Source organism: Cinclus cinclus, chromosome 17 (assembly GCF_963662255.1).
Source record: "Cinclus cinclus chromosome 17, bCinCin1.1, whole genome shotgun sequence".
Lineage (NCBI taxonomy): Eukaryota > Metazoa > Chordata > Aves > Passeriformes > Cinclidae > Cinclus > Cinclus cinclus.
Genome location: NC_085062.1, coordinates 10,441,963 through 10,556,492, shown reverse-complemented (window position 1 = coordinate 10,556,492; position 114,530 = coordinate 10,441,963). Strand labels below are relative to the sequence as shown.

At 45.7% G+C, this 114,530-nt stretch overlaps 4 protein-coding genes across 6 annotated transcripts; 3 read left to right on the top strand and 1 right to left on the bottom strand.

Moving 5' to 3' along the window:
- Nucleotides 1–2,335: 2,335 nt before the first annotated feature.
- On the top strand, nt 2,336–5,744 carry RPLP0 (ribosomal protein lateral stalk subunit P0). 2 transcript variants are annotated; one of them, XM_062504209.1, is made up of 8 exons: nt 2,336–2,359; nt 2,551–2,654; nt 3,033–3,208; nt 3,306–3,393; nt 3,652–3,798; nt 4,244–4,429; nt 5,032–5,172; nt 5,509–5,744. In XM_062504209.1, exons 2-8 carry the CDS (start codon nt 2,601–2,603, stop codon nt 5,671–5,673), a joined length of 957 nt encoding a protein of 318 aa, XP_062360193.1. In that variant the 5' UTR covers nt 2,336–2,359; nt 2,551–2,600; the 3' UTR covers nt 5,674–5,744. The 2 variants fall into 2 exon arrangements, with proteins under 2 accessions (XP_062360193.1, XP_062360194.1); XM_062504210.1 differs by lacking the exon at nt 2,336–2,359 and adding an exon at nt 2,446–2,470.
- A 362-nt stretch (nt 5,745–6,106) lies between these two features.
- On the top strand, nt 6,107–44,510 carry GCN1 (GCN1 activator of EIF2AK4). The gene is made up of 58 exons (XM_062504018.1): nt 6,107–6,130; nt 7,721–7,823; nt 8,860–8,923; nt 9,491–9,622; nt 10,168–10,276; nt 10,930–11,028; nt 11,109–11,243; nt 11,718–11,786; nt 11,868–11,976; nt 12,381–12,455; nt 12,717–12,845; nt 13,069–13,119; nt 13,522–13,620; nt 13,890–14,063; nt 14,917–15,069; nt 15,819–15,911; nt 16,527–16,602; nt 16,771–16,930; nt 17,571–17,760; nt 17,857–17,981; nt 18,298–18,476; nt 18,640–18,733; nt 19,200–19,313; nt 19,508–19,706; nt 20,158–20,313; nt 22,775–22,956; nt 23,220–23,300; nt 23,769–23,912; nt 24,600–24,727; nt 24,904–25,093; nt 25,472–25,542; nt 26,262–26,427; nt 27,367–27,561; nt 27,751–27,997; nt 28,465–28,586; nt 28,896–29,010; nt 29,468–29,647; nt 29,982–30,202; nt 30,890–30,958; nt 31,089–31,227; nt 31,336–31,532; nt 31,892–32,034; nt 32,766–32,883; nt 33,047–33,262; nt 33,558–33,722; nt 34,134–34,295; nt 34,748–34,840; nt 35,085–35,228; nt 36,196–36,465; nt 36,575–36,688; nt 37,193–37,423; nt 38,046–38,239; nt 38,822–38,936; nt 39,970–40,066; nt 40,908–41,056; nt 41,665–41,769; nt 43,035–43,253; nt 43,821–44,510. Exons 1-58 carry the CDS (start codon nt 6,113–6,115, stop codon nt 43,944–43,946), a joined length of 8,013 nt encoding a protein of 2,670 aa, XP_062360002.1. The 5' UTR covers nt 6,107–6,112; the 3' UTR covers nt 43,947–44,510.
- A 4,244-nt stretch (nt 44,511–48,754) lies between these two features.
- RAB35 (RAB35, member RAS oncogene family) lies at nt 48,755–63,524 on the top strand. Of its 2 annotated transcripts, none has more exons than XM_062504546.1 (6): nt 48,755–48,849; nt 52,495–52,545; nt 53,301–53,424; nt 60,053–60,177; nt 60,266–60,390; nt 60,917–63,524. In XM_062504546.1, the coding sequence occupies exons 1-6, from the start codon at nt 48,798–48,800 to the stop codon at nt 61,043–61,045; spliced, it is 606 nt and encodes a 201-aa protein (XP_062360530.1). In that variant the 5' UTR covers nt 48,755–48,797; the 3' UTR covers nt 61,046–63,524. The 2 variants fall into 2 exon arrangements, with proteins under 2 accessions (XP_062360530.1, XP_062360531.1); XM_062504547.1 differs by having other exon boundaries at nt 48,771–48,849; nt 52,531–52,545.
- A 4,784-nt stretch (nt 63,525–68,308) lies between these two features.
- On the bottom strand, nt 68,309–113,501 carry BICDL1 (BICD family like cargo adaptor 1). Its single transcript, XM_062504564.1, has 11 exons — nt 113,166–113,501; nt 108,286–108,501; nt 82,919–83,035; nt 82,244–82,255; nt 80,752–80,898; nt 79,620–79,799; nt 79,108–79,326; nt 77,808–77,951; nt 74,611–74,741; nt 71,916–72,036; nt 68,309–68,491 (listed from the first exon to the last, which is right to left on the bottom strand). Exons 1-11 carry the CDS (start codon nt 113,484–113,486, stop codon nt 68,309–68,311), a joined length of 1,791 nt encoding a protein of 596 aa, XP_062360548.1. The 5' UTR covers nt 113,487–113,501.
- Between the last annotated feature and the right edge of the window lie 1,029 nt (nt 113,502–114,530).

The following is a 114,530-nucleotide window of genomic DNA, read 5'->3' as shown; positions in this document are numbered from 1 at the left end:
TATTGACTGTTACTGGTATAACAAGTCCTGGGGGTCAGGTGTGGGTGACACACTTGGAGTTTTACTATCAAAGTGAATACTGTATCCTGTCTTTAATAAGAACTGTAGATTTCTACACTGATTTTTGAATTCATATCTAATTTACTTTTAATCCTCTTATACAGAAATTGGTTTTGAAGTGATTTTAAGAAAGCAACTTTTATATCAAGCTCTGCTGTTTTAGGCAGTGTGCCAGTTGTGCTGGCTTACTGCATGTGTAATCTCAACGCTTTATTAAGCCAAACTAACATTCAATACTTCCTTTTTGTTGCAGGTTGGGAGGGGATGGAATCTATGGGCAAGGGAATATGACTTGTATTTTTTTTTCCCTAGCACAGGCAGGTGAACTGTGAATAGGTTTGGGTTGGTTGTTTTTTTTTTTTTTCCTCCTCCTCCTGAGTCACCTAAAAGTGTAATTTTGGATTTTATTGTAACCTGTAAACTGCTGTATTTGAATCACCTGCCGTTCTCCCAAAGCCCAGCTTCCAGGGTGTTAAAAGTGAGTCTTAATATGATGCTATGGGGGAAGGAGCTCAGATCTTTGCCCTTGGTTTCTCTTCTTCAGCTGCCTGAAACCAAAACAGTGTTAACTGGGGAAGGGGCTCCTTTTTTTCTGTGGAAGAACAGTCTTGTGACTGAGGAGAAGAAACTGGGAGACTGTCTGTTCCTGACTAGCTGTCCAGCTTTGGGCCAGTCACTAAACCTTACTGTGCCTCAGTTTCCCCATCTGTAAAATGGGGCCAGTTTAGCCTGGATTTATGATCTTATTGTGAGGCCTAGTTCATGTCTGGTAAAGCACTTTTAGGTCTGGCTGGAGGGTGCTATGGAGAGGGAAGTATTGCTCTGAAATTCCTGGTGGCGTTCTGTGCTAGCAGCCCTGGGAGCAGTGTTTGGAATTACTGCTTCAGAGAGATGCAGCTCTATCACCATAGACATCCAATTGTGTTTTGCAGCTCAGTAGGTGTATTATAGGGGTCCAGGGGTAGCTGTGTCTGAAACCAGCCCTGAAAGCCATGGGTCACTGTCCCATGTAACCTCATCATGGTGCTGCGCTGCCCTGCTCAGGTGACTGGCACAGTCCCTCTGATGTCCCAGACAAACAAACCTCAGTGTGTGGGTGTGAGGCCAGAGGGAGCTGTGGGAGCACTGAAGCTGTGTCAGCTGGGCTGAGCACAGCTCTGGGAAGTTCTTGAGGCAAGAGTCCTTATGCATTTGCCTTTTAATCCTGTAAATCTATTTGACTTGAAATGGATGTTCCTAAGCTGCCTGTGTTTATCTCACTGGAAAGGTCAACTTCCTTGGTGCCGCTGAGGGGACACCTCAGCTGAGGGGACACCACAGTTGTTGTGTGCAAGTGCTGGAGAGGGGTGAGACGTTTCTGGCACTGCCACTTTGTGTGACACCTGCAAACTGTGTTAATCCTGTGCCTCAGTTTCCCTGTCTGGGGAGTCTTTAACCTACCTCACTGCTAGCTGAGGCTTTGTCAGTGACAATTGCGGCACACCTGTGTGCAGGCTGCTGTGTGGGGAGTGTGCTGTTGAGAGGAGGCTCCTCTGGCCTTAGTGCTTAACCGAGATGATGTCACACTCACCTTCTGCCGTCATCTGATGTTTGATATGCTGGGATGCCACACTTATGCTGCTCTGCCAAGTAATGCCTGGTGGTGGGTGCCGCTGCTGTGGGTGTCCAAAATGCCTGTTGGTTCAGGGCAGATGCGGTTTTAGGGTAACACCGCCGCTGTAGGGGTGTGTGTGGGGGGTGAGGGCTGGGGGTGCAGCCCCGGGCCCGGCGCTAACCCTGGGGAAGACCTTTCACATCACGGCCTGCTTGGGCTGGGGCAAGCTCCGCTGGGTCGACAATTATTTGATTCTTTCCTCCCTTGTAAACTTCTAACTCTGCTTATTTTTTCCCTTCATTTAAAATTCTTGCAGTTACGCCAATAAAATTTTTACCATGATAGTCATGCCTGTGTCGCGCTTGTTTCCCGCCCGGAGCTTGTGAGGGAGAGGAAGCCGGGCGGGCTCCCCTCAGGGCTGAGGGGCTGGCAAGGGGAGGGAGGGAGGGAGGGAGGGAGGGGGGGAGCAGTGCGCTCCTCCGGCCGCCAGGGGGCGATGCGCGCCCTGCCGCGCGCGCTCTCCCCCTCCGTTCCCGCCTTCCGCTGGCGTCACGCGCTTCCCACAGAGCGGCGGATGATTGACGCGGAGAGCAGCCAATGGGCTGAGGGAAGGCAGCGCTGCGGCGTTCTGCGATTGGTTATGAGAGGAGTATAAAAAGAGACGGGGCCGCTGTGCGGCCCTTCTTTCCCGGAGCCCTCGCGGAGGTACAGGCGCGGCGTGGCGGCTCCGGGACCCGGGCGAGGCTGGGGTTGGGCGGCCGCGCTGAAGGGGAGCGGACCGGGACGAGGAATGGGGTCATGGGCTGCGGCCGGGCTGTGGGTTTGGGAGCGCTGGGCCCCGGGGCGGAGAGAAGGGAAGGGTGGGGACCCACCTGAGCCGCTCTTCTTCCTGGCAGGTCCCAGCTCGTCTTTAAACCCACCGGGCGATCCTTGGAGCACCGCCGAGATGCCCAGGGAAGACAGGGCTACGTGGAAGTCCAACTATTTTATGAAAATCATTGTGAGTGTCGACTCGGAGCCTTGGTGGGGCGCTGCTGGGGCGGGCTCGGGGCAGCGGGAGCCGGGCGGGCCGGGCTGTGGAGGCTTTTAAGAGAGATAGGTGAGTGCTGTGGGTTGTCTGAATGAGTTCCAGGCACTAGGAAGAGACTTGACATAGTCCAGATACGGCATCCTGGGAAATTGCTGTGGCGCTTGCAGACTTGTTCAGGGATGTGACTCGATGGCCTAGTGAAAGATGCAGCTTATGCCACACCCAGCCTCACGTCATTCTCAAACTTCTGGCATACTTCTGTTACGTTTTAACGTGTTGAGGTTTTAATGCTGCTCTGTGCACTGCTCCGAATTTCTTTGTATAGTTACAGTGCTTCTTTCACTATAGCAACTTCTGGATGATTACCCAAAATGTTTCATTGTGGGAGCAGACAACGTGGGATCCAAGCAGATGCAGCAGATCCGTATGTCCCTGCGTGGAAAAGCTGTTGTGCTGATGGGGAAGAACACGATGATGCGCAAAGCTATTCGTGGTCATCTGGAGAATAACCCTGCACTAGAAAAGTGGGTAATGCTGCCTGAGGACACTTCTGGGTCCTCTGTCTTGGAGGAGGGGAGGTCGTCTAAGGAGTAAAACTGAAGGCTGTCATCTTCCCTTCAGGCTGCTGCCTCACATCCGTGGGAACGTGGGCTTTGTCTTCACTAAGGAGGATCTGACTGAGATCCGGGACATGCTGCTGGCTAATAAGGTAAGGCAGATCAGCCTTCACTGTATGTTTAGGCTGAGATGGGATGCAAAATAAAACTGAGTCTTCATGGTGGGCTCAAGTAGGAGTCCTCAACGGTTGGGAATTGGCTCCTGCAGTTTTAGCCAAAGTGCTTTAGTTCATCTGCCTCACTTGTGTGTGCCTGGGTGCTGTCTGTCCTGGAGTATGTCAGGGAGGAGGTGATCCCACCTCCTGACCTGAGGTGAGCATTCTTGCATCTTCTCATCTCCCCCCTCTCAGGTGCCAGCTGCTGCCCGTGCTGGTGCTATTGCTCCTTGTGATGTGACTGTGCCAGCTCAGAACACGGGCCTTGGACCCGAGAAGACCTCCTTTTTCCAGGCCTTGGGCATCACCACGAAGATTTCCAGAGGGACCATTGAAATTCTGGTCAGTGAGCTGCAGTTGTTTGAACTGTTCCTTGACTGGAAAGCCTTGATTGAGGGAGTTGTGAAGGCCAAAGCTCTCCTTAGTGCAAATATATTGTAGAAGCAGTGTGATAATTGCACTCTGGGTTCTGGAGGAGGATGTCTGGCTTGTCTTCATTGTGCAGTGTGGGGGGATTGAAGTTCTCAATCAGATTTCCAGGGGTGGGCTCTGTCAGAGGAACATAGAGGTGAGCTACCTGTAGGTAATGCAGGAAAGGTGCTGCCTTTCTCTTGGCCGACATGGACTTGTTTATATGGTCTGGGGCTTTCTCTGCTGGTGGAGCTGAATGTGGAGCATGTTGGTTGTGCTCATTTGCTCCTTCACTTCCACTGCCTGTGTTGTTCTGCTGCTTTGAGATGCTGGACTTTTGTAGTGTGTATTTATTCCTTTTCCCTGATCTTCTCAGAGCGATGTGCAGCTTATCAAGACCGGAGACAAAGTGGGTGCCAGTGAAGCCACCCTGCTCAACATGCTGAACATCTCCCCGTTCTCCTTCGGGTTGGTGATCCAGCAGGTCTTTGACAATGGCAGCATTTACAACCCTGAAGTGCTGGACATCACCGAGGAGACCTTGCACAAGCGCTTTCTGGAGGTGAGTGCTACAGCCCTGTCTCTCTTGTTCTGCCTCGCTGCTCTGGGAGTCAGGAGCTCTCCCTGGTTCCCTACAGGAACTGTGTCAAGGAGTACCCTCCTGTAGGAATCTTCACCTGAAGCTCTTTTCAGAAGTCATTGAAGGCTAGTTAAAATCATGGAATATGCTGAGTTGGAAGGGCCCCACAAGGATCATCGAGTCCACCTCCTGGCCCTTCACAGGACACCCCAGCAAACGTGTCCTGTGCTCGAGAGCATTGTCCAAATGCTTTTTGGGCTCTGGCTGCCTTGGGGTTGTGACCATTCCATGGGGAGCCTTTTCAGTGCCTGACCACTCTCTGGGGGAAAAACCTTTTCTTACTATCCCAGTTAAAACTCCCCTGACACAGTTTCATGCCTTTCTCTCAGGTCCTGTCACCAGAGAGCAGAGATCAGTGACATTTAAATCTTGATGTCTTGATTTCACTGGAGCTGTTACCTGTGTGCATTGCATGCTTTCCCTTGTGTTGGCAATGTAAAAGTCGTGATCTGGCCATCCTCTGCTGTGATTTCTAGTCCAGTTTATTTCTCAGACCACAGAAACACGAGTCTGTCTCTTCACAGGGTGTTCGAAACGTTGCCAGCATCTGTCTGCAAATTGGGTACCCAACCATTGCGTCCGTACCCCACTCCATCATCAATGGGTACAAGCGTGTCCTGGCCGTGGCGGTGGAGACTGACTACACCTTTCCACTGGCTGAAAAGGTAATGGCTAGCTCTGCAGAGAGGCATGTTACAAATGCAGCCAAGCACATAGGCAGCATGTCGCCTGGTTTGAGAGGACTGGGACACGCCGATGTGTCCGTGTTCCATATGTTGTGTACAACTGGCGGGAGAAAGCTGATTTACCTAGTGTTCCTTCTTTGGGGCTGTACACTCAGCATAGCTGGAATGTCTTTGGTCCTTCATATCTGCTAGTGATAAGTAGACCTGTTTCAGATTCTGGAAAACTGCAAGTGATGCCTTTATCATTGGAGAGGTTCAGTCCTGTGAAATGTTTTGTTCTCTGAGCTTACATTTTTTTCTCCCCCACTTTTGCAGGTGAAGGCCTTCCTGGCCGACCCCTCAGCTTTTGTGGCAGCCATGCCTGTGGTAGCTGAAGCAGCTGCACCTGCTGCTGCCGCTGCTGCTGCTCCAGCGAAGGAGGCAGCGAAGGAGGAGTCGGAGGAGTCTGACGAGGATATGGGATTTGGTCTCTTTGACTAAGAGCAGCCACCCTCTCTGCCTCTGTCAGAGTTGGCCCGATAGGAGAAATAAAAAGCTATTTTACAGCTTCATGTGTGCCTGCATCGATGGTGTCGTCTCCGTGTCAGCTGGGGTTTGGGAAAGGTGTAACCCGAGGGGCCCTGCTCTCCAGGGCAGCGGTTGTTCTCGGGCCGGGACACGGCAGGGGAGCGGATGTTTCCCGGCCCCGGGAGCTGCGGAGGAGCGCTTGTTCTGGGGGCCGCAGCGCAGCTGTCCCCAGCCGGGCCGAGCACAGGCCTTGCCCGCGGCAGGTCGGGGCGGTGCAGCCCCCGCCCGTCCCGTTCCGTTCCGCTTCCCCGCGCGGCGGGGCCGGGGTTCTGGGGCAGGCGGGCAGCGCCCATCGCCGTGGCTCCGGGCCCGCCCCGGAAGCCGCTACCGGTTCCGGGGTCGCGGCGGAGCGATGGCGGCCGACACGCAGGTGAGTGCGGGACGGGCCGCGCAGGGTCCGGCCGGGCGGGGAAGAGCGGCGGGGCCTGTGCCCGGGGCCGCGCCTCGCCCCCCCCCGTCCCGCCGCTCTCGGCCCAGCTGCGGGGCCCGGCCCGGTGCCCGAAGCCGCCGCGGGACGTGGCAGCCGGGGCGGGCCCTGCCGAGCCGCCCGCACCGCGCCGTGCCCGGCCCGTGGGAAGGAGCCGCCGGGCGGAGCGGGGGGCGGCGGGGCCCGGCCCGATCGAGGCCCGGCCCGCCCGGCTGCGGCGCCGCTGTGCCCCGTTCGCACCGCCCGGCCTCGGTGTGACCGCCTGACATCCTGAGCGGCTTGGGGTGTTCCCAGCATCGGGTCCTTACTTGTATAAATACTGCCTTTGTCCTCTGTATTTGTTTGAAACTGCGTTGCTGGTATGTGTAATGTGTACATAAGCATCATAAAAAATAAAAATAAAAAGCAAAGTGGTGAAGCCTGTCCCAGTGGCTTTTCCGTGGAGACTTGGTGGGTGGTCGAGGATTTGCAGTTTGTGTAAGTCACTGAGATGCTGGTGGGGTCCTGTAGTGTTATACATAATTCATATTTTTCATTTCTGGACTTGGGATAATTTTAACATGTTTTTCATGTCTGTACATCTGCCTGCTCGTCATTAAGCAGCATGAGTAAGTGCAGCTTGGTTTGAGTTTGCATATGATGAACTCATGTAATTGAAATCTTTGAGAGGAGGGCAGGTCCTGCAGCAGCTGAAGCAGCTGGTTCTTTTGGTACTGGTGTCAGTGAGGTTGTTGGTCATCCTTTGCAGCTCAATCCAGCCTTAATGTTCAGAAGTGCAGCACTACTTCCAGCCAGTTTTTAAGGGGACCTGTGGGTGTGAAATGGTCACAGTCTCAGGGAAGTGTGGATGAACTTTAAAGGCCAGGAAGCCACTGCGCAGGTTCAGCATTCCAACGTGTCAGCAAAAAAGCTTCACTGAAAGCAGCTTTGAGGAACTCTTTGAAAAAGATTGAAAAGGGAAGGAACAGTTTTCGAAGATTTTTTTTTAAGACATGCTCATTTGCTGCCTTTTGGAAAGATGATATAAAGTTTCTCAGTTTAAAAGCTGAATTTCAAAAGCCTTTCCTACAGAGCTGTGCTTTGGTTTATGTAAATGCAGAAAACCTGGGTGTGTAGGTCTCCCCGGGTTGTCTGCATTTCGAGTGCCCCTTCAGGACTACCTGGACTTCAGGAGGTAACATATAGGGAGAAGCTCTTTTGAGTTCTGGAAGTTACTGTTCTTTTACTTTGAAAGGTCCTGTACTCCAGATTATGCATCCTAGCTCTTTCTGTATGTTACTTTTAGAGGGGTGTCTCTTACAGAGCATGAAAGCACAGAGATAATTGGAGAGCAGTCCTCCCTGAGCCCTGGGGAAGGAGTTTCACAGTATGTGAAGCACAGTGACCCTTCCATGGTGGATGAGATGGTGGATGCTCACATTTGGGCACTAAGAGGTCATGTGGCAGCAAGTGGCGTGTTCTGCTTGCCCTGGTTTGTGTTCTGTGGATTGATATCAAAGGCAAGCTGATGTTTTTTCTGCTTTGTGGCTTTAGACTTGTGACACACTGAAGCGATTTGCAGTGAAAGTGACTACAGCCAGTGTGAAGGAGCGGAGAGAGATCCTCAGTGAGCTGGGAAAATGCATTTCTGGGAAAGGTAAAACCTTGGGAGCAGTGTTCTGTTTACCTGGGTGGAGGAGGTTCTGTTTCAAAAGGCTGTGTGAGGGTTATTTGTTTGAGGGAAGGGGCTGGCAGCATTTGGAGCCAGTGCTCTATCACCGGGTTAATTCCAAGCATGAGGTTTGTGGGTAGCACAGAACCCCAGCTTTTGGCACATCTGCTTTTTCCAGTCAGGAGTTGTGATGGCTTGGGTTTTAACTTTTATATTTTTCCAGAATTCCTGCTGCTTAGTGGGTAACTCTGAAACTTCATATTAAGTGTTAATAAGTTCTCTTCACAGGGTAGTTAGACAAAACAGTTCCTTCCTATCTAGAGAATCAAGGACAACTGGTACCCAAAAATCATAAACATTGGCTAAGGGAAGGGGACAAGCCAGGGGGCTGATACTTTATAGCCTGGGGCTGTGGTTGGACAGTTGACCCCAACATGTGGATGGACCAAAACTTATGAAAGTGCAAAGGCTCGTGACCAGGTTCCATCTTGGACTTGATTTGGGTGTAGCCCTGGCTGAGCTCTTGCACTGCCCAAGGTGAATCCTTTCAATAAATACCTATTTTATTCCTTTTGCTCTGTCTGGTCTCTGTTCAAGGTCAGCCTTTCTAGTCAGTAGTTGTAGCATTGTGTATGTTAATTCCTCATTAGTGAATCAGTTGAGTTTCTTTCATTACTCTTGGCTTGTTCTTTTAGTACTCATGGAATATTTGAATACACACATGTATAGAGATGGGGAGTGTGGAAGACTACAGATGGTCCTAATAAAACAGCTGAAGCAATTTTTTTTAACTTATTTCTCTCATTTTCTGAAGATGACAATGTTTCACATGTTCCAGTTTTACCATTATTTTTAAAAATATGCATAAAATGTATATAAAGAGCAAAGTCTTACTGTGATTCTTGCAAGCAGTTTCATAGATGTGAACAGTTTATTGATTTCAGTCATGAAGTAAATCGTGTTTGTGTTAAAGATTAAGAGCTCAGCTTCTGATGAAGTATTTTGAAATACATTGTTACAGATCTCCCAGAAGGTGCAGTGAAAGGCCTTTGCAAGCTCTTCTGCCTTACTCTGCATCGATACCGGTGAGTAAGTTGATGTGGAAAGGCTGTATTACGTAATCTGTCAGTATTTAGTAGTTAAATTGGTCTGGAGCACTTGGAAATGTTAGCATGCAGTGTCACAGAGATGTATATGACACTGAAGAATGTCATCTTGTAATTACATTCTCAGGGCAGGATTGACATTAAAAAGTTTTATAATATTTGCCTTGCATTTCACCTTTAATTTAGAAATTTTGACTTCCATTCCGTGGTTCAGTTTGCAAGAATGAACACCCGTCTTCTTGTGAAGCAAGACCGAGCTGTCTTTTAGACAATTTTAGGTGGGATTAAATCGTGGTATGTTGTAGAAGAGCTGTTCAGAACTCATTTTCTTCTACAGTCTTCTGGAGTGCCTCCACATAAGTGCTGTCACTTGAGGAAGGGAATGGAGGTTTCTGCCAGAAACTTCTCCACTTTGCAGAAGAGCAAGGATAAAATAGTTACTAGCTTGACTGCTGAAATGAGAAAGCAGAGCCCTTAGTGTGGTGCAGGAGTGGTAACGGTGCAGTGTGGCAGGTTTAGGATGTCTGTGATCCACGTGTGTCACAGGGATGCGGCGTCCCGCAGAGCCCTGCAGCTGGCCCTTCAGCAGCTCGCAGAGTCCCAGCCTGAGGCCACGGCAAAAAACCTGCTGCACTCACTTCAGTCTTCAGGGGTCGGCGGCAAAGCTGGGGTGCCCAGGTGAGTTGCTTTGTGTGGAAGCAGTTCTGAGTTGCTGGTAGTTCCTGCTGGTCAGAATGCTGCTTGCAGAGGTGTTAAAAGCCTTTAGAGATAAAGCTTTTAATGCTGTTCAGATGTTGCTCTTTTACCTCTTCCATGCCATCTGAGAAAGCAGAGGGAATATCCTGGTATAACTGCTGGTGGATTTGGGTTGAGATATGTTTAGCTTGTCTTAAACTTCAGGTCTGGGGAGATGAGGAGCAAACTCTATCAGGAAACAGTCTCCAAAATTACTAGGAAAGGGAATTTCATCACCTGTCAAATGTTCAGCTGCCTCTTGTGCCATTTGGAAGCTTTGAGCGTCAAACCAGAGCTGAAACAAACAAGTTCTGAGGGCTGATTATTTCCTTTAAAAACTAAGGCTTTAGCTGCATTTTTATGTGATAAAATTACCTGTCAGTCTGGTGCTGTTCTAACTTGGGCAAAATGGGTCTGTAATGGTCTAGTAGGTATAAGTTATGGCCTGGGAAGTGTAGATTTACCTCCCTCTCCTGTTTGTACAACAGTAAGAGCAGTGGATCTGCAGCTCTGCTGGCACTCTCCTGGACATGCCTGCTTGTACGCACAGTCTTTCCAACACCTGACAAGAGACAGGGAGAAACATGGAAAAAACTGGTAGGTTCTTTAAGGTTTGCAGAAATATCCCATCACAGATATGGACTTAAATAGTTCTAATGTGTTTAAGTTGCTGTAGTGTTGCAAACAATTCTGAATGTAACTGAAAACACCAAGTCAGAATCCAGGTTTAGAGGGAGATTTGGTGTATTGTGATCTCTCCTGTTCCCCTGCAGAAAGCAGGAGGTGCATAAAGCATGAGTGGGGCAGTCTTGCCCCTGTGCACTTGCTCTGCATACAGAGATGGCTGCTGGTGCCTCTGAGGGGCATTTGCAGTGTGGCATGAAGTCCTTGTGCCTTGCTTGACATATCTCTGTATGATACTCTGTCATACAGTGTCAAGGAGCTTTTGTCTTCCTTTCACTTCCTTTACACAAACCTGGAACTGTGTTCATAGCACACTGGTATATAGTTGGAACAGATTTTAAGAAGAGATGTAATCTGTTTTCAGTGTTTCCAAAACTGTTAGGCATGGTTCTGCTCAGAGGTGCGGGATGAAAGCAAAGACAGCTTGTTGGAAGAGCTTAGATGGTCTAAAGATTAAGCAGATTCAGCTAATCATTGACAATAATTGACATTTGACATGTCTTGTTTGATATGAGCTCTCTGAGAAGCAGGTACACCAAGGTTTTTTTGGCTGTTGCCTTTGGCAGGTGGAGGTTCAGTGTTTGCTCCTTTTGGAAGTCCTTGGAGGCTCTCACAAGCAGGCAGTGGATGGGGCTGTGAAGAAATTGAACAGGCTGTGGAAAGAGGTGATGTGTACATTATGTGCCATATTCTACAGCTCTTCTGTTCTGTGGTGTTAACATGCCTTGCTTTTCTTTCTCTTAAGAACCAGGATCTGGTGGATCAGTACCTATCTGTCATTCTTGGGCTTGAACCAAACCAGAGTTACGCTGCGATGCTGGGACTTGTGGTGCAGTTTTGCACAGCCCAGAAGGAGATGGATATTATTAAACCATACAAGGTAAATCTGTCGTACAGCTTTTTTGGGGGAGAATAGGAAGCATCACTTGTTGAAGAAGGGACTGAATAGATATCTTAGTGAGGCTGCTACTTTGCATCTGCCCTGGTTTCACTGTCTGTCAATTCAGTAATTCTGCACTTCTGACTGAAACAGCTGGGGTGTGTTTAGACGGGAGGTGCCAGATATGTGACTGTTTGGTGTTGCCTGTGCATTTCTGTGGATGTCCAACATACAGCTTCCTGCCTTGTCCCTGTTGTGGGAATGAAAGGCAGCACATAGCTCTCGGTGTGGTTTGAGTGTTGGGCTCAGGGTAGAGCAGGAAACACTGGTCTTTGCTTGACTGGCTCACGTGAAGGTGGAAAGAAAGCTTTCAGAGGAGGAGGAGGAGGGGTGTCCAGCTTGGCACCTGACAGTGTTCTGGGAGCTGTGCACAGGTTGAGATATGGCTGTAATCTAGTGTTTCTGCTCATTCAGAGTGCTCTCCTGGATTTCTACCTGAAGACCATCCTTATGAGCAAGACAAAGCCTCAGAAGCATGTGCTGGTGAGACAGTGTTTAGAGCTGCTTGTGATGTTGTCCCACAGGCAGCAGTGCCCTGTGCTGAGTGCCCTGTCCCCTTTGCAGGACAGCTGTTCTCCGCTGCTTCGCTACATGTCCCACCCTGAATTCAAGGACTCTGTTTTGCCAACTCTGCAGAAATCCCTGCTGCGGAGTCCTGAGAATGTAATTGAAAGTGAGTCTGTCATCTCTGCATTTCTCTGTCAAAGAGGCTAAGTCCTTAGTGCTCTGGAGCTGTTGGGGCAGCGTCACTCTGGGCTATGGTTTTGATCCCTGGGTGTAGGCAGGATTGTGTGGCTTCCAAGGGTTAGATGTGGAGAAGCAACATTTGTGGTGTGATCCCAAGTGTCAGGGTATGTGATAACTACTGTTTGCACTGAGGACAGGATTTCACAACTGAATGCTAAGAATAATCCTGAATTATTCTGTTCACTGGGCATCAATTTCGGTAGGGTTTTTTTATTCCTACTCCTTACTACCCTGTCTGCTCTTGATGTGAAGTGTGGGGAAGAATGTATTAAAATGCCAGTGGCATATCATATTTTGTTAGGTAACTGTTTTTATCTCTTCTGTTGTCAGCAATCTCTTGCTTGCTCGTATCTGTGAACCTGGATCTTAGCCAATATGCTCTAGACATTGTGAAAGGACTGGCCAGTAAGTACTCTCACCTCTGGAGGGAATTATGAATTCAGAATAAAGCTTTCTGCAACTTTCAGGCTGTACCTTCAACAGCTTAATTGCTGGTGAAAAGGTTGTTTCAGGTGGGAAGGAGGATGATGCTGTAAATTGGAACTGCAATAGTTCACATGATGGTTCCAAAAGCTGCATTAAGCCACGTGTAAAGATAATCCTTACTTGTTGATTTTATGCAGTTTGTTGGAAGGATCTCTTAGCTTGTGTGTTACTATTTTCGAGGTCATCTGAAATCCAACAGTGTGCAGCTGATGGATGAAGCAGTTGTGGCATTAAAGAACTTGGCTCGGCAGTGCAGCGATCCTTCAGCTGTGGAGTCGCTGGGCAGGCACCTTTTTGCCATCTTGGGGGGTGAGTAGATTGTAGGATAAGCAGTGGGGATGAATCAAGGTTTGACAGTCTCAGGGAGTTTTGTGTATTGTATTTTCTTTTCTCTTTACTGCCTGTATAGAAGGGGTGGCTCAGCCTGGATCAGGGATAATGGGGCAAGCTTTTGTGTTTTGGAGGAGATTCTTGATGTAACACAGAGCTATTGCCTGTAATCACCTGTCACCTTTGTGTTTCTTGTTGGCAGGCTCAGAGGGGAAGCTGACAGTTGTTGCTCAGAAGATGAGTGTCCTTTCAGGTGAGGATCCTAGAAGAAAGCTTCTTCTCTAGTGAAAGAAATGGAGAAGAAGGCTGACTGGAAGGGATTTGTACCTCAGCATTTAGGATTTGCTGCCCGTCACTCTAAATTGGCTGTAGTTGGAGCCATAGAAGGTGCTGGATACCACACACCAGTTCCTGAATTCCTATTCAAAGAAAATAGTTGGCTGGGAGGCCAAAAATTTTATTCAAAGAAGATGACTTGTACCTATAGTGAACATGAATACAGTGATCTGGAAGTGTGGTGCATGGTGGATGTGTATCCAGATGTAGTGGCAAGAGATGTCTGTGCAAGGATTAAGTGTGTGAAGGGTTGTTCTTGATTGGTTTTAGATGTTGTGCTGGTAGTTTGGGAACTACTGAGAGAATTCTGTCCTTTCAGGGATTGGCAGCCTTAGTCACCATGTGGTTTCTGGACCTTCCAGCCAAGCTCTGAGTGCAACTGTGGCTGAACTTTTCATCCCTTTCCTGCAACAAGAAGGTGAGTCCTCTTGCCTTTGTTCTGGGTTTGCTAAGTTGTGTTCATGTTGAGCAGGGCTTTCACATGGTTATTCAAGAATAGTCTTGTTTCTTGCCTGTTCTTACAGAATCTGTTTCCCTGTTTTGATGAGCAACCCCATGGAGACTGTGCTGTGCCTGTTAGGAGCACGTGTTCTTTTCCTGCATCCTGACGTTGTTACTCGCTTTCTGTTTTATGTTCTGTGCTTTCTGCAATTGCTGTACTGATGTGAGCTCTGTGTTTCTCCCCAGTCCATGAAGGAACACTAGTTCATGCAGTCTCTGTCCTGGCTCTTTGGTGTGTTCGGTTCACCACAGAAGTTCCTAAAAAGCTGGTAGAATGGCTAAAGAAAGCCTTCAGCCTTAAAACCTCGACTTCAGCAGTGAGACATGTCTACCTGCAGTGCATGCTAGCCTCCTTCAAAGGTAAAACTGGGCAGCTGTTAATAACTCTTGGCTGTAGGGCTTAGGAGGAATTTGTACTTCATGATGTAGAGAGCTGTGCAGATTAAGAAATATTGTATAAGGCAATGTCTTTTTACTGACCTCCTTCATATTTCTCCTGTGTAATTAAAACCACTGCCCTTCATGCCGTCTTTCACATATCTCAGAGTAATTTTAGATTGCTTTATTTTTGTCTTACAACTAAACTATAGGGTTTATAGCCCAGGGGCCATACTTTTGTTTTATATAGGACCCAGCACAGTGGGATCTTCTGGGTCTCTGGGTTTGACTCTCGGAAACTTAAAAAAAAAAAAAGACTGTGTTTGAAATGAAGAACTTTAGAAATTATTCTCTTTTGGTAATCCTCTTGGGATTTACATCTGTTGGTCCTGTCCCCTTTGACTGCAGCATTTCATTCACATTTGTAGACCTCTGGGATTCCTTAACTTCTGAGTGTTTGAATTGAAACAGATGGTCATGGCATGCCAGGAATTTGCTTTCCCTCTCTCAGGGAAACATTAATCTTTGAAGTCAGACTTCCTGTGATTTGAAGTAATTCCTTTAATGTAACTGAATTAGCATTTTGTTTTGCATCCCATGAACAGAAACTTAATATATTGAGATGGGACTGTTCTGTCTGTGAGGAAAGGACTGAAGTGGTTGCCACTGAGCTTTTCATAGTTGCAGTTTAATGATAGTGATTGGCAAATACTCTGGGAAATTCAGTCTTCCCAGTGTGTGTCTGTTTCCTTTCCTTGGCAAGGAAAAGCCATTGATACTGGGTTGTAAAGCGAGGACCCTGCTGTTTTGTAATGTGTCTCTTTTGTCCCCTCAGGTGACACATTGTTGCAGGGAATGGACTTGCTGCCCATGCTGATCCAGACAGTAGAAAAAGCAGCATCTCAGAGTACTCAGGTTCCCATGGTAACTGAAGGAGTTGCTGCAGCTTTGTTGATCTGCAGGATGTCTGTAATTGAGGGACAAACTGGTAAGGTCACAAAACAGCTGGCAGAATCCAATATAAACAAGTTCTGAGGGTTAACACTTCTTGACAGTGTGCAGGAGATACTACTTCTTAATCTGTGTATAGTTTCTACACAGAGAATCATTGGTCTTCTATAAACCAGGGAAATTCTCATCTCTCTCATTTACATCATTCAATTCTTACTCTGCCATGGCTTTGCAAATTCCAGCTTCCATTCACATATAGGACAATATTCCTTTTTATTCTGACAGGAGATTTTCACCCTGACCTTACATGGTAGGATTTGACTGATACATTAGAAATATTACTTGATTGTTATTTGGGTGGTGTTTTTACAGACCTTTGAAAAGCATAGGGACTGGAATTCTGTCTCACATCAGAGGATAGTTCAAGAGCTCTTTGAGTTCATACATTTGCCAGGATATAAAATCAGGTGTGTTCTACCAAAAGCAACACACCACTTCCCTCCTCTTCTTTGCTTCTGGGAAGATTTGCCCTATGAAAGATTAAGGTGAATCAGACTTTACATTTCACACATATAAGTCAGAGGAAGAACTTACTTTTGTCAGCTGGTGGTTTTTTTTTTTTTGGGCATGTTAATAACTCTGAAAGAGAGAAATAAGAAGCTTTAGAATTGAAGACAAGTAAGGCTAGAAGTAACTTGAGGGATTTCAGGAGAGAGAATTCTACTGTATTTTATGTGCCCTGATGAGTTCTGACGTATTTTGAAACATCTCTTCTTTTCCTGTCAGAGTCTAAGCTGAGTGGTTTCTGGCAGCTGATTTTGGATGAGAAAAAACAAATTTTCACATCTGAGAAGTTTCTGCAGTCTGCATCAGAGGAAGGTAAATTGGTGGTTCCTGTATATCCAGTTGCTGTTTAACTCTTAGTACTCAACAAGAACTAATGTTGGCCCTGTTTTATGATCCTTGGAGGATACAGTTTCAGATTAAAACGAGCTGTGTACTCTTCAGAAGTACATCTACACTAGCTGTAGTCTATTAATTTATTTCTTGATCAACCTGAGTTATCACTCATTTATCATTCTAAATGATAAAGCAATGGAAGTGCCTTGTGACAGCTGACACTCAGTACCCATTTCATTGCCACTGAAGCCATTTTGGCAGGGCTCAGGAATTAACAGAACTGAAGCACTGAGCGTGGTGTTTATAAATTGCTTTGCTCTGTCAACTTAGACCAAAATAGGTCACACACAGTGGTCAGGAAAATTGTTCTGGAATCCAGCTAACAACATTTCAATGAAATCATGGTTCAGTTCCCAGTCTTGGCAGATCTGAGTTGGATTTGTCTCTAGCTTCAATGAGAAGATTATGTGGAGGCTCAGCTTGGGGAGCTATTTTAATGTGTCCTGCTTGCTGTTCATTTGTTTTCAGGTAAAAAAAAAAATCTTTTTCCTTACAAAGTCTCATGGTGTTTTAAATCTTTATCTTTTCCCCCAGCCACGTGTACAGTGCTGCAGCTGACAGAGCGCCTGCTCTTGGATCACGCACAGCGGCTTCCAGAAAGCAAAGTTCAGTACGTACGGTGCCTTTGCTGTCCCCGCTCCCTATCTGAGCCCAGAGTGCTGCTGTGGCACCAGGGGGTGGGCCTGGGGCTTTGCAGGGAATGTTGAACTCCTGGTGCCTTTGTGTCCCCTTGGCTGCAGAGCTACCTCCCTGGCTAACCCCGTGTCTGTGTTTGCAGGCAGTACCACCGTGCGCTGGTGGCTGTGCTGCTGAGCCGCACCTGGCACGTCCGCAGACAGGCCCACCAAACTGTGAAGAAGCTCTTGTCCTCTCTGGGAGGGTACAAGCTGGCCTATGGGCTCTTGGAGGAGCTCAAAGTGGTACTCAGTTCTCATAAGGTGGGTAGCCAGCGAGTGTCTAGATGTCTGAGTGGTGTCAGTCACCTCCCTGCCCTAGGTTTCCTGTTAGCATTGACATACAGCCTGATGTGAACAGGATTCAGCTCCAGATGATCTCCTGGAATGCCACTTGTTACTGGATTACTGCATATTACAGTATCAGTGTCTGGGGTATGCCTGGTCTTCCCTACATACATAGAAAAGGCATATTCAAAGTGTGTTCGGGAGGAAGCTGTAGTTTTCCATGTATTTTTATTAATTTAATGCACATTTAATCTCTGCTGAAAGAGCAACTGCTTCATTCCTTTTTTTCTATCTTGGTACTTTGGCCCTGGCTTATGCACTGCAGAAGTTGGGCATACTGTTCCCAGCCAGCTGGCTCAGCCTTTTTTAGAGTCTTTGCCAGAAGTGATCATTTTAGTTTTATTTTACCCTAGCTTGCCAAATCCAGCATAGTCCTTCATTCTTAATCTTCTTGTCATTGTCATCCCTGTGCTTTGGTTTTGCTGTTATCCTGTATCCCCTTCTTTCCTTTGAAAACTTCAGGTTTTTTGGTACTGACAGGGAGATGGCATTCAGCCTGGTGTTACTGTGGGGAAGTGTGCTCAGGTCTCAGGAGGGTTTGGTGTTGTCCATTCAGATTCTGCCTCATGAGGTGCTGGTGACAGAGGCAGGAGAGCTGTCGGAGCTGGGAAGGACGTACATTCCCCCTCGTGTGCTGCATGAGGCCCTCTGTGTCATCTCCAGTGTGGCAGGGCTTGATGTGGACTCCTTTGAGCCAGAGAAGCTGGCCCTGGAGATGCTGCTGGTGAGCCATCATCCATCTGTAGGTAAGTGCAGGGATGAGACTCTCATGGCTGATATACCAGTATTGTATCTTTTTGTTTTGTTGCACCAGCAACCTGCTTCCTGTTTATTCTTGCTAGTGGCAGTGCAGCCAGGACTTTGGCCAGCCCTCCTCATCAAGATGAAGATAGATCCTAAAGACTTCATTACCAAACACCTGAATGACATCTTACCCAGGGTCACCACCTACACTCCAGAGAACCAGGTGATAAGCTGCTTTCCTTGTGTTAGTTTTGGGAGATATCTTGGAGGAGTTCAGTACTAGCTGGTCTATAAGGAAGGAGAGCTGTCTAAAAAGTGGGGATGAGGGAGGTTAAAAGAGGGTGTCTCTGGGGAAAAGGAGCTTGGATTTAAGAGGGAAAGAATGAAACGGCAAGTGAGTAGAATTTTAGGTAAGATTCAAGTACTACTGAACAATTAATTGGGGATTGGAATGTAATGGGGGCTGCCTCAGCAGGGCATACTTTTTGGAGACAGTTTTAAGCAAGACATTATGTTTTTTTCCTTCATGTTCCTGACAGTCATCTATGAATGCAGTGGGGTCTCTCTCCCTGCTTTCACCTAGCAGAGTGCTCCCACAGCTCATCAGCACTATCTCAGCATCAATGGAGAATCCAGCTCTGTGCCAGGTTACTCGAGAGGAATTTGCCATCATGAAGACACCCGAGGGAGAACTGTATGACAAATCTATAATACAGAGGTAAGTCTTCATAATTTCTGTGTGCATCTGGGGACTGATCACCACTGATATTCTTGCCAGTGGAGGACTGGGTGATGCTCTTTCTGCACAGAGGTTCCTGAATTTTTATGGTTGGTCCTTAGTTGAGAGCAGTGCTGATTCTTTCTCTATTTTTCCTTCTCAGTGCTCAACAGGATAGTATGAAAAAGGCTAACATGAAGAGGGAGAACAAAGCTTATTCCTTCAAGGAACAAATCATTGAGCTGGAGCTGAAGGAGGTGAGTTGATGGAAAAGGGAATGCTAGGCTGGTCAAAATCTTCACTGCAAGTCGTTTTTTGTTCCATGGGCCTTCTGGCATACGTGTGTGTGCTGGTGGGAAAGATTCTCTGAACTACTTGGAATACTTCTATCTGTATGTATCCCATTTTTTAAACAAAGGTTGACTTCTCTTAACTCTGGGGAGGGTGACATACCATGCTCTGTAAATAACTGGACAGCACTTTTTAATGATTACAGATAATTTGTGAGTAATGTGAAGAAACTTATGCTGCTGAAGGGACACCTAAGTGATGTTAACCTGCTGATTTCCATTTTGTGTCTTTACTCAAGAGGGATATACTTGGAAGGATATTTTGATACTGTTTTAAAAATAAATTGCAAAAAAACCCGTTTACAACTTGCTTCTCTGACTAATTGAAGGGCTGGTGTTGTAGCTCCCAGATAACCATGGTTCTCTATTGCAGGAGATAAAGAAGAAGAAGGGAATAAAGGATGAGGTGCAGCTGACAAGCAAGCAGAAGGAGCTGATGCATGCACAGCTGGAAAGGGAGGCTCAGATAAGGAAACGGCTGAAGGAGGTGAGTTTTGGTTGTTTCAGGTGTGAAACCACCATGATCCAAATCACTTTGACAGAGAGAAAATTATGTAGCAATCACCTATTTGTTTCCATTATTAGAAATGAGATTTAACAGCCCAATTTCCCCCCCCCCCCCCCCCCCCCCCCCATGCAGCTTTTTTTTTATGGTAATCTCTTGAATTGTTTCTCTTACAGCTTGATAATGAGCTGGAAACAGCTCTAGGACTCCTGGACATTGTTATAAAGAAAAAGCCTCCCGGTCTCACTCAGTACATCCCTGGTCTTATCAGTTCTTTCTTGCCACTTTTTCGATCTCCTTTGGCTGCTCCAAGGATTAAGAAGCCTTTTCTTTCCTTAGCTTCCTGTGTCATGCCTGCTCGGCTGAAAACCTTTGGTGAGTATTTGCAGTTTAAGGGCAGGCTGTGTCATTTTGATGGTGGTGAAAATTCTTGCTCTTAGAGACCATGGATCATGACCATGTATCACAGAAAGCCAAGAGGGAAAAACACCTGTAACAGTGCTTAGGGAGATGACTGTGATTTCCCAGAGATCCTACTGCTGGGTAGGACTGGGACCAAAGACAAGGACTTGTCTGGTCAGTGGCCAGCTCTGAGGAGCAGCTGGTCACTGTGGGACCCTCTTCCCTGTGCAGAGTTTGGAGGGTGTGAAGAAATGTGTCCCCTGACAGCCCTGGGCTGGGATTCCTGCTCTGAGCCTCTTTGGAGTCTGTCTGGGCCCTTGCCCAGAGCTTTGTTACAATTCTTGGGTGTGTGTTCCTGGGGCTTTTTCTCTCGAGAAATCTTTTGGTTTAGCCCTCTCATGGATTCTTTATTCTTCCATTGCAGGTACTCTGGTAAGCCATGTGACCTTGCGTCTGATGAAACCCGAGTGTGAATTAGATGAATCCTGGTGTCAGGAAGAGCTGCCTATTGCTCTGAACAGAGTGGTCAGTTTGCTGCATGCCCACACCATTCCCAGCCGAAGCAGCAAGGGAGAGCCAGGTATGAAGTATGGTAGATATGGTACATCCTGCTGACACTGCTCCCACCTCCCATAGCTGTGAACTGGTTTAGTTTTCAGAGTTTGTATTATATTTTGCAAACCAAATGTCACTTTTTTAATTGGATAGCTGTTCACAGCTATGGAATACCTTCAGGTTTTTTTTCTGCTGGTAGTAGTAGAAGTGATGTTGCAACTGTAGTTAAGTGAAGAAATGAAATAACAGTATTTTTTCTTAAAATGGTTCATACAGAAATAATAGCAGTGAAATTAAGGCTCATCTTTGTCAAGGACAGCTCCTGCCTTTCAACACCACTTAGCATAAGGCATTCAGTGAGACTAAGTGGAGAGACAAAATAATTACTTGCTATCTGTGATCATAGCAGTGAAATGTCCATGGCCTCTACTTGTTTGCTGTGTGGTGCTGCAGTTCATGAATATTTTATAATGGCATGATGGTAGAAAGAGCAGTTCTTTCCACTCTGTAACATGAAGGCAAGCAATATTTTCACAGTGCAGGGTAATAATTTGAGTTAAAGTAAATCTCTTTTCTTGATTTTTAAAAAAAAATTATTTCCTGGAGTTAGTTTTTTTAGGTTGCTTCCGGAATCTTCTTCACAGTGGAGTGCACAAGTACTTGTGCCACTCCACTGAAGATAACAGTAAGAAGAGGAGGGTTGGTAGGCTTGGAGGGTTATGTGTCCTTGGCTGTCTCAGGGTGTACTCCAGGGACAGAGGTGGTTCACTTCACTCAGGCTTTGGAGCTGTTCATCAAACAACCCAGTCAAAAGCTGCTGTGGTAGATGGTGTATATTTTTAAGGGAAATGTGGGATTCTGTTTGGTCCCTTAGCCACATAGTTCAGTTCTCTTGTTCAGTGGTGTGACTGTGGCACATGTCACTGTCACAGCTGAGGAGTGGCCACTGGCCATGTTGATCACCACTTCAGTGCTGGACATCTCAGTGATAAATTGGTGTCTCCACTGTGCAACTTTTTGCTAGAGTAAGTCCGTGTTCATTAATATTTGAATCCTTTTTCTAGCTTAATTCCAGAAAATAGTGGAAATATTTTCAGTCCTTCAGGATTTCCTATATTGTTTAATTAAATTGATATCTGATTATTTTTTTCCACTTTTGCAAGAGAAGGGCAGTAGTTTCCACAGAACTTTGTTGAACAAGTCATACTCTATTCCCAAAGGATTTTTCATCATTTTTGAAGTTCTTTGGAATGTACTTGTGTGATATGGTTTACTAGAGACTAATTTCTTAGGTTACTGTGAGACCTAAGAGACACCATGTCCTTGTAATGTGGATGATAGAATTTATCATTCATTGCTGAAATGCCAAGATACATCCTATAATCTTTCTTGTGTTGGTCAATACCAGCTACTGTGTAAACAGAACATTTTTCTTCTCCAGTAAAGCTTTCTTCCTCCTGCTGTGTATAGAGTGACAGTGGTTTAAGGCTAAAAATATTCAGCCAATAATGAAAAAAGAAAAGTAAAGTGTAAAAGCAAACAGATACTGAGCAAACAGAGAGAAAAATCCCACATGAGAAACAGAGAGGGTTTTACTGAAGCTGTTCATGGTAAATAGGAGCTCAGAATGTGTTTGGGATTTAGTATTTCTCCCTTGAACCACTTTTGCAGTATTTTTACCCTACATAAGCTGACTAATACTGCAGTATTGTATCTGCAGTGCTCTTCATCTGCATTTAGAAACTGAAACCTGGGCATTCTCTGTGAGCACGGATAGCATATAGAAAGGAAATGTTTTCTGTAGACACCTGATACTTGAATAATAACTAGACTAATGAAGGACTGGAAGGAACATTTGTTATGTACTATAGCCAAGGCCCTGTAGAAAGGAAGGAGCAAAATCTATTAACAATGGGAACCCAAAAGCTTTAATTTTTCAAGGAGGGGAGGGGAGTTGAAGCTTGCACCAGAATTAGAAGTACTTTATTCTCAAGGATCCAGCTGAAGGCTGGAATGACAGCTGGTTAGCTCAGTTAGTAGGAAGTATTTAGAGGAAATGCAGCTGAAAAACAGGGCTTTGCTTTGGGACAAATGAACTTTATAAGTGACTGTCTAATTCACTGAATTGTATCAATTCCATTTACAGTATATGTTTCTGTACTCTTGAAGTATTGTAATTTGGAATCCTAATATGACTTTAATTGAAGCCAGGTAGAATCACAGAATCATTTTCTGGTTCGAAAAGACCCTTAAGATCATCAAGTCCTACCCTTAACCAAACACTGAAATGCCAAAAGTCACTATTGGAGCTGCTCTGTTTCTGGTGTTAAGTGGCAAATACTTAGGTTGACTCAGCATCTTTGTGTGTGAGGCTGAAACTTGGCCATATCTGAGCTACTCACGTGTACATTTTATAGCAGTCAGTATTGTCAGCCAAGTCATGTGAGGATCAGCTGTGTTCACAGGATGGCTTTTCCTTTTCACAGGTGCTGCCCCATTATCAGCTCCAGCATTTTCCTTAGTCTTTCCTCTTCTGAAGACAGTTATGATTGAGACACCACATAACAGTGAAGACAAGGAGGAGTTCCTGGTCAAGATTCTGCAGATTCTTACAGTCCATGCTCAACTGAGATCATCAGGAAATGGCCAGTCTTTGTTGGTGGATGAGGTGAGAGCTGTGGGGTCAGATGACCTCCTTCAGATGAGCCATGGGATAAAATAGCTGATGTGTAAACTGAACAAAGCAGATGAATTCTCCAAGTTAGAGTTAACTGTATAGGATTGTTTTCTGCCATGGGTTTTGGTATCTGTCCAGCTTTAGGTTTTGACTGGGGTTTTTTAAGGAGCATCATACATAGTCAAGGCACTTACAAATCACAAGATAAAAGTATTTTTCCTTTCCCCTGCCCTTTTCTCCCCTCAACCTTTCAGAATGGCCCAGAGTTGCTGCCCCGTAGGGACATGCTGGTTCTGCTGACTCGGGTGATAGGAACGGGTTCTCCACGATTACAGGTGAGTGCTCAGCTTCATAACCACAGTCAGGATTCTCCCTAAGTTTCATCAGCATCTAAATGAGGGAAATGTACCAACTGGTTTAAGTCTCTGATGCTGGTGGTTGATACATTCCCAGTTTTCTTTTGTTTTTATGGTAGTCTTGGATTAAAATGTCTGCATCTTTTTTATCTGTGTGTTTTTATTACACCAAATAGATTCTCCAGTCTTCCAGAGGTGGCATTTTTTCCTTTCTCTAAGGCCTTGCTCTGCCAGATAAGCTCAGCAGTCTCTCCTCTGAGTGTTTGTTGTAAGGGATGAGGTGGCAGAAGGGTCAATAACAAAAAGCAAAGTGTTGGGCTGAACTCGTCACGTCTCCGTTTTGTCACTGTTCTTTGGGGATTTCTTCTGCTGTGAGAGCACTCAGTGGCTGCTCTGTCAGCAGTTGAAGGTGTAGTGGAACGTGTGACATTGCTGGTGCTGTTGCAGGTGCTGGCGTCGCAGGCGCTGACGGCGCTGTGCGCGAGCAGCAGCGGGGAGCACGGCTGTGCCTACGCCGAGCAGGAGGAGATCGACGTGCTCCTGCAGGCCCTGCAGTCTCCCTGCATGAACGTTCGAGATGCAGCTCTCAGGGTAGGTGGAAATCATTCAGGGTCACACCAAATTCCTTAAGTTTTGGGGAGGTGAATCTTCCCTTACACTGATGCAGAGAGGCTTCAGCTGTGATGCCAGGCTTTGGGCAGTGTGTCAGAGGCAGTCTGAACAATAATGCTCCAAGTCATGCTCTTCGTGCTGGATTTATCTGCAAAAAGGAGTACTCTGGGTTTAACCACACCTTTGTTTCCTTAAAAGATGTATAATTAGGACTACTCAACACCTTCTGTTTACGATTGGATAGATCTTAGGCTTAAAGAGAGAAGCTGTGAAAAAATTCCTGTCTGTGCTAGGCCATGTTATTGGAAAGCTTCAGGCTTAGTCACTTCTGAGAACATAGAAGGAAAAACTTCAAGGGTGCTTGGTGTTCTTTGCCATGAAACAAATTCCAGTTTAGCTCTCCTGAACTGTCTTGTCTGTACTTAGAAGCAGAACAGACTGTAGTCACCAGAGCCTTTCTGCAACCTGCCTGTGGAGTCGAACTCACTGTTCTTGAGTCCCCCCTACTAGCAGTAGGAAGTCCTTGATCACCATGGGCAGTGTAAGGCACAAGCAAACATGAATTTTGACACTTCCAACCACTGAGAGCTTGACTTGCCGGAAGTTTTAAAGCATCTGTTTCTAAAAATCAGATCTTTGCACTGATTTTGCTGTTAACTAATTCAGGGACTGATGGAGCTACAAATGGTTCTACCAACCCCAGACAGTGATGAGAAGAATGGACTGAACCTGTTGCGTCGCCTCTGGGTAGTAAAGTTTGACGTTGAAGATGAGATTCAGAAGCTGGCAGAGAGGTAAGGGTTCTTTGTTGATTGGGTTTTGGGGGGCTCTCTTCTCTGCCCTCAGCATGGAGCTGCACTCGCGGGCTTTGCCCCAAAGCTGGAGGGCAGCTGTAGGTCACTCCAGTTTTACATGTGGCAGTGGCTTCTGTGCTGAAGGGTGACCCATCACCTCTGTGTGTGTGCTGCAGGCTATGGGAGTCCATGGGTGTGGAGCTGCAGCCTGACCTGTGTTCCCTGCTGATCAAAGATGTCATCTACCACGAAGAGGCAGTGCGACAGGCAGGGGCTGAGGCTCTTTCCAGAGCTGTAGCTCAGTACCGAAAGCAAGCAGCAGAGGTCATGAGCAAGCTCACAGAGATCTACCAGGAGAAGCTCTATGTAAGTACTCTTGACCTAAGTGGTTGACAGGCATGAGCTGCTGCTTTATTTTCTGTTAGTCACTTTTCCTTTTTGTCTGTCCTGAAGATGTGCATTGAATCTACTGTTGTCTTGTTTGACCTCAGCAAAGACATCAGTGTCTTAAACTTCATGTTATTAGCCACTAATGGCACCATTAGACAGGTGGGAAGGGTGCCTTGGATGATCCAGAAAGCTGTGGTAGGGCAGTGTCAGTTGAAGTAATTTTGACCCCAAAATTGCTTTCTGCTTGTTTTTTTACCTTGCTCTTCTGCTACCTGCACTGCAGGTATGGTTGACAAATTCTCTGCATCCCTATCCTTGGAAAAGGCATTTTAATTAAATCTTTTTTCCTTACAGAGGCCACCTCCAGTTTTGGATGCTTTGGGACGAGTGATATCTGAATCACCGCCTGACCAGTGGGAAGCAAGGTACAGTCATATTCAGATTGATCTCATCACTTCCTGTGCATCCAAGTTAAATATTTTTGAAGAACAAATAACATGCAGTTGTACTGACTTGCTGTTTTCATGTGTCCTTCTGGTAAAGAATATTTGTGCCCCTCAAGCAAACTGGGGGCAGGCAGAACTCCATCAAAATGTTGGATGCTGTCATCTCTGTGTCCTGATAAAAACAGTCTTTCCCTCTCAGACTGTCTGAATTTTGTCTTAGCTTACTGTGTTCCCAGCTTTGTATGAGCCATTGATTGTTTCAAGAGCAGTAGTGCAGGCCTTAATGAACTGGCCAAATTCCAGTTTGGATAATTACTTCCTGTTTACTTGTATGTTCTGTACAGGTTTAATTGGAGATCATCTTGTTTGCTACTTGTCTTGAGCTAATCTGTCCTTTAATGCTGATGTACCTTGTTGTAAAACTGCTGCATTTCAGCAGTAGTTGAAGTGATCCTGATGTCTAAGTTGGCTCAGGTATCCCTAAAGCTTAATTGAGATAAAAGCTATTATATGGCTGAGGGATTGTTGTCCTTGTGGGAGACTGAAGCATGGAGTTATGTAATGAAATGCACAGAGGCATTTTCTTTCCATAAAAGTTCTTGCTCTCAGTTTCTGTAATTGCTGCTATCAAATGTGATGGTGAGCTCTCAATTCTGTGAGAAGTCTGTAAGCTCACAGGCTCATCACCTTCTTCACAGGTGTGGCATAGCACTGGCCCTTAACAAGCTCTCCGAGCATCTGGACAGTTCTCAGGTGAAGCCCCTCTTTCAGTTTTTTGTGCCGGATGCTCTGAATGATCGCAGTCCTGAGGTCAGGAAGTGCATGTTGGATGCAGCTCTTTCAACACTCAACACTCATGGCAAAGTAAGTCTGAATGTTTCTGTCTCTATCAGTGGAAAAAAGATGTAGTGGTTATGTAGGTAGTGTGTTGGAGCCCATGGATTAAAAAAAAATATATAAATTTCTTAGAGGTTGCTGTTACTTGTAACAGCTGAAAACTTTCATTTAGGGATTTTTGTGTTCAGAGTTGTTCTGTTAGTGTCTAGTGTTGACTAAGTGTGGTTCATCCTGTCATTGCTATAAAATGTAATATCCCTGGATCAGCTGGAGTTAAAATGGGATAAAACTAGAGTAACAGAAGTAAAATCAGACCATAGGTCTTTTAATCCTGCCAAGATGAGAATGCCTTTTCAGGTTTCATGCAAAGCAAAACATGAAACCTTGGTGATTGTTGGCTTAATTAAACTTAAACCATTGAGGAACTGAGGACTGTCATTCTCCCTGCCACTTCCTCCCCAGCAGTGTGAGATGGGGAAGCTGTGCAGGGTGTGAATTGTTCAGCTTCTGATTTCCTTACCTGTGCTAGTCACCTCTGGACAGATGCCTGTATTCTTTAGTTTAGCCCAAGACAATTGAGATATTTTGATATTATTCATTCTTTCATTGTGTTTCTTAGAAAAAGAGTGTGAAGTTTGTTTGATGTTTCTGCTCCCTTGGCAAATGGGGCAAGCAGAAGAGCAGGCACTGATGTTCAGGCCTGGGAGCTTGCATAGCTTCTGGCAGAACATCATGCTGGCAGGCTTGGGGATTCTAATTTTGAAGAGCTAATTTCTCTCTAGCAGGAAATATTTGTTGCCTGTTGGGATGGTACAAGGTTTTATGTGATGTGACACATGAAATGAACTGTAAATACAGTGTGATTGTTCAGTTGTTGGCTCAGAGAAGAACAAACAAGTCCACTGAGCATAGCAAATCTCATTCTGAGTGGACTCTAGTGGCAAGTTCTGTGGTTTTGTTTTTCAGGACAATGTTAACTCTCTCTTGCCAGTGTTTGAAGAATTCCTGAAAAATGCTCCTAATGATGCCAGTTATGATGCTGTCAGGCAAAGCGTGGTCATTCTGATGGGGTCACTGGCAAAACATCTGGACAAGAGTGACCCTAAAGTGAAACCAATTGTTGGCAAACTGATAGCAGCCTTGTCCACCCCATCTCAGCAGGTAGGTGCCTTTGGGAGGAGCTGTCAGGTTCCACACAGAGGCAGGTTAACACCAGGATTCTGTTAGGGATGGCAGATAGATGAAAAATGGTGACAGAAAGGTTTCCAATGCACTTGGGGTGCATTCTAGGGGGAATTTATGTTAGTAATGACTGTTTTGTGATCTGGTGGCTGGTGGTTTGTTTTACAGGTTCAAGAGTCAGTGGCAAGCTGCTTACCACCTCTAGTGCCTGCAATTAAGGAAGATGCAGGAGGAATGATCCAGAAGCTGATGCAGCTGCTGTTGGAGTCTGATAAGTATGCTGAGCGCAAAGGTGCAGCCTATGGTCTGGCAGGCCTGGTGAAAGGCCTGGGCATCCTCTCTCTCAAGCAGCAGGAGATGATGACCACGCTGACTGATGCTATCCAGGACAAGAAGAACTTCCGCCGGCGGGAGGGTAAGGGACAGGAGCTTTTCCCTCCAGATACTTAGCATTTCTCTTGTACTTATTACCATTGTGGTCAGGTGAAGTTCCTGCACCCCTGTGTTTGGTTTAGCTACATTTATTTTACTAAAGTTTGGCAAGAAAGAAATGGGAAGTATCTCTTGGGAGGCTGTTGGTTGTGTATAGTGGCCCAAAATTGCTCGATTCATATCGTGGTGGAAGAAGGATTTCTAGTCCTAGACCATATGAATGTGCCCCCCTCTCCTGTTTCCAGAGGCAGGTCTTGCTGAGGGAGAGCTCCTTTTCTGACACCACAAATCACTACTACAGTACAAGCCACAAGGGCAAGAAAGCAACAGACTTCCAGCTGTGAGATTTGAGTGCTTTTGGAACAATATTTGGGCAAATTGTATCTTCTTTTCCCATCCTCCTTAAATGGAAGTTGTATTTTCCTCTGACTGTCTTTTTTGGGTTTTTAGGGGCTCTGTTTGCCTTCGAGATGCTCTGCAGCATGCTTGGGAAGCTATTTGAGCCCTATGTGGTTCATGTGCTGCCTCACCTGCTGCTTTGTTTTGGAGATGGGAACCAGTATGTGCGGGAGGTAAGGTGCTTTAAATCTGTGCTATCACAGACTGTTAAAAACCCCAGATGGAATGGATATGGATGTGAATCCTGTTTCTAATGGGGCAAGTAGAGAAGGTGACCTATCCCTTGAGATACCACTAATAACAATTTGATCTTCTTAGTAACTGAAAACATCTGATTTCATTGGCCATTAATCGGGAGCTACTTAGCCAGCTGAATCATTGTACTGAGACACTATTTACATGAAGGCTTTGTTCCCAGAGAGTCTCAGAGGAAGGAAAACAGAGTTGTGTCACAGTTTGTAAGTGTTCTCTTCTCCTTGGAGGCTGCAGATGACTGTGCCAAAGCTGTAATGAGCAATCTGAGTACTCATGGAGTGAAGTTGGTTTTGCCATCACTTCTTGCGGCACTAGAAGAGGAATCTTGGAGAACTAAAGCTGGTATGGACCAATATGTGCCTGACATGATTGAGAGTCACCCACAGTCCCCTTTGCTGTCATCCCCCTTGTGTATTCCTTCACCCCTACAGATGGCCCCGATGGATTATTGTCTTACAAGGGACTGTGGAACTTCTCTAGCTTTTTACAGCTGAGTGCCTTGACACATTTGAGTAATCTTTTTTTCCCCTGGCATATACAAAGGACAATTTGTATCCCATCTCTGTAGTCATACTTCAGAACCTGGAATTTTCTTAACATATTCCTTTTCTCTCATAGAGAAGTATTTTTGGTGTCTTTAGGTGGCATAGGGTGACTTAATGCATTTCAGCCTTTCTTTGTAATCTCTGACTGGTAGGTTTGAGTTTGAAGTAAACGTGATCATCTCATGTCAGTTCTTATAACAATACTGTGTTTTGTCTTTTCTGTTGTCTTTTTTCTTGGTTTACTTTGTTCACAGGGTCAGTGGAACTGCTGGGGGCTATGGCATACTGTGCTCCCAAACAACTCTCTTCCTGTTTACCCAACATCGTGCCCAAACTCACTGAAGTACTGACAGATTCCCATGTGAAGGTGCAGAATGCAGGACAGCAGGCTCTCAGGCAGATTGGATCTGTCATCAGGAATCCAGAGATCCTGGGTAAGACCTGTCTGTGCATCTCTAATGTGCTGATGAGACTGTGGTTTATAAAAGTAAGGTTTAGTTATTTGGGATTAAATGCAAATTTGTATAGAAATGAAATGAATCCTACAGAAGTATAACATGAAAGCTTAACAGCAGCTGTCTGCTTCCAGGCTTTTTAAATGCTCCTGTCCATTTTTTCAGCTGATGTTAGTAGAGTTTCCCCTGTCCTTGTGCTGCTTGTTGCTTTAGAAGGACCTGAAACATCCCATGAGAGCACACCAGCTCATCCTGACACATTTTTGGTTTATGTACAAATAAAGTCTTTTCTTACCTTTTTAAAAATATTCAGCAATTGCTCCAGTTCTGTTGGATGCTCTCACTGACCCCTCCAGGAAGACTCAGAAGTGTTTGCAGACTCTGCTGGATACCAAGTTTGTCCATTTCATTGATGCTCCATCCTTAGCCCTGATCATGCCAATTGTTCAGAGAGCTTTCCAGGATCGTTCCACTGACACCAGGAAAATGGCTGCCCAGATCATTGGGAACATGTACTCCCTGACTGACCAGAAGGTACAGTGCTAAAAATGCCCTCTAACTGTATTCTGATTGATTACTGTGAAAAGCACTAGAGGGAATTTATTTGACTTGGAGATTTTGCTGTTAACGTAGAAAATGCTAGCATCCATGCAGCTTAATTAAATATATGTAAATGAGCAGATGACTGTAAGGATAGTGACAGTTTTCAGGTCCTTAATTCTGTCAGCTTTGCTCATCTAGGCATTACCAGGTTATCCCTGCAAAAGGGTCTTGTAATTTTTACTGTATAAGAAATGCCTTAACAAACAAACAAACAAGTGAAACACAGATCAGCAGCTAACAAATGCATCCAGGGTTTGTTTGAAAAGTATTTGTAGGACCCTACAGTAGGCTAAAGATCTGTGTTTAATTTTTGTCCTGTTAATCTCTACATTTAAACCTTGTGTAAATGTTAAGAGTGTTGGATTTTCCTAAGACACAAACTGCTGGGTTGTGAGTTAGCATTAAAAAGGTTTTGAGTCATCTGCACAGAACTGGTGTTTCTTGGACTGGCAGAATAATTCACTATGCTTGTCTGCAGTATTGTCAGAACAGCTAATTAAACTCTCAGGATGTTAAGGATGTTTGCTCATTATAAGGGGTGAATGTCCTTTACATGAAGGTGACTATGTTTTCTCTCATTTTGAATCTTGTTCTGACTTTTTGGGCTCTTTGTTTTAGGATCTGGCTCCATACCTACCCAGTGTGACCCCTGGACTGAAGGCCTCTCTGTTGGATCCCGTTCCTGAAGTAAGTCTTTTGTACAAACACAGTTTGTCTTTCAATGCATTCGAGGTTAAACACTGTCCTGACCAGTCTGGCACATCTGTAGCACCTCTGACTGGACGTTTTGCAGATCTCTGTTTCTCTTGGCTGTTAGGTGCGCACAGTGTCTGCAAAGGCCCTGGGGGCCATGGTGAAGGGTATGGGAGAGTCCTGCTTTGAGGATTTGTTGCCGTGGCTGATGGAGACACTGACATATGAGCAGAGCTCAGTGGATCGCTCTGGTGCTGCTCAAGGTGGGGACAGCTGTGTGTGAGCACTGAGCTCAGGTTTTCTCATTTTAAATCAGATTAGCTGCTTGTTTCTTGCATGTATCAGCTCCTTTCCCTGTTTTTTTGCTCCAGGTCTGGCTGAAGTTATGGCTGGTTTGGGGGTAGAAAAGCTGGAGAAACTTATGCCAGAGATTGTAGCAACTGCCAGTAAAGTGGATATTGCTCCACATGTACGAGATGGTTATATCATGATGTTCAACTACCTACCAATTACTTTTGGAGACAAGTTCACTCCCTATGTTGGTCCCATTATTCCTTGTATCCTTAAGGTATGTAGCAAAACTGAAGAATTCTATTTACCAGAGAATAAAAAACAAGCCTCCAGAATATTTTAAATACGATTTTAAATAATCGTGGGATGTGCAAAGACTTGTCCAACTTGGCTGGACTATTAGAAAAAAAGAAAGGGAATTTAAATTACAAATTATTTCTTCTAAGTTACTGGCTTGCTGTCTTTTACCTGTGGTCAGCAGGAATTTTTGAAGTCATCTTTTTGCATTCACAACTCTGTAGTTCATTCGGTTTTCATGGTGGATAGAGAAAACACTGGTTTGTTTTCCTCCTGTTGCTTGTGTGTATTGTGTTTGAAAGGCCGACTTTTCAGAGCCCCTTTTGTGCCTGTGTGCAGGCCCTGGCGGACGAGAACGAGTTTGTGCGGGACACGGCGCTGCGCGCGGGGCAGCGAATCATCAGCATGTACGCCGAGACTGCCATTGCTCTGCTCCTGCCACAGCTCGAGGATGGGCTCTTTGATGACCTGTGGAGGATAAGGTAAGGCAGAACCAGCTTAGCCACAAACGTTTCCCTTCCATGCTTGAAAAACTGGTGTGATTTAGGCTCTCTGTTGCTCCTCAAAAAAATGCGGATACCTCCTGTGAAGCACAAACAATTGTCTGTTTTTGCTTGTTGATTTGAATATGATGCCTTACAGCACTTGAGTTCCTACTACCTGCAGAGCATTCAGGCTGGATTATTAATTCTGGTGGTGACTCTAAAAGGCACTTCCAAGGCAGTTGATATGGCAATATTTAGCCCTTGTGTACTGTTTTTCATTTCTCCAAATGCTGAGCAAGTTATTGTGCTCCTGTGTATGAAAATGTGCAGTGGAGCATTCACAGCCAATAGCAGTTGCTCAAAAATTAGCTGCACTAAATGATTTGTGCCAGCTGAATGCTGCCAAGTACTCTTACCCCAGGTGAATGTTGTTTGGGTTAGAGAGATGCAGGCAATGTCTTGTTCCTTTCTAGAGTCAAGGCTATTCTCGGATTCATTGCTTTGATTTGAAAATGTTCTCAGCCCTTCCAGTTTGGCATTCACTCCATCCCTTTCTCTTCATCATGCTGCTTTCAGCCATGTCGGCAGACTGATGTTACACATCAGCCCATGGCAGCATTTCAGTGCAGACCCAGATGTGGTCTGGTCTGTAGCTGATGTCCTGTCAGAATTGGACAGGTACTGCCTGAGCACCCCGTTCATAACACTTGACTTGCTCCTGCTGCCAGGTTTAGCTCAGTTCAGCTCCTTGGAGATCTTCTATTCCATATATCAGGAGTCACTGGAAAAATGACTACAGAAACTGCCTCAGAGGATGACAACTTTGGAACAGCCCAGTCAAACAAGGTAAAGCTGTTCTTGCCTGTTGTGCCTTTATTTTTTTTTCAAATTCTCCTATTTTAAATCAGCATGGACAGCCTGCTGGAAAGACATATTGAATAATCATGTATTCTGTTCTTTTTATAGATTTCAGGGGCAGATAATACAATTCTGTGGTATTTCTTTCCAGGCTATCATTAATGCTCTGGGAGTGGAGAGGAGGAACAGGGTGCTGGCAGGGCTGTACATGGGCCGCTCGGACACGCAGCTGGTGGTGCGCCAGGCCTCCTTACATGTCTGGAAAATCGTTGTCTCAAACACTCCTCGCACACTGCGGGAAATCCTGCCAACCCTCTTTGGGCTTCTGCTGAAATTCCTGGCCAGTACTTGTGCAGATAAGCGAACGGTGAGCAATTAAGTTGCTTCCTGATGCTACAGGTGACTGTAGAAAATAACTCCTGAGGAACACAGGATAATTCTTCTCTATAAGTCATTCTGAAGCTGTCATCAGTTTAACTGTTCTGAGCATGAGCATGTCTGAGTTCTGTCTGCTGAAGGCAACTGTCATTGTGATGACAGTAAAACTATTTTTCTATGGTTATTTGTAATACTGTTAACATGGTCAAAATGAACATTTGTTCACAGTTCACTTTCTTAAGTTTTATTAAAAAGGAAAATAATTAATACATTTTTGGGGACAGGTTGCAGCACGGACATTAGGAGACCTTGTCCGAAAGTTAGGGGAGAAGATCCTTCCTGAAATCATTCCTATCCTGGAAGATGGACTGAGATCAGACAAGAGTGATGAGAGGCAAGGAGTCTGCATCGGTTTGAGCGAGATCATGAAATCAACCAGCAGGGATGCGGTGAGTCACCTGTGCCAGGTGAAATTCCTGTTTTCCCAGGTATTGATGTTATGGTGCATGTATTGCACTTGGGACAGAAAAATGCAACTAGTGCTGGACTTGTTCTGTGCTCTGGAGTCAGGGCCTTGTAACTAACACCTAGTTGCTGCTCAGGCAAATTGTATGAATTTGTATCAGTTGGTAAATTTAAACATTGCCTTTTATGAGATATAATACTAGAAATCTTCCACTAGGTAGCCTTAGAGCACTGCAGCTGTTTGTGCTGATGGATCCTTCTTTTCTTCCAATTTTATTCCAAGCAAACTGCAGTTTAGTTTCAGTTGTGCAAATTCTGCATTCTTCACTACTTTCCTGAGATATGCATGTCTGTTGTGCTTTAGGTGTTCTTTAATTTTATCTCTTCATCTACAGGTACTGCTTTTCTCCGAGTCCCTGGTTCCTACAGTGAGAAAAGCACTGTGTGACCCTCTGGAAGAAGTTCGAGAGGCTGCAGCCAAAACATTTGAACAGCTCCACTCAACAATTGGCCATCAGGCTCTTGAAGACATCCTGCCTTTCTTGCTGAAGCAGCTGGTGAGCACTGCTCGGCATTAGTCAACAACCTGATTAATGATGTTGTGGGACAAGTTTTGAATAATTAACTTAAAAGAGGAGGGGAGGACTGTAGTGGCAGACCTTCCAGGGAATGGCAGCAGTATTTTGTCTCCTCCTGGAGTCATCCTGGCCAGTGGTAGGGAAGATCTGGTGGTTTAAGCCTAGGCCTAAGAATTGCTACACCTATCTTTGCAATGGAATTGCTATTGTCACCTGATGAAATTGCTTGGCCACCATGCCTGAAATGGAAAATCTTTCTGATACGACAGCTTGGTTTGGGTTTTGCTCGGTACTGTAAGAATATGAGAACATTTTTCAGTAGAAGAAGGATTTAGTTTTGTTTTCATGATCATATGGAAAATTGTCTCTTCAAACAGGGCTTAGCTTGGTATGTCACGGATCATTTCTCAGGTTTGTCTCTTTCCCTGTAGGATAATGAAGAGACAGCTGACTTTGCTGTGGATGGTCTTAAACAAGTTATGGCTGTCAAGAGCCGTGTGGTGCTGCCTTACTTGGTGCCAAAGGTACAGTGGGAAAAAAAAAATTAAACTTTATATCTGTGCTGTTTCCTCTGCTTGCTGCCAGTTTTCTTTGGCAAATATGGCAAAAGGGAGAGCATAGTCTGAAATTTTCTTCTGATTTTGTGCTAAAAACATTGTCATTTGGCTTGTGATGCATAAATACTTCACATTGTAAAAAAAGTCAGACTCCTTCTGAAAAACCTTTCTGCTTGTCTCAATTTTTGGTGTTATTTTTTTATTTTTGTAGCTGACTAACCCCCCAGTGAACACCCGGGTGCTGGCTTTCCTCTCCTCAGTGGCAGGGGACGCTCTGACACGGCACTTGAGTGTCATCCTGCCTGCCATGATGTCTGCACTCAAAGAGAAGCTGGGCACCAGTGAAGAGCAATTGGCAAGTAGCACAGCTCAGCTCTTTGTTGTGACAGGCTGTCTGAAGACAGTGCACCAGGTTTACTTCCCAGCCCAGAATCTGTGTTCTCTAGATTCACAGATTGCATGTTTAATTCAGTCCATTAGCTTCTCCAGGATGAGTCTTTTTGCCTGGTGGCATATTGTGAGTCAAAAAACGTATGCTTTCCAGATCTATTTGTATCCATATAAAAGTCTCCTTGGCCTGCTACAAGATACACTTCTCAGTTTACTTATTCCTGGAGAACTGCCAGAAAGTCTAGTTAACTTTGTATTTATTCTTGGTGTAGAAGACTGAGAGAGATTAAAGGGCTGCAGGATGGAAATACTCTGTTTTGCATGCTGCACTCCCCCCCGTCCTCCTTTCCAAAACATCTGGTGTTTGGACTCCAGAGAACATCTTGGAGTTGTGACTGTGGACAGACAGCTTCATAATCAGTTGGTGAATTAGGAATGAGTGACAGAGTCCTGTTGTCTTTCTGCTGTGGATACCTATTAGATCAGCTTCTACCCCCACGTCTGCCTGGAGATCTCTTAATAGACCCACAGAGGTGCTTGTAATTAGTGCTGTGACGCACAGCATTAAACTGCCTAAATCAGAAGAATGTTATCTTACTAGACTCACAGTCTCTCATGGGTGAGTAAGATGGGGGAGACTGAGCTACTCTAATTTTTGTAAATTAGCCCTCCTGCCGCTGCTGCAGAGATCAGTTCAGCAGAGTTTGGTCACTTGTTAAATTTTAAGTATTGGTCGTACCTGTGTCTTCACCAGGACTGAGTCAAGCCTTTAATGGTGGTGTGATCAGCTCCTTAATGAGAAACAATTAGCAAGTGGGGTATGTTGTAGTATTTATCTTGAGACAGTGCTGGGGATAGCATGGAGAAACCTGGGGCGAAATTTGGCTTTGTTCTGTTTGAGAGCTAATGTAAAGTTAATTTGGACTCTTCAGGAGATGGCAAACTGCCAGTCTGTGATCCTGTCTGTGGAAGATGATGTTGGACAAAGAATTATAACTGAAGATTTGCTAGAAGCTACCCGCAGCCCTGAGCTGGGCATGAGACAGGCAGCAGCTGTCATGCTGAACATCTACTGCTCCAAGACAAAAGCAGACTACACTGGGCATCTCAGGAGTTTGGTTTCAGGCTTGATTCGCCTGTTTAATGACACCAACCCTGTAGTTCTGAATGAGAGCTGGGATGCACTTAATTCCATCACCAAGGTGAGAGGCAGCTTAAAAAGTTACAGGAGTAATGCTTGTCCTGAGAAGACTTCACAAAAGATATCTGGATGTCATGTTGCCTGATCTTTGCTTTACCCTTCTTCTGCAGAAATTAGATGCTGGGAACCAGCTTGCTCTCATTGAGGACCTGCACAGGGATATCCGGATTGTAGGGAATGAGGCCAAGGGCGAGCATGTGCCAGGATTCTGTATTCCCAAGAAGGTAAAGGATCAGATTCATCACAGCCACAATACCTCACCTTGAGGGAGAGCTGATTGATATTACAGCTATTAGAAGTAGTGACTATTTAGGCATTCCAAACCTGTATGCTGGAGGACTTTCTGTAGGTTAGAGCTCTTGAGTAACACTACAGAACACCCCTCTTGCAATGAGGTCTCTGGCAATTCTGATATGGACATAAGTTATGCTTGCTGGCTGCTTTTTGTGGGGGAGTAACACTGGATTTCTGTGCCAAATTTCTCTGGTTTAAAAATTCCCTGAGCCGCCACCACTTTTCTCATAGCAACTGGCTTAGTACGGCAGGGAGGCATGAAATCAAACCAAATAACGGTAGCTCTGTCAGTGTGGAATCAGGCAGCTGAAGGTCAACAGGAAACTGAGAGAAACTCTCCAAGTTTGTGCATCTGGTGTATAATGGGAGCAAAAATAAGATACATATTTCTTGCATCTTAGCTTCTAAGCTTTCTTACCCGATTTTCATGACAGGGAGTGACTTCCATACTTGTGGTGCTGCGGGAAGGTGTTTTAACTGGTAATCCAGATCAGAAGGAGGAGGCAGCAAAGGCCTTAGGGCTGGTTATAAAGCTGACTTCTGCTGAAGCTCTCAAACCATCTGTGGTGAGCATCACTGGGCCACTCATTCGAATCTTGGGAGATCGGTTCAGCTGGAATGTCAAGGTGGCTCTGCTTGAAACATTAAGCCTTCTTTTAGCTAAGGTAAGATTCAAAGTATTGGGCTGTGGTTTGTGAACATTTTCCATGGCAACCTTCAGAAATATCTGTTGCTGTTCATGTAAATACAGCTGGGATGCCGGCTACTGTGGATTTGATATGTAGGAATAGCACTGTAAGTGGTTTGCATTCTTCCAGCAGCTCCTGGCCTACCAAAAAAGCCCCCAGTGCTGAACCACTGGGCTTCTTAGAAATACTGATAAATGCTGATCCCACTTTCAAGTGATTAAAACCCACCGTGTAATTAATCTCTCCTGTATCCACCATTTTTATGTATTCTTTAGTGCAAAGATCTTGCGCATCTTTGACCAGAGCTGAGCTTTTATTCAGTGCTCTGAGTACAAAAGGCTGTTCATGGTAGTGTGAAATTTCTCAGTGCTGCCCTCGTATTTCAGTGTAATGAAAAGATTATTAGATTGGAAAAGGTCAAAGGTTTTGTGGTAAATTGTTGTTTCATGTTTTTCCTACTTTTGTAGCGCATTAGATTTAACGAGGGCTCTCTGATAACAAACTGCTGTAGAAGAGGTTATGCTGTTTCTGGGCTTTGATCTCTAGCTGCTCTTTAATACTAGACCCCACCACTTTCCCTTCCTCCACTCTGGAATAGGTTGAGATTGCTTTGAAACCGTTTTTGCCCCAGTTGCAAACAACGTTCACCAAAGCTCTGCAAGATTCAAACCGCGCTGTTCGCCTTAAAGCTGCCGATGCTCTTGGGAAACTCATTGTCATCCATGTCAAAGTGGATCCTCTCTTCACAGAACTCCTGAATGGAATTCGTTCCAGTGATGACTCTGCCATCAGGTAAGCTGCAGCTGATAGCTCAGACCTTCCTGCTTACTGAGGATGAAAGAAAGCTGGGATGAATGAACAAAACCCCCAGTTACAGTAAGATGCATGTATTCATGAAGGCAGTTGACTGTAAGGCAAGAATGGGGATGATGGGGCCTTCCTGTCAGAAGGTGAACTGTGAAGGTATTTAGGAGAAAGGGTGCTTAGGATCTGCCCAGTTCTCCTCTCCTGCACATCCCCAAGAAGCTCACTTTCAGATAAAAGGCAATATTGACTGTCAGTCCGACCTGAAGTAAAGCAGCTGTTCTTGTATCTTAAGGGCACAGATCCCTAAGATATGAGCTTCCTGATGTCATAGTTGTTTTAACGTTTGAACAGTCAGAAAAAAAAAAAATCTGTGTTGTGTTAGACAGAGACATGGAAGTAATGTCTAGGATGGAGTCTCCAGCAGTGCAGAAAGGGGATCATTCTCCCAAACTGTAAGGCATGTCAGTGTAATTGCTGTGCAAGGATCTGCAGGTATCCAGAGCAAAATTTCTCTTGGAGGGTGGGGGAGAGGCAGCGTGTGACTGTAGAATGTGATCTCTCTTCCAGGGATACAATGCTGCAAGCGCTGCGGTTTGTCACACGAGGAGCTGGTGCAAAAGTAGATGCTGCAATTAGGAAGAATATTAGCACCGTGCTACTGGGGATGCTGGGACATGATGAGGTACTGCTTCAGCCAGCTGCAAAGGTCCCCTGCTGCAGACAGTCTTGTTCTTACATTCAGAATCTGAACTTTATAACAGAATTACTGTCTAAAATAACTTCTGGGAAAATGATTAATGATGTAGTCACGGTGAAGAATTGGGAGATTCCTGACCAGTCAGTCCCTGGTTACTCTGAAAAGCCTCCAGTTTAACGTTTCCTTGGCAACTGCATATGTGGGTTTGGCTTGCAGCTCCTCACTAACAGGTTTTAGGTAGCTCTGCTGATAGGATTTGCTTTTTATCTTGGAGAAAGCCTGTGGTACCCTCACTATATGCACAGATGTGTTTGTAGCCTCTCAGGTGAGGTGAGAAATTTTTCAGATAATGGCAGATTTTTCTCCAATGAGAGAAGCTCTCCAAGTTTAATATAGGATCTTCTGTATCTAGCAGATAGCAACAGTTACATGAGTGAGATCAAATTAATCATCTAATAATTTCTTTTTCATGTCAGTCTCTTCAACAGACATGGAACTGTTGACATGCTAGAAATAGAAAAATAGAAACATTCCCACTGGGTTGTAAATTCGGGGGAGCAGTGGACAGTAATGGGATGGTCACATAAGGAAGCCAAAATAGCAAAAGCCTGGAAGTGTTAAATGAAAAGTAGTAAGAGTTCATCACAGAGACCAGCTCATCCAGAGATGGCTAGAAAAAAACACTTATAGTAACTGAATCTAAACTAATCTCTTGTGAACTCATCTTCTAAAACATGGAATTTCATCTTTATGACCTTTCCATAATCAGAACTTAAGATAAGATCTGTAATTCTTCAGTCTCTGCTGGCTTTTTTGACCTTAGATTTGATTTTAAGTTCCATTATGTACAAGAAACCGTGTGAACCGAAAGAAATCCACAGGGAGTAGGAGTGAAATACTACTATTTATTTTCTCCTCCTCTATTTCCTGTCATCTTCTGACAGTTGTTTATCTTGCTGCCTGTCTCTGGGGTGTGTTGAGCTCAAGCCATGTTCTCTGTTCTCCCATCCCCTGTCAGGATGCCACCCGCATGGCCTCTGCTGGCTGCCTGGCAGAGCTGTGCGCCTTTCTGTCCGACGATGAGCTCAGCACTGTTCTCTACCAGCACTTGCTGGGTAAGTGAAGCTGTTTACAGGACCTGAACAGATTCTGAAAGCAGAGAAGATTCCTTCTCAGCCATTGATTCAAGCTAACTTTGTGACTGAATCTCTGCTCTGCATTTTCTTGTGCTTTTCTTTGCTAGTGGCTCTTTATTTGTGCACTCTGGTACACAGGGAGCACAGGTAACTGGTTGTCAGTTGGGGTTGCCCAGACTTTTGTCTCTGGATTTGTTATCTGATGACTTGATAAAAGTACTGGCATGGCTGAGTGATTGTTGTTGCCAACACGAGGACAGCTGGACAAAGGATGTTCAGACAGGGGGGACAGGAGTGCCATCCCACCTTTTGGGAAGAGCACTGTGATCTTAGGCTGGCTGATGCTAATTGCAGACCACATCTGATGGCTTCACATGCTTTTGGAGAATTAACTAATTTGTCTCTAATTTTGAAAAACAAAAAAGTTTTATGGGACCCCAGTGTTCGAGAGTGTTATGGATTACTCTCCCCTGTGGGATTAAAAAGGAATTTTGTTGGCTGGTCAAATTATAGATGACTTTCACAAATTTATTAGGGAGTCAAAGCTTGTCTAATTTTGAACATCAGGAGTATCTTAAGTTGAACAAGAGAGTGCCTTGTTTGTGTCTGCTTCCCTGCCTGCCCAGGTGGTGTTCCTGCCTGTTGATTTTAGCTCTGTCTGTATGTCTTTGTTGGGAGAAATGTAGGAAGCCGGGCCTTGCTTTATATGCTGCTTGTTACATCATTTTATGGCAGTGAATTGAGAAACTGCCAAAAGCCTGTCAGATGAAGAGGACTAGATAGCAGGAGCCCTACCATTGTTCTGTTCTTTCCTCTGCAGCAGATGTTTCTGGCATTGACTGGATGGTGAGGCACGGCCGGAGCCTGGCGCTCTCCGTGGCTGTGAACGTGGCTCCTGGCAGGCTGTGTTCCCCAAAATACTACAGCAGTGTCCAGGAGATGATCTTCAGCAATGCCACAGCTGACAGGGTGAGTCCTGCCTGACAGTGGGGAAGTGCTGTTGCAAGTGCTTGTTTGGAGCAGTTTTGAAAGGTGTGTGTGAACAAGTTCCTATGATACCAACCAGGACAAAAACCTCCAGGTGCCATCTGAACGTTCTCCCTTGGCTAGATGCAGTTTTTATAGTGAAATTACACAACTGTTCTGGTTCTTTTAGTTCTGATCTCTGGGGACGTGAAGATTAAATAATCTTTAACTGCAGAGTAGCTTTCATTTGGAGTAAATTACGCTCCTGTTTCCCTAGGGAATTCTCATTCACAGACCAAGTTTGTAAGAAGTGGAAATTACTCATTTTAAGAAGGAAATTTTAAATCTGGTGTTGAATGAGTAGTTTGGGGTAGGAGTTTTGTGGGCTTGGTGGGGCCTGCTGCCTTATTTCTTCTGGCTCATGGTTGCATTGGGATTTTTTTCATCGTATTATCCAATACCATTAACCCAATGTTTTCCTGCTTTGATGTTGCTGTTCTTTTGAAAGATAGGTTTAGCCTTCCACAAAAGGTGTGAGACCATGAGTTTGGTTTTAAGGGCTGTTGTTGAATTCTGCTGTAGTAATACCAATTCTTGTCTTTATGTTGAAGATCCCCATTGCAGTTAGTGGCATCAGAGGGATGGGCTTTCTCATGAAATACCACATGGAAGGGGGAGGTAACCTGCCTCCCAAACTTTCCACCCTCTTTATTAAGGTAAGAATTTTCATGTTAGCTACCTGGTGATGTTTCTGTGTGATCTGTTTGACCTAACTCATGGGTGGATGATCAATTCCCTGAAAATCTAGGTATTTCTTTTTGAGGCAGAGTACTGACAGAATCACTGTATCAGTCTGCTTTGAAGCTGTGAATGCAACACTGCCATCCCTGCTCTAACATGGAAATTTGCTTTTGAGCTTTCTTTGCTGAATCCCAAGTCTGATTCTTATAAATGCTTTTTTCCTTTGCAGTAGCAAACTGCTGGCAGAGGCAAAGAAGAGTGTGAGCAAGCTGTCAGGTTTTTAAGATTGCTAAAGGTCAAACAGCCTTTGCTAGAAATGTATCAAATGCCAAAACTCACCTGAGCTGAGAACACTGAAGTTAACATCTTTTTCAGTTCATTTCGATTTAAATATTTTTCTTAAAAATTCCTTTATTGGTCGTTTGTTTCTTATGGTGTGTGGCTGGGGTTTTCTGGTTTCTTTAGTGGTCTGCCCTCCCCAGACCCCACCACACACTTGAGTATCCCTCTTGGTAGACAAGGATAGATAGAGAGGGGTGATGCTTCAGCATGTTGCATTTTCAGATTTTACCTTTCTTTGCAATTTCTTTAACAAACTACTGAACACACCAAGTTGACATGATACAGGCCAACATTCTTTGAAGCAGACTTTTTGTTTGAAATCCAGCTTTTCTATATTAATATAATAGTATTGTGTTAAAATATCAAATACCACACTTGCCACTAAACCTTTATCACAGTTATTAATAATGCACTTGACATTCAGATGTTAGTTTTCATGTTTTAAATGGGTTAAGATTAAAATACAAAACTCTCATTCTTTGAATTTTGAAGTGAAATCCACTGTTAAAATGTACCCAGTATTCCAACCAGGGACTGGCTTGGCTGTTGTTGCTGAGTGAGTGTGTTGTAGAGGTGCTGACAGTATCAGCTTTTCTGCTCTTAGTGGTCACTGTTATTTCCTGAGACAGTTGAGATGAAGATGTGACACTGTCATCAACTACATATTTACAAATTTTCTACTGAAAAGTTGCCTGGTTTTGAAGGTTTGACCTTCTCTTACACAGTCTAGTCAGACTTAATTGGTAACAAGCATGTATCTTGTGTACCCGTGTGGTGGAAACTGTTTGCTTTTCTTAGGATAGTTTTAAATGCTTAAATTAGAAAAAAAAAATTAACATCTGCTTTAAATACGTGTCCTTTGTATATGTGAATGTAAGTGTACCTTTGTCTCCTTCAGTGTCTTCAGAACTCATCCAGTGACATAAAGTTAGTTGCAGAAAAGATGATTTGGTGGGCAAACAAAAGCCATCTTCCCCCATTGGATACTCAGACAATTAAACCAATTCTCAAAGCACTTCTGGACAACACAAAAGACAAAAACACCAGTGTAAGAGCCTACAGTGACCAGGCTATTGTCAACCTTCTGAAGATGAGAGCGGGTGAAGAAGTGCTTGAGGTATGAGACATATTAAAAAAACACAATTGTTGGTAGCAAGGCTGCGTCACCTTGTTCTGCTTTTGTCTTTGTAGTGCCTGCAGCCTCAGAATGTGCTGGAAGTCTCTTATTAAATAGATGAAGTGGGACATTCCCATTTTCATTTAGATTTTCAGCAGCATTCTCATGCTAAGCTCTGAAGAAATCAGCTACACCTGTTCTGTACAACCTTGCTGTGCAGCATTAATAGAACTGAGGCATTTAACATACCCCCTTGAGCCTGGCCTGTGCTGAGTTCCCTCAGCTGGCACTGATAATTCATTGCTTTGGTCACTTGGATGATCACAGTGGCGCTAGGGAGGATTTAGGATGGATATTTAGGATGGACTACTACTTAATGCATCCATTTCCAGACCTGTTTTCTAAGTCTCTCCTGCTTTTGTATAGTTCCACATCCGGAATTGCAAAACCAGGTGAAGACTTTTGGGATTCTGGAAAGATTTCAGTTGATAGGGCGTGTAAGGCACTCACTCAGATTTCAAATGGTGTGTTGTAATGAGTTGGTAATTGGTGCTGTCTCCCTTCCAGTCAGTCTCCAAGATTCTGGATGCTGCCAGCCTGGAGCTTCTCAATGAAAGCTGCAGGAGGTCCCTGCGGAAGCTGGCTGGGCAGGCTGACTCCGAGGAACAGATCGACGACACCATCCTGACGTGATAAAGAAACACTGAACCAACCGCTGCATCAGCATTTCAACTCAAACACATATTATAAATGTTTTCATTTTTGAAAATGTTAATTCTGATGGGATTTCATGAACAGGACTCCCAGAGAGTATTTTAGTATCAAACATACCAGAATAGCCTTAATTAGACCCACACTAGATTAAATTCAAAAATGTGGTCCCCTTTTTGAAACAGATAAGGTGCAAGAGACAGACATACTAACTAATACTGGTCAGCTGTGGCCAATTGTGAGATGTGGTTAGAGCACATCAGGCTTAAACTCTGGTGACAACTATTTCCTTTCCAGGGTCTGTGCAAAAACTCCAGTACTGCAGGTATTGTTGGTTTTTCCACGCACCCTGGAGGCAGGAATAGAACTCAGTGGAAGTTCAGTTGTAGTGTTTCTGTGTACTGCTAACTTGCTGCTTGTGACGGTTCTGAAGACTGAAAATCCCTGTAACGGAGTATTTAAAACAGCCTTAGAAATCACACGTGCGAAAGGGGGATTAAATGCAGTCTGGTTAGAGAAGGAACATTTAATAAAGGCTCTGACTTTGATCCTTCTGATGTAAACTGTTCTTTTTACAAATTCATTTGTCAACAGACTTATACTGTGATTTACTTTTCAGACCTGTTTGTTCTAGGGCATACAGTTTGTAGAGTGGACAGTGCTGATCTGTGAAAACCTTTTGCAGAACTGAGGCAAGACAGGATTTAAAGTCAAGCCAGAACTGACATTTAATGAAATTTGCAAGTAATTACTCCTGTTAATTTCCAAAGTATTTTTGACTATAGACAGCTTTTTAATTACTGAAATTGTGAAAAGTCCTTTTATTTACATCTTCAAAGGCTTCACAAGTTACTTGGCATTAGGGTTTTTGGTCAATCAGTTGTGCTGCTCCAAGAAAGTATTTTATTTTACCTGGCCACATATATTTCTCTTGAAAAAAAAATAAATTAATTTACTAGGACATCTTGTCATTTGATGGAAATAGCGAAAATCCTATTGCAGAATACAAATTTTTAAAAGGCAAAATGAGCTTTACAGTAAATGTAGAGCAATAGTTAAGTGAGCCTTACCTATTTTATGAAACTCGCAGGTTGCACCTGAGAAGCCAGAGCACTAAGATTTGTTATTTCATGTGGGTGGGGTGTGTGTCACCCTCCTTTCTTCTAACTCTGGATGGCTCAAACCATGATGATGGGAAAACACAGCACTCCACGTCATAACATTTGAGAGCATGAAGTGAAACCCTGCGGTTCTGCTAGAAACAAATTTTCTCATTGTTATGGCAGTAGCAGCAAAAACAAGAACATGTTTATCATACTAATGCCTCAGACAGCAAGATACAATCGTGGGCAGGTATTTGGGAGTGCTGTGGTTTGTTCTGGTCAGAAATGTGAGAATCTGGTAAAAGGTTCTTGGTGCTGTGTCAGTTCCCAGCCTGTGGTGTAGCATCCTGACAATAGATTTGCTGTAGGAGTTAGTGGAAGGAACTTGGGAAATCAGCTATTTTACCCTGAGATAGGCTCAGCTCCCACTATACCATTCCTAGCTGATTGCCACACAACTGATTATATAGCATTGTAGGATGGAGATTCCATAACCTCTCTATGCTATCTATTTCGTTATATGAACTTATCAGACTGACAGAACTTACCTCATGTCTGAAGAAAAAGTTTTCCTTGCTGCTACTTGAGTGCACTGCTGCTTGTCCTATTCCCACAGACATTGAAAACAGTTCATTTTTGCAGCAACTGCATTGTCACTTCAGTGTCCTCACCTCTGGATGAAATAAATTTAGATTTTCTACTTTTTTTTTTTTTTTTTTGAGATTTCCATGTTTTCTGAAGTTACACTGCTGCCCCTCAAGGTTGTTTGTTTCATTCTGACTCCTCTTTGCCTCGAGGTGTCCATGGGAAGTTGTTGTGCAAGCCCCACATAACACAGTTCTTCTCCCAACACAAGGTCTGGGTGTTCCTTTGTTGCCACACCACCACGTCATTGACACGTTTAGGCTGTGATCAGCTACAAAGCCAAGCTACAAAATGGCTCTTTAGAGAATTATATCTAATCTTGTATTTATGCACTGGAGGTATTTCTACTAAACTGCAGCACTTCCCAGTTGGTCTGATGGAAACTGTGTTCCAGTTCATCCCATTCAGCTGCATTCTGAAGGTGGGTTTTAATCCTGATTTTTGCCTTTCAAAATACTTGTGAATCTGAAATAATTTAAAAACTGTATTTGCACTGAGTTGGTAATACTCAAGAATGGAAACTCAACTCAATGCTCCTAAAGATTTGGCAGCTCAGGGCACAGATGAGTTTCATCTGTGATGAAATAGCTGTGCCTTGGGGTCACAGGAACAGCACTTAAACCATGCAATGCAAAAACCTCTGCCCTGAAACGTGTACAAAATTTGATGCCATTCAAAACCTACTAAGTAGGTGTCAAAAAGCTCAGCGATTGTACTGGAATTACTCACTCCATTACTGTAGCCATGAAGGAATGAAAAAATGGAAGGTTTTGGTGAAGAATGGCTGTTTGAGCTCTTACAATGGGCACACTGGCTTACCTATTCTGATTAAACTGATGCTCCACATAAACATGGAAAAGGAAATTATAGGTAAATTAAGCTTTTTTTATTAATTTGTTCTTTAGAACAAGATCTTCTGTTTTGATGATGTGCATTTCCAACTTAGGTAGCAGCAAGTGGAAAAACTCATTCATCTTCCCAAACAACACCTGAATTTCTGCACTGAGCTTAGTTGTTCCTGAGAGGGAGGATTAAAAGGTGGGAGTTCCTTGCACTTGTGGAGAATATGCTGATTTTTCAGTCACAGTGAAACACTTGATTTGGATTTTGATACCTACTTTTTGCCAAACTATTTATACACTGCAGTAAAATATATCAGAGACAAAATACCCATAATTTTTGCCACAACATGAGCTCTGCTGAATTGATTGTGCCAACTTGGAGACTAAAGAATTTTTTCCTCATTTCAAATGTCTTAAAAATACCAGTTGCCAGTAAAAGATAATTTTTCCTACAACTGATGGTAATAGTATCAACTGTCAAGCAACTGTCTTTGAGTGACAGCTGAATTGTGTTTCTTTCAAGATCAAAAAATAATTTATGAGAAAGGTTTAAACTTACAAGGTGCTAAAATTACAGTGGAAGAGAGACAAATGTAAAAGCATAAAATATTCAAATATTTTTATTTTTTGATTAGTCACAGTTCCTACTGTCCATTTTATCTGGTAACACCATGATGCCTCACGCTTTTCACGTGATGAGGTTTAAAAATAGAGGAGCCACCATCATTTTGGGTTTGAGCTGGTGGTTTGTGTGCTGGATTCAAGGGATTTCCCTGCAGTGTCCTCAGTTATTCTGATAACTCTGGTAGTGCTGGCTTGCATGATGGGCTGCCCCAGTGCTTGTCTGCATTGGATGATACATATATATGTATATTATAGATATATATATATATTTTATATATATGGTGTTTAAAATGCATGAGTTGGTGGAGTGAACATTTGCTGAAGGTCACAGGAGTGGATTCCAGGATGTGAGAACGTTAACAGCGTGAATTTTGGAAACAAGAATACATTTCTGAAGGTTAAGATTAAGAAAGGTTTATAATTAAGTGAAACACCACCCTCTAGACCAGGTTGCCCCAGTCCCCACCCAGCCTGGCCTTGGACATATCCAGGGATCCAGGGGCAGCCACAGCATCTCTGGGCAACCTGTGCCAGAGCCTCACCTCCCTCACAAGAAACAATTCCTTCCTAATACAGATTTATTTATAATCTGTAACGATCCAAGTTCTTTAGTGCTGATATACCTCTTCTCATCTGAATGACAATGCATGTTAGTAAAACAGGTTTCATTAAATAATTCAGCTTGATCTCAGGAGCTCAAGTACCAGAGAATGTTTTGTCTAGAAAAATTAATCACAGCAAACCCCAGCACTTCACTTGTGCCATGTGTCCACTTAAAATTGGCAATCACCTAATAAGTGACCATAGTCTTGCAGAATTTGTGTAGCCAATGTTTGTGCAACTGATAACAAAATCACTCAGGCTGCTGGGCGACTGGGAGAGTGCTTTACACCTGCAGATGTGGGTTGGGGACGGGGCAAGCACGGATGCTGATGTGAGGTCAAGGCCCTTCCTGAGCCATACACAGGCACACCACTGGAGTAAAAACCCCAGGAATTTCACTTCAGACTGGCCTGACTTGCCAGGCCTGTGACACACACGTGGGCATTTCGTATCACTGCTCTAGGGCTCCTCACCTGCGGCTCGGGCTGCGATGGGAACTGTTCCCGTCCCTACACAAATCGCTCCTTTGGAGCACAGCTGGGCGTGCCGGGGCTCCCTCAAGCCTTTGATGTTTTCCTGGGGGCAGCGTCGCTTTTGCCGCGTCCTCACACAATCACCAACGGGAGCCCGGGGATCAAACACGTTCCCGACGGAGGTCTCTCGGCGGCTCGGCACGGGGGGAGGACAAAGGATCCCGCGGAGGGGAAGCGCGTCCCTCACGCTCCCGCCATGGCTGCCACCGCGCGCCAGCCGCCTCAACCACCGCCCCCAGCGCGCAGGCGCGGGCGCGCGAGGGCGCGGCCGTTTTCCCGCGCAGCCGCGGCGCGGGGCGGGGCTGGGCGGGCGCAGGCGCGGCGGCGCAGCTGCCGGCCCCTGGCGGCGGCCCTGCGCATGCGCGGCGGCGGCCCCGCTGTCAGTTCCGGCTGTTTGTCCGGGAAGTGGCTCCGGCCGGAGCCGCCGCCGCCCCCCACCCCCCCTCCCCCGCCCGCTCCGCCGCCCGCGGCCGCTCCCCGGCCATGGCCCGGGACTACGACCACCTCTTCAAGCTGCTCATCATCGGCGACAGCGGTGAGCGCGGGCGGCACGGCGCGGGGGCGTGGGTAGGCCGCTGGCGGGGTGGCCGCCCCTCGGGCCGTGAGGGGCCGGAGAGGGCGGCGGGGCCGGGGCGGGCGGCGCGGGGGAGTCGGGGAGGGGCGGCCTCCTCCGCCCGGGGCACCCGCGGCGTTGTGCTGCCGGTGCCGCGGCGCGGGGCTGAGCCGGGATCCCGCGCCGTGCGTGAATGGCGGGGCGCGTCCGCTTGGGCTTCGGGAGGTTTTATCTGATAAACCTGCGGAACTGGCTACCACAGGATATTATGGTAAATAGCTTGGCTGGGTTTGGGAAAAGGCAGATTAGACACGTAGAAGTCAGGACAGCATCGGCAGTGCTGCCGGCATCAACCTTGGCGAGCGCATGTTTTGACGGCGCCCACTAATCTATTGCTGGGATGAGGAGGGAATTCCCTTCCCCTGTGACAGGCAGTCTAGGGATCGATGGGAAGGGCTGGCTGCTCTAAGGACTATTGTTTCCAATGTGGCAGCTAGTACCTTTTAACAGTCAGTCCTTATTACCTTAATTATTCCTTAAGACTTTTTTTGTGCTTCAGCCTGAAGTCTCAGTTCTAGAGTTCCTTATTTATTTTTTTATAAATCCTGGAAGAGCTGGTAGCTTTGTATGCTTCTTGTTACAGTATAGGATGCAAATATCTAAAAACAGGAGATAAAGGCGTTGAGTTTTTTGAAAATAGACCTTTAAATATTTCTGCAGCAACCTCAGAAACTTCTGGAGGGCTGAACGTGTGAACCGAGCCAGTGTCTGGTGCTTTGGTCTGGGAACATAGGAATCGGGACTGGGAAGATTGCTGCCGTCGGTGCAGCTCGGTGTTGGTAGCACTCCAGCAGCTTACAGTTGAATTTCCATAAACTGGAGAAGGGTGCATCCACCCTCTTCTTTTACCAGAGGTGTGGTCCTTGGGGCGGCAGGTCCTGGCATGCAGCGAGGCACAGCTCTTGGATGAAAGAGTAAAGTTGCACGATCTTGGCAGTTGTCACTTTCAGAAGCTTTAGCTTCGTGTAGAAGATGTTTTATTCTACACTAAACTCTGTCTGCATGAAGGGCTCTAAGGAGGGACACAGGACAACAGCTTCAGAGCAGCTTAAACCCCAGGCAATTCTGGGAGCCTGTGGATTATTACAACCAAATGCTGCATTCTGAGTAGAGCAGCAGCTCTGTTGCTTGCTGATGAGTTCCAAAACTATTCAGGCAAGATAAACAGGATGATGAAAACTCTGAGGAAGATTTCTCATTTTAAACAATTAAATACCTTTTCCCAGGTCAGTCTTCTTGAGTAAAATCTCTATAGTGTATTCAGTGAAAAGAGTGTTGTGAGAAGTGTCAGGCTGCCTGTGGTTTTCTGCTGTAATTAAATCTCACTATGTAGTTTGACTATTGATTTTTCTTTGGTTTTGTTTTTGCTAACCTCAACAGGAAGGCTTTGTCCCTGCTTTCACGGAACAGTTTGCTTGCCTTGTTTATTGCCATTTATTCCTTGCAATAGGAAGTGGACTGTAACTGGATAGGATACTTCTGTCTCATCTGCTTTCCCCTGTATGCAAATCTGTCAAGAGGGTAATAGGTTTGTGTGTTTTTAGAACAGGTCATCTTGAAAAGCTCCTGGTGATTTCAGCTGTGCCAGTTATTTAAAAATAATCTGAGTTTTGCATCTGCTTCTTTAATTCATTCTACCGTTCAGTAAGATATGGGTCTTAGAATCTCTTAGAATCTTGTCTGATACAGAAATTCGCTTTGAGTTTTAACTGTGCAAAGTCAGTAGGCATTTTCTTTTGTTTTGTTTCATTTTGCCATCTTCAACAAGCTGAGGGCCCTGCGAGCTTTCTCTTCAGATCTTCAGACAGCTCTGTGTGGGAAGTGTGGGGTCACCAAGAGTGTGGTTTCTCTCTGCGTGAACAGTGTGGGTCAGAGGCAGTGTTTGCTTAGAGAGATCATTGTCACTGGGGCATGTAGAGCTTGCCGAGTTCGGGAGGTTTCTTCTCTCTGGGAGCTGTGCAGCTTGTGCAGTGGAGGGCAGTGTGACAGAGCAGTGTCATGTGCAGCTCTGCAGCATCGCCCAGGGCTGGCTGAGCTGGAGATGGTGCTGTGCTCTGACAGGTCAGTGGGTTCCGGCACCTTCTTGCCTTTCGCTGAGCTGAAGGCCAAGGCTGCTTGGTCAAGAAGCACAGCACTTGCTGCTGGGGCATTCTTGTTTCCTCTTAGTTTCTTATTTTTTCTTAGTTGACCTGTATTTGCAGAGCATTAACTCTTGATAAATAACCAGTCCTCTGTTAAAGTACAGGAACTGCTCTGCTACCTTTTTTGAGCTTGGACTTATTGATTATATCAATGCTGTATCTTTGTATTTTTTAGTTCCTTTCCTCTTTTCCTCCTTAGCTTGGTAGCAATGAGAAATAAGCATGGCTTCTCCAGATGGCTGGTGGTTTGAACTCTTTGCAAATAAGACCTGGCTTACTGTAATCATGCAGATTTTTAGGTTGGTTTTTATTTTTTCTTGGTTTGTCACATGCTAGCAGCTGAGAACTACTGGCGTTCTGCGTAGCCTTGGCGTAAATCTTCTGTTAAGAAGAACTTGCAAGTTATACATCGTCAAAAATAATTACCTTTAATAACTTCTACCTGAAAAGATTTAATAGATAATTACCCTGGTGAAGTTGAATTTCCTATTCATGCCATTAGCAGATTTATTTTGGGGAGGAAGGGTCATTAACAGCAGAGATGTTATGCAGAGATAACAACATGGAGTCATTTGGATACCTAGATTCTCTTGGGTGGGTGTGCAGGAATGAATTTCTTACAGCTCTTGTCTGTAGCACTGTGAAAAATGCTTCCCTGCAACAGTGTGTGATCAGGGTGCAAACCATCAGTTTGCACCTGGATGAAGTGCTGCTCAGAGCATTTAGAGAAATGTTTCGTGGAACATTTTGGCAACAGGGACAGCTTCAGAAAGATGTGTGTCCTTCCTGTTAGATGTGGAACAAGGCTGTTTTGGATGGCAATACAGCACAGTAATTCCCAATTCCTGTTTGGTTTAGGCTTCTGTTAGACTGTGGCCATGCTAATGTGGGCTTTGTAGTACCGAGCCCTGGTGTGATTGTCAGAGCAGCCCAAATTCCACACAGAACAGGAGGTAGGCAGTGGTGTTACTGACGTCACCCGTGATGTGCAAGTGGAATTCAATAGAGTGCTGAATTCAGAGCAGTGTTCTGATCACTTGTTAATTCACAGGACATGCTCAGCTTTGGCTGCTTCCCTAGCAGATGTAAGCCTACTGATTGCAAACTTGCTTTTAGTTGTTACTCTTCACTGACCTCTTGAACTGCCCACAGTTCAGAAGCTGCTGTTGGAGGGATTGCTGAGGGCTGGAGGAGGGAGGGCACAAGTCTCCCCTCCCTGCACTGCTACCATCATCCTGAAGCATCCTGAGTCCTGGGGTGACTGTGCTTGGTCAAATCTCCAAGGAGAGTGTGGAGATGAGCAGTCAAAGTGGATGTTACTTAAATAATGTGCCAATTTTTATGTAATGGACGTGTAAAACACTGCTGTGTTCCCTGACCCCCAGGATGACTGTATTGAAAGATCTGCTGTGTTTGTTTGTTGTAGGTGTGGGCAAGAGCAGTTTGCTGTTGCGTTTTGCAGATAATACCTTCTCAGGTGAGTGGTTTGTTTTCTTCAGTAAGTAAAATGGTCTAGGTTTGCTCCAGTGCTGCTGGTTTGTAAGGAATCTGTGTTTGCCCACTGATAGCTGTGCTGGGAATACATCATGCTTGTAACTTTGCATCTCTTGGTATTAGCCTACAGGCCATCCTGTCTGATCTTCACTGGCAGCTGGAAGTCCCTGAGTATTGAAATACTGAGGTGATTTCAGAAACTGCTTAGGTGGTTTAGGTTGTACTGTACTCTCTGCAGACTTCCTATTAGTCATTTGGGATTTAGATTGAGTATTGTGGTAAACCACTTACTTTTGTGATATAACCTATTTATTGGGAGGAAGCTCTTAGAACAGACTGTATTCAAAGTAAGTGTTTGCACAAGCATTTAAAACAAAGTGTCTCAAAATTTTCATAAGTGAAATGCTCTCATAGTTACAGTCTATTTCTTGAGATGTTTGGGTGCATGTTCTTGATCAATGAGATAGAAAAATAATAATTTTATTTTGTAACACTGAGCTTTTAGTTTTAAAGGTGGCATGGGAGAAGTGGTTTTATGGCTAGGAAAAAGCTGTTAGCTACAGATAAAAATATGCAGATCAGCATAATATAAAACATTTTAAACAGTAAGCAGATACGGGGAACCTTGCTCTCCTGTCCAGTCTGAGAGCTGCTGCCAAGTAGTGTTCAAGAAGTGTGCTTTGGGACATCCAAAATAAACAAGACTTAGGTTCTCACTTACCCACACTTTCCCTTCAGGCAGCTACATTACCACCATTGGAGTGGATTTTAAAATCCGAACAGTTGAGATCAATGGAGAGAAGGTGAAACTCCAGATCTGGGACACAGCTGGCCAAGAACGCTTCCGGACTATCACATCAACGTGAGTAACACCAGCCTTTGTGCCTTTTTGTACCTTTGGGTCTGGATCTCCTGGTCCACAGTTGGGGTTTAGATTCTGAAGTGTTGCAATTGATTAACTAATGATAGCTGTGTGGTCTGGATGGAGACACTTCTCTCAGCTGTGTCAGAACCGACTGTGGTGGTGATATTCTGGCAAGGTTTGCAGCTGGGATTTCAGAGTTCCTCACCCTTCTACGCATTTCTGTGGTGGCTTTGTCTTATTCCTCTGCTGCTGGTTTCCAAATGGTAGAACTGGAGATACTAGGCTGCATATAGTAGACAACTTGTCTCTGTGCCTATCCAAGTTCATCCTCTGAATGCACTGCAGAAGCACAGAGTGCAAACCCTCTGTCACTCTCATAGCTAATGAACAGCTTGGAGATTGAAGAGTAGGATTTCTGATCCCTGATTTTCCTTTAGGACAAACGCTTTAGCAGCTTTGTGTGGAGTTCTGCTGAAGCAGACGCCCACAAGATATTAACCTTTTCCTTGGTTGGAGTTCACATTTGAACTCATTGTCCTTTTGAATAGCATGTGCAGAGCTTTTCCTGTTCCTGAAGAAGCCACACCTAGAGCTGCGGTGGTGGGAGCTAAGAATAAAGTGTGTTTGTAAACTGATTGCAGTAAAGGTGGACTGCTCACGGGTGGTGGGGAAGAGGGAAAAGTGCACTTGGAAACTGAACTCTTGTTTCCTTGGGTTTTAACCAAAATAATTCTTGAAAGATACATGTGTTTCACTTGGTCTTTCATGACTCACTTCTCCTTTGGCTCTTACTTGAGAGCATTTTCAGCTGATTGATGGATTAATTGACTCAGACCTGAAAATAATGAGATTGGTTACATCTGTGTTATGTCTAAAGCACTAGAAATGGCAAAGTGATGTGTGCCCCGCCCCTTTCCTCTGCACTCCTATACGGATATTACTCGGTTACTTCCATTGTTTCTTAAGTGTTTAGCTTGAAAAAAACTCGGTTGCCTCTTGTAGGGTTCCTGTGTGTGACATCACTTCTTGTTTGAACGCTGCAGGCAGCTTTGGGAAGGAAGTGGTGAGGGGGAGGCAGCCCCGTCAGCTGTGACAGAGCCCCGGCTACTGCTGAGTCAGCAAATGGCCTTCCTGTTTGCAGATTCCCCGACGGGACTCGGGGCTTGGAATGAGCCTCGGGTCGTGGTGCTGATGCCAGCTAGCTTAGAAAGCCGTGGTGTATCCAGCACTGGGGGAAACCAGCAAAGGAGGATTCCTTCTGTCAAGGGGAATAGCTGCTGATCGGGTTTTGCGCGGTGTTTCGTGGAAATTCTTTTCTTTGTTAACATTTAAAATAAACTGAAATGGTTTGAGGCATTTGTGGCGTGACCTGTTGGAACTCTGCTGCCCCTTACTTTCATGTTGCTTTTTAGCCAAGTGAGGCACATTTTACTTTGGGGGGAAGCTAACGTTCTGGGGTTTCTGCCTTAGCTCTGGTAGTTACAGAATCCTCCATGGTCAGAGAAAAGATCTGCATTTTTTGCAGTTCTGTGCAGAGAAGTTCATGTGTCCAAGTGCATTTGAAGTGTTAGGGAAACACTTTGGGAATGCTGGTTATAGTGGGATGAGGGCTGTTCTTGCTAGGTTGGTTGGCTGTGCCTGTCTAGTGTTCCTAATCAGTATCACCTATAAAACCAGACAATTTAAAAATCTTGTTAAATTTTAAAATTTAACACAAGTTAAATTTTAGAAATGGTTCTGACCGGTTTGATTTTGTTGGTTTTTTTTTTCCATTTATTGGAAAACTAGTACTGTAGCTGATTTATTTATCCTAAACTGACTGACAAATCAAGTAACCTTGCTTTGTTCTTACAAAAGAGCTTGACTATCAAATCATGGGTGGAGTGTGAGTGCTCTGTCAACAGAATGTAGTAGTCTGCCTATTCTTTGACTAGATTGAGGTTTAGACTGAAGTTAAGAATATAAAAGGTGTTCCTTTGGTATTACAGTAGGTCAGGGAGTCCCTTTACAGGGAAAGGCAGAGTTCAGATTGATGTTGAGCCAAGCCTGGCAAGCAAACCTGAAATTAGAGCCCATCTGGTAATTACAGTAATAGGTTGGTACTGCTGCTTTGTGGACTTAGAACTGCAAAATGGTAGAGGTGGTAGGAAGTTAATAGTGGAAAATTGGGAAACATTAAAAGGTTGTACTAGTTTGCTTTCACGTGACTGTAGCTACAATCAAAAGCTGAAAAGCAGAATAAAACTGTTAAGGAACAGAAATCAATTTGGTTTGGAGTATTCTACAGAAGCTCTAAAAAATGAAACTAGATCAGAATTTCAGACTAACTAGGAAGTATAAAGGCAGCTGGTTTTATTGTCTGTTAAATGTGGAAACACTGGTGCCTTCTGGGAGGAGAGGCTGATCTGTGTGAATTTGGTTGCCATGGAATGTCATCCAAATTAAATTTGATTTAAATTCACCAGGGATTTAGCGTGCCAGGACGCAGCTGTATTAGCAGGAGTACTTAAAATTCATGAACAGCCAGTCCCTGCACTTGATTTCCTCTTGTAGACAGGACTACTTTGTCCTGATTCAGGACTGTGGGTTTAGGATTCAAGCTTTACATAATAGTTGTCAGATGCCAGCTCAGGATGAATAGTGATAGCAGAGGGACCTTCTGCCATGGTTCCCTGTAGAATGGCATGTTTGAGAGAGGGATAAGGTCTTTGAGATGATAGAATTGCTGTGTCTTGTAAAGCACATACGACTAAAAGGCTGGTTAAAAGACTGGTCTGACTGACAATAGATGTGCTTCCAGGAACTTGAAAGAAAGATATGAGAGTATGAAACCAGATTATTAGAAGTCTCTGGAAATGGTTAGAATTCTAGATGAATGAAAAAAATGAAGGAAATGTGTGCTACAAAGTAGTGAAGTATGAATAAAGAAGCTGGATTAAACCAGTGACCTGTCTTTCACATTTGGCAGTTACATGTTTTCCTGAAAAAACATGTGGGTCCTACTGGACCCACATAGTGTCTCTTAAATCTGACTTAGCTCCTGCTGTGCTCCATGAAACTGGTTGTTATAACTCCAGATGTTAATATTGGGAAGCAATTGCCAGGGGGAATATGAGAATTTTCTCACTGGTTTTGTGCAGTAGGGAATGCCCCAAGGAGTGGCAAATGTTCCCTCGTGAAGGAAGGCTGTGTTCAGGGATGTGACGGGGGGGATGCAGGTGGCTGAAGGACATGTTGAGTTGGGTTAACCCCCAGGTTCATTCTAGTGGTAGAACAAGCAGTAAGGTGTTTATTTCAACTTAAATATTGGCTTTCTTAAGCCTTTTCCACACCTAGGCTAAATGTAAAGCCTCTAGGTCTGGGGAAGTCTTGCAGCTGTGTGGGAGATTGTTGGCTGCTACCAAGCATGCAAGTGGGTACACAGGTCAGGTTTGGTTGTCTTTCACCTCAGGAGGATACTTTCATGGATACTCTTAACATGAATAACTGATCTAGAACACTTTTTTCTGTATTTCACAAAGCTATTTGCACCAGCTGATGCTGGCTTTGGAGGTTTGCAGAGTACATGGCAGAGCACCCCCACCACAGAGGACAGCTAGCATAAGTCTGTGACTGAGAGGCTCAGATTGAGGACTTCAGGTTTCTTCTGCTCTCATTTCTGTGGTCTCCATTTCCCCAAAAATGTGGATGGGAAGGAGATAAGACATTCTTTCCCTTGTGTCAAAGTTTCAACTACCTCTTGGTTGCCAAAAGCACAAAATTTACACCTACTCCTCCCTGAATGCCAAAAACCCCATCTGTTCTCCACTCGCCAAAGCCCACAGCCTGTTATAAAAGCAGTTCTGCACTGCATCATTCTGGAAGTTGAAGTATGGGATAGGATAAATCAGATTTTGTTTTCTAGTACTGTCCTGCATTTGGGGTTGGAGAAGCTTTGCTGTACTTGTTAAGCTGAAAATGTTATCTAGGTTGCAGAGCTGTATCTAACAACTGATATAAAATGGCATGACCAGCTTTTTGAGAAAAAAAAAAAAAGTGTGCTATGGGACTTAAGAGTTAGAGAATAACAGGTAGTCGTGGTCTTATCTCTCAGGCTGATCTCTCTTGGTAACGACAGCCAATAGAGAAAATGACATTTTCGTGTAGATGAGGGGTTGGCAACCTTTCTAGAACAACGTGCCAGACAATTTTCCCTTCCAAAAATAGAAGCAGTGTATGCTGGTAGGCACTCAGCAGGAGTCAGGGGTTGCTGTCTTGTACAGAGGAAGCTGTTTCTGCTGAGGTGATTGGCAATATCAGTGGCAGGAGCTCCGAGCTCCTGCAGGGTTCCCATTGCTGTGGTGCTCTCAGGGTCTCAGGTGCTGCAGAGTCCAGCCCACAGCCCACGCCAGGAGCACAATCCCGACGGTGCTGACGAGGTGTCAGGAGTGGGATCCGTACGTGCAGGCTGCCGGTTTTCCACTTCCCGACATCACATGCTTTGCTCAGAAGAAAATGTAGGTGCGTGGGCAAGGTAGGAGCAGCAGGATGCTCCGTTGGGCCCTGGCTGGGCTGACTGGGATGCCAGGCTGGGCTCGGCGTGCACAGCAGAACGAAGCAGCTCTGCGTAGGTGCGGCCGAAGCACCGCGCCTCTCCAGGGCCTGAGCCTTGTCTTGGCAAGTGCAGAGCTCAGTGCTGGGGAGGAATTGTAGGTCGGCCTGAGGGCTGCTGAATTCAAAGACTATTAGGTGGTGATACGGCAGAGCTTGAAGATAATGGGTTTATTGTTGAGCTGTGGAGAAATCCAGTGTGTTGGTAAGATTGGGGATCTTTCCCTGTCTGATGTTATCACGCAAAACAGGATTCATCAAAACAGTGTGCAAGGCATGCTAGTGTCAGGAGAGGGTGGGTTATTTTTGCAACATGTGGATTCAGGCCATGCAGTATTTTTCCCTCTACAGTCATGAGTAAAGTTGAGTTGTAATCAAGTAAAGCACAAAGGCAGTGCTGTAGCAAGTTTTGAAGTTGTTGAAAGAACTGACTGTGAATGGACTAGAACATTTGAAAGCGCGGGATTTCTTACGAGCTGGGAATAAGGAATTCTTACTTGAGGTAGCTCTTGCCAAGGGAAGCAAATGTACAGCATAAATCAGTGTTAAACACGGCATGGGAGAAGTATTTGAGTGTCTTCTGCACGTGCCCAGACGGGCAGGAGGAGCAGACTGTTCTACTGCTGCAGAGCATCATGGAGGAGCACTGATAGCCAGCACTGATCCAGAGAGGAAGGTGTGTGACTCTGGGGATGATCTATGCCTCTCTGCAAGTCTGATGGTGTATCAAGGCAGGTGGGTTCTCTTGTAGAAGGATGAGGCTGGAGGCAGGAAGAGACAGGCACTTGCTTAAGCACTTCAGCAGCAAAGTGAGCTGAAGCTTTGAGATCTTCTCAAAGGTGTGTTTGGGTTAGATCCAAAGGCTTTGAAGTTCAAAGGTGTGTTTGTTGAGTTGGCAAAATCAAAGAGGAGCAGAATGGTCACAGTGGATGTCTCTGAAGTGCAGTGGATGTACTGCAAGAAGTGCTTGTGATAAGACAGGAAGGTTTAGGAATGCTATCACAATTTAAGGGAAAATCCTCAATTTTATATGCTGCTTTCTTGAACTTGTTTTATTAAAAAATTGATATTGATCAGAAGAAGGAAAAGAGGATGAAAGGAAAAGAATAAAGCTACACAAAATATAAAAAATTGATCCTGATGAAAACCTCACTGTTAACTGTTTCCTCTTTCAATTGCTTTTTATTTTATGGGTCACAGCTGCCTAATTTGCAATAGGGAATGTACCTGGTAGCCTTGTGATTGTGGCTGAAAACTGAGAAGGTAAAGCTTGCTGGTTTTTTATTTAGCATTTTCATGGTGCACATACTGTCTGTCTTTGGTAGCTTCGTGCAGGTGATGATGTTGGAACCTGAATTCAGATATTTTTCTTGCATATCAGACTTGTGCATCATCTTTTAAAGGTGTTGGTTGCCCAATACTAATGGGAATAAACTGAAATAAAGCTTATTTTTAATGGCTGAAGGTAGCAGAGTGTATTGAATGCACATATGGAGTCGATCTGTTGAGTAGGAAGGTGTGATCAGAACACAGCCGCTCAACAAGACAGAAATTTCTGAGAGCTCACAAGAACTGTGACTGAAGGTTGAGTATATTTGGAGATCTGCTGAAGTTTTAGTCTGTAAGGGATTGTTCACAGATAACAGAATTACTGCAAAAACTTAATGTGGCTTACACAGCCCCAAGGTTCACATCACAGTCAGTTCTGAGGATGTGCTGTGGTCATTGCCTTTGGTCCTGTAGCTGGAAGACAACATTCATCTTTGAAGGTCTTGACAACCTGAACAAAGATTGTAGAAGTCTTTGGACTTGGAAACACATTTGTCTAGAGTGAATGAGCAGGGGGCTGTGTAGCTTTGGAGAAATAGCCTGAGATCAAGCTGTTATAAAAAAGCTACATCAGTCTCAGTGGAAAGAAAATGGGGGCACTCGATTACCATAACTTGAGGTTTTGTTGTGAATCCTGTAGAAGCTCAAGAAGTGGAAGACAAGATGATACTTTGAGTTAACATTTGCTGTCCTTTGTGCCCCACAGGTATTACAGAGGAACACATGGGGTCATAGTTGTCTACGATGTAACAAGTGCAGAATCTTTTGTGAATGTAAAACGGTGGTTGCATGAAATTAATCAAAACTGTGATGATGTCTGCAGGATACTAGGTAGGTAATTAGGGAGGTACAGCATCTCATTTAGTGGGCTGGCCTGCTGAAATACCAAACTGACTTTTATTCTCCTTCCTTTTTTTAGTGGGCAATAAGAATGATGACCCAGACCGAAAAGTGGTAGAAACAGAAGATGCCTATAAATTTGCTGGGCAGATGGAGATCCAATTGTTTGAGACCAGCGCCAAAGAAAATATTAATGTGGAAGAGGTAATATAATATTCAGAAGAGTAGAGATACAATGATTTGGGGATGATGGTGTGGGAAGAGTTAAAAATTCCATTCTTCCCATTGAGAAAGAAAAAGTGCTTGTACAAGTTGCAGGTAGTAGGTAAAATGTCAAAAAGAGACATTCAGCTGTTCTTGGAAGAATTGGGGAAGTGAAATGAAGGAGCCCACACTGCATTTTCAGCAGCTTTACAGTGCTCACATATTAGGCAGGAGAGACTTGAGAATGCTTGTAGGATGTAGGACTGCCCAGGCTTCACTCCTGGCCACAGCTGCCTAACTGTCCTGGTTTTATTTACTGGTTTGGAAAAAGGAATAGAACTACTGTTTAGTTTGGCAATGGGCTGGGGAAAGGTATTGGATTTCCACTTGGGCCATAGCGGGTTGGGGAAGGTCTCTGAAGCATTACTGGAACATACAGAAAAGGGGGATGGCTTCCAAGGAGCAGCACCCCACAGGAACCAGCCCGAGTTCTGGGGTGGTCTGAGTGTGCTTGTTTCTCTTGCAGATGTTTAATTGCATTACAGAGCTTGTCCTGCGAGCAAAGAAAGAAAACTTAGCAAAGCAGCAACAGCAGCAACAGAACGATGTGGTGAAGCTAACGAAGAACAGTAAAAGGAAGAAGCGGTGCTGCTAATGCCCCTTCCCTGCTGCAGAGACTCTGCTCTCAGACAGATCAGCCCCTCCAGCTAGACTCGGGCAATTCCACTGGGGCAGGCTTTGGGAGGACTTTCTCAGTTTTGTGCCGTTATTTAAAGATTATTTTTTCTCCGTGTTTTCTATCAAGAGGCGCTGGCACCTTACCACTGCAGTGCCAAGAAGGTGTGGGATGGAATCTTGCCCCCCTCTCCTCCCCTGCTCATTCCAGTGCGCCTTGTAGACAAGAAGGACGTTGCCTACCAAGTGGACTAATTAACCCAAGAGTTTGTATATAATGTATATTGCTTTAACCAGCCTCGCCTCCCTGTTGTTGCTTTGGCTTCTGCCTTCTTAATGTCAACCAATCATGGACTGCAGAGTTCATCTTTTTAAAGGAAAGGTTTAAAAGTTCTTAATTTGAGTTGGTCCCAGGCTGGCAGCTACTGCTTCCTGGGGCCTACAGCTGCATTTCTGTTGGGCTCCAGGCTGGCAGCTGGTGCCCCTGGGGCCCCTGGCTTCTCCTGGAGTCCCAGGCTTTTCCTGGGGCTCAGGCTGTGTTTTTCTGGGTACCAGGATTGCAGGTGTTGCTGCTGGAGCCTGGGGTTTCATTTCACCAGCCCCTGGGCTGGCAGCTGGAACTGCTTCTGTGGCCTGGAATTTCAGCTTGCCATCATCCAGATTTGTGGCTGGATCCTTGGGTTTCACCTCCTTGTGCTGCAGCCCAGCTGTACCTGTGCTCTCCTGTAGTTTGTATCAAGATACTGGAAAACAAACTGACCTGCAGAAGTGGGATTTGTTTGGATAAAACCTTTTTTTTTTTTTTTTTTTTTTTTGTTAAAGCAAAGTTTAACAACTTTGACCTCTGCTTCTGGTTCTGCCAGTGTCCTAAGTGAGGGTCCATTTCTTTTGAGAAGAACAAAAAATCATGTGATTCTGCCAAAAACCCCAAACTTTTACTTGTTGCCCTGTCCACAAATAGGCAATCTGAACTTGAATGTGAATTTTGGTGGCAAAGCTTTTGTGTTTGAGAGAGAAAAGGCATGGAAAAAAAAAAAATCCAGCTCTTCTTATTGATGTTTGAATATGAAAGCTGCAATCATTCCCAGGATTATTCTGTTAGGAAGGAGGACTGCTGTTTAATGCAAAGAAATGGAAAGCTTGCTTGCTTGGATTATGTGGTGGTGGAGGATCACACTTGGAAACAAACTGGTCTTGCTGTGCTCAGCAACATTTTCCTGGCCCTCATCAGCCTTTCTGGGAAAACAAGGGCTCACTTCCTCAGCCTGAATAGTCACAGTTAAAGGTGGAGAGTGTATGTGTGTGTAACTAAAATATCAAATGGCTGGGCTGAAAGGACATGCTCAGCACATGAATTATTGCCTAAATAATATTAAAAAATAATTTTACCTTAAAAGGCATGGAGAGTATGATTCCCTTTAAGGCCTTGAAGATGGACATACTCCATGTGCCAGTAAGGGGCCCTATGGAATTGCTGGCCTTAGTTTGGTAGGATGTGATTCACACATGTCCATGAGCTTGGAATCAGCCCACTTCTCTCCCTTCCTCACTCTTTCCCCAGGAGAGGCTAAATTGTAGTCACTTGTTTTGCCTGCATTTTTTTAGGTTTTTCAGGTTGTGGTAAGAGCCCTGATCATACAATCACATCACAATCAATCACTTTAAAAGACTTTTTCCGAAGTGCAAACAATGAATGTGTGACACGTGGGATTTTAATTGGTTCAGGTGCTGGGGATAAGTATCCAGCTGCCTTCACCCATCTCTCTTCTTCACATATCCTGCATTGGTAACCCAACAATTGGAGTGAGCTGGGATCATTGTAAAACTTGGGTGGCTGTGGAAAGTGGTGGCTTAGGTCACACCAGTCCATCCTGTCTGCTCTCCAGTGTGGAATGTGCTGTGTGCTGGGAGGAGCTGGGCCAGTCCCTGGAGCTGTGCTGTGGGAGGGGAGCTGTACTGGGGGGATCCCCCCTGCAGATTGAGGGGCTCAGCTGTGTTACTTTGGGAATCTTGTTGGTAGCTGTGTGCAGATCTAGGAGGGAGTAACTTCATATAGGCAGAAGTAAAGAACATGTCTGAATTTACTGGAAATGATGCAATAAAATGAGGAAATGGTGCACCCAAGCCTGGAGTGTTCTCTTACATGGAAAAATTGGCCCTCTTTGAGTCCAGGTTTTTGTGGCCGTGGTTGGAATTCTATCAATCCAAGTCCAGCTTCCTGGCTTAAAGGGGGAATTTCTTTTTCCCCAGAGCTGGCTGTAGAGGAGCAGTTACCTCTGCTCTTGCTGTCACTGTTCAATTGGAGGGGGTGGGGGCTGTGTCTCTAGTGGTGCTGATGTGAAGTTTCCTAAATGTTGAGCAATGGAATGTCTAACTGGTTTGCTAGGATTATTTCTGTAATGAAAGTTTCTAATTATGCTTTTTAAATAATTTTAAAAAACTAAAAATAAAGGTTACAAGCTGCCAAATCTTTTTTTTTGAGGCTCTGTTTCCTCTGCTGTCCACCACCTGGAGGTGGAGGGTGGCAAGCCAGGGGTGAGCTCTGCTGCTGTGTGTAAAGGGTTATTTCCTGAGAGGGGATATTTAAAAAAAAAAACATAATTAATGCTTTCAAATGTTTGGTTACTGTTTTAGTTTGAATGAAAGAGCAATATGGAGCAGGTAACTTATTTCTGTGTGAAGTGAGATGCCTATGATTGTGCTGTAATCTTTTGTTCTGCTCAACAAAAAGTATTGAGTGAGCTTTAAAAGCTCCTCCTCCCAGGGTGACTAAAAAGCATCTGGAGTGTTTCCTCACTTTCCCAGGAAATTAATGTGTGTTTTAATTAACCTGTGCAGTAACTGCAGCCCTGCCCAGGCTGCTCCTGGAAGGTGCCTCTGCTCTGTCTGTGCCCTTCTGGGAGAAGGTGGAGGAGACTCCTGGGGATGTATGGATGGTCTGAGCTGCAGCTGCTGCCAGCTGGGGGTGTCCTGTCGGTGTTTGGTGTCTAAACTCCTTCTACTTTGAGTCTGCCCCCATACCAGGGCCAGTAAAGGACACAAATGGCTGGAAGGTGGGATGAATTACCCACCTTTAGGTTTTCTTGTGTACCAAGAGATAGAAATGTTTTTTTGCCCTGGCCCCTTTTCTCCTAAGCACACACAGGGGCATTACCTGACTGAATTTAATGGCATGTTGCAGCACCAAAGATGCTGTTGGATGTTAAGTGACAGTTCAAAAAATGAGCCTGTTTTGCAGCTGGGCACAGTAAAGTGGTGAGATCCAGGACAGTATTCTATAAATGATCTGTTTTATTCTGAAGAGAACTATTTACAAAAGAAGTAGAGCATTGTTTTTACTAAAAATATGCCTTTATAGATTTTTATAATATGTATCTTATAAAAACCATACATTTATTTACACAACTGCTACATACAAAAATTACAGCACTGTGGTATATGTACATATCATAGGTACATTCTTTCTGCTTGTCCCTGCTGTGTGCTTTTTCCCTCTCAATTCAAGGGAATCATTGCTGCAGCACCCAGACGCTTCCTTCCTTGGCTTTTTGGTTCAAACAATCCTGCTTTTTATAGCTGAGTGGAGAGTAGAGAATTTGCCTGATGGAGAGGCATATCTGGAATTTGCCATTCTAAGTAGGACAAGTGCATGTGGCCCTGCCTGCAGCCTCACTTCCTGCTCTCTGTGCAAAATGACTCTGTTGTCAGTAACTTTAATTTACTGTTCATCTCCACGGCAAGTTGCTGATCTAAGTTTGTGTGAAGATAAAGTGCTAGTGACTTGCCTTTCATTTACATTTGTTCCTTGTTTACAGTTGCTTCCCTTGCAGAGTTTAGGAAGGGGAGACTGATCCCTTTTTCCTCAGGCTGGCATAACAAACATTTGCCCCAACAGTCACCTGTTACCTGTGGGAAAGTCCTTTGTAACCTTAATCTCAGCAGGCATCTCTTCTCTGTGCAATATTAGAACAGTGACTGTGCAGAACTACTGTTTAATTTACCATATCTCAAAAGCAAAGCTGAGGGATGTGTTTAGAGCTGCTGATCCCACTCCTTAAATCTCTTTTGGGATCCTGAGTACCTGCTGGATTAATGTGCTTCCTCCATCTCACTCCCTGGAGCCGATGTTTCCTTTACACTGTGTGTGTCCTGCAAGAGTCAAGTACCACAATGAGGTGTCTTCTAACCAGCACTGCAAGGATGACTCCAGGCTCCTGGCCATGAAGGATGGAGGTGAGTGTTAATGACAGCACAGGGTGAAGTAGTCGGGACCTCGTTAAAACACAAAGTGACAAATGGGTGTGAAGGACTGCACGGGTGAGGTTTTTCAAGACAGAAGACAAAACCTAGCTGCTGTGTTAAGGCAGTTTCTGTTCCTGTGGAGTAGCAGCTCAGCACAAGGAGGTCTCCTTTGGTGTGTTGTCCAGTTCATTACACCCAGTTCTCTTGTATCTCTGGGTTTAGTAGTGCAACTAAGTCTTTAGGGTGAAGGGGCTTGTTTGAAGAATCCATACCCGACTGGCATCTTGGAACATGCTGACTTTTCCTCTTGCAATCTCTTCCATCACTCTTGTTAAATAAATAAAACTGCAATGGGATGAAGGATTCTCCTTAAATTAAGAGATGTGCTGTGCCTACCCCTGCAACTGAATGAGTCACTTTCCTTAGCAAACGTAGCAGAAGGCACCTTTTTCATCTCATTACTGCATCTTCATGGGATAACTTAAGGCCCTTGCCTTAGGATTACATCCAACTATATCCATCCATTCATCCTCACTGGGGTAGAGTCCCATACAAGTGCTGGGCATGTGGCTTCAGTTGAGTTGGTGGGGTCTGGGAAATGACAGCTGACAGCAGAAGGTCCCTGAGGACCAAGATGTTCACATGGCTCTCCTGTGAAAGAGCATCGTTTTCAGTGTTCACAGGTGTCACTGTGTCACAGGTGTCACTGGCATCCACACCTCATTTTGCAGGTATCAAAGCTTGGGGAAATGCACGTGGGTGCGACTGAGTCCTGGCAGCAGGAGATGCTGAGCTTGTGCCTCGTGTCCCTGCCCTATCCAGAGTCACAGTACAGGCAGGATGGGAGGATGAGGACTGAGAGCATGTGGCACTGCACTGCAGCCCTTCCCCTCACTTGCACAAGTGGCTACAAGCAGATACTCAACAGCTGAGCATTGCCTAGAAAGGAGAGGCCAAGGTTCACTTTCCTTCCCTGCCTGTGAGGCTCCTGATTCCTTTCCCCATAAGCATCAAGCTGTATTGGGGGGACTTTGCCCAAGTACTTCCTGAAGCAGGCTCTGCAATCCAGAGTTCATTGCTTTCCTGTAAACGGGTTTTACCACTCAGCTCTTTCCTATCATTGCCAATCTCAGAGCACTCCTTGCAACCCAGAGCTGCCTTAGTGCAAGATGATTTCATACCAGTGTGGTGGTTTCGTACTAACAAGGAAATATGGGAATGCTCAAATCTTCATAGGCAGAAAGGATATTTGTACTGAGGTATTATGGATGTTCTATTCCACAGGTAAGCTGAATCATACTAACCCCCAAGCCACCAGCCTCTTACCTGCTGCTTAGAAGGTGTTTGGTACCTCCTCTAGCAGAAAGCTTGTTCCTGGAAGCAGTGAGCAGAGACAGCAGCTCCCTGTGGGATGGTGTGTTAGCACCGAAGTTGCAGAGCAGGGCAGAGCTGAAGGTGCACCCAGCTCTGTCTGCTGTGGGCCAAAGTAGGTGGTGGCCTCTTTAAAGCAGCAGGAAACAAACTGGGGACTGTGGGTATCACAAGCTGGGAGAATGTGTGAAAATTGCATGACAGCCACAGGACATCTCTGAACTGAGCCTGGTGCTCCTCACTGGCTTATGATGGTAGACTGATAAAACAGAAGAGCTGTAAAGTGCCCATCCAGTGCAGAGGGAAGGTCTCTACTTGAGTATTGCAGGATTTCCAGCACTGCTGTGTGCATACACCAAAAAGCCACGTTCCTTCTTGTTGATCAAGTTGTGCAAAGCAGGCTCTGGTCATCTTTGATCAAAGGGACCTTCAACCACCTGCTCACCAAAGGGCTGAGTAGCAACTGACCCACAGGCAGGGACTCCTTTCTGTCAGGCCACAGCCACTGTTACTGCATAGGGCAGAGTAACCTGCAGGCTTTCCAGAGCTTTGTAGACACCCTGATAGCCTTTGGCTTCAGTGAAGGCAGATGCCAGTGTGCTTTCTGAGGATCCAGTCTGCCAACCCAGGTTCAAAGACTAACTGACATCAGTGGGAGCAGGCTTTCAGTGAATTACTAGTTAGGCTTTTGGGGGCCTATCCAGTTAAAATGACAGTTTTTTTACTCTGTTTGGGAGATGTGTATGGCTTTGGGGAGAGGTGTGTGACTTGCTGAAGCTCCCAAACTACTTTTGGCCATTGGAGGAACAGCAGGTGCCCCAGGACTGAACATGCACAACTTTGATCCAGTCTGTAATCTTTGTAGATGGTCAGTCTCCTGGGGAGAAATTTGTGTAGCTACAGCCTGCAACTCTTACCTCTGTAACAGGAGAGAGCAGGAGAGGACAGTGACACCACCTATCTGTCCCCTGCCCTGAGCTGCCAGGAGCCTGGATCCCAGTGAGGGTGAACAGCCACGCAGAGCTCCAGGGGAGATGGTGCCCAGGCAGGATGATCTGCAGCGAGGGCTCAGCTTCCACCACGGAGAAAGCTACATTTGTGAAAACATGGTAATTAGCTGGGGCCAGAGTGCCTCCAGTCCCCGTGGGATGAAGGATGTCACAACTGCCAGGGTGGTACAAATGACTCCCCTCTGTCCTCTTGCATTCAGCCCTCTTCGTGCCCCTGGGCTCGCTGTGACAGCAGTTCTCAATCCCCTGCACCACTCTGTCTTGGGGCTGCTTATTTCCTTCTCCAGCATAAGAATGTTTTTAAGACAGAGTATTCTTCACAGCAGAAACTGGACTGTGCCAAAGCGCCTAAAATATACCCTGAAGTTTATCACTTCACTTATAGAGTAAGAAAAGTTTCTTTCTACTAGAATCACATTGTCAGTTTGCAAATCTCCAATTCATGTAAACATTTGGTTCAGACCAGGTGCGGTGTAAATAGTGCAGAGTCTCAAAGGTTAACTCCTTTGCCCCCTTCTTTTTTACTCAGCGGATCAGACTTGGGTCCATCAGCAAGCTGGGCAGCTGCCCCATTCCCCATCTTGAAACAGGAATTATTGGAGGGTTTTCTCTTTTCCCAATTAATTTTTCTTGAAAAAGGAGAAGAGACGGTTTCCTTCGGCCCCGACGGGCTCGTCCCCCTGCTGCTCCGGCCTGGCACGGCGCTTGGCGCCGGAGCCACTGGAGAAGGAATAAGCAAGCTGGCTCCATTCCTTCGGGTGTTTGTCCATCAGCTGCTGGTCAATGACCCTGTGCATGTCATCCTGCAGCAGAGGGAGAGGACAGCAGCGTTAGTGGCAGCTGATGCTCAACGGGAGCTCGCGGGGAGCGGCTGAAATGGGTGTGAAACGTGCAGTGATGAGATGGAGCAGGGATGGTGGGAGCGGGACAGGGCTGTGTCCCCACCCGACAGCAGGCTCAGCTGTGCCTGCTGCCGTGAGGCTTTTCAGGGAGTGAGGAAGATCAATCACGCAACTCTGAGGGGCAAATTGCTCAGGTGGTCTGACACAGGAGCTCTGTGCTAGCCTGGGACTCTGTGCCACCCCTAAGCTGTGTTTCTCTGCTGTATGCAGCTTGCAGATATCCCCTCCGGGGGAGAGATAAATAAGCAGAAAAAATGCAGCTGAGAGCAAAGGCCAGAAGAAGGACAGAGGTCTGTGCTGAGCAGTCTGTGTGCACTGTCACTGGGGCTTCTTTGGGGAAGGTGCTGAGGAGCTGGGGCAGATGTGGGCCCAACAGATCCCTCCTGGGCTTTGCACCAGACTCACCAAACATAACTGAGCTGGTCTCTTCAATGCCCTCCTTCCCCTGGAGCCAGCATAGCAGTGGGAGCTCTGACTGACAGCTCAACGTGAGCTCTGGCTTTTCAGATGTACCAGGAACGCTCTGATTCTGTCCATGTTTGCACCACAGTGAAGCTGCTTTATACAAAATAATTACCCAGTTCTGTTGCCACTAACAATGTGTTAACATGGTCCTTGAAAACCTGGCTATAAATTTTGCACATTTTAAACTTTCAGATCCATTGTTTCTCCTAAAATTACATATTTAAGCTACAGCTTAGTGAAAATGTGTGTACACAAACTAGCCCCACAGGAGGAATCAACTACTCTCCAGCGGTCTGGTCCCTGATTAGGGCTGAGGATGCTGTCTGGTGAGACCAAGGATACTCTGCATGGGCTGGAGTGGTGGAAGTGCTGTTCACTCACCAGCACAGTGAGGGGAAGCCCATCAGAGCAGCCCCAGGACTGAAGGGAAGGTGCTGCCATTGCCCAGCAGGTGCCCCACCTGCTCTGGATTGGAATCAAATCAGCCTGCTGGGACTGGAAACTTAATAATGGCTAACCTCTTGTTTCAGCATTTTCTGCAGGGAAAAGGATTGATAGCCATGACCTGGACCTGAATTTAGTATGGGGACTTCCCCTGTGGGAGCAGGAGGGTGCAGAGCTACACAGACAGGGGAAGCTTTGGGACTTTTTAGAGCAGGGCTGGAGAGAGGAAAGGCAGAGGGAGAGTTGAAGAGGTTGAGGTGAATATCAGTATGGAATATCAGTGAGACAGGTTTCCAGAGCTGAAGCTGCCACATGAAAATGTACAGCAGTTGGATTTTGAAGGCACCTCTTCTGCTAAATGAAGTAGGTACCCAGGCTCCTGCATGGCAGATCTGTGTCCTTAATCAACTATACAACAAGGGATGAGAATGATTTATATGTCTACTTATATATACATACACACACTTATATATATATATATATATATATATATATACACACACACAAAAATATCATATATATATATATATATATATATAAATACAGTGTGCACTATTGAGAATGCACTGCATTGGGTCCCTGTCTGTCAGATGAGTGAGTCAGAGAGCAAAGCACTTGGATGGGAAGGTTTTTTTGCTTGAGTCCTATTTTACAGCTTGTATGATTATGTCCTTAGAGAACACTGTAATCTTGTTGACAGCCCTTGGTGAAATGCAGACTAGAAGTGTGCAAGAGCAAAATGCTACCAGATTAAAGCATCCAATTACGCCCAGCTAAAGCAGAGACTTTTATCCTATTTTATCAGAAACTTTCTGCAAACCCCTTTGAAAATAGTCCCCAAAATACATAAATCACCTGACTTGTTTGGTGCCTCTGTGGCTGAGCTGCTGTTGAGGGGACATGAGGTGGCTGGAAACTGTTTTGCTGCTGTGTAGTAACACCTCAGGTCAGTATGCTGGAGACAACTTACTGCCATGAAGTGGGCCTGAGCCTCAGCTCAGAGACGGGAGCAGGTCTGGGGTTGCTGTGTTACTGCAACATGACCTGCTCTCAAACCCTAAGCTGGGTTTATTCTAGCACTAAGTAGGCCTCAATTTATCCCATCCATCCAGACTGAACTGTACAGACAGCTCCTATGCAGAGCACTGAGTGTAGTGTACCCGACTGGACACTGAGGCTGAGAAGTAAAATCCCAGTCTGTCTTTCAAGAAGCTTTCCAGATACTAAATATGTGGATAGAGACAGTTAAGATATGTGCACCTCAGCCTGGCTTTCCCCGTGGTGCCCTGGTAAAGCCTCACCATGGGGTGCAGGATGCTGGCCCTGGGCAGTGCTGGGATGGGGGGTGTGGACAGAATACTGGTAGGTGATGGAGACCCCCACTGGCCCCTCTTGCCAGATGATGGAGAGGGCAGAGAAGGATGTAGGTGATGGTGGCAGCAGATGGAAAGGGGAGGGGGAGTGTGGGGAGCTCACCTCAAAGGCAGGAGGGGTGTACGACTAAAGCTGTTGGTACAGGAACTGAGAAAGGCCACTAGATCAGAAACCAAAGGAGCCAGATAGTAAAAAGCCCTGAGGAAGCAAACTGTAAGCAGGGAAAAGAAAAGAAAGAAGAAAAGGAAAAAAAAAAAAAGAGAGAGAGAAACGAAAACAGAGTGGAGTTGAAACAGGAGTGAGGTTGTATGGGAAAGGTTTCTACTGGTCAGGCTGGTTGTTAGTAGAGCTGGGGTCTTTCATGGTCTGCAACAAATGGCACAGACCTTTTCTCTTGAGTCTGCTTTTTCTGTTGAAGTAGCCCTCCCTTAGTGCTGGTTCTGGGAGGAGGCAGCTTTGTCTGCTCTCAAGGGCTCTCTGGCTTCACAAGGGTTTTCCCCACTGGCCCCAAGCATCTCCAGGGCGGCTGTGGAACTGCCCTGACTTTGTTCTTTTACCTTGGTGAAGACCTGGAATTTTAGCTTCTCCTTCTTGATGGATCTTCGGAGTTGATGAAAACAGTGCAGCAACAATCAGCACAACCTCGTTCTCCCACCTTTCTGCTCCATCATGGAAATGCACAGACATGGTGTGCCTGCCTAGAGACACCTCCTGCAGGGACCCCTCCCCACCCCGGGGCAGAGCAACGTGCACATTTCCCATTCTGCCAGGAAGCACAGGTTGCTTCTCCATTTTAAATGAGTGTTTAGAGCTGCAGAATTAACAGCTCACAGCCAAAAGGCTCGAGGCAGGGAGGGGCAGCTCTCCCCCGTGCCCCATGGCATCGCTGGCTCCTGCAGAGCCAAAACCCAGCACCCCCAAACACCCAACCCATGAATGCTCAGGTGGAGAACACGACACAGCCACAGGGAGGGGGGACAGCCCCCCGGAGGTGGCCCTGGGGTGATGAGTCCTGCAGCCCCTGCCCTGCTGGGGTGCTCACCTGCCAGGCCTCCAGCTGCTGCGAGAGGTTCACCTTCTGCTGGATGGCATCCAGGAGTTGGCTGTTGAGGGACATCATGTCGATCTTGCACTTGGTCAGCTCCACCTCCACTGCGTTCTTCCTGCAGGGACAGAAATCAGGGCCTGGCACCTTTTCCTTTTTAAATGAAGAGTTAAGCATATCTAAACAAGACTACAATTTATGTCTTTTATTGGCAAGTCTCCACTTGCCACACACTAAGGTGTTCATCTGTTTTATTCTGGAAAATCTATTCATCTGCAGAGTGGGACAGAACTTTTGACATCATTACTTTAAAACCAGCAGATTTCTGATAAGCACACTGTGAAGAATACTGAAAGAAAATCAGATACACTGCTGTGTAAGATAATAGTGTGCCTGGATAATGTGCAAGATCTGCCAATAAAATGGAGATCCAGAACAAGCCAGAATCTATATACAAATATTTTCTCTTTTCCTTCTGTGTATATGCATAGAGAACAAATGGTGTGTTCTAAAAATCAAATGACCTATGTCTGATCACTTGATCAATAAATTGCAATATAAAACAAATAATAATAATAATAATAATAATAATAATAATAATAAAACGTTAAAGGGTACAAATCTGCTTTCACTTGGGACTTGGATTGAAGGAAGAAATTAAAGATGAGAGCTTATCAGAGCATATACTTTTTCATAATGACAAAATGTTAAAATTGCTTGAATTAAATGTTAGGCTTTAAGGAAAGCTCCCAATTTCAGTGGAGTTCTCCCAGCCCTTGGGAACACCTCTGCTGCATTTCTTCCCAGACATTTGGTGGCCAGTGGGTGTGTCATGCTATGGACCAGGTTATCCAGAGAGCACCAACTGCTCAGTGGCCGAGATGCTCCAGCTGCTCCTTGCGTCTGGAAAGGAATTATCCTTTAGGATGGAGCAATTTCCTAAGCTGGGAAATGCTGCTGACCATGCTGGGAGCACACAGGTGAGCACAAAGCTTAAATTTTCAATTAACTGCTGTGTGATAGGAAAATGTAACATGACTTGCTGGGAACCATCTTTCCTTGCAAACATTTTCGAGAGAAACAATTGTATCTTATTAACTGTAGCTAATTCCTTGTCTCCCAAGAGCTCCCTTGTGCTCTCCTGCAGAAGAGCAATTTGGGAATTTTCAGGTACTGGTTGCTTAACACTTCCTCTGAAAATATCCTATTTTCCTATTGCTTCCTGTGTTGCCAAACTTCAGCTTCAAGCAAAAATTTTCCACACCAGATGTCTGCCTCGGGGAGTGGATTTATTTCTGTTCAGAGCTAGGGATTTTTGGGGGGATGGGTTCAACAAAAGCAACTTAACCCTTAGGGTGTGAGGTGGGAAGAAAATCACGAGCCTCCCCAGGCAGCAACCAGCCCACTCGGTCTGGGAGGGATGTTTTCCCTTCAGTGACAGGATGCTCTTGTCTGCTTTCACTTGCTGTCACTTTCTGCTCCTTAGTCCCCCTCGCCCTGCCCCATTCCCGGGGCTCCTGCACTATGCAGGACAACCAGTCCCAAATATCAGTGCTTTGTCCAGCAGGGTCACAGTGGACTGGAGAAGCTGTGCCCTTCCACTCCCGGCTATGGTTCGGGCACCTGAAGCAGCTTTTGTTTTGTTTTTTCTTCCCTGCTGCTGGTTGGATGTTTCCAACTTGGATTGATGGCAGCGGAGGTGTTGCCATAGCCACGGCAGAGCCAGCAACCCACACCACCGGCAATGTCAGAACTGCCTCCCTGCTCCCGGCAGACAGCTGGGATGCTCCTGCTCCCTGCCAACAGATGGAGGTGTTACAGAGGACAGCGATGGGAATTTGGTAGCCAGCTAGCCCAGCAAGGGCAGCACGGGAGATCGAGCCACTCATAAAAAGGGATGGTGTGGGGTGGTTTAGCTCTGCACCCTCAGGGGTGCAACCCTCTCCTGCTCCTCCTCCTGTCCAGGGCTTTTCCCTAAGAAGCTGGACTGGTGGTGTCCTGGCCCACCTGCTTGTTGAAGGGATTTTCAGATGAATCCTTTCTAGCAGAGCACAGAGGGGTAAAAGTGCCTGTCTCTCTCCTCTGGGCAAGGAGTGCTCAGGGCATTTTGGCAAGCCCAAGGACAGAGCTGGGAAAGGGGGACTTGAGGTATGAGGGAGCAGAACTGCACAGATCTGTAAGGAGAATGGGCAAAATAAAGAACCAAACTAGTGGGAGAATCCCTAAAGGAGAACCAGAGAATTACAGGACTGGAGATGCAAAAAGGACCTTGGAACAGGAAAGGAGAGGGAGTGAGCAGAGGAATGGTTTAGGGAAGAAGCCCACGCAGGCTGTAATGGGGATGGTCAGGAAAGCAGGGCTCTGTGTCTGGATTAGCAAAGGAATTAAAATGTGACAAAGAGGGCAGACCTAGCGTTTCCATTTGGCTCCCTGAAGTCCTCTCCTCCTTGCTGTGACTCACACCAGCACTAGGGGTGGCACAAACGTGGTTCACAGAATGCTCCTAAATGCCCCCAATCCGGCAGCTCTGCCTTTAGCATCTCCTGCCCGGCTCCCAAGCTCCTGGCAGCATTTCCCATCACTTTGTCACAGCTGCTGTGGAGATCAGGAGAAAGCCACTCCAGAGGCATCTCCTGGCATGGCACTCCGCAAGTGCCGCCCCAGCCTGGCTGTGGCTGCTGGTGCCACTCACTTGGCGATGGCCTCGTCGCGGTCCCTGATCGCCTGCAGGAGCCGATCGCTCGCCTCCTTGTCCTCGGCAGCGCCGCGCAGCCGGTCCCGCTCCTCCTTCAGCGCCGTCATCTCCACACTCAGCAGCGTCACCTGTGGGCAGAGGGAGGCTGTGAAAGCCAGGGCTGCTCAGGTAAATACACCACAAGTGTCTGGGGGGGAAAGCCCCACGGGCCAACCTGCAGGCTGAGAAAAAGCCGCGTCTGCTGTGTGGGGCTGTTAGTGCTGGTGCCACCCTCCATGAAATGTGCTGGCTTGCCCTGGGATGCTGACCTGAGAAAACGTGTCACCAGGAAGGCTTCAGAGACAAGCAGAAAGCTGTGCGGGGCAGGACCCACCTGTGACTTTGCTGTCACTACCACATCATTGCTAAAATGTTGCCCCTCTCCAAGCAGTTTGTCTTGCAGATTGCACGCATTCTCTGAGTCTGCCTGTTGTAATTCTGATCTTTCCAGTGTTAAATATTTGCTAACATAATTTACCAGCAAATAATATTTTTTTGAAGGGACCACTACATTTCCTGAAGTAATATGAAGCTGTAGACAAAGGATGTGAAAATTCTCTTTCATGCCATGGGAGGTGTTACTGGCACATCTTACAATTTTAATTAGACTTTAAAATATGTCTGGAGTCTTAAATAGTCTGAGAAATGATCTATCGTTTTGGTCCTGTGCAGAGCAAGTTAATAGGGTGTGAAATCATGCAAGGATTGCATTAGCACAGCTTCATAATATTTCATACACGTTTAATTTCTTTGTCTAGAGCACACACATGCTCTGTTACACTACTCTACCACCTGGAAACCCTTCCAGCCTTTGACCCACCTCCTGCCTCTAAATGCAGCTCAGTAGTGCCTGAATCTTCAAAGAAATCTTTAAATAGAGGGCAGACAGTCAAAAAGGGCTCATCACATCCAGGGCGTGGGAGGATCTGCCGTTAGCGAGGCACGGCAGGGCCGGGGGGAGGAGGGTGTGAATGCACCCTTGTCTGTGCAGAGACTCCCCACGGGACTGGGGGGCTGTGCTGGGGCTGCCAGGGAACCAGGGAGCTGTGCCAGGGCTGCCAGGAACTGGGGAGCTGCGCCCTCCCTCAGCCCTACATGGGGAGCAGCTCAGAGCACTGATGTGGCACAAAGCAGTGGCAGTGATGTCAAAGGTGCTGAGCACTTCTAGAGAAATCCCAGGGGACAGAGGATCTAGAGGCCCAAAACAGAGGGTTTGGGGACAGATCTGGGATTTTAAATTGGTTCTGTCTGTGCTTCAGGTAAGAATGGGAGGAAACAAACAGAAGGTGTGAAATAGCTTCTCAGTGTTCAGAGAAGGAGGTGACTCCTGTCTCCATTGGCTCACCATGCTCTTGGGCAGGAGCAATGGATGTGTATGATGCCACAAGATCCTAAAAGCCATTCAGAAGCAGCTCCCCTTTGATCAATACCAGTGCCAGAACAGAGGGATGAGGAGGCAGCAGAGCACTGCTTCCCCCGGGAGGACCAGATTTCCACATGCATCAATTTTCTGTAGCACTGAACAGAAGATGATGTTGCCTCTTCAATAGGAGGTGAGAATAATTATTAACCTTGAGCAAGTGTGAGGCTGGATAACTGGCAAAAGCCGTGGGAGATGTGTACTTGCTGTGGGAGGCTGGAGTTCCTCTCAAAGTAATGGCTGCTGCTATACCCCATCTTTCTCCACATCACACAGAGGTGTGAGAAGAAAACAGGACTGCAGTCCTCCTTTACTTACTAAATATTCAGAGTTTTGGTAACTGGGGACCCCTAAAAGCAGATCCAGGGTTCCAGACTTGCAATCCGGGGTGGTCTTCTGGTCCCTCCTGGCTGAAGAGTTTGGGGAGACAAGCCTAAAATCTGTGAATAAGTCTCTAAAGGTCCCTGTTAGCACTGCCAGGTTGCAGAGATCAAGCCCTTGTCTCCTCCATCTCAGGTGTGTTTAAGGCCAAGGGGAGCTTGTGTGTGGTGCACAGGACTGCAGCAGCATGGCCAGGGCAGTGTCTGGGCTCATGTCTCACTGTGGGCAGAAGTCTGGACCTTCAGAGTCTCTCATGGTGGCCACACTGCTGAGAGCAGTCCTAGAGGAAGATGGGCTCCAGGGCTGCTCCCCTCCCACACTCTGCCTTGATCAGCTGCTGTGGAAGCAGGACATTTCCTACCCTCACACACGTGCAGCCACCACTGCCAGGGTACTTAATGATGGTCTCCCTCTTTTCTCTTTGGTCCCATGGTGGGAACTCCCACAGCCCTACACAAGGCTGTCAGAGCACAGGTTGTGCTGACTTTCTGAACAGGGGTGTGTTTTCCTATTTGTTCTCCAAAGGGTGATACAGCACTGCTGGGAAGACCACTCAAGGACATTAATCCCATTCCCTGCTCCAGTGCAGTTGCTGCTGCTTTCTGCTGCAGCTTCCAGATCCCCTCCAGCATCTGGAGTCTTGTCCCACAGAGACAAGGGCTGCCAAGCACCTCTTTGGATGCGTGTGTCCATTTCCTGCATCTTGGCATAGGGCCTGAGACACAGACGATGTGTGGATGCAATGAGATTCTGTGCTTTGGGTGTGGGGTTGGTGTTGGGACTGGACCATTCCTCGCTGATGAGGTTGCCTCAGCTTGGGCGCTGCCTGATGCCAGCCTGGCCACAATTAGGATTCTCTGGGAGTGCTTTTCTGAGGGTTTTGCGATGCTCTTGTGGAAGAGGTCAAGCCCTGCTCCATGCACAGCAGAGTAGCACTGTTATATCCATGGAATGGGTGCGCATATCTCTCACAAGGGCTCAGTGCAGCAATTCAGGTCAGCCTGGATACCTTTGGGTTTCCAATACCCCATACCAACAGCCTTGTACTTTGAGGTCTTTTGCTGAGAAGAATTTAAGTAAGGGAGATTGGCTAAAAAGCAGACTGAGAGAAAGGCTTAAAGGAAGTTTGGCTGCTTGAGATGATGCTTCGGATGGGCCCCAGACAATTTGTCAGAAACTTTCATCCTAAATACTTAAATCCTCTGCATTTGGTTTAACAAATCTCCCTCATCCAACCATTTTGGCCTAAATCCTCCTGGGTTATTTATCATGTTGGTCTCTTTGATGGAAGGCATGTTTTGGAGGACGAACACTGCTGTTACAAGACCCCATGTAAAGTGTGGGAGCTGCTAACCTGGCTGTGCAGTCGCTGCAGCTCCTCCAAACTCTGCCTCAGTTTCCCCCGCTCTCCCTCCATTAATTCCCTCAGGGCTCGCGAATCCTCACTTGTTCTCCTGATCTGTTCCTCTAAGGTGTCGTCGTCGCTTCGCCGAGAGCTCTGAGAGTGGGAGAGAAATCTCTTGCTCAGATTTCGCTTTAAAAAGGCAATTGTATTAATTTGGGACCAGTTTGGGATGAGGGTGCTGAACAAGGAAGAAAAAAATGTGAATGTGACTTTGGTAGAGCTTTTTGTTCCCATATACCTCCACAATCAAGAGTGCTCAACCCAGGGCAGTGCTCCCACACATGATGCAAAGAGCATACAGACCTTGGCATAAACCAAATTTCCAGAGACCTATGGGTCCATTTGGTAGCCCACGTGGCTACAGTCTCTGTTTGTGCCTTTTTTTTTTTTGTGTGTGTCCACTGTTTGAGTCCTTTTACAGGACTCTCTACATTTTATTTAACAAATACAACTTCATCTCTATGCTCAGCCTATGGGTACTTAAATGAGGAGAGTGAATAGTCCCTCACAGCCCTCTGCAGGGGCTGTTTTCCTCACCACAGCACCCCAAATAAGTCATAATGGTAGCTTTGTATTGCAGGGAGTAATGGGAAGAGGCCTGATTTGAGCCACAACAAAAAGTGAGGTGTTCAGTTGTAATTCTGCACTTCTGTGGATACCGAGTGGTCCCTCCATGTCACCCCCTCCTGCCCAGCAGCCTGGGGACCACATCCTACAGACATCATCTTGTGCCAGCAAAACTCTTCACCTGCCACGGATTTGAGTTTGGCAGCTCCTGCCAAGATATTTCTACCAATGACAATTCACAGGGACAGAACCTCCTGACACAAGGGTTATGATGATTTTTGATACTATAGCTAATAAAGCAAGGTTAGGAAAATCCCAAAGCAAATAACCGAACTGTGATGCGTAAGGCAATCTGCAATATTTCCAGCTGAAACTCTAACTTACTTAAAATCTCCAAGTAAGCCTGCTTTTATTAATTTTCACAACGACTCCCAGGCCAATGACAGTTGTTCGAGCTTGAAACTTGAGGTGGCCTGAGCACTGCAGGCTGAAACCCCACGTGCTTGGCTCTTGGCTGACCATTTGAGACACAAGGAGTGGGCTATGCTCTGTGACCGCCCATCTCTGTGAGCCACAGACGTGTTCTGGGAGACCAGGGCCTTCAGGATCCAGTGGCACCTGCAGACAAGCTCTGGGCCAGGGGATGTGCACAAGGCAAGGCCTCTCTGTGCCACCAACTTACCGTGGAGTCTGCCCCGTCCAGCACGTTTTGTATCAGTCTCTTGAGCTCACTGAGAGCTGCCCGCAGGCTCCCGGCTGGGACGTCTTTGGCTGATGAGGTTTCTGAGGACTCGTCCATGGAGGAGTCAGTGGACACGGCCGAGTCGGCGCTGTCGTTGCCCCGCAGGTGGGAGCAGAGGTAGCGCACCTGGCAGTACGCCTCCCAGAGCTGCAGCCTCAGCTGCAACAAGAGAGCTGCCATTAGCCTGCGCTGTCAGGGCCACGGAGACCCTCCTTCCATGGTCATGTGAAGCGTGTGATTGCCAGCCCTCACAAATATTTGCCACGTTGGTTTGGAAATGGATGTAGAGGTTTACTTTCATATGGTCAAAAGGGTGTTGATGCCAGACCCCAGCCCAAATTTTCTAGCCTTTGGCTCAGCTTCAAATCCAGATCAAATGCATTAAACTCCCTTTTGCTCTTGGACTGGACACAGAGGCCCATGGGCTTTCCCAGAGGCTGGAGGGTAAATACCTGTTCTCGTTCTTGCTCTAGCTCCTCTGCTTCCATGCTCTGCTCTATCTCAGAGAGCAGGGATGTGCTGGTTGTGTTGAGGTTTTGGAGACTTTTCTCCTCGCTGAGCTCCTCCACCTTGCCCTGCAGCTGCCGGTAGGACAGCCTCACCTCCTGGAGCTCCAGCTGGCTTTGGTGCAGCTTGTGAAGAAAATCAAGGAATCATAAAAATATTAATGGAGGTGATATGGACTGGATCAATCTCTTGGTTTGTGAGGGAGTTGGGAGGGAAGAATGAGTGACACAAAATAGGGTTTCCAGCCAGGAGGAAAGTACTCTTGGCTGGTATTGCTGCTTATTGGAGCTTAATAATCTCCAAGTGTCATTATACACTGTTTAGAATCCAGAATATCCAGAAAGATAAAAATAGCAGGTTAATCAACAGTAAAATGAAGAACATTGTAAAGAAGTTGGGACTCGGGTAAAGAAATTTACTGAAAACAACACAGCAGGAAGTAAACTCAAAATGAAAGTGCTATCTACATGTTTTTGAAAAACATATACAAATATATCTTTTAAAAAGAAAAAAATATTCAGGGTCGTTTTAGAGAGCTGAGGATCCAGTGCTGGGTAATCCACAGAAGTGAAATGGAAAAACTTTGCTCTGCCCTAAGCCCCAGGGGTGCCAAGCTTGTTTTCTGGGGAGTGACATTTGGTGATTCATGGCTGCGAACACCATGGAGATTGTTGGGAAATCACCTGAGCACTGGGATCTAAGCAACTGCCCTCCTGAACAGCAGGATCTAGAGAAGCCCCTTTTGAAGCTAATTCTACTATTAAAAATGTAAATAAAATGAACTACAACCAGAGTCCTCTGAATCATTTTGCATTTACCTCATTTCCCCAGCACCCTGCCCCACTTCCTTGCTCAGAACTCCCTCATAAGCTGCTCTTTGCTGTCAAGATGCCTCGTTGATGCTTCTGTTACCTGTCTTCATGGGGAACACCCACGACCCTTGCTTGCTACCATTCTTGCATGAGCCATTTCATTCCTCCAGTTGTTCAGTCTCCCAGTTTGTGGCAAATTTTACCCCAAATCATGACTTTTACTGCATCTCCTCATCCCTTCCCTGTCTCACTGCTGCCTCCTCACCTGCAGGTCCTTGTCATGGCTTTGTCTCTCCAGGATGAGGACCCGATCCTGCAGCTCCTCCACAGTTCCCTGGAGCAGGTCGTTCTCCTCCATCATGGCACTGAGGCGATGCTCCAGCTCTCGCTTCCTATCTGTCAGCATTTTGATCTGCAGGGCAAAGAGAGGCTCTGTCAGACTTTGCAGGGACCAGACAGGAGAGACACCACATTCCAAAGAGAGAAATGAAACAGCAAAAAGCAGAAGGATGTACGCAGATGTTCTGTACCTGTATGAGAGAAACTACCTCTGTGTGTGCTTTAAAGCCTAGGAAAGCTTTTAAAGGAAACAATTCCCTCCCCAGGCTGCAGAGGCAGCTCCAAAGATGCTGGGTGTGCACTGGCAAGTCAGGGAGCAGGCAAGAATATTCCAAGATACTAAGTGGAAAACAGCCCTGCTCACCCCTTGCATCTTAACATTTGAAAGACTGGGAAAAACTGGTTACTTCTCCTGGGTGGTCCTGATGGTGGCATTTTTATCCTGTATTGATGCTGGAGACCACACGGTGAGCCAGCAGGATCCAGGGTGAGCCTGTGGGATCCTGCTCCCCACAGGGCTGTTCCACAGCACTGCCCATAGCTGTTCTCAATTGGTGTGTTTTCATCAGGTCCTCACCAGGGATTTTTCTGTCTTTTCACTTGTGCAGACTCCTTTCTGTGCCGTGCCTATTTTTAGCCTCCCAGTGATTGGCTGCCTTTAAAATTGGTTCATTTCTTTTAATTGTCAAGGGCAGTGATTTCAGGCGAGGGACAGTGTGCCAAACAAACCCTCCGTGACTCAGTTAGCCGGGAACAGTGCAAGGGATGAATCAGCACTAGCCAAGGTCATTTCTTGTTTAACCAAGAAGAAGGAGCTTTTTCCAACATTAGTACACACAGGATCTCTGGGGTCTGCTATGCCAGCCATCTACCAGTCCAGTATAACTCTATGGCCTCCTTTCAGTTTATGGAGTGTAGACAAATTCAGCAAATTCCCAATTTTCTTGGCTTCTTTGGGACCTTGTCTCTTTGCTGCTTTCCAGGTTGCTGGAAAGATTTGGCTGCACAAAGGAATATCAGCCAAGTATGTGGACTTGCTATTTCTGCAGGGTAAAGGCCACTGGAGGTATTGGAAAACTGCTCTGAGGTTGACTAATGGTTTCTGAGATGTCTCTGCCCACCACCATCATGATTTGCGAGGGTTGGAGAAAGAAAAAGAAGAAGTTTAATGGAGAGATTGTACCGAGAGTTCATATTTGGTGGGCAGACCAGTAATGAACATGCTGTAAATAATGATACAACATAAAAAAATGTCCCTCTGCCATGAGCCCTGGACCATGGGAAAGGCACAGGGGGAAAGGTTTTGGATAGCAAGAGACAGGAAGGTGGTGAGGAGAGGTGTGGCATGCATGGTGACAAGCATGCATGGTAACAGAGATTTACGTGCAGGCAAACCCTTTCCAAGCCTCCATACTTACTTCAAGGACCTGCTGCTCCACACCAAGGTGGAGGGGAAGAAAAGGCGAGGGACCAGCAAGGAGCAAGTGGGAGTGGGAGAAAAGAAATCAAGAGATTTTAGGAAAAGCTTTTTCAGACAGCTTTTAAATAAAAGAAGTGATTGGGTAGTAGCTGGACATCTACCCATCTAATTCTGACCCATGTGATTCCCATTGACTCTATGAGGGAAGGGAAAAGGAAGGAAGTTGTATCATTCCTGCAGATGTACCTGAGCTAAAACAGGCAGGGGCTCCTTGCCTTCCCAAGTGCATGGCTCAGAGGCAGGAGAGGCTGCTGCTTTCTTTGCAAGCATGAGGAACAGAGGAAAAAACCCTTGCAGACTTTCCCACCATGCCTACCAGAGTTTAACCTGTACTGGGCAGCAGCCCTTCAGGAACACACCCATGGTTTGGCTCCTGAAAGATCCTTCTCATCCATTCGTTATGCAGGAATGCTGTGGCCGAGGCAGCACTGGAAGGTGCCCTGAGCCAGCCCAGCCAGAACACCATGGAGCAATCCTTGCTGGGGGAGCCCTTTGCCCCAGCGCTGCCGTCCCTCCAGCAGCTGACGGTGTTTGCTCAGCTCAGAGGGGTCATTACACGAGTTCCATTACACAGCCCTGGCTGCTTTCTGCCGGAGGGAGGCAGGTGACTCACCTCGGCCTGGAGGCTCTCCAGCCGCACGATGTGTTGGCTGCTGGAGGAATTCTTCTCCCGAAAGTCCTCCCGGAGGGTGTGGACCTGCAGGGAGAGCTGCCGCTCCACCTCCGACGCCTGCAAGGAGACACCAGCAGTTACCCCGCAGATCCAAAGCAAACGGAGATCTGTCCAGATACGACTCCTGAACAAGCCCAGTTTCACCAGAAACTCTGAATTCTGCAGAGTTTGGGTGAGTGAAAATCTCATCCTGGACAGACACTGGGGAGAGCTGCCACTTAAACCACGTTGATTTTCCCTTGGGGCAGCCAAGGGGATGCAGCCTATAATCTTTTTCCACTGTAAAAAACCAGGATGACTCTGTGTCCTAGAGGAAATTCACTTTGCCTTAAAAATTGTAGCCTAGCTGGGGTTGAAAAGACCAGGAAACACTCCTATTAGATTTATACTCTCTTAACCTCTGAACATCTTTGGCACAGCTCTCATATAACAAGTACTTTTTGCCTCCGATTCCCAGCTCCTGTCAAGGCCAGATGGAGAAACATCCACTCCACATGACTGTCAGTGCAGGATCCCTGGGCTTGTCCCTCTTTCCCATTTTGAAGCAGGGATGCCCCACTTTTGCAGGGTGGTTTGAGGACAGCAGAAAGGCCATGCCCACCTGCAGGATCCAGGCTTGAGGCAGCCCTTAGAAATGACAGCTTAGGCATGTCAACTACCCCCCAGACAGCTTGATGGCTGATTTTCACATGCAAACACACTTGTTTAGGTTTGTAAGACAACAGAAGGTTTTTATGATAAAACCTTAAGGAGACAGCAAAATGGATGGTTTTCTTTTTAATTAGCTTCCATCAGGTTCTATTACACTTAGGCACAGACCTCCAACTATGCCACATGGGCTGGAATTGAGTTGATTCCCCTCAAGAGGTAGCACTGCTGTCCTGCTTGGGGTGTGTCCAGTGGCAAAAGCCACAGTGCTTTAGACAGGGAGGCAGAGGGAGGGAGGGACTGGAGTCAGCAGCTGTGGGCAGGTTGGGGAATGCATCTTCAGGTCTCGCAAATGTGACTCTGGATTTTTTCTGGGTGCTCTGACAGTGCCCAAGGCAGAGCTTCACCAAAGGGTGCAATGACTCTGCTCTAGCAGCTTGTGACTGGAGCAATGAGCACACAGACCCAGCCTGAGCTGCCCACAAAGGCAACACTGCTCCCTTTAAAAAATGGTCCCTTATTTTGCACAGTCTGCAGCAAAATATTCCAAATCAGAAGCACAAAATAAAAGGCTGTTCCAGCTCCATCAAGTGGAGGAAACTGGTGCCTCAACACTGTTTGCTTGGAGGGGCAGCAGCAGACAGAAGTGTGGCCACCAAATCAGGCTCTGACCACTGGCTTCTGAAAAGAGAAATAGGTTCCAATAATAAATAATCTTGTCTACCAATTGTTTTTTAGTTTCCTTCTTACACTGTTTTTTCACTCTTTTTTAAAGCCCCATATCAGAACCCTTTGCACATTGCCTAATCTATTTATTAAAGCTTCCTTGCTTGGGCAGGATACACAAAATATAATGACAGCACAGCACTATTGGAAGGGGTTGGTTATTTTTCTTCCCTTAAGCAACTATAGGTTGCAAAGCATCCTGAGCAGCTATTAATTGGTGACACTAAAGAAGATGGATGGCTTGGGCTTTTTTTGAATGATTCACTTGCTTTTGTAATGACTGCTGAAACATCTTCATGCTGAAACACTCTGCAGGAGCTATCAAGGATGAAAAAGCACCAGACGAAAAGCACTGAAGGATTTTGCCTGCAAGATGCTGACCACATTCCCAAGAAGCACAAGTGGCACCAGAGATGACACACCACTATTTGATGGTTCACTGTGTAACACAATTTATATGCTTGAAGAATTCTATGTACAGAGAGTATAAATGCACAATAGAGCAGTAAGGAAACAAGGCAGTATTAATGGCACTGTGAAAATCCCTGGTAAGAGAATATATAGCTGCTCTTGCTCATTCTGCTCCCCATGCCCAGACAGGAGCAGCTGAAGGGATGAGCTGCAAGGATGATTCAGATTGTGGAAAGTCTGTTATACGAAAGGAGTCTAAAAAAAGGATGGCTTGTTTTATCTCATGCAGTGAATGCTGAGAGAGGACTCCCTATAAATACATCACGGATGAGCACACAGAAGGGAGAAGCGCTATTTAAGCAGAAGCACAATTTTGGCAGAAAAGAAAGATGTGAATAAACCGGATAAGAGTATATTAAGGCTGGCAATAGGAAGATTTCTACATTTCCAAGGATCTGCTGTAGGATTCCTCTTCCTGCACCATTACAGTAGGAGAAATGGTGGCAAAAAATTAACTTTGTAATGGAGATGGGTCACTTTGTCATGCAGCTTCTTTCAGAGGGCTGCCTGTGACAGAAGGGAAATGAATTGACCTCAAAGGTCCTCTTCAGTACCAGGCTGCTTGCAGGACTATAAGACTTGTATTCACCAGCATTAAATCATCATCTGGAACTTATCTATGTGCTGCCCAGCTCACAGGCCCACACATCCCACAATTATAACCCACATGGAGGGAAAACAGGACTCAGTTACTGTCAGCATTTAGAGCCCTAAAGGCAGACAGGATGTCACGGCGTCACCTCAGTGAACACCATTTGCATCTTACCTCATGCAGTAAAGTAAAAATAACACTTGCTTTAGCCTCACACAGTGCAGAAAATACTCTCTGACCAGCTGTTTAGCACAAGTAAACAGAAATGACTGTATTTTGTGTTTCCCTCCATAGGCTAAGCAGGAACAGTCTTCATCCAGTTTTTCTAAACAGGAAACAGTGTTCTGAGCTGAGCTCTGGTCATGGAATCTTCCTTTTCATGCTACATTTGTTTCAGAGGTTATTAATCCTGCTGCCAAACTTCCCTTCCTAATTGATTGTAAAATAGAGATTTTAACATCAGCTTGCATTAATTTATGAAAGCCACCTTGACAGTGTCCAGTATTTCTCAGGCTTTATGGTGTATGTTCAGCCAGTGTCTGCTTCAGTTCTCAGCACTGCTGTTGATGTGCACCTGTACATGTGTGCTCTAAACCATGAGCTCACCACTGATTACTTTTAACATGCTCTTTTTACCTAGTGGCATCAGTGAAGATGTAAGCTTCCATCTCCATTTTCTCTTTTGCTGAACGGAAGTGAGTTTCTTCTGCCTCAGCCAGCCTGTAGGGCTTTCTCTTTTCCATCAGTGTTTCCTAAACATTAAAAGCTAAATCTTTTGTGGTTCTGTCAATCATTTAGCAATGCACTGATTTTGCTAGAGACAAGTAATATTCTTTGCAGAAAGGCAGACATATATTGCTCAACATCACAGCTTTGCTCTGTAGTTAAAAATGAATTAATTTCCTTGGTATGGGCAAATTGGCCAACACAGCCGCCAGGCAAGATTTGAAACATATCTGCAAAAGCATAGACATCAATTCACAATTAGAACTATTCAATCAACTGTGAGATTTGTTTTCTGGTCTTCAGGCAAGGTTTCGATGAGATTTGGGCAGTGCAGGAAGAAAAGAAGAGCAGGAGGACATTTTGGCTTCTGCTCTAATTAAGGGCTTTTCATCACTGCAAACTTGATTAAGTTTCTCTCATGATTAATTCCCAAATGCTAAAATACACCAAACTGTGTAGATCTTTGGCAGAAAGACATGCTTGCCAGTTACATGAACTCCATGATGTTGAACCTCTGGGATATACGAGTAATAAAGACATGAAACAAATACAAATAAATTGGACCACTGATGTTCCTGTGAAGGGGGGATCTTTGAGAAATTAGGGATGGACTGTGACAAATTAATGGCCAGTAGGTTAGTCTTATTCAAATAAAACCTTCCTCTGGGGCAAGATTTGATAAATCAAGCTAACTGTATACAAAATATTTAGCTATAAATCATGTCAGAAAGAAAAGGAGAATAGAAAAAGTTTAATAGACTGTAGATGGGTGAAGAAACCAATATTTCCATACGATTTACTTCTACAAACAAGATGATTAAGATTTAACAAAGGATATTGAAGATTTCCTTGCCTAAAATAGCTAAGAAAGAGAAGTCCTAATTAATGCTAAATTTGTAACACTCAGGAGAGTGTGTTACCCCTTTTATTAATTTGCTAATAGCTGAGTTCAAGGGACTTCCTGCTCCCACTGTGGTCCCATTAACAGTTCAAACTACTAATTGCTGCCTCCTCTGGCTGCAGGTTCATGGATTCCCAGCTCTTCTCTGGAAGGAAAATGTATTTGTCTACTAAAACACAAACAGAGGAGAAAACAAAAACAACAACAAATTACTTTAGATTAATAATTTACAAAAAAGTTGTTAATCTGGCTTCTGAGGGAAGTCCCAGAGGATTGGGATTGCTGTCTTGCCACAGTCCACATGCACCCTGGTGCTGGAAGAAGCCTGGTTTTCTGGGATACTTGCTCCATGCCAATAAATTGGCTGCTTCCCAGCCCTTGGCACATTGGCACCATAAGCCACCATCAATATTTTGCACACCTGGAGGTTGCTCAGTTTGGGAATCTTGAGAGATTTTTAGCAAAGCTTTTAGTGCAGGTCAACTTCAAGTTGTTATTTGAAACATTAGCCTATCCAGGGAAGTTCTCACATAATAAAAGTGCTGGCCTTCAGCACCTCTTGAGGCCTCCAGCTTGTATTTGCTGATTTATGTGCCCAGAGAGATTCCCTGTGAAATTCTCTGTGGAGAAGAGCAGTGGCACCCTGGTGGGCTGGCCAGCTGCCCACCCAGCTGCCCTCACCCCCCTTCTCAACAATGGGGGAAAAAATAAGATTTAAAAGCTGGTGGGTTGAGACAAAGACAAAGACAGGGAGATGACACACTATAAGGGGAATTTGAAGTTAAAACAGTGACCAGTAAAGTACAAGGCAAAGTTCAGACTGGCCATTGCCTGGGACTGGAGTAGGAACAGGGATTTTTGTGGTGAGGCACAGAATGGAACTCTACTGACGGTGGATATTACCCACCCTGATGGGGCTGTGATGGTGCTGCTTCCCTTGTGGTGTGAGGAGGTTTTTTGGGGCTGATGTCATCAGTGGAGCTGTGAAGGATGTGTGGTAAGTGAATATTGTAATGACCATCATGATGAAATTAGCATTTTTCTGGGGCAAGGGGTGGAATTTATTTGCTGCAGGTGCCCAGGCACTGCTGTGGGGCTGAGAGACCCTCTGGGGTGAGGATGGGGCTGCCCCAGGATGGACATGCTGAGTTCCACCCCAGCCCCTCTGCAGGACAGGGCTGAGCCTGTCATTCACCACCTCTGGAAAAACACACTCAGGAAAGGACAAAACACTCTCTGCCAGCAACAGCTGACATAAAAAGTTTTTGAACCAGCCTCGTGGTTGAAGGAGAAGTCGGAGGGGATTTGGCTGGGCTTTTTCTAGAGACCTCTTCCTGCTTCTCCCCAGGGCAGCACATTGGAGCTGGGAAGTGCTGGTGAGAGCCAGCACTGCCCCCATCCCTCCCAAATGATGGAGTGGGGCTGAATCCTCCTCCTCACTTATCCTCACTCATCCTTCACTCTGCTACTGCCCAGGTGTGGGGGTTTAAGGCTGGTGAACTTTCCCTTTGGCAGGAGAGAGGCTGCCACAGGCCAGCACCATTGGATGGGGGGCCCTACACTGACAGCAAGGCAGGGGAACAAAACACTAAACAAAACAACATTATTTTTGCACAAAATGGATCTGCTGAGAAAAAAGGAAATCAGAGTTCTTGATCCAAGGATTGCCAAAGCAAGGAGACTGAGTAATGAAGGAAAGGAACTATTATGATTCCTTTATAAGCATCAGGCTGGGGATACATTAGTGATGGAAAAGCCTCATGGCTGCAGCATTCAACCTATCTCTCTGTGAGACAAAGGGCAGCAGTGGCAGCTTATGCTAAACTCTGAACTACTTCCACGGTTTTGACATTTTGGAAGTACAAGAATATGAGCTTTTATTGCCTGCATGAAAGTGAGAAATTTTTGTTCCCTATCCTGTCTGTAGGACAAGTGGGAAATGCATAATGTGTCCTTTGACCCCACTCCTATTTACCTGAGTTCTACCATAAAAACCCCCCAAGAATGTGTTTCCTCTCAATAAGGCCTAGTTGTGCAGTGGGTGGCAATGAGTTAATGCCAATAAACTCTGATGCCTCACACCTGAGAGGCAGAGGCCCAACTGGCTAAAAGAGAGAGGAGGGAGCACCTGGGGGGTTTGTGTTTTGGGGTGGGGTGGTCTGGCACCTGCTTCTCCAGGTGGAGTTAAGAATGGAGCTATTTAGTTCCTTGGTGGAAACATCCATAAACCTTGTCTCTTCTCAGGCTGAAGCTGGATTTCCTGTTTTTGGAAGGAGAAGTGTTTGCATTGTCTGACTCTGGTTGCTTCCTATATTTCTCATGATTGGAGGACTGTAAGTGTGGGTAGAGATGGAGAAAAGCTACTGCTGCACCTTTTTTTTAATTTTTATTTTTAAGTGTCCTTGAAAAGCCCTTTTAACAAAGACAGTGGACTTTTGCTGCATCGCTAAGCAAAGTGTGAAATAGTAGATGGGGTTTTCCTGGCAATGTAGTTCTTTTTTTCCCTTCCTTTAAGGTTAGGTAATATATCAGAACCAGTGTGCAAGGCAAGCATCTGAATTCTTTGGGAAAGAGCTTAGGGGGATGAATGCAAAATGGTGGCCTTCATCTTGTCTTTCATTAAGTGTTCAGATAGCTGTCTGATTGAGGCCAAAAACCATTAGGTGGGGCTAAATCAGTTTACAGGATTAGGAACTGCTGTTTACAACAGAAGCAAGGGCAGTTGGGTGCCATGTGGGGGTAACTCTACCTGGGTCTAACACCTCCAGGTCCATGTTTGAATGAAAGAAAGGGCTTCACAAGTGACTGTGGGCTGTTCTAGGAGGTGTTTAAACACGAGCCTTTTTTTTTTTTTTTTTTTTTTAATTCTTGACCTAAACATTCAGCTCTTGTGGAGAGGAAAATAAAGTGTGTGGAAAAATGAGTCAGCCAGCTTCCTGTGGGAGGGACTGCAGGAGGCACGATGCTTTGAATGCTGCAATAAATTAGCACTAGAGATAATTCAGAGGACAAAGTGTGCCTGGAGGACACACCATGCTAAGTAGTGCACGAAGTGGCTCTTGCTCTCAGTGTGCAAATCCTGCTTTTCAGAAGAAGTGTGGGAGATTAGACAGCTCTGCATTGTGTCTGTGGGGCTCTGCACAGAGAGCTGGGCTTGTTGGTAGGTGTGTGGCTCCTGGATGGTGAGAGGATTAGGGTAACAGCCTGTAACACCTGCAGGCTCGTCTAGATCTGCAGGGATGCTGCACATCACCTGGAGTGAAGCATTTGTTACCTATTTGCACATGGAAGCAGAAAGGCTGCAATAATCAAGCCTGGTGGAGCTCAGAGGAGCCACCACGTTAATTCACTGCAGCACAGCCTGGCCCTTGTTGTAAGGGGGTCTGGGACCTTCAGGTTAAAAAATTTGTTGGTCCCCTTGTGCCTGTGCAAGAATGTAGTGCCTGAAGTTTTGTACTGGACTAGCAGAGGGAATGGTACAGTTTGGAAGCTGAACAGCTCATGTTTTGCATCAGTAAGCTCTGTGGTCTGCTCTCCTAGATAACTTCTAATGCATTTCTAATATTTAATTTCCACTAATAAGTCTTTTTTCCCCCCTGGAAAAGGCATATTTTATCTTGATAGACCACTTTGGCAATTACCTTTGATGTGGGTTTCTAATCCAGATTTGCTGGAGCTCAGTCTGTCTTTGCTACATGAACTAAAGGCTGAAAAATATTTCTTCCAGTAACTTTCTAGTGAACCAAAAATGTGGGTCAGATGAGAGGATGCTGAAATACAAAGTACCTGACTAGTTTGGAAATAACTGAACTGGAAGCCTGAATACTTAACTCAGTCATTAAAACCCCTTGAAAAATTAAGAAAAAGGTTACAATGGTGGAGACAAAGAAATGTAACATTCCCTCCTGCTCTGAGAAACTTTGCTGTCTTTCCATGATAGCCTGAAGTCAGGACAGCCAATCTCCCTTCTTGACTTTTTTTTTTTTTTGGAGACCATTTTAGTCTTAAGATCTTAAACCTGGAGGTGTTCAAACTCAAATGGTTGTGCCTGGAAGAAAGAGACAATAATTAAGCTTCTTACAGTCTCTTGCTCTGGCTTTAAGCACTTTCTCCCCTTTATTTCAAGACAAATTAACTGAGTTCTGTTGGGGATGTCTAATATGTGATGGAAGAACAGCAGCTCTGTCTGCCCTTGTAATTTTCATGTCTACATCCTGTTAAGCTCACAATACACTGTTTTAGGGTTTAATAGTAGTAAATACAAGCCAAAAGTTTCCCAGTATGTGTAGATTTGATGCTCCAACCTGCAGTTACAAACACATCTGAATGCATGAAAATAGTGGTGTCCATTCCCACATATGAGTGAGTGATGGGACAAAATTCAAGTAGTAGGTTTAAAATACATTAAACTCTCTCAGGAAGCCTTCAGACAGGAAGAGAGAAAACATAATCTCAAATGTATATTTAAATTTTATGGTAGATTGACCTGGATATGTTCTATTAGCTTTTAAATCCCTGCAAAGTTTGATTCCAAATAATTTCTATCAGGCTTTTTCTTAAAATCGGTGCTCATGTGTTTGCTCATTTCCTTTACAACATCATAAATTTGTTTCAAAAGTGAGAGGAAGAAGAGCTAAGAAGTGGTTTTTTGGAACCTGGCTTAACTAAAGCAAAATGTTTTGTGCTGAAGGCTGATTTCTTATGGCAAATACAGTAGAACTTGTGGCTGCTTTCTGTGGAAAAATAAGGAAAGGCAAGCCCTATAGTAAATATTGGCCAGGATGAAAGCTACAGCTTCAAATTATTCCATTAAACTTTCCTCTTTACTAAATGTTTTAACCACGGATAGGTGCAATAGCATCATAAATGGAAAGTGAATGCCATAAAAATGAGCAAGTCCATCACAAAGTTCTGGAAAAAAACCCAAACCCAGAAACTCATATGGTAGCATGTCGCATTCCAACACTTAAATAAAAAGGTACAAATCTGTTTTCATAAAAGATTGTTCTGGAGCTGTTAGGTAACATTTTACTTGAAAATATTTCTTGGTCAGCTAGTATTTGATCTCTCCTAAACACAAAAGAACTGTGCTGAATACCTGCAGTCAAAAAGCTTCTAGAGAGATACCATTTAACTTAGCAGTGCTTCTTCCTGTACTTTGGCAGCCTCCAGCTATATCTGAATTGTTCTCCCTCTTGGCATCATGAAAAGATCTGTTTAGAGCATAAGGTCTTTGGAGCAGACTTTGAGCATGAGGCAGACCTTGCTCCTGGTGATTGCTGACAAAAGATAATTACAATGTGTTAGTAATAACATCTGAGCACTTTGATCTGTTGAAGCTGAATCTATATTTAGTGCATTAACATGGGTAATAAGTACGGGAATTCTGTCTCCTTTTAGCCCAGCTTTGCTCTGTTTCCACCCAGGTTGAGCCTGTGGATGCAGGTGCAGCAGATGCTGGAACACAGCACGTTCACCTTCTGTGCAGTGCACAGATGTAAACACTGAGGGCATTAGGTCTTTAATTCCCAGATCCTCAGGGCAGGGCTTGGCCTTCAGAGCAGTCTGCACCTCCCCAGCAGTATGCAGGGGCAAATATGCAGTAGCAATTTCTAGTGTGAGGCAGAGCCTAAATTCACAGCAGGTGTATTCAAAGCTGAAGATAAATTTTCTGAAATTTTCTGTCACCCAGCTTTTGGGAAACTTCTGAGTAATTCTGCAAGTGGCCAGATCTCATGCATGTGCCAGCCTGGCAGGTGAGGTGCTCCTCTGGAGAGACTGCATGGCTGTAGATGTGGGCAGTCTGGATGAGGGGAGAGTCTGGAAATATGGATCTCTCCTTGCATCTTTGTCCTCCTACAGTCTTACTTTTAAAAACCTCTTGCATGGATTTTATTTAAATACTAGCTTTTAGCAAACTTGCTGGTGTTTTGGTACTTTAAGCCCTACAAAAATATGTACTTGGAAATAAAAAATAAAGCAAGTAGATGTGGAGAGGAAACGTAGCTGAAAAACAAAGTGGGTGCAGCACATGCCATGGGATGGTGTATAAAATATACTATACTCTGCCAAATCACAAACATGCAGAGGAATCTTTATCAGGGACTGGAAAGGGCCCCTCTCTGTATGAGTTTCAGGCTTTAGTGTATCTGAATATCAAGGGAAAGGATGGATGGTCCTGTATGGGGGGAAGATGCCTCAGTCACAAACCTTTCATGAATGCAGCTGTTTTTCTGACAGAAAAGAAGTCCAGTGTTATCAGAGCAAGAAAAACCTACTGTAGCAACATCCCAGCAGCTCTGTTAGAGTAACTGCCTGGGAAAGAGTCCACTGTAAGTGTTACAAAAGCTGTGCTTGGCCGTGGGCAGCCACTTTGGCACAAACGTGTTAGACTCAGGCTTGTACCTGTAGCCAAGGTTTTGCAGATCCAGGTCAGGTGTCACTCAACTGAAAGCCCTTTCCCCCACTGTCTAAGAGGCTGCTTAGAGGGATAAGAGTCACTCAAGCTGTGTTTTTTTGGCACAGAGGATGTTGCTTTTTGACAGCTGACTCCATGCAGACACAGCCAGCTCTCAGCAAGCCTGGGCTGAGCTGGAGCAGGTGCCAGGCAGGTCTGGGACCGACCCACAGCCCAGGTGTGGGGCTGCCTGCAAACCAGCACCTGTAAGCACTACTCAAGGTCTTAGACTGGGAAACTCTGCACAGACAGAATTAGCAGCTTTGTCCTGTGTTTGATGCTGAGAAAATATCTCTTTTTCCCTGTGAGGGTTTCACAGCAGAGGCTTTGGCTGGTAAGAAGCACGCTTCCCTCCTTCACCAAAGCTCCCCGTTCACCCTCAGTGATTTGTCTTGGAGGGACAGAGTGAAGACCTACAGCTGCCCTTTAGGGAAAATACTGTTGCTTTTGGCTTCGGTGCTTCTAAGCAGAAGTCAGTACCAATGATGTGCCTTTTGGCCCTACCTAGGGCCAAAGAAGGGAACAGGAGACCAGCTGTAAAGTGCAACAAGAAAAACCCAACAAAAGTGGTGTGGCTGTTCTTCAGCTTCAAAGACTCCCTGACAAATTACTGTTGGGAATGCGCTTCATTTTCAAAGCCCTTTTTGAGCATGCTCCTATTTTACCTATGGCAACATTCATTGCTTTCCAGGTATGTTCATTTATCTTCAGCAGGGAGGGCTGCCTTGCCTGAGTATGTGTGCATTCTCCTGCACTTGGCTGTGGGCTGATCTAGTCTGCTTCTGCTGCTACTGTAGGATTTTAAACTGGGATCTTCCCTATCTTTACTGCAAATAAATGATTAACTTTCTCTTCCTCTTGCTGGCTGAAATCAAGAGTAAGGTGACCAGCGACAGAGGAGACTGTGGTATTCAGCTCTCAGCAGTTTTTATTACTCCTGCTGCTGTAGCTGAATTTCTCTATGTGCACAAGCCAGTGGTAGCTGTACTAAATCTCCTGAGCACCTGCTGTGTGCTGGAGTGTCTAAAATGGTGCTGCTTAGTACACAGACATGTGAGTGAGTTAGGAGTGCTTTTATCCTATCTGTGCTAAAAATCACCTGCCTTAAGCCACTGATCCCTTTTTCCCCTCCTTGCAAGTCTTGAATGCAGAGAGGTACATGCTGGAGCTGGCAGATGGCTGGGGAGCAAACAGGTCCGCACAAGCATGCCAAAAAATCAGGTTGCATCCCTGTTAACCAACTTGTGCCAGGACTTGGGTTTTCTTCTGCCTGTCACTGCCCTGCCTGCACTGCTTTCCCCATCACCCCTTGGCTTGGCTGTTTGGTGATCTGCCTCCTGGAATGTTTTTTGCCCTCCCCTCTCAGCTCTCTCTAGTTGATTAGTCTAAGAGATATCTGCCATGGCACATGGCTGAATTCATTTTTAGACACAATGCTGTGCCAGAGATTTGTTTGTTTAATTACAGAAGCACTAGGATTTCTGCTGTAGTATGTCTGGATTTGGTTTTGTTCCTGAGACTGGTGCTGATTTCAGCCTCCTTTCCTTGGTTCTGACTAAAGATATTTTTTGGTATCCCCAGTTTGGAAAGTTATGAAGAACTGAGTGGACTGAAAGAGGAACAAGTGGTTTAACCATGTCCCTACTGCAGCACAAGTAGTCTTTTATCACTTAGATCTTCAACTCTTGACACTTGTATGTAATGCAGGGCTGCTTAGCTCCATGCATTGGCACTCTCTGCATCTCCTGTGTGGAGACAGGTCTTATGTCAGTGCCACACAACATGGCAAAAGCTGGCTTTAGGTGCCCAGGATGCCACATGAGACAACTGACTTTTTCCTCAATAGACCCACATATCATGTGGTGTAGAGCCAAGCTTCATGCAAGTGTTGAAGCTCCTTAACTTGATGCTTTGGTCATGTCTGCCTGAGCAGTGGGGCACCAGGGAGCAACCCAGAGCTGCTTGCTCAGAGGCAGAAAGTCTCAGTATAACTCATGTCAGTGCCAAGTGATGATCTGAACCCCAGGTAGCTTTCAGATATTAATAGGTTAAAGTGTAGCATAATTTTGTTAAGTTCTTGCAGTAATTTGGAATTTCCCAGTGTGATCCCATTGACAACAAGGGACAAGGAGATAAAAGATATTAGAGCCAAGTTTTCAGCACAAGCTTTCTCTCAAGTACTGATTCAAAATATAGCTTTATGTGTCAAGCTGCGAAACACCAAGTATATCCATGTCTCAAAATTATTTATTTGGAGGACAAGACAAATACTACCAGTTAAAAAGCTCTCTATTGATTTTTCACCCTTACTCAGGTTTGCTGAAAGGGTCTAGGATTTACTATTGTTTATGGCAACAATTAAACATTACCAGGAAAGGAGTGTTTTGGCCAGGTCCCCTCACAGAGTTGGAATTTACACCAGGGTTATAAGGCTCATTGGGGCTAATCCCTGCTAGCATTATGTATAATCTGACAGTTGCCAAGGAGACAAGGATAATCTGAGTGAAACAAGATATGTGAGAAGGATATTTATGGACATTTGCCTAACGATGCTTGTGGAATGCACCAAGAAGTGATTATTTGAGTGCCTTTGAAGTACTACCTCTTCTGTGATGAATATGGAAGGCTGGTACACATGCAAAAAATGCCTCTGTGAAATTAAAGCACAAGCAGCTTGGCTTTCGTTTTTCCTTTTATCCTGTGGTGGCCTCATCCAGTGCTGTGGGTGATGCCTTAAAATTTTAGCTTTTATGTTTTTCAATTCCTGTACTGCATTAGTGCATAAGTCTAAACTCCATATAAAGTGTTAACTACTGTCTTCACATTTTGGTCAGACGAAACAATTCCTCTAAGCCTAAAACTCAAGGATACCCTACAGCCTCAGGCCCTAAAAAGTATAAACAAAAGTGAACTGAAGGGGAGCAAACTGGGGGAACTGGACTTCATTACCTGAAGCTGTAATTGGAGGCTTAAGCCCTGATATGCAAATGGACCAAACTTATAATTGCCTGAAAAACTCAAGACCATTGTCCATCTTGGGTGTAGCCTCTGGGAGGCTTCTGACTGTCCAAGGTGTAGCTTTGAAAGCCTTTAAAAATACCTACTCTTATTCTCTTAATCTTGTCCAGCTTCTGTTCTAGGTAGCCACTCCAAGGCATTGTCGGTGGGCAGACAAGGCTTTTGCAGTTCTGTGAGTTCCCTGTCCAGCCACCTGCACTCTGTGGCATCAGCAGAACATATCCAAGGGTAAACAGTGTAAAGAAGCCATTTTGGTCTGACAGAAGTTTAATGAAAACTGTCCACTCCGTGTGCTTGAAGTACTCACAGGTGTCTTTGCTCATGCAGAGGTCTGGGATGCCAAGTGTTGTGAGGAGAGGGAAGAGTGAAGGTGGTGGTGTCCAGGTACTCACAGGCATGGAGGTGTGTGTGCTTTGCAGACAGCCAGCTCATTCCTCCACCCTGCAGGGTGAGGCCAGCTGCACTACAGACACCTGGTCCTTGTGTCACATTCACTGAGCTGTGGGCAGGGTTAGCATCACAGCCTACTTGGTATGTGGGTCTAGACAGGCATTTAGGTCAATTTTGCCACTTTCCCTGACCTGGGGTGGTTTATAGCTCTGGTTAGAGAGTTTAAAAGAAACCAGAGACTTAATATCTTCGTTTGAACAAGTTCATGCTTGGAAAAGCTTCTGCACTGTTGATTTCACACAGCATTTTCTTGGCAGGGTGTTCTCTGGCCATGAAAAGGGTCAGAGATTGTTGGAGGAGGCCTGTGTCTGGGACAGGAGCACTAAAGTTGTGTGATCTGGAGCTGTCCCACACTGGGCAAATCTTCCCTTCCTGTGCTGAGGTGAGGCAGCAACATGCACCGAGGGAGAAAGCTGCCTGTCTCCTTCCCTCTTCCCCCAGTTTGACCTTCTTAGTCTCTGCTACTGTCTCTTGATGGAGGATTAAGCAAGATGGGAAGACAGAAGGAATTTCCCAAGTCTTGAATTCCTGATGCAAATAACTCCTTTGAAAGGTGGGAAATGCTGGGAACCAGCCTGCAGCTGAGGGGCTGTGTCTCGTGATGCCAGAGTTAATCTGGGTAAGCAGAGATTAACTGAGCTGCTGGATTGGATAATGCCTGAACTGCTTTACTGCAGCTTCTGCTCATAAAGCAGCCCAAGCCTAGGAGACCCCTCCTTGTCTGCAGCTCTGCCTGTGCCCATGGCAGCAGTGCCTCAGGCACAGAAAGGCCTGAGGAATAGATGGCATTAATGAAATCATCAATTTCATAAGCATTTGCCTGGACCCCTTAAAGCTTTAAATATTTATGAGTTAGACTTCACTAAGAGTCTCCACCTTGTTCTAAGGTGGAGAGGGAAATAAAGACTAAGCAGTGCAACACTTAAGGAGAACTTGAGCCAAAGTGAAGTACTACATCAAGTAAAGCCTAGGGAAATAAATCTCTCTGGAAGAGAGGCAAACCAACAGGAATAATTTGAGTTGGCAAATCCCTGTGCAACTTCATAGCTGATCAATAGATGTTATTTAGATAAATATCACACTGTTACATTCTACCAACAATCTCTTTTGAACAAACATGGTCATTCCAGGCTTTCTCATTTGGCTTCTAAACATACATCTGTTGAAAAATATGACTCCCACAAAATATGAGTCTAGTCAAGCATTTTGAATAATGCCCTGATTTACATTTTCACCCTTTCATTACTTTATGTCCATATGGAGTTAAAATACAAGTCAGTTCCAAAGCCTTTGAGATCACTCACTCCTTGTGAGTACTCCCTCAGGCTTCTCTGCCTCATTCTTTAGTATTCATAAATAGGAGGAAGACATGACCTAATGTTAGTCAAACCCTTGCCTGCACAAAAGGGAAACCTCAGAAGGTCTCTTTCAGACTTAACTTTTTGCCTGGTTCTTCTCATACCAGTGCAAAAATTGGCCAACCCTCCCTGACTGATGTGCACTTGGCAACTTCCCAAAAGTTTCCTTTGATGGAGACTTTGTAGAGTCTCTGGGCCATTTCTTCTACTCAGCCAAACTTAGAGCTGTTTGGGGTTTTTTTGTTTGGTTGGGTTTTTTTTGTTTTTTTGTTTTTTTTTTTTTTGTATCAGTCAAATTCTTATCCTGCAATTTATATGTCTTGCCATTTATGTAAGGGACATGAAGAATAAAGCTTATACTCATTCAGGGAGTGATGTCTGAGCACTACCTTTACCATGTCATGCTGTCAGTGTGGGACACAGCACTAAATTCTTACTCCAAACCTTAAAAACAAGCAAAAAGCCCCACCCCAGTTCATCCCTGTTCTCTAAAATCAAGACAAAAGCTCAAACTCTTGTGTACTCTGCCAGAGTGGAGAGGAGATTTTTCATTCACTAGGGTCTTGTTTATTGGTTTACATTGACAATTACTGCCTAGTCTGTCAGTGCCTCAGTTTCCTGGTGTTCCAATACAATCTATGCCAATCCTTGCTAACCAAGTAAAGAAACAAAGGACACTTCTTTAGGCACTTCCCCAAAAGGTGCCTTTCTCTTGAAATTTGTGGGTGTTTTTGTCCTGAAACATTTCACCTGCAAAAGCAATTGGGACTATGGATCCCATCCATAAATACAGAACCTTCCTTCCAGCAAGTCTTAAGGTTTGTACCTGTCTAATGGTCCTGCTATGAATGACAAATATACAGGTCTACACCTGAATTGTAGAAGACTTTCATTTTCCTGGATATGAGCTTGTAGAGAGCCAAGTACAACGGTGCTTTGTTCAACAAGTAACCAGAAACAGCTCAGCCTAAATAGCTGTCAAATGGAACAGCTTTCTAAGAGCACCCCTGTCACCACAAAACTGTGCCAAGTCTGGAAGTGGATTCAGGAGCAGACGTTAAAGGATGTAGAGAAAAAAGCAATCACAAGGTTAAGTTTTGTTATCTTGGTGCACTGAAGTGCAAAGGAACTGAAGGATTCCATACAAAGGGCAAATCCAATGAGCTGAATGCTTTAGTTACACAAACATCTGCAGATCTTGTAACTGTTCTGTGAATGCTCTACATGTATGACACATCTGCATTAACTGTGCTAATCTTGGTAGAGTCATGACCCAGCTGAAACTATCCAAGCAGTCTTTTCTCTTAAAAATGTTCTTTCTATGCATTAATATTAGAACCTTCCAGGGAAGAATAGTTAGCAAAGGATGAGAACAGTTAATGGAATTGCTCCCAACACTTCTGACTTCTGCAGTCCCTCCTCAAACACTGACAGGGATTCCATGCATGATGGAAATCTGTTGCAGGTCTTGGCATCTACAGAAGAACTGAACTTCTGCAAAAGGGTAACTACTGAGATGGTGAGGCCAGCCTGCATCTCCTCCAAAGTAAATGCTCTCTTGGGCTGCTTATGAGCTGCCTTTTACTCCAGTGGCTCGGATATGCAGGTCCCTTGAGTTACATCCTCATCTGTCAATTGTTTCTTGTTGTATCCTTGCTTCTGGATACTGCTGTGTTCCTATCTGAGGAGGCATTTCCCATCCCTGTGGTGGTACTGCCAAGCATGAGCCAGCTCTGTATAGCATTGTGGCTACCCAAAATCAACAAGTGTCCTGCTGGTCCTGTATCTCTGCTCAAAATAAACTGGGTTCTGCTAAATGCCATTCTAAACAAAATGGTGGTTAAGCTCTAGGCTGTTTGCAAGAGGCCTCTGATTTCATGGGTAATCAGAGCACCCAATACAGCTGGCAAAACCCCCTCCGTGTAGAAGGGGGGGAAGAACCCCCCCCCACCTTGAGCTATTGTCTACTAAATTGCATTTAGAAAAAGCAAACCTGCTTGAAAAAATAAGGAAATTGAAGACTTTCATTATAAGGTATGCAAAGTTTATAACCCAGAATGGGCCTTTAAAGATCAAATGCTTTTAATTGGGTTTTTTTTCTTATTTTTATTGGGGTTTTTTGTGTGTTTCTTTGGGTGTTTTTTAAATTTTTTTTTAATGTAGCTATTTGCAAAGCTTTCAATCCTGTTTGATTCTAGCTAGTAATGCAGTGGCTGGATACAAACACCTTCTGTGTCCTACTTTCTACAGTCTCCCGAAGGAAGTGTTTACAGCAAGTGTGAATAAGCAGAAATATTTTGAAAAAATTTCTTCTGCCCATGTGTCCCTGCCTCTGAGCTACTGCATGATAAAACAATTCAAATAAACAACCTGGACGTAAACAGAATAGCCACTCAAAATTTTTAGTGCAGGGCAAGAGGGGAGGAAAGAACTCATTCAGAATTTTATCTTCTTACGCCACAACAAGTTCAGCCTCAGTTTTATGTTGGATTCTGGCTTTCAGATGTTCACAGATTAGTGGTGCTGCTGATGTCTCAAGACAGAAGCCTTGCACAAACTTTTGAAACCTCTTCTAGGACCACTTGCTGGAGGAGAAAGCTGAGCTACGAGCAGGGCTCAGCTGAAGTGCAGGGAAGAACAGTGTATGGCTGACTACCAGGGGCTTTACACCTCCGTGTATCTGTCCAAGAGAGTACTCTGGACACACACTCCTGCGGATGTGCAGGGCAGTGATGGGGGGTGATGGTGGGACACGAGGTGTGGCTCTGTGATGTCTCCTGGGGCAGCCTCTGCCGCTCCATCCAGGCACCACGAGCTCTGAGGGTGGAAGGTGAGCCGTGCACAGCCTGGAGGCTCAGTGGCTCGGGCACACAATCATTTCTCTGGTGCCGCGTCCCGAGCTGCACCCCCGGGAGACGCTCTGTGCCAAACCCTGGTGGGGTCACCCTACGCGGGCTCGCCGATCGGCTCTCAAGGAGCTCTTTCCACCCAGGATAGAAAATGTTTACCTGTCCCCCAGCAGGCTCATTGTGGATGGTACGGACAACAGGCTGCCTTGGGCTGGTACAGCTCCAGCGCGATTTTGGGGAGGGGGTGTAACTGCCGGGAGCAGAGGAGGAGAGGTGTGGAGGAGGAGAGGTGCGGAGGGGCCCGCGGGGATGCAGGGGGACGTGGGAACACGAGGTGGCAGCGAGCCGAGCGCACGGGGGTGGCGGACGGGTGGACGTCACCAGCGCGTGTCCCCGACTGCCGTGGAGGTACGGGCACAGAAACCGCAGCCGCTTGCCACAGCAACATCACCAGCTGGGACATGCTGTGCTGTCATCCAGCAACCAGCGAGGGGTTCCCGGGGATGGAGGGGATGCTCCATGCCCCAGAGGAGGATGAGGGTCCCACCCAGCCCCTGGGACCCAGGGATGCCATCCTCTTGCCCAGGAGCAGCGATTTGTGTAGTTCCACTGCCTCAACAGTAACTTTTTTTTTTTTTTAACCTTAATAGTAGTCTAATTCTTTTCCTAAGGAGTGCTTTGCTGCTCATTAGCCCCTATTTTATTCCATGCACAGCTTTCATAGAAGCATTAAATGTTAAGGGATTAGAATAGACCTTACAGATCATCTAGTCCCAACTCCCCCTGCCACAGGCAGGGAATTTTCCCACTAGACCAGCTTGTTCCAAGCCCCATCTAACATGGTTTTGAACACTGCCAGGGTTGGGACAGCCACGTCCTCCCTAGGCAACCTGTTTCACTGTCCCAGCACTCTCACAGCAGATAATTTTTTTCTAATGTTTAGCCTAAATTTCCCTTCTTTTAATTTGTCCCCCTTCCCCCTTGTCCCATCACTACAGCCCATTCTCTTTCTGCCCATTCCCTCAGTGCTCACCAGCACTTAAAACCAAAGGACTCAAGGGTAAAAATCTTTCATGAGATGAATGTGTGCAAAATCCTTGGACAAATTCTGTAGGGATGCTCCCCCTCATGTTTACTTCTTTGGCACTTTCTGGATTCATTCTTTGATGGCCCTATGGCTTTGATGTCTGGATGGCCCTATTCCTGTTGGGTCCCAAAGCTCTGTGTGTCCTAAAATGGGGTTAACAGGTGCTGCAGGCTTGGACTGACTCTCAGCAGAGGGTTGAGCCTTTCTCCTTGCTCTCCCTGAGGGATGGTGGGTAAGTGCCACTCCGCAGTGACCTCAAGGTGTTTCTCCATTACCTTCTAGGGCACTGAATCACTTCATTGAAGGACTCTGCAGGCGATAACACACAGCTGCAGTCACGTCCTATATTTACAGTTTTAGCATGGAAAGCCTCAGCACTCCAGGCCTGATGTGGCATAAAGCTGAATTATTAACAAGTGCTCTCTGCTACAGGAGAAGCAACTGGAGAGTAGGAGCCTTTCTCATTAGTATTCCCTGGGTGATCACGGATCTGGCTATGTGGTGTGAGGATCTGCTGATGCTCCAGAGGGGTGGGGAGCTGGGGAATGAGGTTACTGGGAGGTTTGCTGGAATCAGTGTTTGGCTCTGTCTGGTGCTAGTGTCTGTTTCCTCTCACCTCAGCATGTGTGACACAAGTGAGCCTTATGCCAGGCACAAAACATTATTCCCCCAGTGAATGAGCAGCTCCACCAAAGCTGCCATGACAAGCAGCTACTTCAGCCCCTTCAACAGGTAGCAGTGCTGCCTTTTCTCCTGCAATCTCCCCTTCCTTTGAATTTAGACTGCTCAGTGGTGATGCAGGTGAAGATTTACGATGCAGGACCCTGTGCTTGAGGAGTTCAGTGTAGAGCTCCTTATAAACTACTCACTGAATAGGTCCACTAAGCCCTTTGAAGAGAAAAAACTGGAGAGTTTTTATGAAAAATAATTCAGTGTAGTGGCTGATCTGCATCTTAAAATGTAGGGATAGTCAAAGCAACCCTTCCTTAGCCCAGCTTCACTCAGGATCTTTTTCTGGTCAAAAATAAACCCTCTGAAGCGGGACTTAAATTCAGCCTGTGCCTTTGTGTTAAGGATGGAGCTCCCAACAGACCCTGCTGGGCTATTGGAGACAACTTAATAAACAAGAAACATAAGGAGGCTTTCATTAAGCACCTGTATAGACAAAATAAGGAATTAAAGACATAATTTATAGTGTAATTGGTACAAATCTCTGGCATAGCAAAAGCAGTGCATCTTGCCCAGCAACTTCTTCCAATAACTTTCTTTTTCAGTAAATAATCTGAATTTCTTAAAACCAACATTGCTCCTATGCTGATAGACCCAGCAACCAACCATTCAGAAAAATCTCTTCAAATAAATGACAACAGACCTGCCTCTCTTGGGTGTTCTTCACCATAAAAGGATGCTTTTAAAATATAAGTAATTTGGAAAGGAAAATACAGTATGGTCAACTTGTTCTTAAATAAAAACCTGTTTCTTTCAAAGCAAAGCCAGTGCCTGCCAGTTCTCTACCATGCTGCATGTTAGAGCATGAAGTGAGAAACTTCAACTGAAACACTACTGAAAGGAGGGTTTTGTGGTTAGTAAATAATACCTCCTTTGGAGAATTGTTGGCTGGCTGCTCCTGTTATTGCTGTAGCAGAGGGATTGACTGAAACACCTCATTCTTTGTAGAGGCATGCTGGCTCTAGATGCTGAGTGAATCTAAGGAGCTGGCAATTGAGAGCCCCTCTGAGAGATGCCACAGCAGCCCAGCACTCCTCTCTAAACACAAGGAGCTGTTTCAGCAGTGCAAGATGACACTCTTCCACTGCCCCGGGAAACAGATTTGCATTGCAAAACCTACCTGAGCTTGACATTGTGAAATTGCTCCCTGTGCTCCATGTGCTCATAAAAGAAGCCCAGCTGAACTGGGAAGGATGAGCCTCGCCCAAGCTACATGCAGCAAACAGCTCCAGGAGCCAGAGCTGGGGAGCAGGAAATGTGTGGGAAAGCCATCTGGTGAAGGCACTCAGAAACAGCGTGGAAGTCTTTTTTCATTCACTTCCTGACAAAGTAGTAATATGCTGCCTCATTATAGGAAGATGACTGCTTGTTATTATTATTTGCATTAGTAACTCCTAGAAGCACAAAGGTAGGGAGAGGACTCTTGCTGTGTTACCTGCTGTGGGCACATGGAAGAGGAGACCTTTCCCTATACACACTCCCCCACAAAAGGACAAAAAGCACAGAAAGCATAGGATTGTGGGTTTTTGTGTTTTTTTCTTTTTTCTTTTTTTTTTTTTTTTAATCCTAGTGGGGAATTGAAACAGATGGGAGAGACTGAAGGAACTGGAAACAGAACATGTAATAATTCCCAAGCCTCGACTTTCTCAGCAGAACTGTTCTTTGCTTCCTATACTTTAGCTCTGAGCAGTTCTGGTGAGTGGTTTGTACCCTGGCACACTGCTCATGAGGAGCTCTACAGTTCTCCTTGGTAAACCTGGCATTTAGCTTGGTGTGGACACAGCGCTGAGAGCTCCTGCACCCTTTGCTGTGCTGAGGCAGGGGGAGGGAAATCAAAGCAATGTGCAGAAGGGATTTTAATCATCATGTAGCAAATTAAAAAATACTGTGGAGGTTTTAAACTTGCTCTTTGGCATTTCAGTCACATCTTTCACTACGTGCTCCCAGTCCAGCCAACCACATTTTCCTCACGGTTTAATGCTGTTCTAACCTCAGGCAGTATCTTTGTTCTGCTAAAAGCAGAGAACCAAAGGCTGTATTTCAAGAGGAGGCAAAGTTCCTTATAGCCTACTTACTATTATTAGATATTTAAAGTTCTCCTATATCACCACCCCATTGGAAGACCTCAAACCATTTTAAGGACCTTATTTTAGCCTCTTGGTGACAGAGGCAAGAGGCTAATTTTTAGATACTGGAACACACTTAAAATTCCTATCCTTGAGTTTTCCTCATCAGTCCTTGCTAGAACTGACAATGGATTTTTTCAGTCCCAGGCCTTAATTGCATGACAGAGTTTTGCAGGTCAGCTTGCTATCCTTGTGTGGGTGTGTGTGCGCTTGGTTGGTTGGTTGGCATTTGTGCCAGGTTTAGATAAAGTGAGTGTATGTTGGCTTTTCATCTCTGGGGAAGGCAGGGTTAAAAAAAATGTCCTAAGACTAATTAGTTGGTGAAAGTATGGCAGCAGCAGGAAGGAGGAGAGGCAGGTTGAAGGAGATGGTGGCTGCTGCCCTGCTTTGAGGTAAAAGAGTCTGAAGCCCAGGGAATCCAGAAGAAACAAGCAGGGCTGGCAGCTCCTGAGGCTGCCTGTCATTCCACATACAGAGTGTAGTGCCAAGGGATACCTTCTCCAGGAGAGAGATGATTGAGTGTTGTTAAATGGGGCCACGAGGTGTTAATTGCTAAAAACTGCAGAAATTCAAATTTAAGGAGCCAGTACCTACTAGTGTAGAATGACTCTACCAGACAGAAGCCTGTCTCTGTGTCCTGTAAGTGAAGCAGGATATAGAGTGTTGGATGGGGCAGACTTGAAGCTCTGAATACGGCTTTCATCACCTTATACCAGACTTCTCATAACCCTCTGCTCCCAAATAACCCACCGTGACACAAATGCAGAACCAGCAACACCTTAAAGGTCACAGAAGTTGTAACAGCACCTCTTTGTAGGACTTTTCCTCTCCCAGTGCTCACTTCATGATCACAGGAGAGACTCCAGCCTATGGCAGTATGGCTGTGGGCAAGCATGTCCACACAGCTCTTATTTATCCCTTTCATTAATTGGAAGCCTAAGTGGTAAGAGGAGCCAGAACTACATGGGTGCAGGGTTTAGGCAGTGCCACTGCCTCAGGGATTACTTGTGTAACCTCTTCAGAATAAGACTGCAAATACACTATGGAGCAGCAAATATGGAATATTAAGCAGCTAGGAATCAAGTGCTAATATAATGCTGGGATTTAAAAAGCCTCAGCTGGAGCCCTGAGAATGACAACACATTGTTCCTCACTCTCTTTCAATTTGGACAGGTTTTTCTGACTGTGGGAAGACTGTTTACACCCTTGCTAAACCCACTGCTGTATTTGAGTTACTGGCAAGTTTTGGCCAGGTGACAAACTCAATGAGCACTGAATCATGCCTCGGCAAACATCAGCTCTGTCTCTAACAGAGCTTATCTGCATTGGAGAAAAACTGTCCTCCAAGCTGGGGACAGGGCTGGGCTGGAATGGGAAGGGCAGCACCAATGCTCAGCATTTTTGAATGTGGTAGTTCTGAAGTGGGTCAATGAAGGCCATTTCTGGCACTAACAGGGAGTTAAGGGAGCAAAACCCAGCTCGGACACCACATGCTGGTAGACCTAAATTGGTGGTTCCTCTGAGGAGGCTTTGGGGAGTGGCTCTCTGAGCATCTGGCTGTGAGAGGTTCCTGTAGCACAAGGGTAATCCCATGTGGTTTAAAAACCTAAAACAAGCTGTCTGGTTCTCCTCTCCTACCTTCTAGGCTGTTCTTCCAGTTTATGCTTATGCTGGGACCATAACAAATCTTACATTCCCCAGCCAGGGATAGAAATCACACAAACACAGAAAATTATTGAGTCACCAGATCTAATGGGAGCCACATTCTTAGCCCTGGATAAGAAACCTGGCTCAACACAGGGCTTGTGCAGCCTTGGGTGGAAACTCTCATCCATGGTGTATGTGGAATACACTCTGTCCAGAGAAAAAGCAAAAAATCTGTGGCTCACTTGGGACATATTGCTTTAAAAACATGGATAAACTTAGCAACATTCTTGAGCTAAGGAAGATGAGATGATTTTGTTTGATTGTCTATTTGTTGTTTCTTTTTTTTTTCTTTTTAAAGCCAGCTAACCAAATTGGAATAAGTGACTTTTTTAATCCTTGCCAAGAAATCTACAGTGCAATGAGGAATGATTTCCTCTAGTGTCAGTACAGAGCGTCACACCCAAGACTAGCTCTTCTCACCTCTAGAGGCACAGGACAACTGCATACACAGCTTGAGTGAAGACCTGTACATTTGGCCCTCTTCAGAGTCCTCTGGTCCTAGTGCTGTGGTTGAGGTGTCCACCCTCTCACAGGCAAAGTCCCTGTGTCAGCCCCAGAGACTCAGCTCTGACAGAATCTAGTCTGAGAGATGTTCTTACAGCATGAGATGGGCCTCTTCGGCATGAATCTGTGTGTGTGTTTTTGTTCTATGATACTTTGGGAATAAGCAACTGATAACAAGCAGATGCTTTTTACAGCTGCTGGAGTAAATGGGTTCTCAAGCATTAAAATTATGGTTTGTACTAACTGTCCAGTGGGGAGGAAAAAAATCAAGGTTATTAATTCCAGAAGACAGGCTAACTTCTGGGGGAAGGAGGCAGAAAATGTTAAGGCTTTTGCTGTCAGAAAGAAACTCACGTTGCAAGTATTCAGTCAATTAGGCTGATTTGTAGCAGCCTCACTATAAATCCTCTTTCATTCGGAGGCAAGTTAAGCTCTTTGATGAAACATGGCATTCCAAGGAATTTCAGTAGGTTCTCACACATCTAACCATGGCAAAGTTATCTGCAGTGACACACCATCTGAGAATGACATGGTACGTTCAATTCTACAACATTACAGCCAATGTATCTCAAAAAAGGGAGGCCTGCAAAAAGCCCTTCACCCCACTGTTGCAGATTAGCCTTCTTCTCGCATGCTACATTTGTTCAGCCTATTAGTAAATTAGAAGCAGATTTCCTAAATCAGTTCTAGATACAAAAACAGTTGAAAGAACCTATGCAGTAAATAACCACTCAACCCAGAAACACAACTGCTTTGCCAAAGAAATGCATCACTCCTTAGAGGTGCTAAATCAGTTTAAAGGCAGCGTGTCTTATGGGGGCACCCGTGTAACATGACCAGAGGCAGAACCATTTGTTTCCCTGCAAGTGGGAGCTTTCCCACTCCTTTGTCCCAGAGGGGGATGACAGCAGAGCTGTGACCCTGTCCCGTGCCCAGCTGTGCCACCCAGCTGACTCACCCTGCTGAGCTGGTCCAGGAGTCTTTGGTTCTGCTCGGAGAGTTCCTGGACAGCGCGCGTCTTCTCCCGGTCGGCTTCGCGCAGGTGCACCTGCTGCTTCTCCAGCTCGTCCTGCAGCTGCTTCACGTCGCTCTCCAGTTCAGACACCCTTCCTTCCCACTCTCCCTCCTTGTTCTCAAATCGCCGCCGCAATTCGTGTTTCTCTTGTTCCAGATGCTAAATGATGGGGGAGAAGAGGTTAGGAAGGCAGGGAAAAAAAGGTGAATGTCTCCTTTTCCTCATCTGTGCTAGTGGTAAAATCTTGTGCAGGAAAGAGGATGGTGCCAGAGCGTGACAATGCCATGGAGACAGCAATTCCACATCAGGGCAGGTCACCGGCACTAAAGCCATTTTCCATTTCCAGCAATTGGCCTGTCCTTGGCCATTGGAGTTCAGCACATCGGATTTTTACTGAAATAACTGCCAAAAGAGTAAAGTAGGCTGCATGTCAATAGGTGGAATATATAGGTCAGACAGAGCAATTGATTTAGCAGAGCCCAGCTTAACTCCAAAGCAATATTTCAGTGGTCAATGGCGTAATTCTTTTAAAATTTCCTTTATAGTCAAAATACATAAACTGTATACCCTTACTGTTGGTGAGGAATGTAGATGAGGCATCCTTGTTGTCATATGGGTCTCATGAACAACAGCTGAATCATCTATCCATTTGCTTCTTCTATTCCTGACCTAATTAGTTGTCTGAGACTTTGATAGTGCACAGTAACTCCATTGTTTGATGTTTGTCCGCTCTGGAATGGCAATGGATGCAATGAACTGGTTGCTATAGACATCATGTATCTGCATATTCTGGATTCAGGTTTCTTAGAAACCACTCTCAGTTCTGGAGACTCTGCTTTGCTCTGGATTGGCTGGAAAATGAGGGACAGCACAAACCTGGTGAAACTTCTACATGTTTTAAAAGTTCGGTTAAATGAGGGTTTGATTGAAACAGAACTGCAAATCAGGTCAAAGCAAATTTCTGTTGTGCCCATTTGAAAAAATCCCTGCTCCAAAACTCTGAGCTTGAATTTCCCCTGGTGACTGAAGACACACATTTACTTTCAGAACAGACACAGATTGGGGACATGGGCACATCCCAGGATTAGTAGGGAAACCTGAAAACAGGAGTCCTCTCCTTGCTGGGTGTCCTCTGATCCCCTGAATACTCTCCTGCTCCCCTCTATCAGATTCCCCAGTCTTTAAGGAATGTGTCTTAGAAAAGAACAGAAACCCACTAGGCCAAACACTGGTAGCACTTGCCTACTTCTCCCAGGTGAATAGCTCCCTGGTGAACAATTCCCATGGCACTCCTGATAGGAGGGAAAAATAAACCTGCTAGGAGGAAAAGAAAATTGCACTGCATTTATGTGAAGTGCTTTTTATTGCTTGTTAGAAACACAGGCTGTGAGGGGGCTGTTTCCCCTGGGTGTCTATTGCTGATGACACACAGCCTCCCTGGCAGGGTCCCTGTCACCTTCCTGAGCAGGTCTGAATGTCACAACCCTCCAGTACCTCTCCAGCCCTCTGGCCTGTGTATTGCTAATCTTCCACCCTTTTTTTGCTCTTTTTTTTTTTGCCACAGAGATGCCATGTTTTCTCTTTCTTCACCCCATCCCCAAATCCTTTCCTATGCTCCTTCCAGCTCTGTGTAGCAGCACGTTGCTTGTGCCCTTCCAAATCCTTCTGCAAATTCCAGACTTTCATGAAAAGCTCTTAAATATGAGGGAAAGCTGATTAAAACCAGTGGCCTATAATGGGGGATTTCCCCATGTTTCAGATGCTAAAAGAGTGAGCATTCTTGCAAATGAGAGCTAAGCAGTAATATAAATATTTTAATGCAATAGGTAGGCATGAGATCCTAGCACCTGGTCCATGACAGCCATTGCAAAGAAATCTTGTTTGTAGTCCAGGCGTGGCTGGAGCAGCCACAATTTCACTTTCAGCAGCAAACTGAAAATTCGGTCTTTTATAGCTCTGCCTCTTTCACTGCTAGGCAACGTTTAGAAAGATCCAGGGCCTTCTCTAAATGGAAAGTGGAACTTCAGCCTGCTGAGAAGCAGCACTGCAGCTGAAGTGCCCCAGACACCTAAATGTGATTTAGAAGCCACTGATAAGCCTCGCCAGTCAATTAAAAAGCATTTTAGCCCTTCACTACAAAAGAAAATCTTCACTACTCACAGCCCCCATAAATGGCCATCACAAAGGCTGGCGTTAGAAGGAGGTGAAGAATATCAAGTTTATTCTGTTGTGACAGAGAAACCAGAACAGAGCAGTGGGGCACGGAGAGGCTGTTGCAGAGAGGAGGATAACCCTGATGAGATGTGTTGACTGGTCCCTCCTGCTTCTGCCAGCAGCCAGCTCTCCTGGCCTGCCCTCACCCCAGCACCTGCAGGGCTGGAGAGGAGATTTCTGCACGTAGTGCTGAGAGGGCAAACTGCTGTCCTCAGAAGGGGAGTTTCTTGTTTCCTGAGTGTCTCTCCATTCACCAGCTGTTCATTGATTTTTTACACAGAATTGCTTTCTAGAAGATGTTTTCTTCTGAAAACAGCTTCTCTTCGACTTAACTGAGCTGGGCTGGTCCTCATCTGAAGAGATAAAAGCAAGGGGGAGTTTCCCAGCTGATAAAGAGGGTTCATACTGTAAAACGCTTGGACACAGCAGGCTCCTCCGTGTCACAGGAACAGCAGTATTAACTGTTTTAATCCCTTACAGAGGATAAAACTGTCTAGGATCACATATCAGAATTTATTACAGAACTTCAATTCCATGATTAGAAATGAGTTTAAATCCAGGCTGTGAAATGAAAGGTTTGCCAGAGTAGGTGTATGGCAGGAATGCTGTACCTCAGCAATGAACCCACAAAACTAGAATATATTTAACCTTGAGGCAAAGCACCCAACGAACAGACCAGTACCTTAGCTGCTGTGAAATGAGCTCTTGCAACCAATTCTGAACTGTGGACTGGGGAAAAAATATCTCCTAAGTGCTACTTAAACATCATTATATTGGGTTGTTACCAAGGATCTCATCTAAGACTTTGCCTCTTGTCACCATCAGAAAGTTCTCAGCATAGGGAAGGAGGGAACAGCTGTGGGTCCTTCCTCTCTGCTCCTCTGAAATCAAAAAAGCTTATTGTGAAATTTTATTCACTTCAGTGGCAACAGGAGGAGGCCAAGATTTAATCTGCAGAGACTGGGATTATCAAGCTTGTGTTTCAGAAGATTAATGTTGAAATTTGATTTTCTGTGTGAAGCAGCACTGGGTTAAATTTGCCAAACCAGTGGGAAGAAAAATGACCCTTAAGTAGATAACACTAACTCCTCTCAAATGGGTAGCCTGGAAAATAGCAATCAGTTATTCCACTGTGAAGTTAGGGTGATAGTAATGGGATGAAAATATGCAAACAGTTGGTTGTGTTTACAGTCTTTTCATTTACCTTCTGATTTGTCCTGTGAGAGCGGAGGTAAATGTTTGTGGGATGTTATTTAAAGTACTATAACGTCATGGTTTCTCCCCTCTCTTTTTCACCTCTACATTTTGCAAACAGTGAGTGGTACTTGAGGCTCTTCAATTCCCTAAGAGGCAGCTCGGTGGGTACCTAAACTTGTGCATTTTTCCTTTAATGGTAGGAAAGGTTCTACTCCAACTCCTAAAGAAAACCATGTCAGCACAACACCACATATGTCTGTTCTTGCTTAAAGATCAACATGGAAGCATTCACTCTGGCAAATTTTAATACTCTGGGAAATTCTAATCTGATAAACAGAACCACTAAGCAATAATTTGAGCAAATGTCACCTTCAGTGTTTTTCTATTAGAATAGCAAAGGTAGAGAGATTCCCCTGCAAAGAGGAAGGGATCAGCTGGGGTAAAATGACAAGTTTAATAAGAGAGAGGAATTTTTGTCAGGAGAACAAAGGGCATACAGTAATTTCACAAATCCTTTTGAACTTGAGAAATGTTAAGTCTATGCGGAAGGAATACAGGAATATGCAGGACTGTGCAGAAAGGACTGGTCTAGGACTGTGACTTGAAATGTGAATGTTAATCCAGCACTGTTCAAACTCTCTCCAGAAAGGTGAGAGAGACTTTTTTATAGCCTTCTAAGCAGTATTACTTATTGGAAGAAATACAATTTCAAGAATACCTCTGAAGAAGACTAAACAGTAGTGGCTCTCTCACAATTGTGCAAGAGAGTCGTTCCAAAATAAGCTGCCTGCACAAGCCTTTTTCTTTGTAATAGCTGTATTTTATCTTTAAAAATCAATAAATAGCTCAATCCCCCGAGTTCCTGGCAAGCAGCTCTCTCCACATACCTGTAGACATTTTTCAGAGCAAACAGCTAACAGCGACGTATCATTAGGGCTTATCTCCTGCCATGCCTAAAGCCTTAGCTGCAACAGCTTAAGCGTAAGGGTCACATATGCTCTGTAGCTCAGTACCTGCTGCGCAAATTTAACTTCCGAGGTATTTCTGTGACGAGATGAGCCGCGCACATCTCTCCCAGGTGGTCCCGAGGCAGAACAACCCCCCAGTGTCCTCCGGAGCGCGGTGCTACAGCCCGGCCCCGGCCCCACACGCCGGCTCTCGGCCGAGGAGAGCGGGGGAGAGCGGCAGCTTTGCCTCCCCCAGGCCTCGCAGGCATTGCTCAGACCCTTTCTTCCCCGTCACGGCCACAGCGAGTCCCGTGGGCTGCTCGGCAGGGCCCGCGTCCGCCGCCCGCCCCCGGCGCTGGCCGGGAAAGGAGCAGCGCTGGGCGGGAGAGCCCGCGGGCCGGGGCCGGGGCCGGGGCCGGGGCCGGGGCCGGGGCCGGGGCCGGGCGGAGCGCGGCGGGGCCTCACCTCCAGCTTGTCGGTGAGCTCCTTGTGCATCCTCTCGTACTGCCGGCTCATGTCCTGGTTGCGCTCCAGCAGCGCCTTGCCCAGCCGCGCCGCCAGCACCAGGTCCTTCTCCTTCTGCCGGATCAGCGAGAGGAGCTCGGGGTCGCGGGCGACGGCGGCGGGCGGCGGCTCCGGCGGCTCCCCGGCGGCGGCCAGCAGCGCCAGCTCCTCCTCCAGGGCCAGCTCCAGGGCGGCGGCCCCGGGCGGCTCCATGCCGCCGGCGCTGTCCGCCTCCGCCGGTGCTGACCCGGCGGCGGGCAGGCGCAGGCACGGCGCCGACATGGCCCTGCGCGCCGCCGCCGCTCCGCTGCGCCCCCCGCGCCCGGCCCGCGGCTGCGGCGGCTGGGCGGGGAGCGCCGCCGCCCCCGGCCCCCGCCCCCCGGCGCCGGGCCCCGGCAGCGCATCGCCACCGCCTCGGCCGCGGCCACGGCCACCGCCTCGGCCACGGCCACCGCCACGGCCACCGCCTCGGCCACGGCCACCGCCACGGCCACCGCCCTGGCCACCGCCGCTGCCGCCGGCGCCACCGGCACCGCGCCCGGCTGGCGCGGGGGAAACCGGGTTCTGCTGGCCCCTGCTGCCGCGGGCAGGTCTCGCCCCTTCTGCCGTAGGCCCAGGCCAAAAATCCCCCCAGAACATCGGGGAAGCCCAAGGAGGGAACTCGGCACCCCCGAGGGGCGCAGCGCGCTCTCCCCGCTCGCCGCCGCTCCCCCAGAGCTCTAGCGGGGCTCTTTTGGTTGCCGGAGCGGCTCTCGGGATATTTGTGCTCAGTAGTTCACCCGGGGAGCTGACTACAGCTTCCAAGAGCCACCGGGGCTTGCTTTCAATTTAAGATTGTTTGGGATGTTCTCGGTAACATTTCTCCTAGAGGTACCCTCAGTGAACCTTGGGAGTTGTAGTCCGTCCAGCTCCCAGCACTATTCCCTCTATTAGGGGCAGGACTGGTTGGGGTTTCAGTTTTGGTTTTGTTGATTTTCTACCTCCTTAGATCCTGGTACAGTAGGGAGCCTGAGGCAGAATGCAGCAGCATAAACCTGTATATTGTCATATTTGCTAAGATCTCATTTCCTCAGTTTCTGATTATACCTAAATTTCAAGCAAGAGTTTAATAGTGATTGCACAAAAGCATTTTAAATGAAACTTGTGCTTCTGATTCCTAGATTCTGCAGAAAGGAATCATGAGTTTTACAACTTTTTTCTTTGTATGCTGCTTTCTTGGGGCTTGCTTTCCTTTCCTTCACTTAGACCAGGTTCATCTGTATGCAACAGCCACAGCACATCAGTCCAAGGATGTTTTTGACTGGGACAGTTGGCGACTGATGCAGT

Coding starts and splice junctions, on each gene's coding strand:
- RPLP0 (XM_062504209.1), top strand. CDS start 2,601: ATGCCCAGGGAAGACAGGGCTACGTGGAAGTCCAACTATTTTATGAAA. Junction 2,655..3,032: donor ACTATTTTATGAAAATCATT/GTGAGTGTCGAC, acceptor CTTTCACTATAG/CAACTTCTGGATGATTACCC. Junction 3,394..3,651: donor ACATGCTGCTGGCTAATAAG/GTAAGGCAGATC, acceptor CCCCCCTCTCAG/GTGCCAGCTGCTGCCCGTGC.
- RAB35 (XM_062504546.1), top strand. CDS start 48,798: ATGGCCCGGGACTACGACCACCTCTTCAAGCTGCTCATCATCGGCGAC. Junction 48,850..52,494: donor GCTCATCATCGGCGACAGCG/GTGAGCGCGGGC, acceptor TGTTTGTTGTAG/GTGTGGGCAAGAGCAGTTTG. Junction 53,425..60,052: donor TTCCGGACTATCACATCAAC/GTGAGTAACACC, acceptor TGTGCCCCACAG/GTATTACAGAGGAACACATG.
- GCN1 (XM_062504018.1), top strand. Junction 16,931..17,570: donor TGGTACTCAGTTCTCATAAG/GTGGGTAGCCAG, acceptor TTGTCCATTCAG/ATTCTGCCTCATGAGGTGCT. Junction 37,424..38,045: donor TAAGCCTTCTTTTAGCTAAG/GTAAGATTCAAA, acceptor ACTCTGGAATAG/GTTGAGATTGCTTTGAAACC.
- BICDL1 (XM_062504564.1), bottom strand. CDS start 113,486: ATGTCGGCGCCGTGCCTGCGCCTGCCCGCCGCCGGGTCAGCACCGGCG. Junction 108,502..113,165: donor AGCTCACCGACAAGCTGGAG/GTGAGGCCCCGC, acceptor CCCATCATTTAG/CATCTGGAACAAGAGAAACA. Junction 83,036..108,285: donor TCCTGGACCAGCTCAGCAGG/GTGAGTCAGCTG, acceptor GTCTCCTTGCAG/GCGTCGGAGGTGGAGCGGCA.